Consider the following 140,603-nt stretch of genomic DNA (forward strand, 5'->3'; position numbering starts at 1 on the left):
AATTTTTGCTGCCATTTTGTGTTGTCTGTCAGGGCCACGTCTGGCTTAGGGCCACTGCTACATTTGAACTGCTGCCCAGGATGAAAACAAACCTAATCATAGCTTACCTTTTTTTTTTTTTTACCCCCCTTTTATGATCTGTTTCCCATTTAGGATGCAGCCATCAACAACCAAAACCAAAATGTGAAGGACAGGGATTTGACTGGCAGGAATGCAGCCTCCTGGATGTAGAAATGAATGCAGCAAGTCGTAACCCACTTGTGTATTCTTAAAAAAAAAAAAAAAAAAAAAGAAGGCATGCTTTTGGAGATGTTTATTTAGCTGAAAATTAAGGGAGTTTAAGGTGTTTTTGTATTTATTGGAAAAGGCTCTCAAAAGCACAGAGGAATTTCATTTAATCTGTTTTTTTTTTTTTCTTTTTGAAGATGCCTCACCACCAACAGCTCATCTGATGATGTTGGAATGATGGAATGCTGCAATGACACAAAGGAGAGCAAATTAAGTAAAAGTGACACTTTGAATGCTGCCTGTACTCTTAACTTCAGTCACACAGACACGACAGAGTGGAAAAACCTTTGCTATGCATCTCCCACAGTCGAGAGAAAGAATTTAGCTTTCTTTTTATCTAATCACTCCTCTGAATATCCCTTATCAGACCTGCCTCGCCCCCCCTGAGCTAGCCGAGGACTGACGGGATGTGAAATATTCAAACTGGTTGATTCCTGGAGAGATTTATCGAGACAAATTTCACAGCCGATCTTATTTAGATATTCACTATGGGTTTTTTTTTTTTTTTCCAGGAGGTTAAATGTGGCCCCGGTGTGAGATGTCACAGAGAGACAGTTGCTACAGATAACAGTGGTCTGTGGTTAAAATGAAGCCATGGGACACAGAGAGCAAAGTCTTCTCAGTAAACAGAAAGAGAGGCAAGTTCTCATGGAGCTGCCACCATAGAGCACATATTGATCTGCCAATGCATCTTATCTTTGTGACTCCAGATTAAAATGCTCAACATTGACTCTTCCCCCTCTCTCTCTCTCTTCCTCTCACTCTGCCAAGCTGAAGGCCTTTCTGTGTCCCTGAGTGGAGGAGCTGTAATCTCCCCATGAAGCAGTGGAAGTATTAGAAAGAGTTTAGATGCTGGCAGTTGTTTTCTCTGTTCAGAGTGTGCAGTTGACATTTTTTTTTCTTTTTTTTTAACCCCTCCCTTTTCTATCACGCTTTGCATTGAGGCTGCCGTAACTGTATGTATTCCTCTTCTGGGAATGACTGGGAATTGGAACCTCCTGGGTCTTCCTTAATGTCGTGGCCAAAAAAGGCATAAAAGAGTTGAAGCTTTTTCCAAAATAGGGGGGAAGCCTGGGCAGACAGACGGATGAGTCCCAGACTCCAGGGCTTTGACTTTGGCCAAACAAACTATTGTATTCAAATAGTTTTTTTTTTTTTTTTATATATATATATATATAGCACCATGGATTAAGGAGGATGCAGACCAAAGCCCCCTACCCATCCGGGGTCTCATCAAATGGTGCACTGATAAAAGGGGCCGCACCTGTTTGCAGAGCCTGGAGGACCGCGACCAGGATGATATTGAGCAGGGCTTTGTGGGTATCAGAGTCAAAACAAAGCTGACAGCCAGGCCTTATTCATTTTTGATGTTCATTGATGAGGAAACTGGTGGGCCTCAACAGGGCATTGTTTCCCCTAAGTGGTGCCCATTGATAAGCCAGAAAGCCACACTTGTTTTTAGTCTCTGATGGGTGGAGTTCAATTTAAAAGGCTTAATGGTGCATTTAACCAGTCCTAAACACTGCGCTTTTTATGTCCTTGACTTGATGCTGCCTTCCCATGTCCTACGTGACGCGTAAACAGTGCTAATCATTGCTAATCATTGCTCAAATCTCCAAAATCTTCTGGTCTGTATGTACTGTCAGTTCATTTTAGTTTAGTTTATTTCAGTTTAATTTATTTACCTTATACCACTTCACAGAAAATGGCAAATATAGATCACTTTGCAATCAAACCGGTCAAACTCCTTTACAGTTAAATAGAAACACACCAATTCTTAACGACACAGCCCAGTTATGTTGACAGATTAGATTCAATGACGCACAATGACTAGGATGAGTCATTTTTGACTTGGTCAAAAATGATCTATCTTAGGAAGCTTGGCCAACTTTGCAGCAATTCCTTCTTCAAAGCAAGCAAGCGTTGACTGCTATTGAGCAAGCTGTTCCTTTAAACTCCGACAACAGCCAGGCAGGATTTACAAAAGTACTTTTTGCTCTTTTACATGCAAATGATCATATGCCTATAAATATCTGTCTGAATTGACACTGATTAAATAAGTTCAGTATAAATATTTTTTCAAAGTCATCCATTATGTATGTCTTTTCAAAAAGTTCCAGAAGTGTCTTTAAAATGTTGCATTATCTATTCTAGTCATATTATGTAACAACTTAACTAACTAAGGTTAAATGTTTCCTGCTAACATTTAACAAGCACAAAGAATAAGTTTGGAGAATCTGCTAGGAGCCTGTTCTTATGAGGTGTTAATGTTTGTCCTCTGAAGTCTGATACTCCCAGCACTCAAAAACAAAGACCATAGTCCTAAAGAGACAGTCCAATATGGGTGCCCCGCATGTTTATCAGAGTAAAGGTTTCAGATGTTAACCATTAATTAGTTTGATACAATAAATACAACAAGAGGCACTTGTATTGATGTGCAATCTATATTTGTGAACATGCTCACAGACAGGAAAGTGGATTACGAGAGAGGGGAGAAAGCAAGCGGCAAAGGTCAATGGGCTGGAATTCAAACCCACGACAGTCGAGGACTAAGGCCTCTTTACATGGGTCATGCGCTCTACCAACTGTGCCACTGTCATGCTCCTCATAAGTTGGCCTTGAAGCAGTCTAAAGCAGTACTCTATCAAATATCCATTCAGTAAAATCAATAAATAACAAATAAAAGATAACATTTGGCAGGGCCCCATGCTACTGCCCTGTAAGCTCTTGCTAACGTCCAACCCATGACTACAGCAAAGCAAGATCCAGAAACGAGTCTGCTTTCTAGAACCATTCTCCGTCTCTCCACTCATTGTTTTTTTTTTTTTTTTAAACCTGGATAGCCTTCACAAAGTGCATTGTTCAGCTAATCATATCCTCTCCAACAATTTCAGGATGTGACAAGATAAGATAGGGGAATATTAATGCCATATCGCCTTATCTCAAATTATGAAAATGCGCAGATGAGGGGAGGCCATCAAGGGAGGAAACAGGAATCAATTTGTAGCTTTTCCATTTTGTATATCATCTTGAAAAGAAAACAGTAATTTTTCACCTTATCTACTTCAGATCCTATTAGAATCAGGTTAATTTAGTGGCAGTGATTTCAAAACGTTATCATGTCAGCCTATCAGCTAAAGTCTTTGAGTGCTCTCTGTTTGTAAGGCGTGACTATTCAGATTTCATATCACTTCTGATACAGGATCTGACTGATGCATGATCCTGGATATCACCTGCAGAATGGTGAATGTGTGAAGACTGCATAAATCAAATTCATTTTCTGTAAGCTTACTGTGTGGTTCACCTGTAAATAAAGTGAAAGCAAGTGAGTCCTTGCTGCTTTTGTTAAGAAAAGTTGCTTACCATTTAGAACTTACCTTGTATTTACTCATCTAATTATTTCTTTCTTTCTCCCTTTCTTTGCAGGCTACAATGTTACAAAGGCATTTATGCCCCTTGAGGGTTTCTAAATGTTCTCACCTTGCAGCCACAGACTTCAGTGAATCTAGCTAGAATTCTATGTGATCAACCAAAACAAAGTTTTGTAGAACAAGATGAAATAGATCATGCCCATAAAACTCTGAAAAGTCTGACATACATTTGTATTAAATCACCTCTACTCTCATAACCCTAAACAAAATCTAAACAAACAAATGAAATATAAAGCAGCAAAAACAATCAACCAAGTTTATCATTGGAGAACAAACAGCACCATGCAGACCAACAATCACAAATCACACAGACAAGTCAGAGACTATGTTGTGAAATAGTTGTAAAACAGGATTAGATTATTCAGATTATAAAACAATATCACAAGCTTTGAACATATGTGCTACTGTTCAATCCTCTGTCTGAAAATTGACAAAAATTCTGCCCAACTACACACTTAAGACATGGCCATCCTAAAGTTGCAGGCTCAGCAAGAATAGCATTTATTGGACAAGCTGTTGTGAGGCTCATGGTAATTCTAGAAGTGTTGTATAGATCCACTCCTCTTGTTAGACGATCTTTTAACGAGACAGTTACTAATTGTGGAGACCACAAGACAGGTGGAAGGAGTGCTATTGTCAGATGAAGCCAAAACTAAATTGCACTACGTCTGGAGCTAAGCTAATTCACATCATCCTAAGCACGCCATCGCAACTTTGAAACATGGTAGAGGTTTTATTTTGATGTGGGAATTCTTATTGTCAGGAGGCACAAGGCATAGTTAGAGTTAATGGGAAAATGAAGAGAGCTAAGTAGAGAGCAATTCTGAAAAACAATGTGTCAAAGGATACACAACTTTTGAGACCTGGTGGACAGTTTCAGCAGGAAACCAAAAAAATAACTTGGAAATTAATGTTCACAGCTGCTCTCCATCAAAAATGAGCTTGAGCTACGTTGCAAAAAAAAAGAGGGGGAAATAATGTCAATGTACAGATGTGCAAAATGTATGAAGACATACCCTCAAAATATCAGAAAGTTCAAGGGACATAAAACATGCTGCAAACTACAGTACATAAATAGTAACCTTGTTGTAATTATAAAAAACCAAAGGTGAAACTAAACTTCTTTTTTTATTATTCCTTCGAAGGACATTGTTGCTTTAATAGTTTGAAAGTTTCAAACGTCCCTTCTCCTATGAAGTAGCGGCAAGCTCATAATTTACCATTACAGATTCTTAATTCATGAATATGAATGTGTCGTCCTCAGAAAGCTGGCTGGTATTGTGAAAAATTCAAGTACTCTTGCCTTGTTTCAGTGCAGAGGTGTATCAAGGAGGCACAGCCACATCGCACCTTAAATAAGGGCCTCCGCTAACACCTTCAAAGTGCTGCTAGAAAAAGCTCTCACCCAGTTCCTTTCCCTCTCTCCCCTCCTGATTGTTTGCAAGCTTGATTGGCCCGGATTCCTAAATGATAGGCTCATATAGAGTCCTGGGCTTTGTTTGCGTGGCCACGTATTGGTTGGCTGCCTCCTTAAGCGCGTGGAGATATGCAAGAGCAATCAAATATTTCTATGACTTGTATAAATGATGGCGGTTGGCGGGGGAGGAAAGTTAGAATTTTTCACTCCTCATTTGCGGTTCAATTGCCAAAGTGTGTATTGCCTGTTTTTTTCCCACAAAGAAAATAGATGGCTTTGTCACTCAGTATGCATAAACTGTTGGTCTGTTTGTTGCACGCTGTCAACAGAAATGATAGCAATTCTATTTGTCTTATGAGAAAGACATTGTTACAAAGTCTGAATAGCAGTTTTCATGAAAGGAGGATTGTTTGTCTATTCTGAAGTTATTTTCCTAACGCATTTCATGACACATCCATATGAACTCTTTCAATTGCCTTAACCTCACGTCACAATCTGATATGTTAAGAAAACGAGAAAAAAAAAAAAAAAAGGAAAGCAACATGACAGTCTCTGCACGCTGGCACGCTTCATATTGTCTGAGTTTGAGTGTGCAGGTTTCAGATGCATCGAGGAAAAAAGTTGATATGAGTGCCGGTAATTATCAGCAACTCATCCTTCACCAATAGTACACCTGAGAGATTACAAATTGTCTATTTATCTGAAATGACACACTGCCAGGACCAAATCTAACTTGCAGTCTTGTATCATTCAGCACTTGAGCCAAACATATATTTCTATCGAGGCGTTCAGGGAATAGCATCCTCTGTTTGGCACGGAGGAGGTGTGTCCCCTTCTATCTTGACGAGAAAGGAGTTGCTCGCGTTTGTGTATGGCGGTGGTTGGATAGGTGGGTTATCTCTTTTGTTCACTCCCCTCTCTAACTGGTAGTGTTTGACTTCCCCAAGCCAGGAGTGGGTAATTCTGGAGCCCTGTGTGAGGCTGTTAGATCACTGAGGCCCGAGACAGCACCATTCTTTGCAGACCCTTGACAGCAAATATGTGGTAATGATATTGTCTCCTGCTGCGTAATAACACACAATTCAGACTGCCACATACTGCAGTCGCTGGGGAAAAAATGGAGGGGAGAGGAGAAAAAAAGGAATTACGCTGAAGTACTGGAGGAAAATGACAGGAGAAATGTCTTCATCCTGAAGTGCAGCATTGGAAAAAAAAATTCCCTTCTGCAGGACACTGTGGCGGCAGTCACTGCTTTATGAGCAGTGCTGCACAAACAGCTACTAACTTACAGTGGTTTGCAAAGTATCCACATCGTTGTCCTGTCAACAGATTTTAGATTTTTGATAGCTGCACATCCACATGGGCCTCCAGGGTGCTTCTCTCATTTATGCTGTTCTTTCAGTTTGGGTGGACGGTCAAGTCTGGAAAAAAGAAAACTTACTGAAAAAATAGCCAAGTCAGCAAATTTATAAAAACTGGTAAATCTCATTGTGTTAAAAAAAAAGAAAAGCAATTGCTTGTTAAACTTCATAAATATGCACTACTTTGTTTTTGGTCTGTCTCATAACGTGCTAAGGAAATACATTAAAGTTTGTTTTGTAAAGCACAAACTGTGAAGCATTATAAATGTCCTAAACATGACAAGTTTCCTGCTACACATTTGCAAGCAGTTTTTTTCTTTTGTCAATTATGCCTTGATATGTGGCAAATGACTCTGGCAGGGAAACAAAGCTCTGGCTTTAAATGAACAAAGTGCTTAACACGCTGCATAGTTTGTGGAGCATGCTTCAACCATGGAGACCTTTCATTGTCACCCAGACCACACTGGCAGCTTCAACCTTGACCTATGCATTGCTCCACTTGGTACTCGGCTTGTAACTGTCAACACTATCCATCACTGGCCAAATGGGGGCAAAGGATGGCGGGGGCCCGATCCCCCTGCTGTACTGTGAAATTGTGGCATGTGATCTTTAATGTGCGTGAAGTTTACAAGGCCTCGGCACAATGCATCAAGCTTCAGGGGGGCTGCCGGGAGCTAGTCTATTAGCCACCTGCTGTGTCCCTGGCTGCCTGGACTTACTCCTAGGGATAAGTCTAAATAACAGCAAAATGTCTTCATGCCTCTGAGACATCAGCCTCAGCTCTACTTTTTAACCAGATTGTCATTCAGAAACAAGAGGTGAAATCTATTTAACATATCTGCCAGTGCTAACTGCACATGATTATAAAAAAGTAACAAAAGCATTTCTTGGCCTTTTTTTACCCCTCAAAAATAAAAAAATATAACATCTGTCTCTGCTCACCTTGTCAAAACGATCTTACGTACAGAGATCTTACAGTATACATTGTCCTTGACTTCATCACAGACCTCGCTTCACTGCAGAGGTAGAAAGAGAGTGACAGAGAGCGAATCCTCCTCCTTATTCATGCCTTTGACTACCCGACAGGCACCGTGCAATTGGCTAAAATATAAAAAGCTAGCCTTGATACTGCGCAACTGGGTGAAAACAGGGAAGCACATTGAAACGGAAGAATTCATCTTTTCTATCAGCCCCTTCGCTCGTGAGCTGAACGGAAAGGCTGATGGGTTCAGTCTCTGCCGCTCAGATTTGCATAACACAGACAGATGAACTTGAGTGATTGAATTGGGCAAGGTGGAGTGAAAAAAAAATGAAAAGAAAATGAATTTCAGAGTGAATTAGGAGATGACGGATGTGGCAATGGCTGCAGTATTTATTTTTCCACACTAAAATAATTACAGAATTAACCTTTCCTGTCTGTTTAACATTCCTCTAAATCCTCTTTATCACATGTCGAACTTCATTGACTTGACTTTTTAAAAAAAAAAAAAAAACCCTGAGTTTTTTGTTAGCAAATTGCCTAGACTGCACTCATGGGTTCAGTGGCAGTTCTTGAATTAATGCTGATCTGGGGCTTGCCCAGATCGGCATTAATTGGGTGAAAACCTCTTTCTGTCCATTTCCTTAAGGTGTGAAAAATGATCTGAGGTCCTGGGGTGGAATAAAATGCAGTGGGTATGGATATGCATAAAGCAATAGAAAACTTGCTCATGGCACACTTGCCAGATAAATTATATATACATTTGTTTTTTATCTGATGCACAGTGTCTACCCTTTCAAAAGCCATCCAGGGCAATTGGACATGTGGCTCATATTAAAAGTCACAGTACACACTTTCATATTTGTCTTTAGGAAGAAGTGTGAATCTAATGTGAAGTGCCGTATGGTCCTGTGGACTTGATAAACATACAGGTTATATACTTTAAATTATTGTATCATTTTGTGTCATGTTTAGATCTCTGTGTTTTGGTTTCTGTGTTCATTGGTAAGTTTTCCTAATCTCCTCAGTCTATGTCCACTCAAAGCTCATTCCCTCAGTTCACCGTCCTCCTGCAGCATCTCTAGTACAACCTGTACATTATCCTTGCTTGCATTCCTCAGTTCGTCCCATTTCTCTGGATAATTTTTAAGGTCTTGCTTTAATGCATTTTACTGTGAATGGATATGAATGTCCCACTAAGGCTTATGCACAATTCAAGGGTTGCACCAGTTGGTCGAGAAATCATAAGGCCTCGAAAATAGCAGATCAATAATTGTAGTAGTATGTAAGGTACATTAAATATATATATTTAATGTACCATATATATATATATATATGTTAAAATATCAGTTTCATTAATTACAGTATGTTTCTTTAACTACTTAAATAGCTCTCTATCTGAAGGACAAATTCTCTTTGTCAAGGAGCCTGAATTTTAGACTTGCAAGAAAAGAAGATACTATGAAAATATATTTATTACAGAATCACAATATTAAAATGAAATTAAAATGCTATATTGGGTTCAGTCACGTGTAGAATCACTACTTAATCATTTCTGATCAGACTAATACGTTGCAGTGATTAATTAAGGAGAACATAAAATACAAAGACAGTTATAAAACTGAACTATATCTTAAGTTTAGCTGATTATATATTTAACTTTATTAAATTGTCTTTCATGCATAATTTGGATTCTAAATAATTATCTTTACTTCAGGGAACGTTTGACGAAAGAATGAGGAATTCAACGGAAGAAAATCTTGAGGTTCAGCATGTTCTAATACCAGAAATCATCCTTCATGACTGGAAGAAACATGGACCAACTTATGCCTGGTTCACATAGCAAGATTTCAAAGAGAGACCCCACACATAACGACTAAAAAAATCTTAACTATAACAGGTTTGGTTGTACACTCTGTGGTCTTGAGCCACAAAGCAGTAGCAACACACCACACACGAGCCAGTTTTATTCCCCAACATTCAGATTTCAGATGGAAAATCTCCTAGATGTCTCCAATTGTCACTGAACTTTCTGCACTACACACTATGGCAATTGTTCTCTCTTCTATGGATTTGGTTCCCCCCCGTGTTTCCATCAATCGGCTTGTAGTTGTTACATGTGACATTGATCAGCCTGTATTCTTGTTCGTCCTCAGGGAAAATTCCACACACTGTGAATTAAGGCCAAGACAATCCAACAAGTGGATTTTGGATTGGAGTGGTCCCGACATCCTTCTGAGAGGACCAGATCACTCTCAATACACAATACTCGGCGGGAATTGGGACAAAAATTGCCAGGTTCTGTTAGTTCTCTCCCCTATTTGACTCTGACTATTGAACATACCAACTTCATATACTTGTACATAAACAATGCATTTCAATGATCTCTGGAGCACTGTCTGTGGAACAGAATGTCATGACTGAATCTGAAACTGTTCATTAAGGGCCAAACTGAAATCAATTCCTTTTTTTGAGATCTTGTGCCACCCTTTGAAAGAATGACACCCTGAGTGGTGAGCCACATTGGCCATATCAAAAACCACCACTGTGTATGTTTCGTTGTGATGTAATATTAATGTTGGTGAAGCTTCGATGTGACTGGCAGTGACCATTTTAGAGTAACAACCCTGCAGGAGGGAAAAAAAGCAATTTCATGGTTCACTTTGTGGTTAATGTGCTGCTGTAAACTTTAGAGGGGCTGGTCTTTTTGTTTAAGTTTCACTCAATAAAACGATGGACTATTATGAGCTCAAGTCAATTAATCGTTGGCCGAAAAGGTGGCTGAAGGGCATTCACTAAGAGTATGAAGATGAAAGTAGGAGTGTGTGTCTAAGGAGCTATGTGTGCGTGTGTCTGTGTGTATAAGGGAAAGTTTCAGAAGGGGTGGTAGCGGAGCCACTTTAAGGTGTGTACATTTTGTGTGTATATGTTTGCCCACTGTGTTCACACAGCCAGGTAAGCCTCTCTAATTGCTGCTAGGTGCATTAGCACTCAGCCGCCTCTCTCTTTCTCCCCACGTCTTTGTTTTTCCTCTCAGCGCCAGTCTGCAGGCCAGAAGACAATCAGACCAGAAGGGTCATTTTCTGCAAGAGCTCACCTCCCTCCTCCGAGCCCTGCCGCTGACAGGCTCACGCTCGGCAGGAGCCCTAAATTAACACTTGACGTCTGCGAGGCTCAGCCCTGATGAGGCCGCAGAGAGAGACAAAATGTCAGAAAACAAACACTCCATCATTTTTGCTTCATTTCCTCCACCGCCAGAGAAACACACTCACCTGGAGTGCTGGAGAGGGCTGCAGTGACATCCACCCACCTACCCCTCCACCTCCCATCTGTTGCAGTGGATCAGCCCTGTTGCTTACAGGCCAAGGCACAAGGCTGAAGCCAGACGTTAGTGGGGGGATGCTGAATAATACCTGGTAATTGAGTAAGTGTTAGCTGGATTCAACTTGTAAAACGGAATCATGTTGTGACAAAAGATCTTTGTCTTAATACAACAACATGGATGATCTAATGCAAAAATAAACAGTTCTCATATATTACCACATACCTGTGGTAACATAAAGCCTCACAGTAAATTCAGCTTTTACTGCAATATTCTCATATCAGAAACATTTTTGTCATTTTATTTAGTCATTTATTAGGTTTTTATGCTAAAGCTACACTATATTTTTCACTCTTTCTAAATGTCTGTAAGAAGTTGCTAAATATTTTTTTTCCTGCAGAACCATAACTCCTCACTGAGAAATCTATCTATCAAATCAAAGTATCACTGCAATTTACTACATCTTTAGTTGACTACAGTTTTACAGAATTTTCAACTGATCATCTATCTTTCTTTTTTCCTGGGGAATTTATATGACATGACATATGTACCTTACTTTTAGCTGTTCATCATTTTGGGAAAGACCGGAAACATGCTATTCAGGTGAGAAAGTCGAGTGTTGATCCTCACAAATCAGGAAATCCCTGCAGGTGCTTTTGTCACTGTAATAATTAAAATTATTCAAACAGCTGGAACTGAAAGGAAGAGGGCTGACCACCACACACAGCGAGGAGGATGATAAACAAGGAATTAGAGATGCGCTGCATTTTTTCAATGCTACTGCACTAAAAAGAGTTCTTAACACATCGTTATCAGATATGCCAACAATTGTGGGAGGAGCTATAGCTTCTTTATAATTGTGTGTTTGTAGTTGTCTATTTATCAATTCTGCCATTTGAAAATGAACTATTTGTTTTCCTGTGCACATCACCAACAGCACTCATAATTATTTCTTCCTTGCAGGGGATGTGAACAACTCTAGGATTCCACACAGTAGAGTAGTATGATACTATTTGAAGCCCACTTCAAACACAGTGCCCCTAGTGAGTTCCGATAGCGCCCGTGCCCATTTTATTATTTGCTTTATCTCTTTGTTGCGGAAGGGTTTATTTGTTTGCCTGAGAGGTATTGTAGGTTTGGTGATCTGAGCAAATTGCAGCAGAAAGTACTTCAGATAGGAATGACTGTAATTAGCGTGCTCTTAAATGTGGAACGCTCTCCTAATGTTTTTGTTTACGTGGGGCAGCTGATCTGTGGCTTGCTGCGGGGGCGTCCCACACGAGGGTTAAAATCACTTGTCATGCCAGAGATCATCATTATGAGCTTACAATTGGTCAGTGTTGAGGAACAATCAATGCAGTGCCAGGTAGACACTCAACTACTAGCCTGATGCTGTGAGGTTCTCTGAGTAATTTTGTATTTGTAGTTGTGTTTTCCAGAGTGGGTAATTTGAAAATACAAGTGCATTCATGTGTGTATATTGGAAATGTTTTGATTTGTAAATACTACATATTTATCAGGTATGAGGGATCTTTATGTATCTACCTCACTGTTTAAAAGATTAAAATACTCCTTCATTTATGAATATATATATATATATATATATATATATATATATATAGATATATATATATATATATATATATATATATATATAAAAAAAAAAAATTCCCTTCTCACCCACCGCGGGTGGTGATTCTTCTTCCTCTTAGCTCGGGTCCTCTACCAGAGGCCTGGGAGCTTGAGGGTTCTGCGCAGTATCTTGGCTGTGCCTAGGACTGCACATTTCTGGACTGAGATGTCTGATGTTGTTCCTGGGATCTGTTGTAGCCACTGTTCCAGTTTTGGGTGACTGCCCGAGGGTCCCGATGACCACAGGCACCACTGTGGTCTTCACCTTCCAGGCCCTCTCCAGTTCCTCCCTTAGGCCCTGGTATTTCTCTAGTTTTTCATGCTCCTTTTTCCTGATGTTGCAGTCACTTGGTATTGCCACATCCACCACGACGGCTTTCCTCTGTTGTTTATCCATCACGACTATGTCTGGTTGGTTCGCCCTCACCATTTTGTCTGTCTGGATCTGGAAGTCCCACAGGATCTTAGCTCGATCATTCTCCACTACCTTCGGGGGTGTTTCCCACTTTGATCTTGGGGGTTCCAGTCCATATTCTGCACAGATGTTTCTGTACACTATGCCTGCCACTTGGTTGTGTCGTTCCATGAACTCTTTCCCTGCCAGTACCTTGCACCCTGCTGTTATGTGTTGGACTGTCTCAGGGGCCTCCTTGCACAACCTACACCTTGGGTCTTGTCTGGTGTGGTAGATCTGGGCCTCAATTGCTCTGGTGTTTAGGGCCTGTTCCTGGGCGGCCAGGATGAGGGCCTCTGTGCTGTCCTTCAGTCCAGCTTTTTCCAGCCATTGGTAGGACTTTCTGATGTCAGCCACTTCGGTTATTTGCCGGTGGTACATCCCATGTAGGGGCTTGTCCTCCCATGATGGTTCCTCCGGCACCTCAGCTTCTGTTCCCCATTGTTTGAGACATTCACTGAGCACATCGTCTGTTGAGGCCTTGTCCCTGATGTATCTATGGATCTTGGATGTTTCGTCTTGGACAGTGGTTCTCACACTCACTAGTCCTCTGCCTCCTTCTTTGCGGTTCGTGTAGAGTCTCAGGGTGCTGGATTTGGGGTGGAACCCTCCATGCATTGTTAGTAATTTCCGGGTCTTAACATCTGTGGCCTGTATCTCCTCCTTTGGCCAGCTAATTATTCCTGCAGGGTATCTGATTACTGGCAGGGCATAGCTGTTTATTGCACGGATCTTGTTCTTATATATATATATATAGATATATATATATATATATATATATATATATATATATATATATATATATATATATTGCCCTGCGACAAGCTGGCGACCTGTCCAGGGTGAACCCCGCCTCTCACGCGGAGCGTTGCTGGAGATAGGCACCAGCAACCCTCCCAACCCCATTAGGGACAAGGGTGAACAGAAAATGGATGGATGGATGGATGGATATATATATATGTAGTGTTAGAATGTTTGCACAGAAAAAGTTCAAATATAAGTCCATTCGAAATCCATTCATAAAATTCTCTCTTCAATGATACTGAGTGTGAGCTGGTTTTTCAAAGAACCGATGGGGGGAAAATTCAGCTCTCTAGATGTGCTCAGGTAGTTGAGGATGACTGTGAAAGACTTGGAGCTGCAACAACAGTGCAAAGTGCTTTGACAAAGTCTTTACTCAGCAGGGATGATTACACATGCACACCACATTTTTCAGGTTTAGTTTTTTGAAATGCATTCATCTACTTCCTTTCAATTTACAAAAAATTGATTCTTTATGTCAGTCTGTCACATTGTTTACATTTTTTGGTTTCCCCAGTCTAGGCATAGGGACTGGATTGGGAATAATCCAAACCAAAAATAACAGCAGCAAAAAAAACAAAAACCAAAGTCTAAATAATCTTTCAGAATACCTAGAAAACTGTTCATCAAGCTTGTGTTTTCCTTTGAAAGACTGGAAGACAGGTCTGACTCCTTCAAAGCAAAGATAAAAATACTGATTTAACTTTATCTGAGTAATGTACACTTAAGCAAATGCAACATAAAATCATTACGAGCCAATTAAGAATTTCCTGGGGTGCCCAGCCATTCAGTCAGTGATTACATTTCGCTGAAGGATGATATCCAGGTAAATTAATATTTCAATTTAATTTCGCCCTGGTTGTCGCTGCATCTCCATTTTATATCATGGGACAATTGAGATCTTATCAAGGATTAAAGTGGAGGATATTACTTCTAATTTAAATTATGCACATGTACAACTGCATGAACCAAGTAAGCGTAATGACATGGTAGGAAAAAAAAGAAGGAAGAAGACTGAAACAATTAAGAACGCACAAAACCGAACAGGCTGTGAGATGCAATTCATCAACTTGGCAGGAGAATTCAGGGCGGAAATGCTGCTTTAAAGAGTTCTTGAGTAAGTTAAAGAGAGGCTGGAGAAAAAAGGGGGACACACGAAAGGAGCAAAAAGGAGACAGGAAGTTTGGAAACATTAAAAAAGGGGTCAGTGAATGTAGTCCAGCTACTGTGTGACAAATGCTTAAAAATGGAAATCTTTTCAGACTTCCTCCTTCGACCCCCCTCCCACCTTTCAAACCACTGCAAACACTAAGCTCTAGGATCTGAAGTGGCAACACTTGAGATAGTGAAAGTGACAACATCTTAACATAAGCTGAGGGGCTGAAGTGAAAGTCAGAGCAAACTCCCAAGCAACCTCTCTTTCCACCCACATAACCCACTCCCTCCCTGTCATACCACCTAACCCATTCCTTCTTTGGCTACTCAGTACCATGCTGTTATGACTGAAGGTCTAATAAGTTGTGCACGGGGGGGAAAGTTGGAGATGGGTATCAAGAATGGGAGAGAAAAATTATGAAAAAAAAGAGAAAGTGAAACATTGACAGAAAAGGAGGGAAACTTGTTATTTCACTTTCGCTTTGGTCCCTCCTTCCACTTTCAGTCACAGGTGCTTCCAAACAGAACTGGAAGCATGTAATCCGCCCAAATCCAGCGTCTTCCGAGGAGTGTAAAACCGGAATGTTCTGTGGGGGTCACTGGATTAGACAGAAGGCATGGTGGTAGCTTGGCTTGAGAGGCAGAATTAGAGGAGTGGAGGAAAAAGAGAGCGGAGACCGAACTGGTTTTGTATTAAAATGAGCTTACCAGGTGGTCTCCCTCCCAAAAGTGGACACAGTGTGTCAAGTAATCTGAAAAGCCCCCGGGTGTTTGCTGCTCATTGGCCAGAGGCCTGGTGAAAAGAGAGAGCGGTGGGGAATAAGAGAAAGCGAGAGAAAGAAGGGAGGAGGTGGGGTACTGGTTTGGGGAGGTGGCACTGATGTAGCCATTGAGGCCTCAGTGAAATGTCTGTCAGGCTTGGTTTACCACAATCACAGCAGTGATTAGGGATCTTTTGATGACAGGTTTAGTTTTCTATCCATTGGAAAGAAAGTGAGAAAGGACAAGAAAGGGGGTGGGGATGTAGGGTAGGGTTGGGTTGCATTGGGAGACTTTGGGGATGGGCGTTTACGCACTGTTGCAGGAAAATGGGAGGAGTGGAGATAGATATGGAGGTGTTGGGTGGGGTTGTGGGGGGGGGAGGTTGTATTAATGTCTTGCACCAGGGAGCTTCTACGTAATTTCCCAGCAGGTCGTGGGGTCAGGTTTGTATTTAGTTAGTGGTAATGATCTCGTTAGGGATCTGAATGGACCACCGTCTAAGCCCATTGAGGATAGCGAGTGTGCCTCCCCATCCCCCACCTCTGCCTGCCTTGTGTGGGCTTACACAGCCTGTGAACTGTGATTAATGGACTTCCAGGGCTTAATAACTTGCAAAACAGTATTAAACAAGGGAGGCCCCAGGACAATCGGAGAGGCTACCCAGGCGGACTAGGAGGTGGCTGTAAACAGTGCCTGGCAACAATTGCAATGCATGGAATTAACTGAGATGGGCCACTCACAATGCTACAGCTGGCTAGTGGCAGGGAGCCAGGCCCTGGGAGAAAGCTTCACTGGTGCTTCCAGGTGGCCCGGACCAGGCCGAGTCTTTTCAGTTTTGTAAGTGTTAAAAAATAGAAGGGGAGAAAGGCTACGTTTGTGACGGGGAGACAGTGAGAGGAAGCCATTGAGCAGGGACAAGAAAGAGATTAAAGAGCGCAGAGAGTGATAAGCAGATAATGGAGGGGGGGGGGGGGCATTCAATAGAACAAGTAATCCTTGACATACAAGCACAAATATGAAGCCCTTTTTTGTTTCTTGTGTCTAATTCGAAGCGGTGTGTGCGCAAAGTTGCAAAGCAAGAATTGTGATCCACGTAAACAGAACAGAGAAACAGATAAAACACACTCATCAGACCAAAACACACACAAACATTTCAATACACACACCTCACCGCAGTCCTAGACTCTTTTTTTCCCACCCTTGTGCCCTCTTGTCTGGAGACAAATGATCCCAGCATGGAGTCATGAGTACCGATGTGTTCAGACCACCCTCCACTCCGCCACAGACATTGTCCTGACCTCCCGAGCTTTAGTGTGCATTTAATGCCGGCATAATGTATCTCCGATTTGTACGTATAAGAAAAGGGCAGCACTTGTGCTGAGGGAAAAGCACCTTTTGATGGACACAAGAGGAATTACATTGTAATTAAAATGGCTGATAAAAATCAAAGCTTAATTAAAGTACTTCTTGAAATCACCATCCAATGAAGTAAAAGTATTTATATGCAATTAAAAAGTTTTAAATTGTAGTTTTTTAAATTGTTTTCAGCAATGAAAGGAAAATTTTCTTTATCAGTGGGGTTTAATTACAGAAAATAGATCCTGGCAACAGGCAGGTAATTTGGACAGTGTGAGCTCAATTATAGGTAATTATGAAACAATTTGGAAAGCATTTGATTAAAATATAAACAGGTATTTTCTTTTTCATTTAAAATGTACACAGAAATGTTTTTTTTTTAAATCAGTTTTACAACTGAAAATCTTATATTTCAGAAAAATATAAGATGTCATAAGAAATAAGGTCTAACAAAATAACATGATGTCATGATAGGTAAGTAATAAAACCATGTTTTTACTAGGCTATTTTTCTAATGATTTTGTCCAAATTTGACCTCTTGGTGATAAAATTCTGGGTCTGTTGGTTCTATCTGGTTCTATTGCATATTAGGTTTGATAATAACATCATTAATTTTTTCAATGTGAGACTTCATCAATGAAATGCCATTTTATTTGTTGGCTTTGTCCAGTTATCCTTTGGTTAACCCAAAATCTGAAACATCAAGTTGTTTCCAAATATATTTTGAACACTCTCCTTAAAAATGCTTTATGCTGCATGAATACCCAATTTGTTTTTGAAGTAAGATAATCAGATCAGCCCAATTTATCAATTAGGACACAAAAAAGGTAAAAAAAACAAACAAAAAAAAAACAAAACGGAAAAAAAACATCAGGTGATGTTAAATTTATCTCATACACAGAATAATGTCCCACTTAAAATAAATCTGTTGGGTACATCTTTTTGTAAATTCAACTAAAAATTTTGTTTTAAGTGCATCAAATGGACTATTCTGTGCTCAGAGGTTTTTATTTGTTTTAGTCTTAAAGGGGTCAAATTATTTTTTTTTTATGTGTTTTGGAAGTATTATATTTATATGTTGATATATTGATTATTTATGCTGCTGGTGTTTCCTCCCCATGACTGCATATCCACAGCTCCACATTTCATATAATTTTCTATTCTACTGGTTAATGCATTATTTGGAGTGATTGTATTTAGCATGGAGTGATGCACATTACATTTGACTGTGTTAAAAGAAATTTGTAAATAAAATCTGCTGATTAATTGATGTATTAAATTTCATTTTATACCCAAGATCTATGTGTTGATCCTAATATTTGGCACTCTCCTCTATTTGTTTGGCTTTCCTCAGCAGAGACTCATCTCCAAACGAATGACATCAGGGTCAGGCTTTTCCAGCAGATCAGAGATGAGCTGGACAATAGCTCACTTTGCCATTCACTCTAATATAGAAGGCCAATATGTCTCCAAAGTATTTGCACAAATGCTTTACTTAATGAGCGGCTGAGAGGTTGTTCAGCACCAGAGTCTGATGCTCCTTCCAGGTGTGTGTGTGTGCATAAGATTACCATGAAAATAGAGAAACAAAAACACTTGGGAGAAATTTTGCAGCAAATGTGCAAAGTGTAGACTGACAAATTAATTATTAACTGAAGTCGTCTTAATTCAGGTTTATTTAGGTGTACATGCAAAGATATATTTAATATGCGTGCGTGGGTATACATGCTGTTGCATTATCTTTCTATCTCATCCTCTCTGTTCTACAGCTGCTGCCCCTATCACCCCCTCTGCACCCACCCTCTCTTGCATAAGGGTGTAGGTGCAGCGGGTGCACTGGGGGGGCCTCTGTCCTGATGAGGCAGAGAAGGGAGCCACTGCTATACTAAGCTCCCCTCACATCATGAATAATGCAACAGAGAAATACATTTATCTTTTAATAGCCCCGGCCCCCTGGCTGAGACAGTTCAGTCTGGCCCGAGCCGACGCGGCTCTCTCACCTCTTCACCACAATACACCACCCCACCCGTGATTGTCTCTGCTTCTTTTGAAGTTGGGCGCGTCTTAGTGTCCTAGAGATGGGTAATCAGGCTTGATTCTGGAAGAGTCAGGCCATCTTTTGAAGTGGCCGGTCATCACCAAGTTCAGCAAAGGAGGGTGGAAGAAAAACTGTAATTTTATCATACGTCCTCTCTATTAGAAGTCAACTTCACTGACAGGAGAAAAGTAAATGAAGAGCAAAACATTGCTAAAAGTTTGGTGTAAAAAAACATTGCACTATAAAAGTTGAAGTGAAAAACATTTTTGTGTTTATTCATTTTAAAAGTTGTTATTGATTTCATTTTGAAGCCTTGACTGACAAAAATATTATTAATTGCATTATTGACACAATGTTGTTGTGACATTTTTGTCCAACAAAGCATTAAATATTTCTGTTGGAATACCACCACAACATCTGATCATGAATAGGCTTCTGTGCAAAAAAAACAAAAAAAAAACATTAGCAAAATATTTTCAAGAATTCATAAGTCAAAAACGGATCAATTGATATAATGCATTTATCAAACATGCTTTGCATAGACTTTTATTTAGCACTCAGACAGTAAAGCGAAGATGCCATCCACCTTCATTGACACTCTTTTCAGTAAGACACCATATGATTTCAAATCAGCCTGGCCCTAATGCTATATGTACCGCTGCACCGTAATGTGGGAATAACACGGTCTCCCAGTGTTTAACAAGGATCAGGGGGATTTCTGCTCTGGCTTCTCGTCTTCATTGCTACCACATCTGAATGCAGGCTCTTGGGGGTGGGGGGGGTTGTGGAAGCAAGTGTAGCCGGATACCTTAACCCTTTCTCGGTCCGTGCAGATTTAAGGCTCAAACAGCCTTCGCAGTGAAACCTGCGGTAAAGGAAACAGTGTGTGGGGGTGGATGTTCGCTGCAGTGGCTTCAAAAATGTTTAACGGAAAGAATGAGTCATTGATTGGATTATTTTTTTTATTTACAAAATTAGTTTGTTCAAGGGTAAAGGAAAAGAAAGGTCGATTGAAAAAATGTTAAAAAAAATTAAGAAACTACTTTTTTTTCTAAGAATAATCCATAACATTTTAAAATTATTTTTCAATATAAAAAAGCAAATATGAAATGCTTTTTAAAATAAATATTTAGGTGTGTTTGTCTTTTCTATTTATTGACATACTTCGTTTCAAAGAAAAATAAAGTTGGTGTTTTTCCCCTAATAGTTTAACTGTATTCAAACTTTAATTCAGTGTAATTATTTCTTCCACGATAATCCGAGGTGTGTCCCAGGAGTCAAAAAGATTTTTTTTTCTTTTTAGCATTTTTAAGACGCAGGTTTTGTGCCTCTGAGTTGACATCAGATTATCACAGAAGTGAAAACGGGCAGAAACAAAACACACTCGAGAAACACTGAAGCTGACATCACTTTTTCAGCCAACAATGACAAGTTCAAGCACACACTTCTTCCTAACATGCACCCCCTCCTCATCCTCTCCCAGCAGACACACATGCAAATACACATATACACATTCCCACTGAAAAAACAAAACAAAACAAAAAAAAAAAAAACAAATCTGCACAACCCACACAGCACCCAGTCCCTCTTACCCACCACTCCCCAGCACCCAAAGCCTTAAAGCAGCCCTGAGCTCATGTTGTCATGCATCGGTTGCTGAGCGTTGGGGATGAGGCCTTGCTATAGTCGGAGCTGGAGCTGGGTCCCAGCCAGCAACTCCTCAGCTCCCTGCTCTGCTCTATGGAAGGCAGAGAAGCTGAAAGCACCATTTATCATCACTTGTGTGGGCAGCATCACCACAGCAACGCTCGGGCTGGCAAATGCCACTGCTGTGAATACTAATGAGGCTCTTGGCAGGCCTGTGTTGGCGTAAATGGGGCCAGGGTTGTACTCTGTCTGCGCGCACGCGTGCAAGTCTCCAGGAGGGCTACAGTAGAGGTAAACAGTCCAAAGGAAATCAATTAAGTGTTTCCACAGCGTTTGGCGAGAGCTCTAATCTTCGGCAACACATTTTAAAATAAGGGCGAAATCTGCCTTTAATACCTCCTCTGCTTTCTGCATGACAATAAACAAGCAGGCAACAATAAACAGTCGAGCACAGCCGAGCTTGACTAAGTCTTTACTTTGAGAAAACACATGTGAAGTCATTATTCTGCAGTTCTTTTAGCTTGCCTCCCCATGCAGCATGTTAGTTCTCACAACCAAACACTGTATTGAAAAAAAAAAAAAAAAAAAAAAATCGCCACAATTATTTCATCGTTGTTTGTAAGTTTAAGACAATATTTATTATTGTATTATATAAAGTTGAATAATCCCTCCCTGAACTTAAGAAAAGCAATTTTACAAAGTATGAGCAATACAGTGATATAACCTGGGAGCACACCTGCCCTACTTTCTGCTTCTGACAATAGCTTTCGGTTTTAGTTGAGCACTTGTTCAGTGAATGGAGAGAAAAACACATCTCATCTAGAAAGGTGTGAATAAATTGGAGGAGTTTCTGCTTGCTACCTATCGATTCCTATGCTTTGATTAGGCAGGGATGTGTTGGGAGATTTTCTTTTGTTCCTCAGATTCAATCATGATTATGTATCATATCATGAAGAGGAAAATAGGTGTGGCTTCTCCAAATGTGGAAACTTTCCTATTCGGTATGAAGTGTTACCACATGTTCACCTGTCCTGGCTTGTTGTTTTAAGATTGATTGTGGACATGTCTGATAAGACGACACAAGTTGGAGCAAAGTGTTTTTTTAATTTTTTTTATGTAAATGATGCACAGTTCAGCTAAATCTATCAGAAACAATAAGTAGCAGTCTTAGGTCCTTTTATGATTGGTAATGTATTGATACAAAATATCCCAGGTTTTCTATTCCTGATTGACCTACTCACATACATAATTAATGAGCACTCAGGAGATTCTAATCTGTAGTAGCTGCTACATGAACACAGAAATAAAATATATTTCTACCTTTACTGTGTTGCATCTGGGTGTGTTGTGGAATCATCCTTGCCCCACAAAACAGGAGCAGCCAGCTCGTTTTTATTCTGCTGAAGATAACCCTACAATCCAAGTCCAGTGATATGTAGTGACAAGGCTTTGACTAGGCCTTAATTGTAAGGATCTTGGGTTTTTTGAGTTGGTTTTGTGTTTTGTGTTTTGTTTCTTCAGTGTTCATTAGTTGCTTTTCTTTGATTAAATCAGTAATTTTTCTGTATTACTTTGGTTCAGTCCTTTCTTTGTCTTTCTAGTTTATGTTTATTTCTTATTGCTAGTTATTATTCCTTGTTTCTCTAGTTTGATTATGTTTCTTAGGTCTATTTATTCTTTAGTGTAAAATTCATTTTTTAGAGCCTTTTGCACTCTCACAGTCAGTGTTAGTCAATCAGCCCAGGTCCATTAGCTCTCCCATTACTTGAACACCTCTTCTCCACACACTCTTTGCTAGTTCCTCCTGTCTAATTCTGTCACTTCCTTGCTCTATCCCTTGTTCCCCTCATGTTTCCTTGCTGATTTTTCCTTTAGATTTATGATTTTTCTTCAGCTCTGGCTCCCTAGGGATTTTTGGAAGTTTTTCATTAAAACCTCGCCACCTACAAGCTGCCTTTGCCTTATGCATTTGGGTCCTCCTACAAACACAACATGACATAATTAAATTTTGGCGTACCTCAAAATCTTTTAGACTGTCAACAGCTTCTCTGTCCATAGAAATAGTAGCATAACATGCTGACGTGTAATTGGAATCCACTTCTCCATATTGTCTTCCCATATTTTTAAATAATAAAGTTGACAGTGCTTATATTTGACCTGTTGAGGGTGAAGAGCTTCTTGTTTTACAATGCTTTTATCAGTATTCTTAATATATGAGGGACCAAGAATGCTAGTCAAATACTACTCGCACAAATAAGCACTGGTCACTGGTATAAACGGATAGGAATGTTACAGTTTCTTGCAAGAAGCTTAGAAAAGAGACTGTGCAGTAAAAAAACCTGCAGATAACAGGGATGCAAACATTTACTGAGTTTGTTGGGAGCAATGATGGTAAAGAGTCAGCTGGTGGGAGGAAAGACCTGTGCTAAAGCTTCTTTGTGCACTTATGATGCAGAAGTCTGTCATTGAAAGAGCTCTCCAGTTGTACATCAGCTTAATGCATGGAGTGGATGACAATGTCAAAGAGTGAAGTTAATTTTGCTGCAGTTCTACTGTCTTCCACCGCCTGCACTGGGTCAACGGGGCATCCTAGGACAAAGCTGGCCGTTTTGATGAGTTTCCTCTGACCCTTTCTTTAAAAAGCATCATCAGCCTTATTGTGTATGTGAAGAGCCAAGTAGTTATAATAATTCACTGTCTCAATGGCCATTTTCCCAGGATATCCACTGTGTTTAACCTTGACTGTGCAATGTGTCAACATAGGCTGTCAACCTTTTTTTTTGGAATTGGGTTGGGTTGATTAGACTCATGATTGCACAACCACCAGTTATGGATAAAACTATTTAGGAACAAATGCTGCCTATCAAGCAGGAGGTCACCCTGAGTGGTAAGTTCTTTTTTCAACCAGTTGTTTGAATTTGCAGAATGTTAATAAGAAAAAGTAACTCAAGACTCAAAATATATCTTATCTGATACATGAAAAACAAAGCCCAGCAGAGATTGACTTATAAATAGATGAGTTGCAAAGGAACAAAAGCATTTCTTGAGACTGCAGTCTAAACAGCATAATCAGTAAATCTACTTTTTCAAGGCAAAAAAAAGTTTCTGGTGCTGTCTCATGAATGCAACTCAGCCAGTCACATGAGTGATCATAGTCAGAAGTGGATTTTTCAACAACTTGCAACAAATCAATGAAGAAAAGAAAATTTGGGCTTTAAGTACAAACCCACATCCACTGAAAGCAGGGAACAGCCAGGTCAAGTTGTCCTGTGCCCTCGGACGAGGTGAACCCAAAACTGGGACGTTCAGTCAAGTGGATTGTTTTCAAAAGAGAACTGTTGGTGAAAATAAATTGGCCTGGCCCTCTGCTCTGCATCAGGCAGACTCTATCACATTGATATAAAGAAACAAAACAGTCCGTCACCAGTGGAACATGCCTTAAGCGGCAGGCACAGCCTACCTACAGACTACAACCTGACCTCTCTCATGATTACTCATTGTAGTGAAGCTACAATAGGTAATCATAAACATTATGCTGCACTGTTTATAAATTTGCTGTAGATCGACATTACTACGAGGCACATCATCCCTGTTACATCTGCAAACAAGATTGGAGGTAAGCAGTCATGAATTAAATTAAGGTAACAGTTAAGTTACCTTGAGGAAGGAAGGTTCAGCCAATGACATTTGGAGCTCAAACATAACACACAAACAGAAGCCAAAAATATGAACAATTTCGGATACAACGACCAATACCACAATTCAATACTTCATTAATGTTTTTATTTGAGGCTCATGTGACTTCTTAACTTAAAGGTCAGAATTATGAGGTGTGTGTATCTAAAAAATTCTTCAGGGGCAGAGATGATCCAGGCTAAAATAATTTTAAACCAATAACCATTGAGATATCTCAAATGGCTTCAATAATGACACTTCTTCGCTTGCAACATGAAGCATTTTGGATTTCCCTTCCTATTATAGGTGTTGTGCTCCTAGGGTCCCTCATGGATTGCTAAGTTAGAGGGGAAGAAAGGATACATCTGTTTGTGTTTTGTGCTCCTATCTGTTTACACATTTGACAAAGTGGAGGTGATTTGGCTCACTGTACTTGCTCATCCTTGCTGAGTGACTTATTAGTGCTAATTGGGAAGGACAGTTCAAAACAGGCACAAGCACAGAGGAGTGGTTGTCACACAAGCGTGATACAAGTGGAAAGAGGCAGGCAGTGCCGGCTGCTTTTCACAGCTTCAGCCCTTCCCTCTCCCCAAACCCAGTGCTCCCTTCCATCCCCACCTCCTCCTTCTTCTGGTTATCCCTGGCCCCTGCCTTGGCCAGGCAGAGTGGCCACAGAGTGGGCTCTTTGTCTGGACCCAGCCATTAGCAGTCAGCAGACTTCAGAAATGTGAGCAGGACAAGGCAGTGGACAGAGACGCAGACAGAAACACGGCTGTCTGAGACACTTAGGAAGTCAACAGCTGACGGAAGGGCCAACACAAAAGAGGGAGCTGAAGGATGGCGAACGTGATGAGCATGAAACATAGACTTCCCTCATTTTGCCCGTATAATTCATGTTGTCCATACACAAATATCAACATTGCAACTCAGGCACAAATACATACTTGAAATGTCTCCAAGGAATGAAGCACACAAGACTGCACCCATCAGTGGCTCCATTAGCCGGTGCAGAAGATGCCGCTGCTGTATGATAGGCAGGGCATTTCCTCTGCCCTGAACCCTCTAGTTAATGATGAATCAACTGGTGGTGCGGCAACATTAAGACCTCTTCTCGGTATCTGCTCCCTACAATTATTCAAGCACCATGTTTTTTTTGTCGCTCAAAGATGCTAATTCTAACAATTATTTAGTGCCATAATAGCTGCAATTATATTCTGCACAAACCGATATAAGGTATAAGCACCAATTAGTAACTGGTCATTATCTTAAGCATTCGGTTCAGAAAAAGTGAAGTAATAGGCAGCCATTCAGTATCCTTGCGCTAAAAAAATAAAAATATCTGCATAGTTCCTCAGTAATTAGTGGTGCTATTTTTTTGCCTTCACTCTTTAAAGCAGGTTGTACAGTCAGTAACCTGCTTCACTGCTTATTACTTGAAGTCACATTGTGCTATTAGAGAGGCAGGTTTGTTATTAATCGGCAGTGTGAGGGTAGTGCAATATTTAATTACGCTATCTTTTTCTATTGCAAGTAAGTCAATTGAGAAATAGACACATGAAGATGGCAAAGTCAGTGAAATTCCAAACACAAGTTTAGAGCTTCATTGAAACATGGGGATTTCACCACAGTAACAATGGAAAATTCTGGGATGTATAAGAAAGCTCTATGTTTAGTTTGTATATAATGGCAATGGCCTGTATTCTGCGTCCTGTGTGTGTGCTTTCTCAAAAACCATGGCAGCGAGGATCACAAGAGCGGTATCAAAGCCCTCGGCCACCATGCGAAATGTCTTCTCGCAGCAGGAGGTTGTGGGATTGTTGTCGGCGTCCCGCTCTCTTTGAATGTCAACCTCACTAACAGGGCAGTTTGGGGGCTACATGGCACCTCTGACAACACGACCACACTTTCAACTTGCTTTTTTACTCTCAGAACAGCGCCTCTTAGTGGCATAGAAGCTGGCATGAGCATGAGCTATTCAAATGCCTTTTCTTATTCTAGCTATAAGAAAAGTCAATTGCATCCATGCTTGCAGAGGCAGACCTCAGGTCAAAGTGTTTTACTTAGGTTGGGGATGTGTTGATTTTTTTTTTTTTTGAGACAAGATCGAAACACTCTAAATTCAACATGTTGCTTCTCTCATAAACAAAGCTCACACCAACACATTGGACCTGCTTAATGGATGTTTAACTAAACCCCCTCATTGGAAACAGTTTGACCCCAGTTTGCTAAAACACAATGCAAGAACTCCCCAAGGATTAGGCCCTGACCTTGCTGAGGATCGTAGGGAATAGCCCACACCGGTTATAAAGGAGGCTGCCATTGTGCTGTCCAGGCATGGGGGAGGACAGTGCAAGGGAGATACATGCCAGTGGGTGGAGACAGCCTTGTTGTAACGACATCTTGATGGAGCATCTTTCCCACCCACTGAAGCAGCACAGGCTCTGTATGTATTTTAATGAGGCTTTGTGTCTGCCCACATACAGCCAACCTACTGACAGGGAACGTGTTAGCAACATGCTCTCCCTTTGTCTCAGCACCCAATCATATAATCGACCGGTTGCTGGATTTATTCCCCTGACTCTGTGTGTGTCCATATGTGTGGGGATGTAAATGGTGCAAATGACCTTTTGCAGACAGGGTGGCACATGGTCTAACATTGGTTGTAAAAAAAATAAAATACTGACGAGGTTTTGGTGAGAACCTCAAACCCCCTTTTACATGGTTTAAAACTAAATTTGGTTCAACCTGATAATTTATTTGCTTTTCATGTTTCTAGGTTGTATTAATTTGTATTCATAAAGCATGTTAAATTGTTTTAACTGAGAACAAGGAAGATTTGGGGTACTTTAATTTCCTTATATGACCGGGCTGGAGAGCACAATTGTGTGCCAGGATGCAATTTAGATTTTATTTTCTTGGTTACTGACCTTGATCAGGGGAACTAGAGGGTCAGAGCCTCTCCAGTGTCTATTGTAAGCTCCAATAGAATGTTAATGAATTGGTACTGAATATTAAAATGCAGAGCCCCCCTATTCTGCACCCAGTCATACTGCTGAGGCATGTGGAGTGCTTTGGCGGCTAGACGTTCTGAGTCTGCCACTGACTGAAAAAAAATGGTGGGTGGTAGTACTGAAGCCCTTCCATCTATTTGTATCAGGGCGAGTGTTTTCTTTCCCGCAAAAGATGGAGGGATTGAACGGATGAAGAAACAGAGTTGGGAGCTTGGCAAAGGTGTGCAATTTGCAGATACAGTATACGCAAGGCCTGGAGGGGTGTCACTTGGCCCACAATCGCATGCTTTGTGAGAGCACAATGGTTGATTTAGGGCGCGCCCGGTGCGCTGGCCCTCCTCGCCGGCCCCGGAAGTGCTTCGTTTTGTTCGAAGGACAGCTGCACAGCTCCGTTTGTCTCTGCTTGCCTCCTGATTGGCTTGGCATGCTTGAGAAAAAGGCACGAGTACTGATTGTTTCACACAGAACCTGGCACGTTATCAGCCCCAAGGACTGTTTATTGGGAAAGAGGCAGAATAAAATCAACAAAGAGAACCCAGAGCCAACAGCGGCTCTGGAAATGTCAATCTTTAGAGCAGCTCCAAGCCTCCATGCATATTACAAACGGCAACAGAATACTCACCTCTCTAGTGCCACCTCAATCGATGGCTTTTTTTGTCAAGCATAATTTTCTAACTGAGCCAGAATGGACAGGGTAGTTCCTGCATTTCACTAATTAATAGTAATTAAGAATAAAGAAGTATACGAAAAAGGTACAAATGTTTAATTGTAATTTTTTCTTTTCACTCTCGTATCCTAAAAAGATTGAGACTGTATAACAAAGACAATTTAAAGATTCCATCTACATGTATTCCTCTGGCAATAATACATCCCCTGTGTAATGAATTGTGTACTTCTTTTTTGTAATTTGAAGAAAAATTGCTTATTGCACTTTATGTTAATTTGCGCTTATGAGATCACAAAAGAATCAGAAAAATCAGGGTTATATGGTGGGATTGGTAAGCACCATGGCAGACAAACAGTTTTGAAACCAGTTACATGCTTTCTTTATCTCATGCATGACAAACAATCTGAAGCAGCCATACAAAAAAACAGAAATAAACACATTTGAAGGGGAACTTGTTTATGTATTTATTCAATTTTTTATTAATCAGAAGAGCTTTGATTATCTGGCAAAAATTGTAAAGAAAATATAAAAACTGACCAAGGTATGTTGTTCTACAGGTTCCTAACCAATGCGAGTTTGATATATTTTACATTAAAGTCTGACTGATAGCCTTAAAATTAGAATTTGCCATATAAATAAACACATTTGAATAAATCTATCATGGTCCCACAGTTCCACCGGTATCTATTTACTTACTAAATGATGCGGCATATTTAATGTCACCTGACTAGCTGAGAAGAGCTTCACCTTGCATTTGGTGTCTAAATGGAAAAATAGGGTTATCCTTTTTGAGGTTGTATGAATAGAACAGATCGCACAATTCATTTAGCCATGCCTATTTCTTTCTTTTCCCTTTTTTTTCCACGGCCCTGCACTGAGTCGCTCTATACAAGGATGAGTGAGTTGTGGCCTCGTGCTAGCCTCCATCTCCCTGAAAGAGGACAGGGAGAAAAGGCAGCAAGTAAACAAAAAAAACGCATCTTGGAGTTGCTTTTCCTTGCCTCTCCATCCTACTCATTCTGAAGCAGCTGTGCAAAGAATGTCAAAAATTCAGAGTGCCCTCTTTTTATATACCTCTCTGTCAAGTATTTCTTTTCTTTTTTCTCTTCCTGTTCAGATGGAAACCAATGTCTGATGACACATCTGAGGTTTTCTAAAACAACCCAGACGGAACAGGAGAGCAAAAAGTAAAAGAGAGAGGGCGTGCACGTGAGCTCGTCTGTGTTTATTCCCCTCGGTGCACGAGCATTGTGTGCACCCATGTGTGTGTGCATTGACTGGTTTCAGACAACCAATGTGAGAATGGTGCAGATGTCCATGCAGCGGCTTGTTCAGCATCCCTCAAAAAGAAAGGATTTTCCCTCTTTGTTTCAAATTTCACAGGCTGCCCAAATGGGCGCAGACATGCTTTCAAAAATAAATAAATAAATGGATGTATCAGTGGCCAACATCTGCAGATTATGATTAGCATTTGGAGACTGCGTCCTTGAATGAGATTTGGATGTCGACTGTCAGTCTTTCTTTACGAGTGCGACTCCCATTCTGGGAAACTAAAAGGGTAACGCTTTGTCCTTAAATTGGCTACAATTTGGAAGGAGAAAGGAATCCTCTTCTCTCTCTTTCCCTCTTGCCCGTTATGATGTGCCGTCTGAACAAGAAAGAGACACTATTAATTGTGTTGAATATGAATAGCTGTATTTGGTTAAACAGTTTCAAAGGAAATTGGCCCAAAGGAACTTCTTTTCCTCTTATTCCCCCTACTGTCAGTCTTTTTCTTCTTCGCCCTTTATCAAGATTTTCCCTTCCCTGTCTAATTTTACACTGAGCGAGCCGACTGCTTTAGTGCGGCTGCATTATCTTATGTATTCAGCTTTCAGCTCCTCTCCCTCTCCCGATGAGGCGAGGCTTAATTGGGCTCCGGCTTTAAAGTCTGTAGAGCTCTCCACTTGCTCATAGAAACACATTCAGGGGCTGCTCATTCACTTCGAGTATGTGTTAGATGTACAAATATTATTTACTTTTATACTCCAAATCAAAAGGCACACTCTTCCTGCCTTTCTTCACACAGTCCGTTCAGAAGAATTCACAATTTAATTCAAGTCGGGGTAATATTTTTAGTCCCCCAACAGATCATTGTTGACCCCTTGGTACACTAAGAAGTATTTTATAATTATTTACATGTTAAAAAATTAACATTAGCACAATAAATAAATACAATACAATGTTCAGTAGTACCGATTAAATTTGTACCACATTAATTCCTTTTGGTGAGAAGTCACACATCAATATGATTAAAATGAAGAAAGACGTAGCCTTTGTTAACTAATAGCTATTCTCAGTCATCATACTGTGACAGGCACAGAACAATGAGGGAGCTACGTTATGCCATTTGTATTGTGAACGAAATAAATCACAATACCAAAAGTTAGGAATTGTCATAGTTGAGAGAGCTTTTTTGTTGTAGCAAGAATTTAGGTTTAAACCCAGCTTCAGGTAGTGCAGCAACACAGCAGTCACTGAGTCATTGTGTGAAGGAACAACATCTTAGCTCTGGTTTCTGAGAAAAAGTTTATGTGCCATCTTTTAAAAATAGACACAGCAACTTTATTTCAGCCATAAAGGTAGTGTCTAGTTTTCTTGACATGTGATTTAACTGGTTTAGATTTTTTTATTTTAATGACTAGAAAAAATAAAGAAAAAAAGGCAAAAATATTGCAGGTTCTTCAGAGATTTTTTTGTTTAGAAGTCACCAAAAAAGTAGGAAATTGCATGATTGTGCAGGAATAAAAGCATATTGTTTTGACCTTTAGAACATTTTTGACAACTCAAAATAAAGGCTTTAAAACACATTTATGGTGGTTGCAGAATTTGAAGAATAGAAATAGTAGGAGGAGGTTTTAGCTTTGATAGACTTAAGAAAAAATAAGAACAAATAATATTCAAAATTTTCTATATTTTTTCCCTGCAAATCACTGGTTCAAAACTCTCACTGATTGATTAATGCATGTCTACTGATTCCTTCTTTTATTTCAGGGTTTTGTGCCTTCGTGAACCGGTTACTATTTTTATGGGAGAATCTACTTACTAGTCAGATCTAGTAAGTAGACTTTACTAGTCTTTACTAGTTAGAATTTAACAAATATTGTTAATGATGTATATTTTATTATCTGGATGGAATTGAATTTCTTTTAATGTCTTAATTTAAACTTGAATTTTTTACACTTCATATTATATGTCATAGACATGAATTTATATGTACGAAATAAAATGCATGCAAATTATAAAGCCAGTTTTATTGGATAAATACAAACACACTGTTTTATCACAGAATAAGAATGTGCTGCTGGTGTGCCCTACCTATTTAAAATTAATGTTTAATTACAGTGTAACGTCATTGTACATGAGAACAATTTACGAGGTGCCAGGAGTGCCTTGGGGTGGTCAGTTTTACAAGGAATTATCTATTGCTGTTCACATTAAATTTATCTGAAAAACAATTCGAATAGATTATTTCTTAATGTCATTGGAATCTTAAAAAAATATTAAAAATTGTATCTAATACCTAGGCTATTTTCTTGCTGATGTTTTTAGTGTAAAGAAAAAAAAAATGGATGAAACAATCAAAATACAAACAGAAGGCAGAAGTGGAAAATTAAGGTTTCACCTCTTGGAGATGAGGCAGAAAGAACGGCTTTGTACAGACACTCCTGCATTCCTCACAACTAAACAACCTGAGCAATTAGCTGCACCATTAGAGCCTGGAGAAGAGGAAAGAAGCTGTTAAGAGAAACACACTGGAAAGAGGAGGAGAGGGAGTGAGAGTGTCAGAAGCAGAGAGAAAACTTGGTGGCTCTTGTTCCACAGTGAGACCACAGTGCTGTTATGTGGAGTGTCTCGAAGCTGCACGCCGGCGACGCCGGGGCCATTTCGGGTGGGAGCTGATGAACTGCAGATGAACAATTTTGCACTTCGCTTAAGACCGGAGCTTGCAGACAAACTCCTCCTCATTAGTTTTTGTCCCTCAGCTTGGGTGCCAGGCGTAGGAATAAATGAGACCACTATCAGCGGCCGCCTTGATAAGCCGCCTTATCTCATTAGGTTCCACATCAAAGTTAATCAGTGATGGGAATAGTAATTGGCCGACTAGACAATGCCACAGATCATGGGGCTTTTGTAGTGTATGTCATCTCCAAAACATCAGCAGGCTGGGGCTGGAAGATAGGGTGCATCTGCTGGGGAAAGAAGGAAAGAGGAGAGTGGGTAGGGAGTTGGAGGGGTGTGGGGGAGGGGGGGAGTGGGAGTGAGAGCTGGGAGTGAGTGTGCATGATGAGGAGCAGGGGGTGCGAGAGACAGCGAGAGGGAGAGAGAGAGAGCAAGAGAGAGAGGGGATGAGAGGGGAAAGGAGTAATGGCAGAGGCATAACAAGCAAGCTGCTCAGAATTAATGAGCTTACTCAATAAGAAAAGAATAACCAATCAGTGTGTGTTGGGCAAATATAATTTGGGAATAATTGCTTGATTGCTTTTCTATAGTAGGCTGATTTGACCACACACAAGAACTGAGAATTAAGATGTCAAGACAAGAATTAATTTGGCAAGCGAGGGCACACAAATGTTCCTCTCGCTCCCCACTCAGGCGGCTTGGAAGGCAGCCGTCGCCACGAGTTGGAGCGCACTAATGATGAAAACCCAGTAGTAGATTGCGTATTCATTTCCCCATCTCTGTTTTACATAAAGAGAGCCACGGCTAATGCCACAGATGTTGGGATATCATACAGAAAAAAAGTGTGTGTATGCTAACACATTTAATTGGCATTTTTGCATATTCCACTCCATTGTTGATAGCTAGTTGCAGCTGATTGTTCCGTTGGTCCCCTCATTGATTTCAGTGCGTTATTTTTTTCCCCCATGCATAACTGTCTGGGGATAGTAATTGGTTCGTTTTGACGCTTTCCATCCCCAAACAGTGCTTATTTCTGAAGTCTTCTCTTGTCTCTCAATTGCCAATTCGTGGAGGCTTAGAGTGTGTCTTTCATTACCCGCTACCTGCTTTAAGAAATCAGTCTCGACCTCACTCACACACACTTGGGCGCGGAGGCAATGAGGAAATGTTTTTGTCCTCTAACAAAGTGCCGGTGGTCAGAGTAAAACATTAGAGAATAACTGACAAGACTACGGTTAGGAGAAGAGCAAAACAACACCCACCCTAGGACCCTAATGGCCAGCTGCACCCTGCTAATGACCCACATACACTCACACAAACCTACAAGAGCCTTTTTCCTACCAGTGAAATGTATGAGGTCTACAAATTTACAGTTTATTAATAGATATCATGCAGCATAATGCAGGATTTGGATTAGATTCAGCCAACTCACAGTCAATTTCACTCAGAATAAGAAATGCATCCCAACCTGACCGCATGCATATGAATCACCACATATATTTGCTCCCACATGTGTCTGCTACTTAGTTCCAATTAGGCTGAAAACACAGCCACTGTAACGGAGGCTGCTCACACCATCTCAGTTATCACTTCTCTGCAGGTACCGCGGCTGAGACTACTCATTTTCCATACGCAGATGTGTGCGCGTGCATCTCAGCGTGTGTATGTCCATGTTCATTGACATTATTTGAGCAGTGAGGTAAGTAAAGGAAATAAATAAGCAGGCAGAGGTCCTGTCATGATGATGTTATTACCGCCCCGGGTTTGCCTGCAGCATTACGAGGACAGACACACTGCCATATCCCTCACTGTCACAACCGCACTCACTTGCATATACACCAAGGATGTAGGGCACATGCTCTAGGTAAATTTGCTTTGATCCGCATTGCACCTAATTGAGTCATAGGCAATGTCTCTATTCCCACATCAAGGAATTTGAAAATGTTAGATTATTTCGCTTGGGGATTAAACCTAATTTTCTTGTGTTACGCATTAACCTATTAGGCTGATTCATCTGCATTGCTAATGCTCCGGTGCAGACAGCTGTCACTGCCCTGCAAAAAAAAAAAAAAAAAAAAAAAAACATGATCGTGCAATCCTTGAATGAGTGATCCCTTTGCCGATTAGTGGCAGGGAACTTTGCTGAGCCCAAGTGATAAGGCTGCAAAATTCCCAACTTGCCAATAGCTCTGAAAATTATCAGACTGTAGGCAAAGGAGAAATTGTGCCTTCCGGCTCAGGGGCTTCAATCCAGGGTTTGCCCAGATTGACATTATTTAAAGCTATGGAAATGGGCTTTGGCTATCTGGAGGATTGCTAAAATAAGAAAATTTCCAGCAACATTTATGAATACGCTGACAGGAGAGGATGGTGGGCAAAATACATATAGATATATATGCTCTGCACATTCTCGAAAAAGCAATTTTAGAGTAATTTCACGATTTTATGATCTAATCTAGGGAAATGAATAAACAGATATGTATGGAGGGAAAACTCATACAGCTGTAGCATTCTTAGAGGACCTCAACCATCCTGACAGAGAAGCTACTTTAACAGCAGTCACTGTGAACACCATGTGTTGACCAATTGCATTGTTTTCAAACCCGACACAGTGGAAATGGAAGCAAAATACCTTCAAATCGCTACTGACGTTAAGCGTGGCCATATTGCTGTTTTGATGTTAATGCAACCTCCAGCAGAACCTAAAGCCATCTGACATACCCAATCATAGTCTGAGAAGTCAGATAAAAAAAAAAATCTGAATACAAATGTATTTGTTTCCAGACGACTTCCTATGTTACAGTATTCAAATGTTCAGAAATACATCTGTAAATAATGCCATCCATATACAACAATAAGGTTGTGAGGGTCTTGAGAAAATGATTTTTACTCATCATGACATAATTTTCCTGTGATAGATTGGTTATAAACACCTTTTTTATTAGACTGCTTTATATAGTGTCTATAAAAAACATCCACCACCTTGGATCTCCTACCCTATTTTTTGGCTTTCATCAAAATAGGCAAACACCTTAATTTCCTTTGGACCAAATAACTTTTTTCCATTGGACCATGGAGTCTCCCACATGCCTTCTAGTAAACTCTTGTTGTGAATGGACCCTCCAGACACGGGTACCTTAATACTACAATCACCTGAGACACAGTCACAGGTGATTGTGACTGTGATCTCCATTCCACTCATTGTGAGGCTGTTAGCACCAATTGGCTGGACCTCTGCTGAATTACATCTGTTATTTTAAATAGGGTGAATAGTTATGTAATTGACTCTTTTGCGTTGAATATCTTTATTTAATTGTCATTAGTTTGAAGATATCATATTTCAATTTATCACAAAATATTTTTGTACTTTTTTTTTGTAAAAACAGAAACATTTTGTTGATTTGTAGAAGCAAAGAAAAACATAAAAGATCCAAGCAGGTGAATATTTTTTACATGTCGACAGATTTCTTTTTTTCTCGGCTTTCTGTGCCATTTTTGCAGATTTTGTTTGTTGCACTGGTTCCATGTGCTGTTCAGTTTATTTCACATAATTATCTGTATGTGTAATAAGTATGGTTTATTGCACATAAATCAGAATAACATATGTAATTCTTTCATTACTTATAGCCCAATTTTTATGAGAAAAATGTAGACATGATAAATACATACTTTAACCGTTACATATTTGCTGATGAGTAAAATGAATCATGTACTTGGTAGATTCGTAAATGTTGTTTGCATCCCTTTTTAGCATGTACAAGCATTTGGGCATAGATGCCAGTCTGCTCTGCCTGAAATAAATGTGAACACTGATGACAAAAGCATTTGCATGCTGTATCATAAAGCATGCCTCTGTGCATATATGAGCACAGCGCAATTCTGTCTTTAAGTGTGAATGTGTCTGTGAGTGGATGAGTATGCTATCATCTCCCGTGAAAATGTGAATGTAGGGTGGAACACAGCCCCTGAGAGCCCATTTAAATGAGCACATCAATTGTTGGGCAGCCCCTTGTGTTCCCAACCTTGGAGGGTGACACTTATATGCACATGCCCCACCCAGGACTTGTCAGTGGTGTTTTAATGGTGAACACACAGACTAGGAAGACTGCCTTCCTGTGTATTCCATTTTTAAAATGTTTACTTTAATCGTCTATGTTCATGTTTTTGCTTAAGCATTGTGCAAATTGTAACATATGCATGTGTGTGTCTGTGAATCTCAGGTCTGTGTGAATATGGCACTGGACACTTCAGCCTGCATAATGGATCCAGCTTCATTGGATATAGTCATTATCGTTGGTATTCAAGAGTGATGTGGCTTCAAATTATCACAATAGATTCTGAACCATTCTCACCCAATGTCTAATTGTGCAGGAGTGTCGAGCACAATGCATCATGCCCCGAAAAATCTGCATTGTCAAGTTGAATTGATTTGATCTATTTGTGAATGCTTTACAAAATCTACCATTGCCCTGCATGCTACAGTTAAACTTAACAGGTCAAATTGTAGCTGAAACCTAAGACAACACCTCCAAATAGAGATTCAAGTTTGAAAAGGCCTGGTGTGGTGCTCAGTTTAGTTGTTGCCAATCAGCAACCCAGTGGCTGTATCCTTAATGCAACTAGTCCCAGAGCACAAAGGCTAATCAATGTCACAGTGGAAGCGTAGAATCCCCTGGCCCACCCTATTTGACTTAACTGCTCCGTTTGTGCTCCTACTGATCCTGTGGTCTTTGTGTACATTGTAATGAGTGCTGACATAATCCTACGGATTTTCCTGAAGGCCAAGCCTTCGCCACCCCCACCAGGCCAGGGGCTTCTACCCCGATCCAGGAGGGCTGCCAAAGGGGAGAAAGGCAAAATCACAATACCCCTCCACCCCCATGAGATACTTACATTTAGGGATGGTTTGAAGCTCTCTGTGATTGAGCTCGTAACCCATTTTAATCCTATTAACACCAGCCAACAAAAGCCAAATCTGCTCCAGGACAGGCAAGGCTGGGGGTTGAGGAAAGAAAATGTGTCTTCAAACTAAAGTGAGATAAAATTGTTGCAGCAAAAAGATGCCAACCTAAAATGCTACCTTTCAGCTTCTGTTTTTGGAGTGAAAAATCATGTGAACAATATAAACACTAAGCAATGTACACAAAAAACCCTATTTGTGCAAACTCTGTTTCAAAATGATAGACCACCAACAGCTACTCTCAATGGCCTCTTTCACGAAACAAAAAAGTCCAAAACACACAAAGATGATCTGCCTTTGACATACATAAATAACTAATCAAGGACATGATATCCAGCACACATGCAAGCTTTTTCAAAAATCAAGCCAATGTTTGAAATTGAAGGAGATGTGAAGATGAATTTTGCAATCACCAGTCACTTAATTAATTGTACCGTCTGAGTTGCGGTTGGATGTTCAACACTTAAAAACATATCAGAAACATTATTCAGAGATTTTGGTCCTTGTCAGGAAGATAGCATCAAACAGTTGCTGCGGATTTATAGGGTACACATCCATGGTGCAAATTCACTGTTACATCATTTCCAAAAGTTGCTCTGCTGGATTGGGATATGGTGACTCCAGGTGCTATTGGAGTCCAGTCAACTCAAGGTAATGATTGAGAAACCAATTTAATGATCTACTGCCTATCCTTGAGAAATGGTGCATTATCCTTCTGGAGGCAGCCATTAAAAGATGGGTACCCTGCAGTCATAAAATTATGCATGTGGTCAACAACATTGCTCAATAAGGTGTGGCATTTTAGTGATGCTCAGTTATGGTTAGTTGGACAAGCATAAACAAAGAAAACATTACTTACATCAATAACTCATCACCGCAGCCTAAAATATTAATACCAGGCAGGTAGGCTCCATACATTCTTACTTTAAGCCAAATATAGACTTTATCACTGGAATGTAACAACACAAAATCAAGAATCCTAACATCATGCAGAATTTTTCCAATTCATCATTCAGATATTGTTGTTTTTGTTAAACCTGTGTAAATTATTTTCTGCTCTTAGTTGACCGGAGTAATAATACGTGTGGTCCTGTAGTGACATAGCCCATCTGATCTGCCTGTACACACTGCTGTAAACACCATCCTGCTTCTCAAGAAGCATGCAAAACTAATAAAACGAAATAACACAGAGACCTTATGAACACGGACATATTTTTTTAAAAGCACCAACTCTGAACCTGAACAGTCAGCTGAACTAGAACTCCGACACCAGAGCTGCTCTACTGTTCAGCTATGGGGTTGTTGTGCTTCCTCCTGCTTTGGAAGCAAAAAGCCCGAACCGTAAAGCCCCCATTACTTCTCTGACACTAACGACAATAAAGTCACGTAATATACTTGAGCATAAGGTAAAAACATTGTCCGTTAGAATGGATGAAAAATGTTGAGATACATAAATAGCACATTTTTACAAGAAAAATGTCAGAGAATATTTCCTACTAGCATAAGCTAAAGCTAATGTTAGTTGCAAAGTTTATAGAAAGTAAAACTCACCTATGTATCTGTGAAGGTATAACGAGCCGTGCATCTTAAAACCTTTCTCCAGCTTACTTGTTGGGGCTTCGGATCGATGTGCATCATTAATTGTTACCTTGGACAAGCCCTGAAAACACCCAGCGTAAAGTGCCATTTTCAATATATCGGAAACGATTGAGCCGCTTTTCCCCAAATGCAGAAGCTGAGGTGCAAAGAGCCCATTGTTGGTGTATGAAGTCTTATGGGTTCTGCTCTACTTTCAGGCATAATTGTTGCTGAAAAAACTTCTTTTAGGTCGAGTTGCCTGTTTATATTTGATGCACTGCAGAGCGACCTGTCCAGTGTACATTAATGGCAAGGACTGATCTGTGTTACAATATGACAATGGATGTCCCAGAGCATTTTTGAAGAGAAACTGATGGCTTTATAGTAGCACAGACTGTTTGTAATTGCTTTGCCACACTTTAGAAATGGGAGGCGGACTAACCCCAACATAAATCAGCTGGTACAATACTGTGTCCACTTTTGGGGTTGAGTTCAGTCTCTCCCGGGTTCTCAGTTCTTATATATATATAAAAAAAGAGCAGGCAAAAAAGCTTCTAAATCAAAGAAAATTACACACAAAGGAAAACTAATTTAGCCAACATCCATCTCTGAGATTAGAGGCCCTCTGGAAGAAAATAGTAATAAATGTACAGCATGGTGCTGCACAGGAAATCCATCCAGTGTCTTGTGGGTGTTGCTACCTTGAGGTCAAGGAACAAAAACTGGGAAGCTCTCCATGCACTTTTGTTTTGGGTGCGTCGTGGAGCAAAGAGGCCAAGTATGTTGGTGGTCCTCGCCCTAGACGCCACAGAAAGAGAAGAGTTTTACACATCTAGTGTGGCAGCTTAAAACCCACCATTGTTTGAAAACAAGAAGGGGATGACAGCGCCCATACAGACAGGGTGTGTTGTATAGCCAAACAGGATAGGATATGACTCTTAGAGTAGCCATACAACGAGTGAATAATAGCTTAGATGAAAAATTAAACTCTGTGTAAGGAACATTGATGCTTCAGTTATCTCAGTAGTGTGCTGTCTGCTTGTACTCTTGTCCTCCTTGTCTCATCCACCTCCACTTTGCTCATCACAGCATCACTTTGTCATAATAGTGGTCTTATCCAGTAGGAAAAGCTATGTATGTGATTATAATTGTCACTGTGGGGTCTAAGTGATGAAGTGAGATATGCCATTACAGTGGGGTAGTGTTTGACATGGATCATTAGAGGCAGAAGCCTTGAACAAAGATGCGCCGGGCCATGAACCAAAACTCCAAGGGGAATAGTGTGTACCCCTGCTCATTGCGCAGACATCATTATTTTGACGGTGCAGAAAACCCTGCTTCTTTGCTCCTTTCCCAGTGGAGGTTCTCCAGCTCAGTGTGGGAAGTGTACATAATCAGTAAAGTGAGACAAGCGATTGGCTGACTGGTAGAGACAGACACTGTGCTCCTGTGAACCTCTTGTGAGGTCTGCCCTTAGCTCTTTTCAGGGTGAGGTCCTTTAAGTATCCTTCTCTGAGACAGGCCACGCTTGTGGCAGCCTAGAATTCGTTTGCGTATGGCTCTGACCTTTCCTATAATGAGTTTGCGTCATAACCATTGACCTAAAGCAAATTCAACAAAATGTTCTCCACTGCTGATATTCAGTTGAAAAAAAAAAAACTGAGAAAGTGTGACCAAGAATAGCAGGACAGGGGAGAATTATACAGTGGGGGACCACATGAATAAGTGGGACTGGTATCCTAAAGTCTCAGTTTACAAGCATTTTAGCTGATCGCTAATTAGGTAACAGCTTATCTCCTTTATGTGATGATGAAAGAGCTGTGTAATAGAGATCCTCAGATTTACTTGTAATGCTTGTGGCTGCAGACATGAAGCAGTGGGAACATCAATAGGCTGACAAAACTAAATAAAAATAGACAAGTAAATAACAAGCAAGGTGTTTAAAGTAGTGGGATAGAATAGTAAAGTATATTGCAATATTCACACCAGTTTCTCATTTTTTCTTATATATATGTATATAAATGGCCCTTCACTGGTCATGGCCAATCCCAGTCACAAGAATGGCTTACTAGAATGAAAATCAGTTTGATTGTGCACTCAAACAAGGAATTGGATTTCAGTTCTACTTTGCTCATTGTACCAATTAGTGCTCTGTAGTTGGTGTTCAGGTTGTGTAGGATTTTAAAAAGAAACTATTAAATAAGATATCTTATACACTACATAATTTTGACACTGTGGATATTTTGTGTAAAGGACCTCAGATATACCACCTTGACAACCCGCTGGTACACTTTATGAAAAGAGTTGTAGTTCTACCAGTTAAGGCTGCAGATTGAATCGAGGGGAGGTGCGCTTGTAGGGACAGCACAGATATCCTGGATATGGCCTCCTGGCTACAGGTGTATGATAAGCACTAATCTGTGTGCACTAAACATACATATGCATTCAGAGTTTTTTCTTGCCCTCATTTCTTCTCAATGCACTCCCTGCAACCTCCAGTGATGCAGACTCCCTGTTCATGCACAAGAAAACATACGCAGACACACAGAAAAGTTTACATCGGAGGAATAATGTCTGAGCACAATAGAAAGAGAGGCAGCAAAATAAGTAGCTGCTCACCCTGCTCCTTACCCAGGCTCATCTTTCTCATAATTAGGTCTCTTGTTGTTGTGCATCACGGACAGGCGCTACAAAACAAGTGCTTCACGGGAGGCTGTATTTATCAACATTTCCATTTACGGTGTACAAAAAGGACATAAGCGGCACATTCTCCTCAGTTAACGGACAAACTCTTTTAATATTGCCAGGAAGCGAGACGGTTTTTCAGCACGAACCGCCAGACAAGCGTATCACAAATAGTGCATAGCAGACAGATAGGGGCTCATAACAACAGATCATCAGTAATTTTCAAAAGTACTGAGTTCCACTGCGAACGGCGCTCAGCGGGTCAGAAAGTGTACTTGACAGGAAATATGCATACTGAGTGGATCCTACTCCCATGCTTTTCATTTGCATTGTGTATTGATTTTTTTGGTCTCATTTAATACAATATTATGTGTGGGTCCATGGTGGCTTTTAGGTGTCTCTAGAGTGGACCCGTTCCATTGGAGGCTTAATGATAATTGCAGCTGGTAGAGGCAAGCTGAGGCAGATTTCATTGTAGGGCCATCAGGGCCCTTTCGCCCACCTCAACTTCCATTCCCATACTTCCTCCTTATGTTACAAACACAGAAAAAAATGGACATGACAAAAATATCTGAGAATGAAGGAACGTAACAGAAGGAGGCACAGATTGTTTAGCACTACCAAGGATTTATAAAGTTATGATTTCAAAACAGCTAAAATATTTAATTGTGCCATTTCTGCAAATAATATTTTCTGAGATTCCATGGAATAGAGAAACACACTCGCCCCTCCTCCAACTGCTGCCACACACTCACTGCCTGTCAGCTGACTAAAAGAAGGGTCCTACACTGATATCAAGGACAGATTTAGCTGTTTTAAAATATTTCTGCTTATGCAAAAACTTATAAAGTCATCGTATGAAAAATAAAAGTAGCAGAGTTTGCAACAAAAAATCGTAAAGCAAGGCTGCAGGATAGCTACCCTGGCAGAATCCCATAGAATTTCAGCCATACTTGTGTTGCGCCACTAAATACAGAATAGCAAAAAAAAATCCGTGCAACAAAACACCGCATCAGCCAACACAAGCTAATTTTAGCTTCATCTGGTTTTAGGTCGTCTTGGCCAAAATTAAAAGGATGGTTAAGATTTTATAAAATTCTCAAAGACTAACACCTAATCAGACTGACCTTCTTTTAGCATTTTTAAACTATTTTAGTGATATATAATGCAATATCAGTAGATCTTAACAATTTACACTTTCACAAGGGACAGTTACTTGTTTTAAAGGGACAGTTGGAAAATGTAGATAAGTTTGGCACTGTTTTATATCATTGCTACTATCCACTATCCTACTATCCAAAGTTGTTTTGGTTGAGCCTGCTAGCTGTATCAACCCACGTTGTCAGTTGCAACTTGTAAGTACAGTTTAAGTCCAACAAAAATGGAGAAAACATTTGTATCTGGTTGTCATTTGTGAAAATCGGTGCATTTCTGTGGTCTTCAAGAGCTTGCAGCTGTTTGGAAATGATCCCTGTGTGCTTGCAGTTAGATGATTGGGTGAACACCTAGCGGCCTTAACCAAAGTGACTCGGTGTAGTAACATTTAGGTTCATCAGTAAAAAACTATTATTTCTTGTGAAATAATAGACATTTGATTTCTAGTATTGTGGCATTGGCCTGTATGAGATATTTTGCTAAAACTGACAATACCTGGGGGCTCCTGCATGACTAGCTTTGAGCTTATCATCTCTCTGAGGAGTTATCGACTTTTCTATATACTCAAACGTTTTCTGTTTTTGTAACAAATACTTATGGGAAATTCACAGAATATCACTTAAAAAAATCTAAATATCCTTTAAATCTATTCCAAGACCACTTGACACCAGTAAAAGTGATGTTATATTCAAAATACTGACCACTAAGCAGTTTCTGGGACTCTTCAAGTCTTTTAGATATAGTCTAATTTTCTACCAGTGCTCTTTTTCTAGGATGTATGGGAAGTCTTCTATGTACACAAGTTTAATATGGAGCTGTCAGCTGCTGCCATGCAAATTATCTTCACTGTCCTCCAGGGAGACCCTGATTATTGTCATCGTTGTAATGCAATTGGTCACAATGCGTCTCCCCTTTGAGAAAAATAAAGGCAAATATGTAACTCCCTAATAACATGATACTTATCACCAGGCTGGCTTATAAAACTGTTAAACCATGACACTAAAACACACAAATCATATTAAGGTCTCGGTCACGCTCCGCCAGCTCTCCCTTCTCTCACACCCACGCTGGGGTTACAGATTATTAAGCTGTCACAGACAGTAGGAGTGATAAGCGGCTATTTGGTCTACAAATTAGGCATAATTAAGGAGATGTTTTGCCAAACAGAGCCAGATATCTTCATCTGGCCCAAATATGACAGTTCCCTGTGCCTGCATTTACAGAGACAAATGGAGCTGAGGACAAACTGTGGTGTTGGTGAGCAGATAGTAATGCCCGAATGATTCGTGCTCCTTGTCTCTTTGGCTTAGAGAAAAGGTGACAGGAGTTGTATATCCATGAAGGATATTGTGGAGTTGATGACGGCTGTCTTCTCCTTTTTTGTAAGGGCTTAATGTTCATCCCTTGTTTATATCTACCGACACCAACAGACATGCACAAACATTAATGAGATTAAGAGGAAGCGCTGTGCAATATTTATTAGGCTCGACAAACACTTCTGGGCTTTAGTGTGCTGGGAACAGGGCTCTCTCCAGGGCATGGAGCTGGCACAGGCTGCCCAAGGAGAGGCAGATGTCTGAAATTGCTGAGAGAGGATGTGCCTGCCTGGCACCCTCAAGACTGCTGTGCTACTTCTCCACGCAGCTTTAAAATACACGTGTGTGTGAGCGCGCTCTTATCCCACCTCCTCATTTCCACACATTAACGCCTCTCTAATTTTTATTTTCTCTGTGACCGCTCTTATAACTTAAAAATGCAAATGTGTGGATTGTTGTGATCGTCGGTGAGGACCTTTTCTGTATTGTGCTTTAACCTCCATTAGGTAGGATTACAGGGCATACTGGCATTTGGTCAGTGTCACAGTGGCAACACTTGCGAGTGAAACGCGCCGCTGTCACAGTCAGCTTTATCACCGTGCCTTCTCTTCACCGAGAGCGGACTAATAAGCCTAGAAATTACAATTGCCTCCCTGCTGAATCCCTGATAGGCGGAAATAATGATATCAGTGCCCTACTAATCTCCGAGGCTTGCCGCTTGGCATCAGGCTATTGAGGCACCTGTCATACTTCCGTCTGATGAGTTGAATTTAATCTCTCTGCTCGTAATGACAATAGGGGTCATTTTAATATTACGGATGATATTTGTCAAGCTTCGGTCTCAGTTTTTTCCCTAATTTTCTAGCACGTACCCGATTTCAGACATCCTGTCAAGGTGTCAGGGCCCTTGGACATTAGCTAAGGCAGACACAGATGGCAAGTCTTTAATTTTCTTATTTCATACAGACAAGAAGCGAGCTCTGAGCGTGGAGGGGATTTTGAATTTAAATTGATACGGCATGAATTATGGCTTAGAGAAAGAGCTTGCTAAAAGTATCAAGAAGCTCAGATGCTGCAGCCATATAATGCTGTTTAAGAAAATGTGTTCATTTTTCTGCTTTTGAAATGGTCTAAATTTTCAAAAGCAGAAAATTTAGTTAAGTTGTTAAGTCTACAAAACAACATAACACTTTACAAAATGAAAAATATATCTTAACATTTTCTTTGGTTATTATTATCTAAGTGGAATAAAGTGCCTTTCAAAAGTTCGGATACCTCTTGAAATTTTCAAACTTTCTCATGAAAATACCACATTTTCTTGTTTTGGCTGGAAATGATACTGGAAATTTTTATAGTGCAGCACAAACTAATGCCCAATAATGGGATGGATCAAGTTGAAGGACAAAAATACATGGGAAGGAAGTCACCACTGAGATTATGAAGCTCTTTTTCAAGAAAAACCTCAATCCCATCCAGATGTCCACTAAAAATGACGGCCAATTTGCATTTACATTTGTCTCTGTAAATACAGGCACGGGGAACTGTCAAGAGATTATTAATAACAGAAGCATTCAAGATGCCCAAGGTAATCAAGGAGTAGTTACATAGCTCTATAGCTCAGGTGGGAGCATCAATTAACTGGACATCTATTGGCTGTGAACTTCACAAATGTGGTCCAAGATGAATTTGTTGACAGGAAGCAATAATATGTCCCATTTGAATATGAGCAAGAAGGTGCATTTTTTGGTTTTGAGCATTTTGAGAAATGTTATGTGGAGCTTAAGACTAACTCACCACTGACATCAGGAAATATGTCGGTGGCAGCATCATGCCACAACAATGATTGTCAAAGTTGATAGAAAAATATTTAGAGGTAAACACACAACAATCCTGTAACAAAACCTTTTAGAAGATGCAAAAAAGAATGGGATGTAGGTTCACCTTCCACCAGGAAAACAATGTTAAACAAATATCAATGTTAATGTTAAGCACATTTTTTATATTGTATTTTCACATTGAATATTTTGAAAATCCCATATATATTTTTCCCACTCAGAAATTATGCTCTATTGTTTTAATAGTTTGTAAAAAAAATTTGTAGGATTTATAACTTCTGCCTTTATCAAAGAATTTGAGGAATGTTTTTTTCTGAAACCCCCAAAATCTTAATCAGTCATAATCGGGCAAGAAACTGTCAAATCTGCAAATTTTATTTATTGTATTTTTATTTAGCTTTTTTTTTTTAACCACAAGAATCTCATTGGAAATCTTGTTTTTGATTGAGGCCTGACCATGACAGCTCCAGCAAATACAAGAAATGGCAGAAATCAGCTACAATCAGGAGAAGTCTGATGGTTGCGTCACTAAAATAGTTGAATATGAGAAACAATCTTAATTTTTTTTGTCTTGTAGTTCTACTAAATTTAAAAGCATAAATCAATTTCAACACATTATAACCACACAAGATACTGGCAACCTCTCAGATGCAATAAGAAACCTATTTGGCAAAGAGTTATTTAGAAGTTCACAGGTGTACAATGTGAACTGCTGAACTCTACCTCCTTAATTTCTTATTAAACCTCCATTAAATGTGAAACATTTTCCAGTGCTTTTTTTTTTTTTTTTTTTTTTGCAGCTTCTATGGTTCATTTCATGGTGTTTTTCAGGGCCACTGTAAACATCCACCAGCTTTAAAATGCGAGAAAAGATGGTAGGAATGATGGTATTTGACAGAGACACGCTGGGCTAAATGTTTGAACCTGGACTAAAGTAATTACTGTTTACTGGAGAGCATCCAACCATTCGTGTGCTGGAGGATAAATTGCATCACAACATAAGAGGTAAACATCACCAGTGGAAGGTATGCATTCTGTGGTGTCATGACGTAATTAAAAAGAATCTTAGGTATTGATGTTGGAAAAAAAAAGGAAGCATTTCGCAGAATCTGTGTCTGACAAAAGAAGCACCACTAGAACTATTTGGTATCTTAAGAATGTCTTACCTGTAAAAAACAAAAGCTGCACATTGCGACAAAGCCTCCCAGTCCCCTTATCCTTGAATGTTTCTATGTATTCAACTAAAAAACAGCCTGTGGCAAATGTTTAGCGGCCCCATTCAAACATGCACAAACCCTCACACACAACGAAGGCTGCGGAAGGATCGATTGTCGTCATAGAAACTCTGTCATTAGATAAATAACTGCTTCCCCAAGCTGTCAGATTAACTTTGACAGAACAATCAACACTATGTTATTTATGCCTGGCTGACAAAGAATCGTTCTGGCTTGGTGAGAAGCGAACAATCCTACTGTGTCCCTAGTTGTCCTATTCAGTAAAGTGTGCCATGACAAGGGTTGAGTTATGGAGCATTGGACTTCCTTTACTGTCTGTTTAGAGGCCAGCATTTGAATCGTTCATCTATGCAGTGGAAACGGGGCCTCAGTTATTTATTGGCAGCTGGTTGAAATAGGTTTGTGCAAGCTGTGAAACTTAAACATTACATTTTTAATTAGGTATAAAAATAGCAACAGTGGACTTCAAGTAAACTTTTCCTTTTTGTCATATGCTGCCAATTATTTTAGCAAGGAAACAGTTGCATAATAATAAACAGTATATGTTTGAATAATAATCATGATTAGACATGCAAGCTTCAACGCCACATGGGTGATGCAGATATAGGCAACATTTGTTTCGGCATGCAAGTGATTATATTTCCTATTATGTGTGAAAGAGTTTACATCATTACCCTCGGCCAAATGTTCTGTAACTTTAAACCTCTGCACGTGCAGATGAATCCTTGAGTTTGGGAACAAATTATCAATGCACGGCTGCTTTGTTTCCAGTCCCACTGTTTTTCCAAACTGTTTGATTCTCTGCTTCATGCTCTCATTTTAAATCTGTTTGGGGTTTTTTTCTTCTCTTTTGCATGGAGGGGTATTGTTCTTTGCCTGCACAGCGGCGTTAATGAGTATGCTTAAGAACATCATTATATTTTAAGTATCATTTGGGTTTTCACAGTGGGTGATCTCGACAATAATCTGTTTTCTTGTTTCATATCCAGAGTGACAGCAGTGGGTGCCTCTTTAATACCCCAAAAATCATTAGCGCTGAGAATCTTTGGTATGCCGGAGAGAGAGCGCAGGGAAAGAGAGAGAGAGAGAGAGGAGGGAGAGGAAATTGTAATGAAGACGTATTAACTACGGGTAATTTGGTTGTTCTTCAGCTCGAGTTTCCCTTCGCTCTGCTAGTTGGTTTTATTTGCATTGATGTCTCCTCAGAAGTAGTTTGCTTCTCGAACAAAGGGGCTGGCGTATGTTAAGTGCTTTTGAAATCATGAACGTTTCAGCCACAAGGGTCGGGCCTGACGAAAGAGTGTGAAACGCAACGTTTAATCGATTTCACTATCACCTCATGCGGCCTGGCTTTAAGTCCAAGATGCATGAACGGGACTTCTGCATGCATGTGTACCTTAAATGCACTTTGTGGAATTAAAAAGTGTGAGAACAAGCGAGGAAGAAAATCATGCAAATTCCCGAAAGCCTTATATAAAGTCTTTATAAGAGGACAGTGTGGCTTGAAAGGATGCTAATGCAGTTTCAAGGCCACCACAGCATAACACTAAGCCACTTGTAAGATACAAAGGTCAAATACTTGATTTTCATTTCCTGAACAACAGATACAATCGCATTACAGTCACACTAATGTGAATGCTGTCATTCAGCAAGAACGATGGGTGGGGAAAGGGGCAAGTGACAGGAAGCAAGGGGGTGCTTAGATAGTCTATACACATCATTATACTCATCGCAATCTGTCAGAGCTGGGCCACGCTGGCATCATTAATTTCCTTCCATTTCCAGAAAAAAAGCCTGCTTTTTGTTTTTCCAAATAGCTGCGTTGTTGCCACGGCTCAACTATCCGTCGATCCATCTCCAGCGTACGTGTCTGCCGAATGTAAATGACAGCTCGATGCTGTCACAAAGGGCCCCAGAAAGCGAGGGCAATGCAACGACGGTGTGAGAGCTTCTTTGTGGAGCGCTGGCAGTACCATCTGTGGGGATGAGTAAACAGGAAAAGGACACACAATGAAATTATAAGGCTTCCTCTCACTCTCCCCTCTTTTAGTGATGGATTGCCGTGATATCCGTCAAGCCATTTCACCGTATTTAGCACTGGTGCTGCAGTCTGCAGATGTATTTTTCAGAGCACACAGTAGAATCAAAACCAAGCGGGAACAAGGAAGCACACCCGATGACAATTTGACATCAACCGAAAGACGATACACAAACACCTCGCACAGCTCCACGCTTTTGCCCTGTGAGACAAAGCCTCTTATTGGTTGGGTGGGATCAGCGAAGACTTCAGGTCAGGCAATGAGCTCAGGGAGTCAATTAAAGCAGCTCCATCTTAATAGGGCTATGATGTGGAGCCATAACGCCGTTATCTTGGCACCCGCTTGAGGTGGCCAGATCTCTTTTGTGACACGAGCCAAGTAAATAAATAGCCAAATGAGGGCTCACAAAGACATCCACGATATCCCAGGGCACCTATTATGCAAGGGGCAGGAGAAAATTATGCCCACAACAAATTGCTAATGATGAGCCAGTGATGTCTTGTTAGGCGACATTGTTTTCCCTCAGATCCCTTTGTGTCTGTGCCGTGTTCTCCATTTAACGAGACACACGAAAAAGCATCCGAGCAGCTCAGTGATATTTTCCCTTTTTTCTCTCTCTCCCTTCTCTTTTTTTCCCCTCCCCTCCCTTTTTTCATCTTTTTTTCCCAAGTTCTTCTCCATCTCTCCTTTGCAGTTAACTTGTGCCTGTGCCTCTGTTTTTCCATCCCCTCACATCGGCGGCCACTCAGAGGGCCTGATTTGGCGCATGAGAACATGCTAGAGTGGGCCTTCTCAGCAGGGAAGAGCCTTTTGATGCAGACCCCCCTGGGATCCATCCACTGAACCAGCAGTACGCATCACAGATGTGACAGCTTTCATCTAACAGTTAACTTTTCCTAATTAAAGTCCCAAGTCTAATTACACACCAGCCTATCTGATTTTTCTGAGATGGTCATAGACGTTCTGGGGGCAGAGCCCATCAAAGATCCAAGCGTCGCTGATTGGGAGGGTGGGTGTTTTTTGGAGGGAAATGGAGCCTCGCTGGTGCCCTGTGTGGGCTGTTGCCTCACCTGGGTGTGGGGGGGCTGTGGATGCCAAATGGCAAGGCCTCATCTAATTTGCAAAGATGCTGCTCCTGAATGCGGATGTGCAATTATGAATCCAGGAGAAAAAAATGTTAAAGGAAAAAAAAACATTCCATAATTAGCAAGGCAACTCCAAGCACAAGCAATGGAAATTAGTCCTGGTGTAATAAATTAGCTTGTGCATATATTAGATGAGACTAACACCCATGGGGCCTTGTATTAGCAGGTTTGGTTGCACACTTCTGTGCGCTGAAAAAAAAAAGGAGTGACTTTTTTTCTAAGGGTCCAATAAGGAAAATTTCTCCTCTTTTATTTACAACTTATTCCTACCTTATCAACTGGGTGTGGTCTCTTTGTTTCTAACACGCCGCATGGGCTACTACAACATACAGCTTCAACTCTCTGCACAGTCTGGCAGCCTTCATAGATCTGTAATCATTAGATATTTTGTGCTGTATTTTGCATTGATTAGAGCTACCCATTGCTCCCCAGCTATTTTCTCTGGCTCCGATAAACAAATCTGAAATTAGAACCAGTTGAGATGAGCTGGGAGGAAATTTGCATCAAAATAACAGTGTGCAGCTAACAAACCAAAATCAGATAGCAGTAACAAAAGCTGGCAAATTGCAAATTAAAAGGCATGATGTAAATGGTGTGTTGTCATTAAGCTGTAGCAGCCATATTTGGGGGAGAGGGAGGATGGGGTGATGGGTTGCTGGTAGTGGTGGGGACTCATGCTGCTGGTTGCGATCCGTCTTATCCAGAGCGATTATTCATACTTGTCCTTCTGCTTGAATTAAAGCAAGAGTGCTGGAGCCAGTTAAAGCCAAATACTTGAATGGCTACTGAACTCTCACCTTCACGCGCATCCATTTAGCTCACAAATGAAAGCCAAGTACAGTCGGTGGAAAGGCATAATGGGTCTTTCTTCTTGCAGAGTGCGGCCATTACATACTAATTTCTTCTCGAGGCTCTCCATGAATTTAAACACTTGGCTGGAGCTGCTGAGTCTTGTGCTGAGACGAGCAGCTCCAACAATGCCAGCATGGAAGGTGCTTATGCTGGTCTCAGTCATATGCACTGGCCACAACTGAGAGCTAAAGTGGAGGACAGCAGGTTTTTTTTTTTTTTTTGATGATTTCCTTGCTTCTTCATTGTGCAATTTTCAGCTGTACTTTATTCTTCATTTAGATTGGGCATTTACCTTACCTTTTGCATTTTTTTTCCACACACATACTTAAAGATTTAGTCCAATAGATGGTTTTTACCACAAGTGATATGGGTTATTGCCCAGGGCGCGAATGTATCCCGAGGCGAAGGAGGCACACAGAAAAACAGCTAAATATAAATAAATAAATACATTTTATTTGTTTGCTAATTTTATTTGTTGTTTTACAGTGAGGGCAGTGTCAAAAAATTAGCTGCTTGCTCCATCCTATTCGGGACAAAAGACATGGAAGCAATAAAGATTCAAAGAAGAATAAAATTCATCCTCATCACCAATATACGATTAAGTCGAGCATTACTATTGTCAATTTTAAATGAAAGTTTTTTGGGTTTTTTTAGTATCTACTTTACTTATTCACTATTTATTTATTCCCATATCTTCCCTAGTCTTTCTCCCACCTCAAAAAATCTTGGTAAGCTAATTTACTATTATGTTTGTGCAAGAATATTCTTCCTCTCATTCCAGTTTATGGCATGAAAAAAAACCCACTACAGCCTATTGTGTGTTTGTTAAGCAAGTGTCCTTACTCAGATGCTGTGGTCCGAGCCATCCATTACCATTATCACCCAGCCCACATTGTTGATGAGTGGTATTTTTGTGCCAGATTACTCACTGCACATCAGTAGCACCCAGGAGGCAGTGATTTAATTATGCAATTAGTCTGGTGGATGATTAAATGGCTTAATTAATAGAGGCAGATTGGGAATTTGGCTAGAGTTGACAATATTTAGCTAGCTCACTAGTTTGTGTGGATCTTTCAATAATTAGGCTTTAGCTCTTTTGTTTAGTGTAATGCACTGGTATGATGAGTGCCATGATGGAGAGACATCCTATTGCAAGATTTCAAAGCCCAATATTCATTTGGCTATTAGGGAATTTAAGTGGCATTCTTTTCAATGTGGCTTTCCATAATATTGGCTAGTATTTTTGTTAACTAGATAATAACTCTACTCACTGATTCAATAAAGATGAGTATCAGTCACAGCAGCAAATGTAACTATAACTGTGTCTCACTTTTGGGCTCAGCTGTTGCTCGGTAGGAGTAAGATTTCACACTTCATGCCTGCTTTGGAGTCATTAGATTTCCCCGTTCCCTGGTTTTCTCCTGTGGTTTGAGGCTGGATTGTCAGACAGGATTTTGTTTTTCCTCCTTTCTGTGGTCAGTGCTTTTGTCGTATTTAGTAGATTAGTTCAGCTCTGAGCTCTCTAACGCAGCGTAGTATACACTTGTTCATCTGATTGACGGCCTGCAGGGACCAGAGACAGACAGTTATTTGCTGCCTGTTTGTTTACTTGTGCACAGAGATATACTTTGCCGAGTTACTAGATTGTGAGGTAATGTCACTGGTGAGCAATGCAAGCTTTTTGTCAATCACAAATAGTTGTGGCAAAGGAACGATCACTGGAGCATGTTGTCTCCAGAGTCGAGCGGTGCTTGCTGTGAGTGCATATTGTTTGCACCACTTGACACTAGAGCGTGAGGCTGAGAGAAGCCGCTCACCGGCCCTTAGAAGTGTGATGTTTTCTTGCTTGTGGAGAAAGACGACGCTGTCAGCTAGGATACTACTCAACATAATTACCACCTGCACGTGAGAGTTTGTGTTATTTCGTCTTTGACATTGTGGCAGAATAGCAATAGTAGTGATATTTTTTTTTTTTTTACATCTGTGAGGAGTGTTGCTTTATTGCTTTCAATTTGCACAATCTGAAAAGACACACTCTGGTGTTAAGTCAGTGGTTTGACCCCACTAGCAGTCTGAATGCTGTGTATAGTTTGAACTTCCCAGCTAAATCTGGTAAATCCTATTTTTACGCCTCATTTTTGTAGCTGGAACTTTTTAAATAATTTACTGCAGTCTGTCTCTATGCTTATACCGTTGTCAGACAATTCTCTCTAGCTGAGCATGAAGCCAATACAGCAGATATAATTACACTATTTTAATTGCACCTACTCAGCAGTCATAATCAAATGGACAAATTACTAAGTGAGCAATTTTCCATTTTTGCTGTACAGAATTGCACTACTAGAGGCTTCAAAGCTGAAAATAATAAATTGCTTTTTATTTCGCACGGTTACATTATCCCTCTTTATTTTGTGGCTTTTCCCTGTTGAACGGTTGGCAGTTTTGGGTTGAGTCCAGTGAATCGAAGTGACGTGTATCGTCTCAAGAAAGGACAATCTAAATGGATGGTGATTTACATGAGTAATAATTTTGAAGTGCAAGGAAAATGACCAATAATTTTCAGATATTTTTTACAAGAACAAATTGGAAAAATGTGGTGTGTGTTTTTGTTCACCCCCCTCCGATGCCCTAAAATAAAATACAGTGCAATAAAAACTTTAAGATTTCTCTTAATTAGAGCTGACAGCAAAACCATATTTCCTCATTCGCAATACATTTATGGCAGGTTTTTTGCAGATGTTTTCATTAGGTTTAGTTTTATTAATTAATTCACTATCGTTATGATTCATAATAATTCAATAATACTCAAAGAACAAAATTAGTAAGAGCTCTGTTCGTTTTTGTCTAATGAGAATTCTTCTTTCTTGCTTTGTATAACAAAAAGGGAAGCAAAACACTCGATTCAAATGTAACACCCTGTTTTCAAAACAAGAAAAAGAATACAGAAAAATAAACTCTACCTGAATGCAAATAATAGAGAAAATGTATAAGGCATCTAAAAATGTTTGCATTGCAATCTGCTCTTAATGCTTCTGCTTTCGTCTGCAAAGCTCATAGAAATTAGTTATTCAAACAAACGTTATCAAATTATTGTCTTGATTTCTAAAAATACTCACACTTCCAACTTACTTTTTGCTGGACTGCTTATTACAAATGAACACCACTGAAAAATCCACTGACTCTGTTAAGTAAATATTAACATTGCAGAGAAGAGTAGTTCCAATAAATCTGTATTCCTATTTTCCGAGTTTCTTGTGCAAGTTTCTGCCACTCTCTTGTAACTTTTAGCATCTAAGACGCCGTTATCTGTGTCAGCTGGGGACATTTACTGCATTGTGACACCATCCAAAAGGCTGAATATGTCGTTGGCATGCAAAATGTGCATCTATGATACTTGGAATGTGTCAGCCAAATGTTTTTACATAACAAGCTGCCTTCTACATTATTAATACTGTGATTATGATATATTTGTAAAATATTACGTCACACTCGTTATTTTTTGTCTTCAGCTGAAATAGGAGCTTCATTTGTTATCATAGTTACAGTCCAAAAATTTGGTTTGCAGCAGCAATAAATATAGACACTGTTGAAAGGAGTTGTGAGATGTCCTTGTGCTGGAATAAGGGACAGTGTGCATGTACTGTGTACCCCGTTGAACTTGAAGAGGGTGTCGCTGCTGCTGTCAGCAGCCTGTCTGTCAGTCTGCCATCGTGGGATTGAGACATCAACCTAATCCATGTTTACACGGTCCTGCATGTGTCATGCCTAGCCGTTAACCACACAGAATTAGGCCCACGTTTGACACCTCCTGCAACCTGCCACTTGAACCCATCATCTACTTTCGGGTATCAAAGTACAGCGCCGGCACTCTGTAAGCAGTTACAGCATTGTCAAGGGCCCAGAAGGTAAAAATAAAACAGGGGTCTCTATAAGGGGATTGAGGTGTGTGTGTGTGTGTGTGTGCAAGGAAAGACGATGGATGGCTATGGGTAAGTGCCACTCCTTGAATATCCTCTCCTGCTCCCTTCTCCACTCTACCTCTCTGTCCTTCATTCTCCTCATGGCCAACTCTCTCCCTCATTCTCTCTATCTTCCTGTTTCCCTGTCTCTGTTGCTTACTCAGAAAAGCTGCCAGTGTTTACTTCTCCTTATCCGGGTTTCTAATCCGCCACCAGTGAAAGAGTCCACTAAATGGATGGAGTCAAGGGAAAAAAAAAGAGAGAGAGAAGATGGGGGGTGAAGGGGAGAGAAACAGGCAGAACCATTAGAGGAGGGTTTATCAGTGTCGCTCAATCTGTTATCACTCCTGTCCCTCTGTCCCCCACCGGCCGACAGCCACCACCTCCCTCCCTTGTCACAGAGCTACTGATAATAACCTCAACCAGTCAGTAAACTCACACACAAACAACCTACTGCTGAGTGTATTTGCGCATGTCTGTTCTACACTATTGTTCATCTGCCTTGCCATAGGTGAGGATGTATGTTGTGGTGGAGCGCTGCCAGTCACTTTATGAGTCACATGAAAACAGCTGCAATGGAGAATAAATAATTACACACTTGCCTCTCTGTCCTTTCATTCTTTTCATCAAGGGTATACTCTCAGTTAACTTCCTGAGCCAGATCACAAAGGGTCCAAGAAATAACATCATCTCCAGAAAACCCAAGAGGAGACTCTGAGTGTCCCTGAGGGCACTTTGAGGTGTGAAGCGGGTGCTCCAACATATCCCAGCTCCGTTTGTTAGCACAGGCGCCACTGGGACGGAGCAAGGAGGGCTAGAGTTTACCTTAAGGATAAATGTCAGGGGGATCGACTAAATTAGATCCTCCCTGCATTAAGACATCAATGGCCGCTGGAGTGAGTGTGTGACTCTTATGTGTGGTCCAGGCCAAAATTGAGCTCGAAACTGGTGTGGCGGAATGAGCTGCTTGCTTCATCCTATTTGGGACAAATGACATGTAAGCAATAAAGATTCAAACAAGAATAAAATTCATCCTCATCACCAATATACGATTAAGTTGAGCATTACTATTGTCAATTTTAAATGAAAGTTTGCGGAGTACAAATGATTTTGGATGTAACTGCACCTGCTTTAATCTTTTCTGCTTGTTTTTTTCTTTCAAAGTCTTTATCTTTGGCTCTTTTTTATTTTTCCTGCGGACACCACAAATTTCATGCATTTTTTGGGGGGGGATTTCTTCACTTTTGAAGGACCAGCACAAAATACATATGATTTGGTTTACAAATGGCAATCTGTGAAATGTACCTGGTATGCATGTGGAACTTAGAATCTCAGATTCAAAACTTTGCGAAATTACATTTCACTGTAATTAGAAATGCATGTCTTTTTGGGTATGAGTTTTTAATATTTGCAGCTTGATTGCATTCTCCTGTGCTTTGCAAAGTTGAATGGGTTTGTGAATTGCATAGTAAAAAATACTGTCTAGTGGAATTTGGTCAAGATTTACACTGAGTCATTCCCATCAACATGTTTGCTGTCTCCTCTACATGGCTTTCTTCTCACAACTCTTTCATAACAACAAGATATTTGGAGTGCAGAACTAATAGCTGCCTTGATACCAAATTCTTTCAAATGCAAATTGCAAGTCTGCAGCTCCTCCAGAGCTGCTTCTCTGATTAATGCTCTCCTTGCACATTTGCAGTTGTATCAAACTATATGTAACACTGACAGATCTATCAGTCTATCAGTGTTAATACTTATCTATCAGTATAATACTGATAGATCTATCAGTGTTAGATAAGAAGTTCAAATTTCGGCATTTTTCTCTTATAACCTAACCCTGCTTTGAGCTTCTTTATAATTTTACTTCTCTTTATCTCCTCCTTTGTCTTCACAATGCTGTTTATTCAACTAATGTTCTCTAATAAACTTCTGAAATCTTCAGGTAACAGCTGTATTTACTTTGATGCTAATTAGGTGTAAAGTGGATGCTCCAACATATCCCTTTAGAAGGGAACATATTTTTATTTAAAAGAATAAAAGTAAAAAGGGCTTAGTACATATGCAAGGCACTCTCCCAATTTAACTAACAGAAATGTTAAAAACGTTCTCCTTCAGCTTTGCACCTGATATATTTTAGATTAAAATAATGTGTTTGGTTCTGATGCAAATAAACATGGAAATTTTAATAAATGGAAATACCTCTGAATCACACTGTGGAGACAGTTTTAGGTTAAATGGACTTAAAATAGTGAAAAACTCACAAAGCACATTCATCTGAGCAATGTCACAGCATGCATCCAATTCTTCATTAATCATTCAGATTTTATAGAAAGATAAAGTGCAATTAGTGCTTTGGCAATAATTCTAGAAATGGGGACAGAACTGTTACTAATAGCTCAAATTGCAGGTGTTGGAAACTGGCTGGAGTCTATGAGATCACTGCAGCTGCATTGTTGCAGGTTAGTCATCCCACCTACAGCTAACACATTTGTGAATACAGACAACATTTCCCGATAAACATGCTGGCTATGAAATTTATGTGAAACTGCAGACGGGAAATGACTACATTTGGATACGGCTTCTGTAGGTAATTTGCTGTGACAATATTACCGCAGGCTTTATTAGAGCTTCTGTTTTACAGATTTTGATCTCTCCAGCTAGGTTTACGGGAACAGGAGGAGGGGAAATGGCTGGTTCGGAGTGACATCTCTGCCACTTGGTCCACGCTCAGTCATTTAGAAGTAATGGCCGTGACCACTACCTCCATGTTTACATAGTAGTGGTCTCCCAGCACACAGCCGGTGACAAATTATAAAAGCAGGGCCTCTGCAGCCTGCCTGCATTTCATTAAACTTTAACTTCCCTTATCGGCAGCAACAGAGGATGGAATAATAAAGGGTGACAGGTATCTAAAGATGTATGTTTGGACTAGGGGACAGGAACAGCATGAGAGCCTCAGCCAGCTTTGTCACCAATGAAGGGGCATATGCTGCAGGCTATAAAAACTGAAGGCAGATGTTGCTGTTTTACTGAAGCTGGGAGAGGCTGATGGTGCCTTGCACATATGTCCACCATGAATAGCTGTCTGTTTCATGACTAATATCTCTGGCTGACAAAATAAATAAAATAAAGATGAGAAAAAGGGAAATTACTGTTGTAGTTTTAATATGCTTGTTTCCATCAAGCAATGATTTTATTTTTCTAACTATCTTCCCCAATTGTTTGGAAGTGAGAATGCCACCCTTTTCTTTTAATTATTTTAAAAGAAAAGTGTTTATTATTTTAATTATTTTAAAATATATTTTCTAAGATGTATATAATGTGTCCACAACATTATATGCATTGAATGATGCATTCAAGTTATTTGAATGCATCATGCCTTTCCTCTGCAGGAACAAAGGTGTCCCTGTCCACAGGGAAGCCAGCCATTACCATGGATTGAGTAATTTTTCACAATGAATGACATAAGACTTGCAGCTGTTCTTATAGAGAAACCAAATGCTTTCTGGAGAAAGCTTTACGATCAGACAAAACAAGTATTTTGTCACACTAGCAGGAAGAAAACTCGGAGGAGTCAGGGTGAGGGTTTAAAACTTCAAACACTGCAAAATATTAATACGGTGGTGGAAGTATCATGCTAACCATTGTCAAAATATCTTACAGGACTTGAATCTAAAGCTTTATAACTATAGAGGTTTAGTATATCATTTCTATCCTGAAATTCATTGACAGTGTATCTATTACTTTTATTTTTAAGTGGGTGTGTTATGTAAAATCAACTTTTCTGAGCTTTATATCATTTTGTAATGTTATTGCCTCATCAGAAATGTAACTAGAAAGCAGTTTTTTTCCTTGATGCATGTTTTAGAAATCCTTTAATCTCCCATTCAGGTGTTCAAAATGATTGGTTTTTACTGAGCACTGCTTTACCACTCAGCTTCTCGTTGGAGCTGCAGTGTCCAAGCTGAGGTTCCGTCTCAGAGTTCTCACCCCTGCAGCTTTCCCATTCAGTTCCTACAGACTAGTGGCAGCAGCAGTTAGCAAACACCCTGCTTGGTCAGCTGAGGTTGTTGTAAATGTGGAACTGCAAGTCAGACAAACTACTTCTCAGTCCAATGCTCCTACGAAGTGCTCCAAGTGGCATAATGAAAAAGCATTGTAGTGCTGATGTGCTAAAGGTGGAGTGTCAGAAAGAGCAAGAGCTTCTTAAAGAGGAGTAGGCCAAATTCAAGGCAACGCATTGAAAAGTCAAATTTCTTCCAAGTTCAGTTTGAAATCTTTTTATGTTATTAATGCTTAAGATTTCAAAGCAAAAATTAAGTAACACAAATTGCACCATGTGCCTGTAAAATTCATGCTAAATTAAGATTTTAAGATAAAAATGGCTTTACTCTTAATTTTCTTCTTCCTGGAAAGAGTCCTTCTGAAGGTGGGAACGAATTTCTGTAAAGAGAAATGCTCCTACATTTACACCCCCAAGAAGTTTTACAAATGTCTACTGTAGACGACATGCTATAGTATATCGCGGGTAGATATACGTTCTGCTTCTGCACAAAAAACTTTAATAGGTTGGACTGTGCATACAACTGTAATATTACATTTCTGAGATATTTTAAATACATAAAAGGTGGAAAAAATACATGGACTTTATATAATAGCAATATACTCATAAATCACTTATATTACCGTTGTGTAAAGCTGAATATAAACTAAATATGACTGATTTAGAGATGTGTCTTTGACTGTGCTGAATGAGTGAGCCACAAAAAAAATACTTGAGGTATGCTGTCATTCATTATTAGTGAGAACAATGGGCCTCAGCCTTGCCAGTCTCTCTCTCTGCTTGTGTTTTTTTCCCCACGCTGAGGCCTCTCTGAAATCCACTCTACACAAAAAGACCCCTCAGAAAAGAAAGTTGGATCTCAGGCATAAGTTGGATGAGGTTTATATCTCAAAAGGACAATGTGGCAAGGCCAACATTAAATCATGTTAAGATCTTCTGAGAGAAGCAGTTGATTGATTCCATAGAACCTTGTTTATCAAGGCCACCAGGTTCGAACCAAAGATATTTGGAATGTGAGGAAGAAAGAGGCAGTTACTGCAACAAAAAGCCTCTGAAGCAGCCTTTGTAAGCATCTGAAAGGACCTATCTACAGCAGGCTAGGCTCTCCCGTTGAGCTGACGAAAGACTACCATGTAAATAAAAGCCAAGGGTGAGCTCACAATTTTGCCTGCTTGAATGAAAATGGCCACAATAACATTAGAGATGCATGCAAAAATAAAGCCAACCATCCCTTTCCCTGCGATGCTCAGCAGGAGATTACTCTTTATGCAGTCTTGCAAATGTATATAAATTTCTTGCCCGGCTCGAGTCTAAATAAATCCTGTTCTCTTTAAAAATTTGATAATTATATTCATTTTGCCATATGACTGACTGTCAGGTAAAATGTGCTCAGTCTGATATATTTGTTTTGAAGTCCAGGTACCTGGTGTCAATTTGTAATTGCCGCCCATTTTGTGAGCGATGCTGTTTCCTGGCTGACAGGCAGCTAAGCACATGCTAAGATAAGGTCAAATCTGCCGTTTTCTCGTAGGTGTTGCTGGATGGAGGGTATTGGGCAGCCTGGGGAGGAGTCTATGTGGCTGAGATAGCCTTCTCCTGCAGGCGAGCAGGACTGGAATGCTGCAGCTGCTCTCCCTCTCTTTCTCTCTCTCTCTACCCCCCTAGCAGCTATGTCCTGCTGGAGTGAGCCCCTTCACCGGAGCTTTGTCTGAGAAGAGAGTAGCCGAAAGGGCCCTCTGACATGCTGGACAAGACCTTTCAATGCACAAGCACCATCTCCAGCAGCCTCATAAACAACCACGGCTGCATTCTGCATACATCCCCGTACTGCACCGCACGAGTGCTGGTGTTTATCTATCGCTTTTATGGAGTTTGAACAGAGTGCTAAACTCAAACCCAAACACGGGAGGTGGAGGCAAGACCAGAGAGCCATCTGCCCCCTTCACGGCCTGCCAGCTTTCACCATCCATTTCTTGCGAGAGCTTGTCCGCATTCACAGCAAAACAGGCGGGGGGAGTAAAAGGAAACTAGATAGAGTTGAACGCTGTCTGAATAAGTTTAAAATAGTTCTTTATCAGCAGTGTTTTCTGACTGCCTCTCTGAAAGGAAAAATAGAGATGTAATCAATAATGAACAACCTTGAAAATAGCTGTAAACAGATGGCTTATCGAAACGACTCGTTCTTTCACCTTATCCCCCGCACCCCCCTTATGTTTGTGTTTCCTAATTTCCAATCAAAAAACACGGCGTCTCCTGAAAAAGATTGCAAATCTTCTCGTAAATACCGGCAGACGCACAATTGTCTTTTATGTTTTTACAAATAATAACCTGCTAACGCTTGTCTCTTAGCAAACGTTTCCTCCCGCTGATAACTCACACCACGTGTCACAAGACGCGACAAAGCCCACGATGTGACATATCTCGACCGGCGGAGGGGACACAGCCGGCGAGGGGAAGGGGGAAGAATGCAGAGAAGAGCGGAGGTGGTGGTGGGGGTGTTTTAAAGAGGAATGTAGTGTAATGTATGGTGGTTTTGTCCAGGTAACTGTTGGCTCAAATGCAGCTGTGACATATTTGAAATTGGCCCCAGCCTGCCCACAAAGACGGAGAGAGGCGCTGCGAGCGCTGGCCAATCCATACTCTCCAGACACCTGCTTGGCTTGGAGAATCCTCAGATATTGACCTTCAATTCAGCTGGCATTCAGAGCTGATGAAAAGAGATAAGCACTCTAATCTGTCCGTCGTCTCCGCTCTCCCATTTATTGACTAACTGACACGGACTTATTTTAGCTCCCGCTGCATGCTGTCACCGCACACCGGTGGTGCTACATAAACCTGCTACATAAACCTAATGGATGTTTATTTTGAAAGAATTTAAGATGGAAATTACTGATAAAAACACAAAAATCAATTTAAAACAAACAAAAACAATGTAATATTTCTTGAGATTTATTAAACGTAGATTTAATTACGAGGCTACCATTTTTTCATTAATACCAAAAGTATAATTTTTGATTCAAGTAGTCCTTAGACCGTAGCTTTAACATAGTCAGTTCTTTATGGAAAACAATAAATTATCCATAGAAATGTGGAATGTTGGTTAACACTAAAAGGTCTAACATAGGAATTAACTGTCAAAAGAATTCTGGTTTTTAAAAATGTAACCGTTTCTTTTTATCTTATATATATATATATATATATATATATATATATATATATATATATATATATATATATATATATATATATATATATTCTAACATTAGCTTGCTTTTCCTTTTTATTATTTGATACATTACACTTTTGCAGTTATGCAGTTATCATAACTAAAATAATGCTTTACAAATCTGAAAAAATAAATAGATAAAATAACCGTCAAAATTCATTGGACACAGATTCTTAAAAATTATCTTGTCTTTGGATGCTCACCAAACATCACCTTGCTTTCTCTCTTTTGTATCACATTTGATATATTTGGATTTATTAGACAGAAAATGGTCCCTCATAAGAACACCTGGCACACCTGCCAAAATAAAGCATTTTGATGCAAGTATCCATGCAAATTACTCTCTTTAGAAGAGAAAGAGATGATGCTCAAACATTTTAATCTTCAAATAAATAAATAAATAAATAAATAAAGTAACAAGAAAAAATGGCTTATTATTATTTAAGCTTGATACAAGAAATAATTGACCAAAAATTTCATTTTTTCTTAATTGAGCTCATTTTGGATGCTTTCAACAAAATAAAAACAATTTTTGAAGCGTCACCTGTTTTCTTTCTTCTTTTTTTGTAGCATGATTGATACATTAGGCATTTGTTGTCACAAGTTTAATCAATTCAAAAATACACATTTTGTATTAAATCATAAAAACACTTAATCTCTTATTGGCAAATGTTGCTTTTTTTTCTTAGAAAATAATACAAATATTAGTAAATATAACTTACATTTTCTATACAAAAATGCAAACTGCTGTTTATGTGTGTTGTCTTTTAGTATGTGCAAGAAAAAACTTGAGAAGAGCAAAGGATGTTTGAAAGCATATATATTTGTTGTTAAAACTATCCAGTGAACAGCAAAAAAGTAAAATTATACAACAATTATTTCTTGTAGTAGAATCTAAAGGGTTAAAATCCAAATGGGAGGACTGAGCAGAATGTGTTAGTGATATGCATGTTTTTTATATATAAATATACACACACACATATATATATATACATATATATATGTTTCAAGATTCTAAATTACATTATGTCATGTTGGGGTCCTTTTCTTACCCCTCCCTGCAAGGTTCAATGTTTTTGTGCAACATTTGTAGGCTGAATGTTAGAGGCACTTGACAACGAGTAGAGGAGTAGGAGGAAGTGCTTTACAGGGAGCTTCTGTGGAGAACGGTGATGCCTGCATGCTGTGTTACAAACCTGGCACGAAGGGCGACCATGTGGACACATGCAGCTTATTGCAACTTTCCGCGGTCTCACACCTCATATTAGAGAGACATCCGGTCATTTTCATATTCATATTTACATGTATATGAGAGCCAGGATGTTCTAGGAATACAGATCCATTTAAATTCACAGAGAATCCATAAATACCACCTCCAGAGAGCCGGGAACAGAGGAGGCGGGGGGGACGGAGAAAGAGGCCAGTATATTTATTTGAGTGACATTGTCTAAATTGAAGTTTGACACTCTTCACCACTCTAACCTTTATGCAAATGTGAAAACATCTATATGTGATGGACAGAATTCAATTAACTGAGATGACAGAAAATAATCTAGTGAACTGAATACATCATGCAGTTGAAAGGTAACATAATCATCCTGTTAGGAAAGGGTGGGGAGGAATGGTGGAAGAGAGACAGAGGAAGAAACAGAAGGAAAGGAGAGGGAGGGGTTGGGGGTGGGGGTGCTGGAGGAATAGGTGGGGAGGGCTCAGAGGAAGTAGAAGATAGAGCCCATTTCTTCGCCGTCTTATCGAATGGCACAAGCTCTATTTCTCCAAAGCGGAGTCTTCAGTCCACTAAACTCTTGATCTCAAATGAGAGACCCTGGAAGACTGTTGCTAAGCAATTAGGGGGCTGGGGTTGTGGGGAGGGGGCCTTATTGAGTCGCTGATTCTCGCTGCTCAGTGTCCGTCATTACAATTTCTTCTCACCTCATAGACTTCCATACTGATGAACAGTGATGACCACACAGAAGAAAATCGGCTCCTCGGGGCAATGCTTACAAATTACACGGCAGCGGTTGTTTCACCGAACACACGGAGACTGTCCCTCCATCCCCCAAATCAACAGTTGCTGAAGAGACCGGATGCTAAACGTCAAAAAAGTACACCAAAAGAAAAATACTTACAACTATTTTATGTTTTATGTTTAATTCTACTTTAAAATGCCATACATGCACAATAAAATCAGGAAAGGACATCTACATGCACAACCTATTCTATCTATTAAGTCTACTAATAGAAATCAGTGCAAGAATAAGTGATGGAGTAGGAGAAACCAAAGGAGTAAGGTAACTGATTTACAAAATAGACAAACACTCTAGTGAGCTGATGGCCAGATGGGGGCACCCTTACCCAACATTTGAAAAAAGCACATCACAATGACAGACCGGCTCTCCTTAGTCGGAAATATACATACATAAAGAAAAGTTGTTGTGGTTGTTTTCTCTCTTTGACCTGAATTTATTAAAAATATAAATAAAAATGCCATAAGTGAAAGTCACTTTCACCAGAGTAGCCAGAATATTTGAGATTACATTAATTTTCAAAAAAATTGTTAAGTTTTAAAAAAATAATTACTGGAATTTGTCAGAATGTCCACCTGTCACTGTATTTGTTGGTCATCCAGTGAAATAAGTATAGTCAGGATACTAAGGGGGTTTGCCATGTGGTCACTAGATGGCTCTGTTTGTTCTATAGCTCAGTCTCATGCTGATAACTTCAAGTTTTTCCTCAAAGATTCAGCTTAAAATACCATACAACATTAACATTTTGTTTTATTTTATTGTTGTTTATGCAAGTACCACAAGTGGCACTTGGTAGCCTTATTTGTTATCAAAGAGAAACAGGGATATCAAAAATAAGAGAAATATGCAATTTAACAAACTTCCAGCTACAGCTCAAAAAAACCAATGGTATCCTATGAACTAACTGTTGAGTACAGTAACAAGTGTGTATGTTTTTTGTATTTTTATGTTTTCCAGAACTACAACATGTCCACCAAGACATGTTGTTCAAAAAGATTTAATGAGGCACAAACTGTAGGAAGTTCAAATAAGCAGTTTAATGTTACAGCTACTGGTTATTTTTAAATATGAAGAAATCATATTGAATTTATAAATTTGGGATTGACAAGAAATCTTCAACTTCCCCACTTGGAAAATTTGAATAAACAACAAAAAAGAGTATTTGTCTTTTCTTATTTATTTATTTATTGGTCTTTTTGAAAACAGCACAATATCCAGAAAAAAATACAAGTCACATGGTTTGTTTCTGTTTTAAAACTACTCTCAGAATGGTCCTATTTGGAAACCTGAGTACGTAATTTCCGGACTATAAGCCGTGACTTTTGTCTCACGCTTTCGACCCTGCGGCTTATACAACGATGCGGCTTATTTATGAATTTTTTCTAACGGCCAGTAGGGGCGCTGGAGCAGAAAAGGTAAGCGTGAGACACCTGGAATATATCTGTAGAGGAAGACGAATGTAACATCGTGCTTTGTGCATGAATAAAATTTGCTCCCTCATCATGGAGAATGCAAGAAGAAATGCATATGATGCAGCTTTCAAGTTAAAAGCAATCGAGCTGGCCGATAAAGAATATCTGACGCTATTTCAATCCGACACTGAGGAAGAAGACTTCCATGGTTTCAGTGCACAGGAGGAAGAGGATGACGGCTCTCCGTGACTTTTAAATGTATGTTATTTAAACCAGCCCTGTTAGTGCTGTTTTGCTATATTGCTGCTGTTCAGAAAGAAAAGCTACGGCACATTATTAAAACTTTAAAAACACTTTGTGTGTACCGTCTTTCTTTGTAAATCTCTCGTGTTTCAATGTAGGCACACGCGGCTTATACACTTATGTATGTACAAAAATGTGTTTCCTTTAAAAATGTAGGGGGTGTGGCTTATAATCAGGTGCGCTCTATAGTCCGGAAATTACGGCACTTGTTAGGTATACAGTAGTTTATATAAAACTCTTTAGGACACTGCATTGGGAAAGTAATTTAAAGTAAGCTTGAAGCTGGAGCAGTCATGGATTATCAAGTGATTCCTCTTCAGATCTAAGCTTTATTGGCCACAAAAACGGACACTGTTTAATCAAGAATAACTTTTCCAAGAAAGGCTCCAGTAACATGTCTGCAAATAAGTGAGATAGGTTAATCTGTATGTTCAGAAACAAGCGAACTACTGTTAGCAATCCAAGTAACAGAGGATTTCTTTGCATTTTGATGTACTGAAACTTTGAAGGAACTAACAAGCACCACAGTTTGTGATGTCCTATGTGTTAAACAGATTTAATGAGACAAAAACGATCAGAAAGCATTTATCACTGCATTCATCACAGCAGTTTAAAAGCTCTGCAGTTTTACTGTGTTTTAGATTTAGGCTTTGTATGAATTCTAATTTTGTCACTGGTTTCCTACTTGGAAATTTGAGTTCAGGAAAGATATTTTACCACCGGATCATGAACATTTTTACTTCCGACTACAAACTATATGCAAATAAAACATTATTCCAGAAACAGTTAGCCATGCAGCATTTAATCAATAGAGAAAAAAATAATTTAGATTGTTGTAGCTTAGTAGAAATCATTATGCTTTTTAACTGCTTCTCCTGCTCACAAAATTAAATGACATGTTTACAACAAAGTAGGCTTGTCATGCAATAATAATTTACTGAGAACCATAACCTTTTTAATGCCTGGACATTAATCAACCTGTTTGACAAAGATATTACATAATCTCTAATTTTATTTGAGTGGAGAAGGGATATATTAATAAATGTGAATGAAGATGTGTATTGATGTGACTGGTTAATGGGTGTGCTCAAAAGAATTGTCATTTGTCAAGCGCAACATGACAAGCACTTTGTCACATAGCAAGAATTTTACAGGCAAAGTTCTTTGCAGGTCCTAAATGAGTGAAAATCTGAGTTTTAGTTTTCTTTTCATTCTGAACCTGGACATGAAGGTAGATCTGATTTCTGTAGCTTTGCCCAGCAAACCTCATCTCTCTCTCTACCTCTCATGTAGTAGCATGCATATACTAGGTGGAAAGCCCACCCATATTTATGTTAATGCAAATTAAAAAGCAAAGAGTGTTGCATTCAGTAAGACCAGAGCAGATTGCATCACATATTTATTCATAAAGAAGTAAAAGCTACAACTAATTGAAAGCTGGTGGCAAAAATTTTAGTTTTTCAAATCTGACGCAGCACAAAAAACAAATAGCTTGTGCTAAATATTTGGAAAATATGGAGGATATTTAACGTCTTTGGAAATTTCCCACTAAGTAGGATTGAGTGCTCATGAAAAAAAACAAAAAAAAAAACTGCCCTATATGTATCTTCTGCATTATGCAAATTACTATTGCTTATTGTTGTTTAAAATTTTTTTGTTGTTTTTCACTCTCATTATTCTGTTAGCCACACCTCATATTGCATGGTGCAGGAGGATGGGCCTGTTCCACACGTCTCAGTGCACCATGTTGGGACTTCTCAGGTATAATGAGAGAGTTGTGGCTTTGCTGCTGAGAGGGAGAGTGGCAGTACTCCAGCTCTGACCCCCTCCGAATTCTGGAAAAGCCATCCTAGGTTGACTCCTTCCCCCACTTCACTGTTTCAGTCAGCCTAAGTTTACTCATAAGTTTTACACCTATCAAGTTCTCTACTATGCTCTGTTTCTCTTGGTTAGTGTCTAAATAATTCATCCCACTGCTATGAAATGGAACAACTTTTGCCATACATTTTATTTTAGAGCAAAGACTGCAACACAAACCAACACTATAATAACAATTACACTTTTCTAAATTTGTCATACAGTTTTAATTTAACCTGTCAAGAGAATTAATTTGAATATCTTTTCCACAGCTAAATCAGAAAATGTGAAAGAAAAACATTGTAGCAGGAAGGTAATAGCCACATGTCTTCCTTTGACCCTTACAAACAAAAGCTACTTTGTATTAAGGATTTTTTTGTGTAGAAGTAGTTTCTTTGATCATTAGTTTGGTTACATCACACTGTGAGGATCAAAGACATGCAACCTCTAGCAGAGAGAGGACGAATGAATAGAAAACTTGCTAGGAGATCAGAAATATCTTTTTTTAACATCACATCACTCCTATCCTTGAGGTTCGTGGCTCTGCCATGTCCACATTAGGAGCAGATCACACAGCAGGCGGGGAGGCCTCTGCGGCACTAGCTGTCGTCAGGTGACTCTCTCTGCAGCTTCGACAGCGGCACATCCCAGCAGGGGACATCGTTGATTGGTGACCACACACACAACAATATCATCTATGAACCCACTGCTATTCGGCTGCTCTGGCTTTGATGCAACATCTAATTGGCCGAGATGAACTGTTGCTGTGGCAGCTTGAGGCCGTGCATCGCTGTATGCCAGTGCACACAGCCACTGTCTGTATTTAATTAGGTCCCCTTTTCCTGATGTGTTGGTTGTGTGTACAGTATGTGTTTGTTCAGACTATATCAATATATACATCGTCTTGCGCTTTCATCTTCTCCTGCATGGCTTTAGTTACTTGATACGGTTCGTCTAAAGACTTTAAGGTTGACAGGTTATTGTTTGTTGTAATAAAGAGAAAGGTGCAATTAGAGTTTACATCAAACTGAAGTAGGGGAAAAACAGGGCAGAACATCATTTATCAGCCTGATTTAAGATGAAGAGGTTTGCTGTCTGAATTGCCTTGACGGTTTGCTTCCTCAGTTATTACTAGCTGGTGCGAGTGATCAGTTTGGACATTGACAGGATGCGTTCGAGCAGAAGAAAGAGTGAAGGGTGTCATAGAGGTTTGTTTTCGCAGACCCTTCACTTCTCAGCGTTTGACGATGGGTCTGGAGCCGGTTGTCACTGCGGAGAGGCTGTGTGTGAGTGGCGCTTTGTTTAACTTCCTCTCAGTGAAGGAGAAACCAGCAGGGCTTGGTAATGAGTCTGCAAACAGGACTCAGAAGGAGGAGAACCAAGCATTGTTGCTAATTGCAGTGGGAGTGTATTAGCTGTAACTTTAGCAAGTTGTTTTTTTATTAAGATCTCAGTATGTAGTGACAAATAACAAATCCACAACTCATATAAAAACAGCACAAAAGCTTAGGCTATAAATAAAATTGCTAAATACTCCTTTAAATTTATTCAGGCAGTAACAGTCTAAGAGACATTTATATTCCAGAAACAAAGGGCAGATTCAGGAATAATGGTGCTTTGTTTATTTGCATAAAATTGAAGAAACAGTGCAAAGTATCATGTGTTTCATCTTGTACTAAACTCACCAGCACACAATGACTGATTATGGTAAATTACCATCCCTGTTTGAGCTCCTGAAAATCTGCTCTCCGTGCTGTATGCAGCCCTGAAGCAGAGGAAGAAAAATTGTTCCGCCCAAGTACCATAAAAACAGATTGGAAGCTCGGCACTGTGAATTAGCTGCACAGGAAGCCCCCTAAACCCCTTGTTTTATTCATGAGCGTGTAGGCTATCGGAGTCTAAGAAACCCCTGTGGCGTCGCCCGCTACATCAAGGTTGCGCGCTGCGACCATGCAAGGCCTTCTTTTTTTTTCTTTTTTTTGATATGCCACATTAAAAAGCATCACGGATTATCATCTTCTGTGATCAGAAGGTAGATAAACAAAATCTAATCTAATTCAGAAAGAGAGATCAATGAAACAGCCATACTAAAATATTTGAAACAGAGAGATTACATTCAAATCATGAAATCCTGCTTAGAAATGTTTACTGGTTATATTTTGGTAATGCAAGGCTTTTATTTGGGGGAAAAAGAGGAGATGTGGTGGAATGTGAGCTTAGGAACTTCAAATAACTTTTGAGAACAAGCATTGTTAACAATAATTCTTTATAAATTGAAACAGGGAGAGGTAGCGACTCCTATGTGAGACCCATGAAGAGCATATGCACCAGTAACTAAGTAAGTATTAAAAACCTAAAGTACAATCAAGTAATGGTAGATGATTGGATTTACCCAAAATAAAATTTTAAACAAATAAGTTGACAACTGTTTCCAGAATGTCTCAATTGGATCCAAAAAGAGTAGATGAAAGCGGTCTGGAAAGATGGCTTCAATTGCAAAGACTCGCTTACCTTGATTTTTAAGAGCTGGAGACAGATAAGAAGCCCTAATCCACATATGTCAGAGTCAAGGCCCGCGGGCCACACCCGCGAGAAGATTTTCTACGGCCCCTGGGATGATCTTGATTTATTATTAGAACCGGCCCGCAGCAAGCCGGCACCCCGTCTGAAAAAATGCGAGATGCACCCCCCCCCCGTTCGATCCTCACAACGCACGCACCGCCCCCAGTCCGCAGGAAATTCTGAAGGCTTGGGCCGGTCCGCTGCACTAGACCAAATGCGTCATTTAAAAAAATTTCAATGAACATTCGATCAGTCCGGCCCTCGGCTTGTAGCTAAATTTTTTATTTGGCCCTCTGTCCATTTGACTTTGACACCCCTGCCCTAATCAGTCAACTTCAGAGGCCTAGTTGGTGGTGTCGTAAGTCTGGAGAACATTAAAAATGTGTTGCCATGTAGCGCTTTAGAAGTTCAAACCAAAACTTTGAACTGTATAGAACAAAGAAACAGGGTAGATCAAGTAACAAAGGTGTGACATGGGAAAGCACGGAGGATCCATTCTTAGCAACCACATTTTGGAATAGTTGTAGGCAAGTTTTACTTTGGGTCGAATAACAGAGAATATGATCAGACAACTAGAATTTTTACACATTTCCTACATCCTGGAGGACTGAAACTTTATAGATATACAGAGGCTTAAAAATAATACAATTACTTAATATCACCTCCATGGTGATTACAAGAGAGCTCACCAAAAGACAATATAGGGAATCAAATTAAGCACATTAAGCACAAATAAAATAGCGTCAAGCACTGAATCTTGTGAAACTCAATATGTAGAAGTAATTAAAGCTCATTTGAAGTTAAATTTTCCATTAAAAAAGTCCTTATTGATAATTAAGAATCAACCAATGATCCGGTTATACCATATATGCTTACCCAACATTTTAGTATCTGGAGTTACACTGCGTGATAATGAGTATTAAAGACAAAACTTAGTACCACACTAGAACACTGCAGATCCTCAGATGCCGATGAGCTACCGGGCGTTCAATTGATTTATATTATGAGAGGAAAAACTAAACACATTTGGCAAAAATGCAGTCTAAATTAGTAGAAAGCTATTCAAAATACCAAATCCATAGATGACCTGGTCGTTCTCATGGTAACCTGGTCATGTTGCTGTTCCTGAAATTTCTTTACAGTTTCATCAATTCTAGACTGGAGCCAAATTAACCAATACCATTTGATGTGGAGGAGCAGTGACTCCACTCCAAGCTTCCCTCAGATGATGCCTTATCTTTAGGGGTTAGACCAGTCACCCTTTGGAGGATATTTATAGCAACATATTCTCTTTGATGAAGACATGCTGCAGTAAAAAATAATGTTTTCTATAAAAATAAATAAAACATATAAAGGAACAGCAACATAATATTTTCAAAATTGCAAAAACTAGGGTTCTGAGTACATTGTGTATCACCCATAGCTCAGAATCACACAAGAACAACTTACTAAAGAGGGGTGATTTAAGTACTTTGTTAGTGCAAAATTAAGCCATAACAAAATATGTCCCTATACTAATTACACAACGAGAATAAAAAATAAGGCTGCATGTATTTTAATTCCCTTAAAAGTTAGTAAATGTATGTGTCACAGTGTTGAGCTTGACAATGTGTTAAATTCAGTGCCATATGTGGCCTTGTTTATTTGGTTTGTCTCTGTGCCATCATCTTCTTAATTGTCCTCTCTGAACTGAGCAACTTGGTCGTTTGTCATTATGGTGGCACTGAAGTCCTAATTAGTGCAATTGTTATCTATAAGATGGCCTCTTTTTTTCCCCTGCTACAAAATCACATTAGATCCAGACAGCTCATTTCTATTCCCCCTGTCATCTCTCTAGAAATGACGTGCAGCGCTTGAAACTGTTTATTTCCAAATTCAGACCTCCTCCGCGGCAGCCATCGGCTTCAATTACCAGTTTTTCCTGAGCGGAGCCATCAGGCAGCCTGACACTGAGGTCCAACCTAATTCCCACCTTCTCCAAAGTCAAGAGCATAATGTGCAGATAAAAAAGGTGGAAAATAGCTTGCCGCTCATTAGCATGCGGCGCCTGCCTGTTCATTTGCTTGCTGCGAATGAAAGTTCTGACACTCAGCGCCTTGTGCAATACGAGAACAGTCCTCTTCAGACTGCCTCGTGTCCTTACTACCACGGAAAGGTCATCGGCAGAGGTGCATGCTAACCAACCGGGATGGCTGCTCTTCACTGGCCCAACTGGGAGCGAGGTTAGCTGGGGGTATTGATTCGGGGAGAACCTCATTACCTCCTGAATCAACATATTATTGCTATGTTTCACCCAGTCGAATTGTTTACAAGTGTCTTTAGTGCGGGCAAAAGCCTTTTCTGGCAGGCCATGACCGCATTCATTAGTCCCTGACCCTGGTGATTATGTGTTATCTGATAGGCTGCTATCTGGCTTGGCCGCATGAACAGGGCCACTGGCCTGCCTTGGCCTGGACCCATTACAACCAGACACTTTCGCTCGCTGTAATTCTCTCCCTCTGCCCGCTCAATCCCTCTTTCCCACTCTGTGTGCTCCCTATGAATGTATCCATTAGCCTGGTGATGTGTAAATTGTTTTCACCTGCACTGTGGGCAGATGGGGAGCAGTGTCTCTGTCGTGATTTCCTATGCATGAGCTTTCTAATCAGCAAGAGAGTAAGACGATTCCCTAGCTTCTTGCCAGAAAAAGGTGAGCTTGCGTGAGCATGCACAAATACATTACAGGCACACATGTTCTCTCACTCACGATTTGCAATCAATATGCATGCTCTGTTGTGGGTATATTGGTGCAGTGGCAGCAGTGACAGGGTTCATTACAGGAGCTCACCTTACAACATGATGATGGCTTAATGCGGAAGAGAGGGATGGGGCCTGAGTTGTACCCCCACACCACCCCCGCTATCCTCTATTTTACTTCAAATTGAAAGATGATTTGACACGAAAGACTAAACCCACATAAGCACAATGACTTCCAACGGTTGTGTCAACTGAGTGTGACCCATGGAGCAGACAGGAAACGATACCCCTCACACAAACAACTAAAGCATTTCCTAATGTGTTAATGTGAATGTGAATCATGCTTTCTGGGGCTCTTTTTGAGCACTGGGTCAAATGGGCCATCCACATCTAGATTGGCACTTTGGTTGTAGGAAGAGGTGCTCAATTATTGAGTCAGCTTTTCTTAGCTCAACCAATCTGGAAGATTCAGGTCTTAATAGCAACTAAGGAGTCAAATTTAAACTTTTGCCCACACATTCATTGATGTTCATGGTTTTTATAATGGGAATGTTTTGGATTTTTGCTAGAAGCAGTTTATGTATCATTCAGTAGATTACTTTGATAGTGTCTTCATTTGATGTAAATCTATATTCGTTGGTCCTAGAGGGCATTGGCAAGTCCAAAAGAGAATTCCACCATCATAAAATATCAACAGTTTATTTCCAAAAACAGCATATGCTAATACAAATGATGTTATAAACTTTTACATTATTGTTATGTTTCCAGTTATATTCATAAGCGTCATTGATTATTGGTGGCAACAATGATCTTAACATGTGAAACATGTTGTGAAGAGAACAAGTTAAACTTTTTATATCAGAGTAACTGGAAAACTCACTAAGATGAGTCAACAATGGAGCACATACAGCAGCAGCTAATGTGGCAACCAAAACAAACAAGCAATAGTTACTACCTCCAAAATAAGTCAGTTTTTTCAAAAATACAATGTGACAAGTTTGTATTTTATTTTCTTCACTTGAATTAACTTTTAGCTGTTTTCTCCAGCTTTTTAACAGTCTCACTAATGAGCAATTTGCCCTTTTACAGTGACTGAAATGCAAGTAGGAAATTAAAGTGGTATTTTAACATCTGTTTCTATTTGTGCAATGCTCTTAGAGCTTAAAATATTGAGCTGTATTTTAAAGGAAAGCTATAATTTATTTATTTGATTTCCTGTAAAACCTTTTGGTGTGGATATGGTTCAATATTCATAAACTTGCCTTGCATGTTGCTTGAGCCTCCAGAACATATTAATTGCTTATAAGTTTTAATGAAACCTCACTTTAATAATCCTGAATTATTCCGTTGACTTCCTTAAAACTTCTGAAGGACTTAGAGTGGCTCAATCTTATCAGTGTCATAGATCAGTGCTACCAACAGTTAAACACCAAGGCCTTAATGTCAAATATCTTGACCAAAACATCAAATAGCTGTTGGGAATCCAATCTGTCAAAATGCACACCATCCCTCAAATGAGCTGTCAGTCAAACTCAGAAGTGAACAAGATCAACCCCAGGAATTACAAGCAGGTCAAAAACGTTGACAAGTCACACAAGAGGCCAGTGTTCAAAGTAAAGAATATAAAAAAAATGAACAAAACAGAGTACAAATCCACTCTGCATCACAAGAAGTATGTAACAACTAGCCATTGTCATTAGACTTCAGAGTCTTTGTTTGAAACCACACTGACATATTGTGCTCTCAGACAGCACTAGAGACTGTCCTGATGTTTGTTCAAATAACCAACAAGTGCAACATTGCCTTGAATTGGATCTTCTTTCTTCCAACTCATAAAGGACAAAAAAAAAAAAAAGTAAAACAATTTATCTCTGGCTGTCTTAACACAGCCTAGCTCACTTTCTGTATTCACTGAATACTAGTTCCACTTCAGGTCTTTCTATTTGCTCAACTTTCTGTTCTACGAAATTATAAAGGGAACTTCTTCCAGCTTTTTATCCACTTGATGGCACTTAGTTAATTGCTGTCCTTTCATCGTCAAATTCTGTCACCAAACCATATGCATTCACTGGCTTAGTATAGATCTAAGTGATATTACATCCATCCATTTTCTAATTCCCTTGTCCTGTAGTGGGGTTGGGAGGGCTGCTGGTGCCTATCTCCAGCTAACTTTCCGGGGGAGAGGCCGGGTACACCCTGGATAGGTCGCCTGTTGCAGGACAACACAGAGACAGACAGGACAAGCAACCATGCACACACACACACTCACACCCACACTTACACATTTAGAGAGACCAATTAACCTAACAGTCATGTTTTTGGACTGTGGGAGGAAACCAGAGTACCCAGAGAGAACCCAGGCATGCATTCCCTGGGCCGGGAATCAAACCCAGGACCTTCTTGCTGCAAGGCAACAGTGCTACCAACTGCACCACTGTGGAGCCCTATTTTTGTAGATATTTTGCAAGGGATAGAGATATTTCTTTTTATGTATTATAAAATTAAATGTGACCTGGTTTTAAACTGATGTATCTAATACCATTGTCGGCACACATTGAATCTCTTTAATACAAATTTGTGAAAATAAAACTATAGTGCTGCCGGCAGCTGTATAAGTGCCTACTTTCCGAAACAATCATAAAAGCCTGGTGAAATCTCTTTCACTGGAGTTATCAGCCAATTACAGATACAAGTGATCATTGAATTAACACATCAAACTTGAAAGCTTTTGCACTTTGATGCAGAATGTTCTCTGGGAAAAAAAGAGAAAAAAATTATGTCAGACCTTAAATTGCAATAACACATTGAGTCACCTGAGTTCTGGGGCAGTCAATGGGTATTGTGGATGTTAAAATGAGAAAATGTCACAGTTGTTCTTTTTTTCCCTTTCTTACATTTTTGTAAATGCTAACTAGACAGAGATATGAATGCACAAGAAAAAAATCTCCACATTTCTTTGCTTAATAAAGGAAATGGTATTTAGCATTAACCCCAAATGCTGTTCCCCTTTGAAACCACGGAAACCAGAGCAGTGGAAGAGCAACAAAAGACGTAAACCCAATGGCACAGAGAGGTGAGCCAACTGTTCCAAGTCCTGCACAAGGGAGGATGGAGTAAAAAGGGGAGGAGAATGGGGAAATAATTTAGCATTTGTGTAAGCTGTTTATCAAATTATTAACTGCACAGATGTTTCCGACTAGGCTACGAGCTGAACATGAGCTCAACCAAGCAGAGGAACAAAGGTCTGAAGGATTCAATGGAGATGTGCACTGCATGTCAATTTAATTTACTAGCTGTTAATTCTTATGCAAATTGTGACCTCTGTTGGGGCGTATCAATGGCTATACACATTGCATGTTGCTGCAGGAGCAGCAGGAAAAAAAACAGTGAAAGATTCCTGCTAAAAATACACTAAGATAATCACTGCAAAATAGTGTTGTATTTGCAGTATTTCAGTTTGTTTTGTAATTAGAAGAAAATGTATAAACAAGCAACAAATATGCAAACATGTTCAAACGGTTCATTACAACATATATATGTAATGTTTATTTAAAAAATATCTATCTATCTATCTATCTATCTATCTATCTATCTATCTATCTATCTATCTATCTATCTATCTATCTATCTATCTATCTATCTATCTATCTATCTATCTATCTATCTATCTATCTATCTATCTATCTATCTATATATATAGATTAAGTATAATATAATATAATATAATAGAATATCATATAATATTATATAGCAAAATACATATTATGTATAATAAAACTAATCCTGCGTATACTGCGTATCCATCCCCCCAATTGTCCCACAAACCTCTTTCTATGCCACTGTGGAAAATAGGGGAAGGACATTAAGTTTAAACAGTCAGCGTTAATATTGTCTGTACTTTGTATCATACTACAGTAAATAAAATCATCACCAATACATGTTATGACTTTAAACAAAGGTTAATCGCACAGCCAACAACCTTGGACGGGCTCAGCTGGAACAGCAATGAGGCAAGTCTCATTTTCTTCATCGCCTCTAAAGCACTGCCTTTCAGCTCTCTGTGGCACAAACAAAAAACCCTAGCAACAATATCAATTATACATGCGGGAGGCAAACAGGGGGATTTATTTCACAACAAATAGCCTCACAGAGAGATGCTGAATAGGACAGATTAGCATTAAAAAAGGACAACAAAACTCCCTTGTTCAACTGCTAAAGAGCAATTTGATGGGTCTGGAATTGGGGGAAATTGGTTGATTGCAATGTGCATTTGATGGGTTGGAATCCAAATCTCTGACATATAGTGTTCAAATGAACACACTTCAAAGGTTTTGGGAAATACTTATGATGATAGTCATGGTCATTATCTATGTTGCAAAAGAGGGTTATTCAAAGTGCAAATGACAGAGAACATACAAATCCACTATTTCTAAAATTAAAAGTATGTATATTAAAACTGATTGATCATACTCCGTTTTTATACACCACAACTAATGCGTTGGTCAATAATCCACTGATGTACAGACAACATTTTAAAACTAATTTGTAATGGAAAGGTGGAAATTAAGCTTACAAATTACTGGTGTATGTACGGCACTGTAAGGTTTTAGCTTTTGTCTTTGTGGAAAGAAGCAGTTGAACAGGCAGTGTGATAAACTAAAGCAATGCATGACACAAAGCAGTAAAAAAATATGTTTTTGTGAAGCAAAGGGGAGAAGAGTGGCATTGACTGGGCATTCTTGTCCACTATTTAAACATTACGTCTGTAAATTTAGTTCTATGCATAAGTATTTACACCAGAAGTCCAGTTTACCACAAGTCACACAAAGAAACCCATGGAAAAATTAGCTCTGGCTACATGTGACCAAAATTAAACCCCTGCAACCAAAATTAGACCTAAACAGGGCCTCCTCTCAATCTACATGGTTTGAAAAAAACAACACTGCAGTGCACATCAATCTGAACCAATCATTTAATACTTTTCTTCAGCAGGAACATGAAAGCTGTCCAGGCCAGGATAATGGGAAGATAGATTAAGTTAAATTCAGGACAATCCTGGCAGAAAACCAATAAGAAGCTACAAAATACCTGAGAGCGGGTAGAGATACACCTTCAACCAGGACAACAAACCAAAACACACAACCAAAGCTGCAATGGGATTGTATGCTTTAGCACATTCATGTGTTAGAACAATTCAGTCAAAGCTGACCAATATCAAATTGGGAATCCCTTGCAAAATTTAAAGACAAATGCTCTTTGTTAATTTGACTGAGCTCAAGCAATTTCACTAAAATAAATTGTGAGACATTTCAGTCTCAACATGTCTAAAATCAGTAGAGAGATACCCCAAGGATGTCCAGAGGTAATTGTGGGGAATGTTGGCTCGACAAAGCATCTATGTATGGGGTCAAAATACAAATTAATGCCAGACTTTTCAGATTGTTATCTGTGAACATTTTTAGAACAATACTGTGCTTTGATTTGGCTCTTACTTCACAGTAAATCAACACAATTCTATTAGTTTATCACATAAATGCAATAAAATATGCTTAGGTTTATGGTAACCTGTCAAAGTGTTAAATGCTTTTGCAAGGTGTGTGTGTGTAGGTGTGTACTTGTTTGTCTTGGCACATCATTGAGGCTATGTGTCTGTAAATTCTAAAAGGCACTTATGAGGAAAAAGGAAAAGTCATAATTTAATAATACATAACAGAGAGAAAGTGGGTTTAATGATAATAGTAATAAGTTTTTAACGTGCTGTGCTGTCTTATTTGAACAAGTTTACTTCCTCTAGATCAACATGGTAAAACATGACATTTTGAGAAATGTCATTGATAAACTATGATGCAAGATGCTGAGGATAATAGGAAACTGCCATTATCTGTGAAAACGAGACATCAGTCTTTTTCTGACAAAGAAGGGAACGCTTATCAAACAAAAGACAAAGGCTTTTGATGGATGATATTTAAGAAAGTCAGGTTATAATCCTTGATAATCAGAAATGGCATTTAGGCACTTGCATGTGCATTTCTCAAAAGAAGACACTTCGTTTTTAACATTTGCGTTAATTCGAGAAAAAAAAATAGACCATGTGCATTTTGTGTTTACCGGCAAAGGTTTCTGGGAAGTCGTTCTCATGGTAACCACCGTAAACACAGCCGTTTTTCTCTCTGCCTCCTCCTTGTGCTTACTCTTGCTGGTCTCTGCTCTGCCGCGGCTCCAAAGCAGGCGAAAATGGCAGGGTCGACTTACAGCGAGGACCGCTACTATGCAAAAATAGCGTCTATTCAGCAAAACATGCGTAAGAGGTAAGGTTTCTCTCTGTTTTTTCTTACCAGGAGCGTCAGGCCGAAGTAGACTGGGGGCTCAAGTTGTAATCTCTGCCGCCTGGTGGTGTCCTTATGGCGCGCGACTCCGGCTAGCTATTCGGCGAATTTCAACGGCTAATTATCTCTGAGGCTAACGTAAGCTAAGGGAGGTAAATCTGGGAGCTGCTCTTGTGTTCATAGTTGAATATTTATCAAAGTTAATCTCCGTTTAGTGATTGCGCTGTTGTTTTTTATTAGCTTGCGTGCATGTAAATAATAGCGCTAATATTGCGAATAACTAGCCTAGAAATACCTTTCATGGGCTAAGCTATTTAGGTCTTCTTTGAGGGCGCTCGAATCCCCTCCTTGTGGCTTTGGTCGTTTTGTACGTAACAAAATGGAACTATTTACCGCCGGACGTTTCGTACTTACTAAACCGTATTCGTGCAAAGCAAATGCTCAGGTGTAAAAAGTTTACTAAGTACAATACACATGACATTTAAGTGTTTTATGTAAGTGTACCTCCTACAAAAGATAAACAAAATTAAATGCAATGGTTAAGTAGTCATATGGACAGGAAGAGGTTTGTTTACAGGCGCAATATGAATATAAGAAGGGACAACATGGAATTGGGTGGGTATGAAAGGGGGTCATTATTTTACTAAGGGGCAATTGACCAGAGCCTTCATGGGGATGACAGCTTTTGTTTATTTGTTTCATGTCTGTATGCAGTGAGAAGCGCAGACTGGAGCTGGAGAGGGAGCTGTTTGCTTACTCCAGGTCAGACGCAAGAATGTAAGTTTCACCAGCTGACAAAAACAAGAATGTGTGAACATCTGAACTTCTCATTTTGCTTTTTTAATATATTTTTTTTTCACATTTTCTTGCACATGTATGCTATATGGTATTATTATTCACTCTCCATAAGAAATCTCAACATTGCAATGAAAACAATTGTTCAGTAAAGTATCAAACAATAGTAAAAATTTATTTCTAAAGATTTTCTTCTTACTGTTCTAAAAATGATTTTAAAATGCTTAAGTCTTTGCCTTTGGTCAGAAACAGTTTTACCTTTGTGTTATGAATCTTAGAGTTCCATTATTTTTTAATAATGGCATTTAAGCACAGAAAAAGGTCATAATAAGTGTGAGGCAAAAGGTACCTAATATAAGGTTGTTCTGTATGAATATTTGCATCTGGGCAACAAGTTACTTAGCAAGAATATTGTAAATTGTGTCTGAGCCTTAACAGTAAGTTTTCAATCTCATTCATATTCACATTTCAGGTCAAAACAGCAAAGCTCATGTTGATATGAGGCTTCTGAGCAAGCTTCAAATTTAAATCATATTGTGCTTAACCTTTTCTTATGAGAGGTCTAGCTCTTAGTTTTTGACAATGCTCTCAGATAATATTTCCCTTGAATAACACTTCTCCATTGCCTTCAGCTTGCAGATAAAGTGTTCCAAACTGCGCAGCTATCTCAAAGAAATCTGTGGCAGGGAAGCACAAGCGAAAATGAGAAACCTTCAGCTTAAGAGAGATGTGGAGTGCATGGAAATTAGCATGAAGGAGTACAGTTCTGACCATGGAACCCTGCAACAACAAAAGGTACTACATTCACTCACACTGCTATGTCTTTATTAACACAGTTTCCCATTGCTTACATAGATTTTCCCCTGATATAAGCACTATCAACAGACTGCCAAATCCCTAACCCAAGCAAGCAATATTTTATTTATAATCTGATTAAAAAACACCTGTAGCGGTAAACAAATGACTTAAAGAAAAAGATAACTTCAAACACATTTTGTACACATTAGCTTAATGGCCACATTGTACATTTACTACTTAGAAAATGCATTGTAGACAAGTAAACAGCCCATTGAAATTGCTCGCAGTGGCTTGATGTGAGAGAAGTAAACACTCAAACAGTGCAATTTATCACCACACGCAAATGAACAAGGGACAAAACAATGAGCCAGTCAGATTATCACTTAAAACTCAATGACAGTGCTTGACAGCTTAATATCAAATTAACAAAATTGGCTAATTATGACTCACTGAGTTAATTGCCCAATATAGAAACTCTGAAGTGCTCCAGAGGTTTAGTCATTCTCTCCCCTCAAGCAGTTGGTTTATTTCCTCTGAATGCTTTTCAGCCCTATATGTCTGTTTTTGTTTTGGTGATTTTTAGCATCGCTCTTGCATTAATGGTTTTATTACCACAATTATGACACCTGAAAAAAAAAAATTCTTACACTAATTGGGGAACGCTTATTTCTTTGTAACATAAAGAAACATATTAAAAAAGGTGTATATTTGAGCTAAACCAAGACTTATTGTTTGATTGAAATACAATTACTGTGTGAGTTTAGATTAAGGCAGTCAGTCAGATAAACGGTAAGGAGAGTATCTTTTTCTACACCAGGCACGCTCACTTGAGTAAACTCGCTTTGACTGATAGCCTGCTGCTCCAAGGTTGCCACTTTAGATTCTTTGTAGTCATATAATATTGAGCACTGGTATTGGATGTATTCCTTTTCTAATGCAATGTGAATATGATTATTTTTCTATATTGTATTCGGTTATTTAATACATTTTTTATACAGGCTGACTTCTTGGAAAGGATTTCCAGATTCACTGAAGCGAGCAGCAAGACAGAGGAGCTGGAAGAAGCAAAGGTAAAAACTGCTAATATTTTGGTGCTGTAAATTTTTTGGATAAGAGCATCAAGCTTCTTGTGTATGCTACATTTTGCTGCTTTTGTGTTGCTCCTTTATATTTTGTGCTTATTTTGTTGGTTCTTTTTAACTCGTGCTCGATGCTCGTATTTAAAAATGTTCACAAGGTTTATGCAAATTACAGACAGCTCTATCGGGGCTCTGTTTTCAGATTAGGAGAACAGAAGAAAGCAGACATTACGCCTGGTAAATCTGTAGAGGAGTCTACGTTTAAACTGTGTATCTGTAATAGCACAGGTGTCTAATCCTTGCTGGGGAATCTGCACAAGCAGTGTAGTTCAAGCCCATAGCTGCTTTCTCCCTTCACTTAAAGCAGTTAAAGCTCTTTTAGATGAAATGTCTAAGACATCTCACAATAACTTGGAGCATGCTGTCTAGAGCAGTCACTTGTAACTGTGTGCAGCCCCCCCACCCCCTTCCTCAGCCTGTCGATATTGTAATGAGCAAAATGGTACCGTCACTCCATTATGCATACAAGCCATTGGCTGGCAGTGTGCATGTCCCTCAGGCTGCAGCATTCATTAAGGAAAGCTTACCGGGCTGAAAGCTGGAGACAGATGATAACGGGATATGATTTTCATATTTAATACATTCCTTGGAAGAGCACACGCGTGCCGCAGATTGATAGAAGAATCAATTGCTACTTTAGTGAAACACTTTCTACTTTGCCCTGCAGCTACCGATGGAATCACTCAGCCAAGAAATTAACTTTTCCTCTTTTTTTACCTACTTTGTGGATCTGCTGGGCAGGCTGCATGGGTTACAGTGAATGTTATTAAGCAGCTAACTGTTTGGTATTTAAGACGCTTATCAGAAAAGAAACAGAAGCTATGCTTTTTGTTGTTATGTTTGGAGGGAGGCTTTTTTTTCTATTTTCTCTCTCTCTCTCTTCCCTCTTGGTGACATTGCAGACATGAATCAAAACTTGTCTAAAGGATTTTTCACAAGATTAAAAGTTAAAGCATTGATCCTGACACATTAGTATTAAAAATAGTGAAAAGAAAACTCTAACCTTTGCCCAAATAAACTACACTTCTTACGAATCAATAGATAAGGGTATTATTAAAAAATTTGTTTATATCAGTTGCAAATCTACCCAAGTCATATGTAGATTAATTACACTGAGTATTGAATTTGAAGCGTTTTCATTTTTCATTGTGGCTGACAAGTCATGGAAAATTCTGTGTTTTGGAAATCTCCAATGTTACATAACACCAATAATAAAAATAATTTTGATAATTTTTGTTTTAGTTGCAATACACAATCACTCGGAAGACTTCTGGCTTGATAGTTATCCAGCAGACAGTCATTGGCATCCTTCATGGGTGAGCTGTGAAACGTCATTGCTAAGAAACTGGCTGTTCAGACTGCTGTGTGCAAGGATTATTCTTGGAAAGTTTAGTGGAAGGGGAAAAACAAGCCGACTAGAGAAAGTTTTGAAGCAAAGCCCAAGAGTTTGGATGGAAAGTGGAGGGTTGAGTAGCTAATTTAGTTGAGCTGGGATTAATGCTGCCAAACTCTCCAATGCTGTGCCAAAAATACCAGCATAAATGCCACTTTCTGATCACCTCCAATGCCAAACAGGTATTAATACAAAGGGAACCCAAACCAATGTATTGATTCTATATATTTTACAGTACCTGGACTTACTGCTCAAATTTCCGGCAACCTTTTTGTTTAGTTGGTATTATGATATAAAAACATGCTTTGTAAAATTCACGCTAAATTTTGAGATGAAGGTTGTAATTTCTTGCTTATTCTTCATTACGATGTTCCACCAACTCAGCGACTAAAATATACATTCACTTTGGGAATTGAGGACAATTTATGTTCATCCAACAGACTAAATATATTGTTGACCTTTAGATTTTTACTCTATGGCAGTTAAAACATATTGTCTTACCAGATATGAATCTGTATACTGTACGGGATTTGTTATTTGAATTGCTTAAATAATTTCACTTTTGATTGTAATTTACCAAACACTTCTACATTATGTTAAATAACACTTCATTTTCAGAAAGAAAACTCCAGATGAATATTTTTCTGTTTTTCCTGAATGCAGATTAAAGCTGTGCAAAGACGACAGTGGGACAACAGGAAGAACTTTAAGCAAGTGGAAATTTTTATGGACTACCAGACCTCCAGGGGCTATGATGCTGAAGCTGGCACCACAAGTGTACACTCACACCAAGCATTGCAGCGTTCGCCCAATCGCAGCGTTCAGCCGTGCGAACGTCTACCGAGTGGCCTTTTGAAGGACTTCAGAGTTGGCGGAGAGGATGCCGCCAGTAAGCGAGCGCATTTATCAGATGACATTTCAAGCTCAAACGATTCCCCTGACGGCTGTAATTTGAGTGACAAACATGAAAGAGTGTCGGAGCAGCTCCCATCTGCTCGTGCCTCAACAGCGGCAGCTGGTTGTGTGGCTTCTGCAAGTGATGATGAACGAGAAGCTTCACCTCCGGTGACCTTGATGAGGTCTGAGAAGAATCCATTTTCCAGCAACGGTAACCCTGCGATGGCTAAGAATCCCGCTACAGAACCCACTGACTCCCAAGAGGTGGCTCGCAAGCCTCTCATAATGGGAGATGAAGAGAGGGGTCTTAGCCATTTGAAGCCTGAAACCACTTTCAGAAAAGGAGCTCAAGAGACATCAGGTTTGCAGTGATATTTCTTCCTTACTACCTTGTAGTAGCTTTTATCTGCCTTCACAGAAACAGTTTTTAGCACTTTATTTTGCCCTTTGAAGTTTTTTATATTTTTCTTAAAAAACAAGCAATACTGTTTGGGTTGTTTACATTCAGGAAAATGTGAGAGTGTTGGAGAATCATGCTCAGACGTGCAACTGTCAGAGAGCAGTTCCAGTGACCTGACAATTTCTTTGACACAATCGGAGCTCGAGGAGGATTTACCAGTGGAGGCAGCATCAGAGAGAAATGCCTCTTGCAGAGGAAGTGGTGATCACAAACAGCATCATCCTGATTCATCCCCCCACTCTGATGGGTCTAAGAACACAGAATGGTTAAACAGTGAATCCTCAACACCGGGGGTGACTTTGAAAAGGTAAAGTATGTTTGAAGTGTTTTGGTTTCTGAAATTCTAAAGAGACTATTCAGTGTTGTTTTGTTTTCACCTATAAAGCTACACTGACAGCAAAAGTAATTCTGGGTAATGTTGCATGGATTTCCACTACACAGGGTTTTACAAAATATAAGATTTGCACTGAAGAAAGAAATCTGCATTTCTTCCTTATTTGTGTTTGGGTTGATGACATCACAAGAGGCATGTGCATTTAGCTAATCATCTAGTCATGAACACTAGGTGACGAGAAACTTTTAATATAGCATTCAAGTTTATTTACAAGGGGTTGAACCTTATGTCTTTGATGACCCCCAAGACATGATGGATACTGCCATGAATGGCGAACAGTGACAGTGATTATCTTCTAGGCTTTAACTCATAAGACTTTGTTCTATTTTCAGTATTTTCCATTTGAGTGGTATCCCTACATATTCCTTACCCAAACATCATCTCTCTTATCTCTCTCATCATTCGGCCCCACTCTTCTGTACCAAGTGCTTCCAATTTATCTTACAGTTTTTAAAATAAAATTTGGATACATGACTCTGTTAAACAACATCTATAAGTAGAAGGTCAAAGGTTTTGTTTGATCATTGGTGGTTCAGTGTTACGTTAGAAAATCATTGTTGTGATAAATTCACATTTCCTTAATTCTCTCCTTTATGCTTCCAATTTCATCCGTGACCTTTAACCCCTTGATTACTGTAATCAGTGTCAAGTGTGGGCATTCTGTAGACTCCATTCTGAATTATCCTATTGAGATGCAAAGGGTGAACTTATTGTACCTCGACACAGTATTATTAATTATTATATTCTAAAATGTCATATTAATTTACTAATGTAGATGCAGTAATACTATATTCATGATATCTTGTGCACCCTTATCCGGAGTATTAATCTGTCATATTTTATAGAAGTCAAGAAGCCTAAACGGGGATTTTTGGAGGCAGTATATCTATATTTCATAAAAATATTGAAAAATAGAGAATTTGAAAACTGGTTCAAAATTGTTTGTTTACAGGTACAAAATGGGAGCAGGAATAAATTAATTAGGAATGAGTACGTAAACAAGAAAACTCCTGGAACAATCTGATAAAAACACAAAGAAAAATGGGAAAGAACAAAAAAATCTACCGTAATCAGTTGCTTTAAGCCTTTTTTGTGTCATGAGAGACATTTTTGCATAGACAATGGTTTATGGGAGGATTCACTTTCTTTTCATATTTAAAGAATTATTTGCATCAAACCAGCAAAATACATTGAAACTAACAGACAACGGCACATTTTTCTGTGTTTTCTTCTGTTTTAGGACATTGTCCTTTTAGAATTGGCACAATTTAGTGAACCTTTTTCCAAAAACCTAAGCTAAGCTTGCATAAAAGAATGTTCTGCGTGCTCATCCTGAACCACATTGCAGTTAGTGATAGTGGGTGAAGTTCTTTGCAAGTATCAAATCTGGGGCTGACAGAGAGGAGCTGAGGGAGTCACAGTCCATGCCACAGTGTTGTCTGCAGCTTCGCATTAGCAGCGGCTGTTGTGGCAGTGATGCATCTTATAGAGGGGAGAGCTCAGGACCTGTCCACAACAATATTGCCATAATCCAAGATAATGCTCTAACAGAGCAATTTTCTGCTTGAGAGACCTCAGGAAGTCCCCACTGGAGGAGGAAATTGTGGCACCATAGAGTGTTCTGGAGGGTGGGCATGTGGACAGCACTTACAGCCACAAATCCTTAGCGTGATGATGGCTTCTGAGTTGAAGGATCACTTTGGATGGAGTCAGAGTCACAGAAAACCCCATGTGAATGTTTTTACACACAGTGTTTCTGCTTTTTTCCCCTCTTCATATAAGCAGGCTCTTGTGTGCATTTTACAAACCACTTTATTTTTGTGCATTTGTAAACATATTTGTTTATTTTTTTTCTTCTCTCTACCCTTATGCTACATTATACATTATACTCTGCATACTGTACCTGTTATAAATATCATAAACCTTTCTGAGCACTGTCTAATTGGAAGCAAATTATTTAAAAGTTGGTACAGCCTTTGTGTATTTCTAAAGCAGTTTGAAAGATTATATCTTCCCTCTAAGGATGCAGCAGGCACATTTATGTGTGGTCTAGCATACTTTTATGCTGTGACCTTAAGAGCAGTTGCAGTTAGCCTGCAATGGAGAGACGACGGTGGGGGCTGCTGCCACCATTGTTAACACAGAGAGCTTCTGTGTCTGACGAGAGAACCAAAGGCTTTGATGTAAAGCTCGGAGAACATCCTGCGTCTATCGTCTCCCTCTCTTTCCCTCTCCCTTAAGGTTAGAGTTTATATCGCTCCTTCCATTCAAACCCCATTCCCAGGCAATTCATTAGATTATCCCATTATATTTTCTTCCTCCAGCATGGACAGACTGAGAGAGACTGAAATATTGTCTGAGTTTTTTTCTTATAATGGCCCCAGTGTGTCCGCCTCAGAAATACAGTTTCACCTCACTGCACAATGGCTCGAGGCTTTTTGGTACTGCCAAGCGCTTTTAGTCCAAATTAAAGAGCAGTACATCATGTTAGCAATATAGAATTAGTTCTAATTAATTGTTATGTAATCCCAATGTCGTTGTGGGAACACTGCAAGGTAAAGGAAGGAATATACTGCATGTATTATACTGTGTATATGCAGACATGTATATATACTGTATAATGTATAATATGCACTACATTGCATTAAATCTTTTTGTCCCTCTGCAAACTGCTGTCTGCTTATTAGATACTGATGGTGATTTTCCATGAATGTCAGCCTGGTTGAGTCCTTCTTTCAAATCTTCCAGGCAGATTCAGATTTTTTTTGTTGTTTGTTGAGTGCTTGTGCCGCCCCCAACACTATGCTGCCCAGGGTAGTGAGCTATATTGCCTATATCATAAAAACATTTCGGTTTGACACCACAATGGTAATTTTGGGACAAAAAATTATATAGAAGACTTTCTCATGCAACCAGAGAAAATTCAGGACACTTCATTGTTTTCAATGTAATCTAATGGAACTTTTAGGTACTTTGAAACCAGAATTTTTAAAAACCTTTCAATATCTCAGTACTGCTAACTGATCCATGCTTGATATTGTTTTTCTTTTCTCATTTGTTTGCTATTTTTGTTGTGACTGGCATTGTTGTTTCTCTGATTCTCTGGCCATTTTGTATTTTCTCTCCCTCTAGTCGTGTTTGTCCCTGTAACAGACATGATTTCCCATTCGGTCTCATTTGTTGATAAACTCTGCCCAAAACAGTAAAGCAACCAGAACCTCTCATACTGTTTGCATAAGCCGTCAGAACAGGACACAATAAGAAGATGAATAACAGAGTCTGTCTCTTGAATTATTGCCTTATTATGGAACATTGACAATATTTAAAGCCACAGCTGTGCTGGGACTATTTGTGGCTGTATTTGTCAGTTTGGTTGAGTTATTTTTGCCATCTGTGCGAGCAGTGTGCTTCCTCCTGACACCAATCACTCAGTTTTGGGACCAATTCTGTGTGGTAAAAATCACCCGAGTCAGAACAGTGTGTTGTACAGTATTACTGCTGACCTTTTCCACCTAGTTAAAACATCCTGAGAACAGCAGCAACATACAAAGTAAAGATATACACCTGGACTATTTGCAGAAAATGTACTAATTTACTCTCTCCATCTCTTATGACGTTTTTTATAATAAAATGGAACAACTTGTGTCTCACTAAGACACATTTTTTGCCTATTCTTTCAGAATGTCAACAGGAAACAATCTGCAGAAAAAAGTGGGAGCAATTGTCTGCTGACCCTTAACCTAAGAGCCTATTACAGACTGTCATAAACTCTCTCTGGCCTCTCTTTAAAGGATGGCGGCTCAGAATGTCTCTGTTGGGGTTTCTGGGAGAATTCAATGAGGGCCACCCAGAGTTTAATGCACAAGAAAGAGATGAATTCTGCATATCCACATGCATTAGGGATCCATTTCTCATTTCATAGCCTCACTAGGCCAGATTAAAGTTTAAATCTTCAACCAAAAGAAATCATACAGAGGCCCCTCTATTTTTCTTTTAGGATTTTTTTTTTCTGTGAGATTTTAAGGTGTTTATAAATTCACTCTGTTTATTTTCTGCATAAGTAGTTTAACTGGACAGGACTGAGCCTGCGTTTTACTACAGCAGCAGACAGAAGTTCTGCTTTTTGAGTGCCAGGTGTCAGAGCTTTTCTGTGCAACCTGTTATTACATGTGGCACCATCAACAGTGAAGTGTTGAAATCCTGCATTGTTGCCGTCACGTTTTGATGGCCGGATTCTCCGGTGGTCCTTGAGTATCTCAAGTAAATTGCCTGGAAAAAAAAAAAAAAACGTGCCAGATTTTTGGATCAAATGGCATCCTTTTATTTTTTTTTATTTCCTTTTACAATTTCAAACCAAATCGATTATATGACCTCCGCTTTTTATTTTCTTTCATCACAATATTTGCAATGATTTTGATTTAGATTTATTTTTTTTAGCCTCTCCCTGGAAGGACTCTTTAATCTGCTAGACAGCATCGAAGGGCGACTCCACGGCGGGCAGAGCCACGTGTACAGAGATTCCTCAATAGATGGGAGACAACTCAATAGGATTATCAGGTACATCCTTCCTGTCTTTCTTCAAACTTTACAATCTTATCTCTCCCTGTCTAAATGGAAAGCCATGTAAATTTATTTAATAGCTATGGAGCAGTTTGAGCAGATGAGAAAAACATATTATCCTTCTGCTGAGGGCTCTCACATTAGATGAAGTGTCATCACCATCAGGCGTGCGTCTTTATTTCTGAGGGGTTTTTCAAACGCATGGGATTGTTATAGTAACCACCCCGGCTCGATTGTTATTGGGAGTCATAGAGATAGAGGACAGGGAATGTGTTTCATTAGACAGGGCTTCTTTTTCATAAGGTTTTTATACTTCATAGCATGAATCATTTACCATAATTGCGGCTCCTATCGTAAAGCATAAAAGAATAAATGTTGCACCAGAACAGGGCTGTCTAACTGCATAGTGTGTACTTACCTCCGTCTGTTGTGCGACCATTTGGTGTCACGACCCCCATAATGTTTAGCCGCGCTGATTTTTATGATTATGCTCGTTTAGGATGTTTGTTTGCCTTCGATGCGTTCTCTGCAATGCTGGCCTGGGGCTCACCTCAAGGCTCCATGGCAATAGCTGACCGCTTTGTATATATTGGGCAGCCTTTGTGACGATGGAGCGGGCTTGATTGATGAGGACCTTGAAGCATGTGGAACTGTCGTCCTTCATGAGCTTCGGAGGTTGTCATGGAGCACGGAGAAGGGCTGCGTGCTACCACAGGAGCTGGTGAGAGCGCATCAGTCTAACACTGAGCCTAATGAAATAAGGTAAGGGTCAGTGGGTGTTTTTTATTATCATGGTACCTCAAAAGTGATAAGTGGTATTTCTGTTTGAATTTTGTTAATTGTTATAGTTGTGCTTAATTATTTGTCTCAGTAATGGGTTTTTGTTATTGTTTTAGTCATGCATTTACAATGACAATTGTGCAAAACTGTTTTCCATATCTTAACTTACTAGCAAAAATTTTGACTAATTAATAAAATTAATATATTTATATATATATATATCTTTTAATAAAATAGTCAAAGGTTTTTCAGGTTATAATAGCTTTAAAACAAACACCCAAATCATTATTGCTATAACAGCTGGAGATCAATAGTTTTCTTTACTAAAAGCATTCACTCACAGCAGAGGTGAAATCTGCTTTACAGACTGAAAGTTTGCTGTATGTTCTTTTTTACTTTTATTTTATTTTTCCCTAAGACAGTTTCTGAGATATCACATGTTACAGTTTGATCGGTCTCCCTTGTTCACAAACCTGAAAGGTCATCTTTGGTGTCACCTCGCACGGCATGGGTGAATGTCATGAGTAAATTAAAATGCCCTATCTGCGACTTCCAGTCCTTTTGGATAATGCGCAGTTATACTCTGAGCCAAATCTATGTTCTGCTTCACTACCCTATTGATTTCACTGAGACCTTTTCTATTATATACTCCAATTCTAAGAGACACATCCAGCAGTGTCGTTCTCTGGAGATGCCAGTTGTTTGACCTTGACCTACTATCCTGTTTTTCAGCCTGAGGTCATGTTGGTATCTGTGTCTATTCAGTGTTAACTGAAAATGTATCAATAATCTATAGTTCTGACATTGTTTATAGACATTATGTTACAGAAAAAAATTCTTTCCACAAAACATCTTCAAAAACATTGACCTATCAAGTGTAATATATTTTGTTCCAGTCAAACTTGCTCATACTCATAACTATTTATGCTCATTTTGATCTTCGTATACATTTTTTTTTCTAAAGAAGGCTCCTTTTTTGTTCATTTTTCTTGCTGCCCTACCCCCACCTTAACTACAGCACCAACCTCCCTCCCAATGCGGCTCGGCTGTGGGATCGCTGGTTCAAGCACGCCCTTGTGCTCAAGGAGAGCCGTGTCCTCAGCACTGAACGGCTGGTCCAACTGTTTACACCGCTTCTGCTGGAGCGTGATGCCAACTACAGCCAGCAGGTAGCGTCAAAGACACACACACACTCTCTCTCATAGGGCACACAGAGAGTCATTGAGTAATAACACATCCACCCATTTTTAACAAGCGGACATGGCTTGTTGTTATACTTCTGTTTCTTTTTTGTTTTGCTTGCCCTTGGAAGTAAGTTTTGGTTTTCCTGCTCATGAGATTCTTTAATGGAGGGCCTTTTCACACAGCAGTAATTATAAATCACTCTCAAATGGTTCACTATTAAGACAATACTTGCTTTTAATTAAGGTTTTACTCATCAGCTGAATCAGCTGAATGTCTGCTCTTTAAAAACTTTCTCTTCTTTTTTATTGTTTGACATTTTCCTCACACTCATGTTGCAGAAGTATTCATACAATGCTTTCAGATTTTGTCACATTAAAACCACTGTTTTCAATGTATTTTAGAATGGATTTTTGTAATAGACTAATGTAAAGTACCGTAGTTCAAGATTGTAACCTGGAAAGAAAAACTACACTTAAAAAAAAATAAGAAAATAAAACATGTCATCTGTGACAGCATGTTGCTACCTCCATTCTTGCTTTTCCACCAAAATATTAATGTTTGGTCTCATCTGTGGACCACCTTCTTTCTTTAGTTTGCTGTGCAAATACAGAAAGGTTTCAAGGGGGGTGAAAACTTTCAGAATCAACAAGAAATTGATTACTGTCCAGCTATGGACCCTTGTGTTTTGCTCATTTGTTTTGACTCATATTACTGGGATTATTGTGGCTTCAATTTGTTGCTGCAGTACACCCGGCTCAATGAAAGAGGCAAAGAGGAAGGCTGTAGAGCCTCTTGAAAATATGAACTCACAAAAGAAAGAGGTGTACAGCCATCTACATCATTGTATCCAAGTGCATCAGAAACAGGCTGAGTGAAATCTTTCTCTTCCTTTATTGCTTTGAGTCTCGCTTCATGTATTCCTCCCTCCTGTCCTCCACTCCCCCCATTTCTCTCTTTATGTCCCTCTGTCCTCCCGTACAACCGCTCACTCTCTGCACATGGGCTCAGACAGACATTTCCATTCACGTCCTGCCACGCAGCCTGGCTACTCCAACAAATGGGAGCATGCAGCTCGCATGCACACACTCAAAGTGGCCCTTTGAATATTCAAGTGCTAACAGTTGCATTCATTGATATTTAAAATGCAGTGGATGAGCGAAAGCCCTCAACTCACGGTACATTTGACTAGATCTAAAAAAAATAAAATAAAAGGAATTTTAGGGACAAGAATTGACAGTTTCTTTTGCGGGAAAGTAAGATTGGCATGTGTTTGTATCTTTTTCTCCTCTGAAAAAAAAATTAAAGCGTTCACATTGTTGATCTTTTCTGTGACCTACTGATAACATATTACAATGCACTTAAATTTTGTCACTGTCAAAATCCTCCCGATCAACCCTTTCATATTAGCATTCATTTAAAGTTCCAAATGGCTGTCCAAGGCTGAGAGGAAGCCTTTGATCACAAAAGAGAGATCATGATGGCAGGATTTGATTTGGGTGTGGAGAAAGGAAATCTGTGTGTGGCATCTCCCTGAACAGCTTCTCTTAATTGTGTGTCCTCATCACCACAAAGATAAAAATGAGCTGAAGAGGCGGGAAGAGAGTAGTTTGTCTCGATCCTCTCAGCCTAGAGGAAAGATATCTGAAACGTGTTGCACATTAACGGCAGGGTGATTGCATTCTTTAGAAAATTCTCTAATCTCATGGATGAGAAGAGAGGGAGTGAGAAAAGCTAAAGTGATTGAAGGGGAGAGCAGGCGCAATGGCGTGAGAAATAATCTTCTTCTTTTTTTTGTTAAACGAGTCAGGGACTTTAAGGTTATTGGATGTTGGTGTACGAACATACATTACGGCTGCACCTCGGCGTGAGCAGCCATGGCCAAAGTTCAATTTGACGCTTCCTTCACAAAATGAGAACAATTAAGAAGGTGGTTTTAATTTGTGCTGTGCGCAGGCCAAAGTGTTGCTGAGGGCACTTCTCTCCCGGTCCAGTGAGGAGGGCCCCTCAGCAGAGGATGAGAGTGACTCTTCTTCTTTGTGCAATAATTCCTCTGCGTTGGCTGACGTAGACGTGGAGCCCCCCCGATCGGTACGCCCGCAAAACATTCAAGGTAACTGCAGATATTTATATCGTACATCATGCTTACATTGAGAGCTCTAATAAAATTGTCTGCAAAAAAAATATACACTTAGTACAAAAAAGAAAATCTGAGCTTTTAATTCATTTTAATACATCCTAGCATGTAATCAGATCTGTAGGTTGCACCAATTGAATTGAGAATTGAGCTCTGCTTCTTATGACACCATGAACTGTTTGTGTATTCTTTTCCACAAATTTTTCTCTGCAAAATAATTAACAGAAGTAAAGAAAAAATACTTTTTTCAACCTTCCCACAGTAAGCAGTCATCAGTTATTAATAAGAAAAGCAGAGGTGATGTCCCACTGGGTGTGTTAGAGCGTATTTCCTTTCAAGTTTATTTATAGATAGACAATATAGAATAAAGATTTTTTGTCTATATTTTGTAATTTCTATGAGATTCATGAAAAAAGAGATGATATAATTATTTTAAAATGATCCAAATTTTTCTGGCAATACATATCACAATCAGTAAAATATAGTCATTCATTATCTAATGCCCTTCTTTAGTGCAGTTATTCTGTAAACAGCAGACAAAAATGCATTTAATCATATTTTCAAAAATATTATTTATTGGAATTGAGTGGAAAAATTGACCTGACAGCACAAGTACACATCTTAACCTGCAAAAACCATTACTTCACAATAAATCTTAATTTTATTTTTTTATTATTTTATTTTACCAGGTAGTTACCATTTAGTAAGGTAAGATTATTGCAGTGTTTTAACCTGACTTCAACTTATGCTAATACTTAACAGCCTGTGTTACTTTTGCTGCCTGATTGTGAAAGGCTTTTTCAATATCATTTTCAAACCCATCATGTTCCATGACAATTGAAACTAAAGTTTAAAAGGATCAAATAGAGCAATGTTGCTGTCCTTGGTTCAACCTTCCTATTAACTGTTGAAATACTTTTTTTCTCTTTTTCCTTGTCTATCATGTTTGGAATCCAAGATTTTCCATTACAGATGAGGATAAAAGCTTAAAATAAAATGGAGCAGTGTTCTACTTTCTTCAGCATTTCTGTTGTCTGCTGAAAGTCTTGCTTTGCCTTGCCATGTCACAGCCTCCACAAACCTCAGACATAATTTGACATGTCATAGAAAATAGTTTCCTTTTAAATACATCTGATTTTGATGACTTCAGTGAGGCTGTGAACAGCGATTGTTAAGTGTGGATGCTGTTACTCAGGTTTTCTGAGTAACAGCATCCACACTGAAGAGTGTTATGGTTAGCATGATGTGGAAGCACTTGTGTCTAATGCATTCACCGGAAAAAGGATTGAATTTGTGAGTTTACGAGCAGCTGACCACTGGTCAAGGCCAATCAAGCTGGAAATCGATCAATTCTGGTTCTACAGACAGTTTCTTTGTTCATCTTCATAGATGTAAACGCTTTTTATTGCTATTTTACTTTTGTTTTTTGAGTCTTTTATGCAGACCAACATGTATGTTCTTTTGTGGAAAACATGTTTGCACAGAACATGTTATTTACTTTGCCAGTTTTTATGCACTCTTTCATACACATATAAAGAAGGACCCCCTTGCCAATTTCTGTCCAAGACTCACTTTCTCCCTCGCGTTGCCTCTCAGTGTGTGTTTTCCTTTCTTACAGAACTACAAAGCACTGAAGAGGACAGCCAGGACAAAAGCCTGGTGGAAAGTGGTCCTATTAGAGGTAAAAAGGCATTGCTGGTGCCTCAGCATTCACACTGTCCTTATGTTGTGGTTTGTTTTTATTCCCACTGCAGTGAATAATGGGCTCCTTTACACAATGGCTAAGGCAGGATGATCAAGGTGAATCCAAGGTCAAAGTCCCACCTGAAGAGCCATGCTAGTTCTCTCTAATTATCTCCCAAGAAAACACCAGTAGTGTTTCCAGCCTGGTCCGACAAATTCTGGCAAGACTTATAATTTGCTGGCCCGGCATAATGCGGTTTGCTTTAATTGTCAGGGCGCCAGTGTAGGCAGTGCAGAAGATCTGTCACCGGTTCTCATTATCTTCTGAACAATGCTCCGGCAGGGCTGGACTTGAAAAAGTACTAGATGTGACGGCATCCTGGAAGCAGTTGGTGTGCCCATCCCTCAGCTCACCTCTGAAATGTAAAGCCATTCCCACATTACCCGTGGCAGTCCGATTTCCAACTGGGCTTTACATGTCTCCACATCCCTAAGGTGGACAGCCTGCAAAATGAGTCCAGTTTGATATTGTACACCTAATCAAAAGAGCTATAACCAGCTTAAAAAAAAAAAAGAAAACATTACTAAAGATTTTGCTTTCCTGAGCAACATCAGTGTTGCAATCAAATATCATGACCTTGGAACTGAGAGTAATTTCTCAGAGAGCGCCTGTAGCGTTAGTGGGTAGATGTAAAAACAGAGGCTATGTAAAGAGTTCTGGGAGATTGCTATCCTATTTCAACACTTTCAGCAAAAAAAAAAGAAAATTACCAACTGATTAATTACTTTTAAAACTAGTTACCGGTAGGTAGAAGTAGATTTGGTCACAAGAGATCACAATATTATTATTTTTTTTTTATTTCAAATGTGTAAATAATTTTTACCTACAAGACCTTCTTCTGTTTTATGTAAGAATATCATCACGGTAAACAACTATATACTGTCTTAAAACGTATTCATACCCCCTAAAAAAATGTTGGTGTAGAAAGCTTCACTTTCTATCATATTATACGCTCAAACTGAAATATATTTTGCTGGAGTTTTACGTGGTACACCAACACAATGTTCTACATAATTGTGTAGTAAAGAAGTTATAAAATATGGATTTAATAATTTGATACAAACTAAAATTTTAAAAATTGGCATGCATTTAGATATAGCCTCCCAGAGGCTACATCTAGAATTATCTTTTCAAACATTTCTCTATCAGCTTTGCTCATCTTCAGATTTTTGCCCCTCATTCTTTTATGCAAAATGACTCAGGCTACATCAGATTAGATAGAGAGTGTCTGTGAACATTTCCAAGCCAATATTCTCAATTGTATTTAAGTCTGTACTTTGAGTAGGTCATTCTAACACACAAATATGCTTTGATCTAAATCATTCCATGGCAGCTCTGGCTCTTTGGTGAGGGTCGGTGTCCTGTCTTAATTCGACTTGTCAAGTCTGACCAACTTCCCTGTCCCTGCCGAAGAGAAGCCTCCACATAGCATCATGCTGCCACTACCGAGACATTTTGGCCTGATTTGACCAGAGCACTTTTTCTATTTGTTTGCCGTGCCTGATTGGCTTGTGTTTTTCTCTTAGCCAATGTCAGAAACACCAAATCATTTGAGTGAATGATTAATAATCTTTAAACCGCAAATGGTATGAACTTCTCTAGATCTATTCTAGTCATTCTGAAGACAAAAAGTGCGTTTACACTTATCAGTTTCCATCATCCAATCTAGCTCATAGCGTTTCAACGGTCATAAACCAGTATGCAGATGGTAGACAACTTTGGATTTAATCCACATGTGACAGGGGAGACTGGAATCACAATTCTGCTCTATGTTTTGATGGTCCATCATCTAAAAACCTAATTAAAATACATTGAAGTTTATGACAAATTTGTCTTTTTTTTTTCTCCCCCAATAAACACCATGTCTTCCCCTTAGATATTGTTTCCCAAGATATTGTTTCACAGTCACTGGTATGTCACTCCCAGTTCAGCAGCTTACCAAAAACTAAAATTCATCATGTTGCCTCATCAAACACTAGAACCTGTGGAAGTCAGAAACCTGGTCTTTTACGCTAATATTTGACCGTGACTTTGTATGTGTTTGTGTCTGTGTGTGTGCCCCCCTGAGCAGAGACAAAAGCATATCAGTTACTTAAACAGTCAGCCATGCAGAAAAGACTGCCGAGTTCTGAAGAGGAGGAGGAGGAAAGCAGCTTTTCGGGTGAGCGACTGGAACTTGATCATTTAAAATCTTGACGTCATTTGTTTCCTCATTTGTGCATATAAAGGGAACCCAAGACTAGTTTTGAGCTTCCTTATAAGTATAAATGCAAGTATGGATGCTGAATTAGCCTGTGATGAGATCAATCAGGAATCAAATGGTTTTATCTGGGCTTGTTTGCTCTTTTAAGGAATAAATCATGGCCATGAAGAGGACCTGGGGAGGGCCAAACGCTCCTCACATCAAGACCCTTACCCTCGGTAAGAACATTGTTGTTATTCAACGGGCCACAGGAAATGGGCCACCAGACACCAAAGTGGTTGATGTACATTTGCATGGCGGCTCTCATAATTCCCTGTTCATTTCCATAAGATCAAGGGGGCACCACCCATTAACTCGCTTACAAAGACAAAAGGCCCCTAAAGCCCCTCTTACTCACTGTTAGCCGGGTTCAACCAGAGTTCCAGGATTCAAAAGCAAATCAGCTGCCTCGAAAAATAAATTGGAGCCATAATACTACTGTTTTCAGCCTTGTTGTGAGAATGCAAACAGATCATGTCAAGAACAGAATCACCGAAAACTGTTTCAGAAGAAGGGGACTCGAGAGTCGATAAGGACAAATGTCCTCTCATTTGTCACCCTCCAAACATTATTTACCGTCTAATGATAAATGGCTCAGCAGAAGCTCACACCGTCTCAGTTACATTTGAATATCAACACAACTTCATCAAATCTGCAATCGCTTTTTAGGTCCTCAGAGCGCCTCTTCACCACAGACCCATTTGGGCTTTAGTAATGGCTGGGTAAACGTTATGAGGAATAATCTTCTCTGATTTCATGTGATTACTGGGCAACACGCTGACACAAGGGGTGAAGTCTGTATCTCCCTGTCAAACAAGTGCTCCAGTCTGCCTATTAGTCCATGGAAGGGTCTAATGGCCTGGCTCTATTGTGGTCCTCCTCACTCTTGCCCCTGCCAGCTCCACTGACCAACGTATTTAATAAACATGAGCCAATTTTGGGCAAAAAAAAAAAAGCTCTTTTCAGGCGGTGTCTGCCTCCCAGTCAGGGATGTGCATGTGGAATCCGCAAAGTGTGTGATTAAACAAAATTTGCTGGGCAAAATGCGGACATCCCAAATGCAACGATGAGAGATAAGGTATGTGTGTAAGTAAAATAGGACAAATGGGTAGTTAGGCATGTCTGACACTGTAATCTCCTCTCAGTTGGGAGAGAGACATCCTAATCTTCCCCTTGTTGTAGCACAGATATCTCTAATTTTTCCGCTGTGCTCTGATTTAAGCATTCCCCTTACCGCAGCTACTTTTGCAGTTTATTGCTCCCACAAGTGGTCTGGAAGCCTCGCACTTCAACAGAAGCACAACACTGCAGCTTTTCTCCTTCTCTCCGTCTTTCTTTCCCCTTCCTCTTTGCCTTTTCCTCCCTGTCATCCTGTGTTTTCCTCTCCCTCCTCTCCATCCCTCTTGTTAATTATTTGCTTTATTTTGTCAGCGAGCTGATGAGTGACTTCAAAAGGAGGATGGAGCTGGACTCGAAATATACAAAAATGGCTCCGTCTCTGTTGTCTTAGACAATAATTATGATTTGCCTGTTAAGCCTGGGACTACAGCAGAGGGATTGTAGTTTAAAGCAGAGGCTTTGGTACAAAAATGCATTTATAGCCCTTTGTGAAGCTCCTCATTATGTGTGGGCTCGATTCATTAAGTAATTGGTTTGCAGTTGTTTACATGAGTATTAAGGCCTTCTATTCAGGGCCTTTGAGAGATACATTGTGCAAATGTTGCATGTTATGAATGCAGAATGAGAGGCGGGGGGCCAGTGCTATTGGCCAAACACTGCTCCCGGCTGAAAAGCGAGAGAAAAGCTCTGGGTGCTGCTTTGCATAGTAATGACTCGGCCTTAATAAGCTTTACAGATTAAAAACATGCAGTCTATACAAGATGCAAGGAGATACTCTTAACACATTTATATGCGCTCATTTCTCTATTATGGAGTTGGAGAGATTTGGAGTCTTTCATATTCTTTTTTTTTTCCCTCTCTGCTTTGCTTTCTCCCACACAGCGTTTTTCAGTCTGATACTTTTATGGACTGTTCTGTTTATTGTGTTATAACTTGCAGGGAGGCGGCTGATCTGCAACATTTATTACAGATTTTTTTTTCCCCCATTGTAAATCTTTTGCAGTCAAATCACTTTGTGGTTGAGTGGGGATGAAAAGAATAATGCACGAAGGAGTGAGTCTTAATAAGCAGCTGCACTCCATGTAAAGACCACTTGTTCCCCTTTGTATGCGAGTGCATGCCGCTGCTTCCTCTTGTGGAGGGAATAATCTTGCTTTTCTCTTCTGCAGGCATTTTTACATGCCACTCCCTTTTTATTTTTCAGTTCAGGTTTTTAACTTACCATTTTAACCCACCCACCCTTTTCCATCCGGAAAAAAAAATCCCCAAAAAAACATCCTCAACGCACGTGCAGACGGACAAAACAAAAGGGCGCAGCCGTCCAACGGGATAATAAGTGCCGTGCCTAGAGCCTGCTTGACAAAAACCTTGACTCAACCATTAGTGGTTTACAGCTTTGGTGTGGACAACAGGATGTGCTCAAGCATTCGACCTCAAATCACTATGTGTCAAAATCAGAAGCTCTATCTGTCTCCCTTTAGACCCCTCCCCTCTGCCTCGTGTGAGGTGTGGGCTGCGTTTGCAGCATTGACGATTCTCCTAAAAGACAGATGGAAGGCTGGAGGGGGACGTGAGCTGAGAGAGGGGAGGGAAAAGGAGGAAAAATAAAAACGAGAACAGGAGTGGGGATGGAGAGGTCTTTCTGCTACAAAATCCAACAGTGAGCTAAGTTAAACAAAAAAAGAGAAAAGCAATGTAGCACATCAGAAGGATTATTTTTCTTTTCTTGTCTGAATGTTTCATTGTGGAAGAATACTTCATAGAAAAATAAAGAAATTACTAATTGTTTTCTGCTTTTTACACCAAAAATGTTGGATTTGCCACTTTCAGCTAAGAGAAGTCTAGAGATGCACCAATCACCTGAACTGAGATCAGTATGGAAATTTTCTCATTTTCTTCGATTAGCAGATCAGACTCTCAAAAATCTTTTTTTAAATTTAATTTTCATTGATTATATACAAAAAAGAACTTCTAACACAATGACAAGGAACTTTGAAGCACTTTCTAAGCACGTAATATTTAAAAAAAAATTTTCACAATAATGGAAATATATATAAAAAAAACAGGTTGACTGTACATATATCCAAAACATTGCACCACAATTTATTTCAGGATTGATGTTACATTTGGAACTGACAGGTCAGACCTCAAAGAAATTTGATATCACTCACACCTGATAGCCATTAACCCTTACTCCCTAAAATAACCAAGAAGAAAGGCAGCATTTAGAAAGTCTGACCAGTGGAGGTCACTGTACTACACTTGCTTTTTTAGGATTTAACATCTTGTGCCATTATAAAACATGCAATTCTATTTTTGACACTTTGTGTTTTTTGAATATTTCTGAATATTTATGTCGGTGAGTTCAGACCTTGGAAGAAAAAAGCCCCCAAAAGCACAAAATATACTATAATAAAAGGGCAAGAGTAATAGGCTCTAATAAAAAAATACTCTTTTCTAAAGTGTAGCTACAGAAACAGCCAATCAATTTCTGCCACCCCTTGTCTGGGCTATAAAGCAACAGAAGCGCCATGATTGCGCTGCCCTTCATCCAGCCTTCACACCGACAGTCTCCACTAGACCGCCACCAGTCACTGGGAGAGCGTGTTTTGTTGAAATCAGTGGCCCAGATACCTCTCACATTGAGCTGCAGTACTTGCTCGCTGCCAGCAGAGAGCACTCACACGTTGGAGAGCACCCACTCATGCTGCACTCACAGGCACCTGTCACTGTTTGCCCCCACTGAGGGGCTACTTCCTGCTACCATTCAGGCCCGTTAGAGCACATCTAAGCGGAGCCTAAACAATGTTTTTGCAGGGTCATAGCTGGGATGGGAGTAGGAGTTGATGGGAATGATGAGGTGATGGGTCTCCCTTTACCTTTAGACAAGCACAGCCGAGCAAAAAGTGCTATTGTGCTATTAGCATTTGTGCGTGGGCGACAGTGGCTTAAAAAAAAAAGTAGAAAAAAAACTAGGATAAATAAAAGCAGGTTGTAGCTGTCGGCAAGGCAGTAATAAATGCTTGGTAAGCATTGTTTTCCTTGACAGTCCTGCTTTTTCCTGGTGAGACTCCTGGTCAAAATGGAAAATGCATCTTTGTGACTCTTGGACACTAGTCTTATGAATTTGCTTGATTTGCAGTTAAATATTTTATCGTTGTCTATTTGAGTATAGATATTAACTCACTTCATCCACAAATTGCTCGTTTAAACATGATACTGTTATGTGCATTAGTCTGAACACTTTTATTGTAATTTCTCATTATTAACATAATTGAGTACTTTCTTAAGTGGCTTCTGATGCTGCTTGCAAATGTTAGATCAAATGAGAAATGGATCCGAAATTGAGAAATAGGTCAGAGTTTGTTTAGAGAGTTGTAAGTTGCTGCAATATTCTTAAAGCAGGATTGTTTCTTTCACTAACAATTATTGTGCATGAAATATGTGACAAGGACTGTTTATGAATGTAAATATTTGTACATTTTAACTATATGTCAGTACATTTCTGACCTGAAATACATACACACTACTTAATAGTGATCACCAAAAGCATTTAATATTTTCATGATATTAAGGTTTGCTAATTTTTATGTTATAACTTTTCAATGACTGTATTACAAAGTGGCAAATAGAATGTGGTAGCGTTTGAGAAAACTTTTAGTAAATGTAAGCTGCTTTAAGGGCATCTTGGTACTTTCCAAAATTAAACATAACATAATTATTCAGGCTATCTGCTCCAGTGCAATTGGCTGTCTAAGCAATTTACTTCACTTAAAACAAGTAAATATAGTTTTAACATCACCTTAATAAAAGGGATGGCTTGCCCTACTTTAATTTCACATTTATTTTCATGCTGTACTTTTTCTTTCCAAAACAATTGAATTTATCTTCTTGTTTTTGAGGGACGTGTAGAATTTTGTCATTTTTTTTTTAATCTCTTATCTTCAGCTGACCGGCAGCTTGCAGCAACATATGCAGCTTTACTCTGAGATGGACCCATGCCTAATAGCAAAGCATCAATTACCTGGAATCAAAGTGAGAACTAAAAATATGTTTCCTTAAGATTAGGAAAAACAATATCTGTGGGGTCAGTTTGGTTTTAAAGATTATTGGGAACAACTGTTATATTCAGAGATAAACAAGAACATGAAACAATTTCAAATCCCACAGAAAGTGAACAGATACAACAATAGGGGGAAAATACATTGCACCTGTAATTTGCATCATTTCACATATAATGTTCAACTCTGTGTTTTTGGCCTGTGAAACACATGCCAGCCAGTTCTTACATATTCAGATCATTGCCTCATTTAAGGGAAATTTGGGAAAAGATGAACTGTGATAAATGTTTGTGAAGACTAAATTTTCAGGTCTGTGGGGTCAGATCCAGGCTCGGTTCATTGTGGTAATGATTCTGTCTTAAAATCAATACTGCACCTCATTGAAGTGGAATTGTTGATAGGCCATTCCTGTTCTGTGGGGGGAAGTTCGAGAAAAGAAATGCGCAATTTGCTCTGTGAAACGGCTATTACTGCAGCAGAGGAGAGGAAGTAATTTCACCGATTATTGCTGTGTTTTTGCTGCATCGTTGTCCGCTTTGGACCCTCTATACCGCAGCTTTAAATGACTATACTTCCATTGGTGTTTTTGTTAAGCGTTGCTGTTTGAACTTATCTGTTGTTCAGCATAAAAACATGAACACTACTATTGTGTGAGTTTCTTTTACTTTACAGGAACTCACTATCTTTATGCCGTAGCAAAAATACAAAACTTGTTGCGTAACTATTTATAGGGTTTATTTACTCAAATGAAAGACTATTCATGTGTGTGTTCAAGCACCAACTTTTTAAAAATTTGCAGCTACAAAAATGTGAAAATCTTTATAGTGTTAGTTTGATAATGACAGCAAGTTATGAGCGACATGTCTACAACCTAGTTGACTGCTAATTGGCTAATTGAGCAGATTCTCCAACTAAACCATCTAATATCAGCTTGTTACACTCTATTAAGAGCAGAACAGTACTACTACTACTACATTTAGGAAGTGTTAAATATTTGTGCTGAACATTTTTCATTTTCAAAATTTCTATCATAACATATTGTGGACATTTTACCCATTGCTTTTGCAATTTTGCTAATTATTTTTAAACTTTAAAATTTTTTGTATGCTTCAGTATATTGTCTGAAGACATTTATGAACTATTCATTTATTAGGAAGCACTATTATCATATGAATTCACAGGTTATATTGCACTGGTTGTTTTTGCTCCATGATACATAGTTTCTAACACAAAAGCAATCTTCCAGTTTGGACAGGGAGGTTCATCGTATTCTCTCATTTCCTCTTGAGTCTTGCAAAGCACCAATGTATAGTTTTAAGCATGAACAACTGGAACACAGCCAAGGTAATTTACTCCTCATCCTTGTTCAGTTATATGTGCCAAGATTTAACTGAGGAGATGAGGGTGATTGAGAGGACGACAATCAAAGAGGTCATGGGTCTGTAGTGATGCAGATGGAAGAAATTGTAACACAGCTCTTATTTTGTAGTGCAGCAAAACAAACTGCATTATTTCTTACTTTCTTCAGCATGTGTGTGAAATAGATGATGGAAAAGTCATGTGGATTTGCACGCTAACCTGGGAGACGATGGGGATATGTTGTAGGGTTTTGAATAGGCTCTGTCATGATGTAAATTAAAGAGGACGCCTTTAAAAGTGGAGGGGGTGACCTTATTGCATATGCATCGAGGTAGATCAAAGCCTTTTTGGAGGTCACACATTTACATAGCGATATCACCGGAGCTATGGGAACCTGGCAACCCGGTCTTTGGGCTATTTTTGAATAAAGAGGGCCTTGTGAAAGTCTTTTGCCGTCAACAAACTTCCTGCTGCTTTAGTGTCTAAGTATAGCTAAACCTTGTTCCCTTCTGTGTATTGATTTGTATCTCTTTATTCTCCAAGATTCTGAGTGATTTTACATTACATATTTTATATTTGAAGTATAAACTTGCAGTTTACTTTTTAATTTACTATTTGCACTATTACTGATTTTGGTGTAAGTTTTATATTTGCATTTTTTTGTCTGAAAAAAAAAACCCAAAAACATTTTACTTGTTTACTAACTAACTCTGTATTTCCAGGAAAGGAAGTTCAAAGGTTTATTCTGCTTTGCAAACAAAAGGTGAGTGTAGACGCTGGTGTCTAACGTAATATATGTTAATTACACCAAACAGAACACCATGAAAAAATTGCTTGTTAGCATAGTGGAAATTATTGTAAAATTGGAGATTCACGAAAAACTCTCATTCGTTTGATTAAAATTTTCTGTGATTGCAGCTGAGTCTTTTGAAAAAAAAAAAAAAGATCTTGAAGCCAAATCTAGTTTGCTGAAACGTTTCTTTTGAAGCCACTAAAACGACCTGTTTGGGGAAATATTCTGCCTCTAATTTTTATACATGTATATTATGAAACATTTTTATCATCTTTCATTTTGTTACTGCTAATAATGGAGAACGTTTTTGGCTCTTTTGTTTAACAGATGGGTAAAAATAAAGGTGTTTCTGCCAAAATACCACCAAAAGCTTTCTCTGCTCTTTATTATCTTTATGTTAAAAGTAAAACTGTTTTTTATTTTTTTCTACAATGCTACTTAGGGCCCTCTTCATAATGTCTTTGTTGTGTTTGCAAGAGGTTTTGCTTTAATCATGTGATTTTGTGTTTTGTAAAGACTTTTGGCAGGAATCTGATGACAGCGACTTCGAGATTGAAGCAGCCCTACGTCCTCCGACTATCAGCGCAAACAGTGATGGCACCGATGACTTTTATCATTGATATTTCTGCAGTGCTCCGTATTATATCAGTGTGAGACATGTGGCAGATCGGCTCTTAGTTATTCACCCCCTGACCATACTTTTATTGGACTGCATTCTAAATCATATGCACAGCATATTGTAAAAACAAATAATAAAGTTGACAGCTCTCACGCTGGATAAAGTATGTGAAGAGTTGTCCAACACTCTGATGTTAACCCCGCTTCAGTCTCTTTATCTGAACAACTCTCCCGGCTCATAATAACAGCTCGAAATAGATTAAACTGATCTTTTAAAGCGATTTGTTTGCACTGGGATGAAAATCCTGCATTTCGAATGCTGCAAGCATCTCAGAGTGCTCTACTTGCAGCAAGCTGGAGTGTAGTGATGTGAGTCACCTGTGAAATGACAAAGCACAATGGCCACTCTGCTCGCTCCGGTGTGACCCGTGAACCCGCTGAAGAGGCTCATCTCTCAGGGCACAAAGTGTAGCAGCCCTAGCAAACTCAGAACATTTAGAGACCCCAACAAATGCTCTAAACATTTTCTTAGGGCCAGAACAAATTTGTGAACTGAAAGTACAAAGATATGGTTAAAATCTCTCCCTTTTAGTGTGCTAATGACTCATGAGTAGCTGAAATTATGCTTATATTGCAAAATAGTCTTCTGTAATTTAGGATTTTCCAGCACATTGAACATCCTGTGTCTATTATTAACTGTGTGGGAGGCTACATTCCAAGGTTTACATTTATAATTCATTATTTCTGCCGTGTAAAATTTCCAAGCTGAGATGTGGTAAAAGCCCCCTGGCACATAGTGTCAGCAGGATTCCATTAGTCAGCTTTTGGTGACTTTATATGCCTGAACCTTTCAAAGTAGGACTCCACATTCATTACCAATAATGGCTTCAGTCGGCCCTGACCCAGCACAGGAAAGGGAATGGGGCAGAGCAATTTACAGTTTGCTAAAAGGTTCCCTAACATAATATCCAGTTAAGGAGCATGTCAACAGATACTTGTGTGCGACTGATGGCTCATGGTGAAAGTGGAGTTATATTGTACTAATGTGTACTAACAGGAATATTTTTTATGAAGATCTTCTTTGAGTCTGTGCCACTGAGACAATTGGGATGCTATTCATATCATTTCTTTCACTCTGTTATTGGTGTAAGTACTTGTTGCAGTTACAAATGGGATTTCAGACTCGGGTTGTCAATGGATGGAGCTCGTCTCTTATACTTGTTTGGTTTTATCAAAGCAACTCATGTTTTTCATTGACATTTTTGCCTACATCGCCACTCTGAGGTTTACATAAATTCATTGTTGCCATTAATGCCTTTAACGTGGGACCCTAAATGATTCGAACTGTCCTTTTATGCAATAATATAACTTAATATTCTTTCATTTAATTTTAAAACTATCAATTTGATGTATAGGCTTGAGTTTATTTAGAATTTTATCTAAACTTGGGTCAAAATCATAAGCACAAGCTCAACCATGCAAACACCCCACTCACGTTTTGTTAAATGCTTTTGGGCAGGTTACATAGAGACACACACTTTTGATAGTGTGTCTCTATGTACTCCAGTCTTTGAGCTGGGATAATTCTGACTGAATGTTTGCCTATTTTCATAATTATAAATAGTATAGGCCATTAAAACTGGTTCCTGTCCAGGCACATACCTGGCTTTAAAGCAAAGTTCATGCATTTAAGTCTTGTTCAGGTTGAGGCATGTAAAAATGTGTGATTCATATCCTTGGAGACTTTGCTAAAATATGTAAACAGAAACAAGGGCAATTCGCTACTATGATTGATCCCTCACTCAAATGTTAGTTTTTTAGAATTTGAATAATTTCCTCAGAGAGAAATACAAATACATTCACATAATGGCCCAAAAACCTTTTTTTTTTTAAAAGGCTAAGAGACCTGTTCATTTATTTCCTCACTTTGGGTCAATGTCTTTCACATAGCCCTCCAAATTACCATTGATAAAGGAAACATGTATCGCTAGGGAAAATAAAATAAGGCAACATTGTGCAAATTTGAAGCTGTTTGATGGTGTAGCTACACCTACTGTTATATGTGGGAACCAGGAAATGTTTTCTAAATACAAATATTTTAGAATCCTTTTAAAAACTGAAATGCTGACATGTAATATTATGACACAGATTGGTAACTTTTAATTTTGTATTATCCTTAAAAAGAATCGTTGACTGTAGGTGGGGAAGGTGAAAGCCAAAGAATGTATGTGGCTGTTGTTGCTTCTTGTAGTTTTTGCTAAATGTAGTAATTCTTGTTAAGTTTGAAAAGTATTTTTACAAGAAAAAAAACAGTATTTTTGAGAGTGATTTATTGTAATTAACACAACGTTTTTGTAATTGTAAAGTGGAAGGATATTTTTTAATTTTTACAAATAAAAACTTGAAAAGTCCAGTGTACATATTTACTCTGGTTAATGAATAATACCTTACAGAGCCACCTTTTGCTACAACTACTGTTACAAGTCTTCCTGGATTCGTCTCTACCAGCTTTGCACATCTAGACATAAAATTGTTGTCCATTCTTGCTAAATAGATGAAGCTCTGACCCAATTGAGAACATCAGTAAAAGGCAGTCTTTTGTCACAGTTTGAGTTTGTTTTGGACTTTAACTAGGCCATTGTAACACATGATGTGCTTTAATCTCTAGCAGTAGGTTTAGGAATCATTCACCTGGTGGAATGTGAACCTCCACCTCAGTCTCACATTTCCGGCAGCTTTAGGTTTTCTTCTTATTAACTCTCGCTAGCTTCTCTGTCCCTGCTAAATAAAAGCTTGTCCACTGCATGATAAAGCTGCCGCCATGTTTCAGAATTAGTTGCAGTGCTAGTTTTTGACTATTTTTTTTTTATTCTGGTGAAAAAAATCAGTTTCTTCTCCATTGTTCTATCCCTACATGGCCTGTTGTACACTTCTGTCTTCCTTCTTTCCACTTGTGATATATAAAATCAGCTTTGTATCATGTTATAATGTCATTCTCTTATCAAAGTTCCTCCTTTGAACTGCAGACTCCAGTCTTTGTGTCTGCTGAGCTTATATGAGTTACTTCTATGTCCAGAAGTAATTCACTCCTAAGTACTCCTAAGAACAATCATAAAAGGCACCACAAGCATTGTTGCAGTGATGTGTTGAAGGGGGAGTGTCAGAAATGATAGTAACACAGAGGCCAATTTCAAGGCGTCCGATACGTCTATGATCATGAAGATAACATAGTTACTTGATTTTGCCTTAGAATGGCACAGTGTGTCTGGAAAATACGTAAAGACATTTATGTCCCCCACTTTAAGACCATAAATATTGAGTAATAACTAATGGCAGTCCTGTCAACAGGTTCTTCCACCTGAAATGTTTATCTCTGCAGTTCCACCAGTGTTGCAATTGGCCCTTTGGCTCTTTGTTTTAATTATTTCTCTCCTTCTCAAGCTCCTGAGTTTAGGTAACCGGTCATGTCTTTATTGGCTTGCAGTTATGTCACACTTTTTCTCATGTTGCATATTCAAGAAGGCACTGAGACATTTTCTGTACACATAACTGTGACGATACATTACAGGTCCCAATTAAATACATTTTGTGGTTGGAGTTTGACAAAATGTCAAAAAGTTAATGAGAGTTAAATACTTTCACAAGCAGCTCTGAATGAATCAAATCAAGATACAGCTCTCGTATTTAACAGTTAGATGCATTTTCTTCACTGTGTAACCAGCTAACAATATGAAAACACAAGGCACGATTGTTATTTTGAACAAGAAATGCTAAATAAAAATGCTTCTTGAGCCTTCTTCACTGTAAGTCAACCATTTTTTCTCTTTAGCTCTTATAGAATATTTATTCCTTCATAGGATGCTGTAAATGAGAAGAAACTCACCGCTGAAGCTCACTTTTTCAAATTCCAATGCCACTTTATAGTTGCAGTCAATCAAAGTAGTTGAGCATTACAATATCATCTATCAGTTGTATGTTGAGTAAATACAAGGCTTTCAGTAAATGGAGTGACGCACTTGTGATACACAGAGAAACTCCTGATTGACATAGGTCAGCGTCTGATATAATGTGGTTTCATTAGATGTACATGTCTACAGAAGCAGCCTCATTCCTGCTTGACAATCAAGTAATGTTTCAGAGCTGATTTAAAAGAAGAACCAAACATCGAAAGCCTGCTACCAAACAGCGGATAGAAAATGGGAAAGAATGGCTTTCCCATTCCAGTTTATGCAGCCTCATTTTACCCACTAGTATACGGCATGAAAGGAAGAAAGAAATACTGTGATATGTTGAGATGCTCAGACTTCTGATTGCACTCAAGTCCATTATTCAAAATACAACATATCTTGTGGCTGCGTTATGGTGCACCACAGTTGGAGAAATTGTGTCCTGTACTCCAGATCTCCATGTTTGATTGTTGAGCAGCGTTGCAAAATGGCTCTTCAGTGTGGAGCTTTCATTCTCCACGCAACCCTACTCTTACTTTGCTCTGAATAATCATTTAAAGCAAGGTCATTTTGATCTTCTGCCTCAATAGACCTCAATTAAATATTCATTCATTCTGATGCGGCCTCTTCTGCATATTCTTCGGTATGTTTGTTAAAGAGACAAAAGCTTTTGCGTTTGATTATACAACCCTGTGTGTGTGTGATTTTTTTTTTCTTTTAAGAGATCAGACACTGTTGAACCTAGTTAAACAATCCTTTACCCCGATCAACTGTGTTTAGTAAAAATGTTTGCCTAAGCTATTCTGATTTATGTCCTTGAATGTTTGAAGAGAAACAGTTTATTCAGTTTAGAAAGCTCATTTAAGCTATGTATCCGAGTATTTTGTTTATTATGTTTCATGCTCTGCTACATATTTGTCAATAGGTTCTTTTAAAGTTTGTAAAAGGGTTAAACATGTAAATGTAATGTTAAAGGTTAAAACATATTACCATTTATAGAATCCAATATATACAATAATTCTCCTAAAACACTTGCATGATAATTCTATAGATCTGACTTTGTAATTCAAGTAAATATCCAATTTTTAGAGTTGCATTGTGAATGTCTTAAGTTGATATCCTCATCCCAGGTTTATTATAGCAACAAAACTACATGTTAATGTTGACTCAGTTATAGTTGAAACCACATGTTTACATACACTATTAAAAATGTACCACCTTTATCTCAAAACACCTGCAAATAATGTCTCATCATGGGTCGATAGGCTGCACAATCATGGCAAAGACTTCTGACTTTATAGATGTCAAGAAGGCCGTCATCAACACCCTTCACAAATAGGCTGTGTGTTTGTGGTTTTGTATTTGATACATTTTTCCAACAAATAATATCAATAATGCTGTATGGGAGCCAAAACCTAAGCCTTATAAGAAGAGGTGCTGTTTTTGGGTTAGTGAATTGAGTTTTGGTCAGTTAGGGTTAGGCATGAACTGTTCCCTCAAGGCTGTATGTTATCCCTGTAGCTGATGCAACTTTCATTGAGTTTTTTTTTTCTCCTCTCAACTTACTATGAATATGCTTGGATACAACATTGTGAAAAATCAGATTGTCTAGCATTGATCTTTGTGGCTTACCCTTCTTGCGGATGGGGTGGGTGACTGTTTTCTGGACATTTGTCTTCCCCTTGAGTGTGTTGCCTGACCAGTGGGGAAATTCAAGTATACCAGCAGCAAAGTGAAGGCAAATGGAAGCATGCAGATTCACATAACAGTTAAAATATTTTTAAAAATGAAAATGAGACAATGTGTGCTAAAGGCAACTTGACAACACCAGAAAAATAATACTGTACAGTTATAAGAAACAACATACTAAATAACTAAAACATGTATGTATATTATGCCTGTGTAATTTTATCAGTTGTACGATATTTATCAATATTTCTTTCCTCAGAAAGTATCAATTTTTCATCTGTGAGTATTGATACATTAAATTTAATAAAGTTTTATGTCAAATCCACATGAATTAAATGACAACTATCACACATGACATTTTTACCCAGTTGCACTTGTACACTAAAAATGACATGCAATTAAACACAGTTACAATTAATTAAATAATGAAATGAAATAGATCAATTACATTATACAATATAAGTGAATAAGACAAAAAAGTCTCCTTTTCTGCATAACTAAATACACAAAGCCCCATAATTAACATTTAAACAAAGCAAATGTATGACTAAAAGAAAAAAAAAATCATTTAATACACCAGTATTACACCGTCAGTTACCGCAATTAAATCCAAGTCTATGGAACAGTCAGAAAATGTCACCAAAATCACTCTGTCCCTCTAAAATCTTTCAGAAAATCTTAAGAATATATTGAATTGCATCAGACCATATCGTTTGCCGAATATTGTGATATATATTGTATTGTGAGCAGAATATCAGATTTTGCATTAAGATTAATGTACCGCTACAGTCCTTATGTGTATATGCTTAAAAAATGTTTTTATAAGAAAGTAGAGTGGGGATTTGAACAACTAATTGAGAGTGAGTTTGTTGGATACAGGGATGGTTATACATTTTCACAGTTGCTGGGAATGTATGGTTGTAGATGTCAAGTTTATCTCGTGAGTATACTAAAGTGAATAAATATATAAAGAAGCCACTTTATCACACAAGGTTGTCAAGAAGGACGCAAAAAAAAAGAAAAGGTTGTATTTGAACGTTTCAGCACCGAGGACAGTTCTCTGCCTTCCTCAATAGGTGGATTCATTGACAGCCAGTTCAGCACCGTAACACATAGATTGTTTCAGGCAAAATACATGCAATGACTTAGTTTATCTATTAATTTATTTTGGTATTAAACATTAATATATAAAATTGACTAATTTCTGCATCATACCAAAAATAAGATTAGAAGTAAAACCTACAGTCTCCAACAACCACAGATCAATGGATTAAAATATGTATTTGCTCAAACTTTGGTTACACTAAAGAAATCTGTTATTGCAATTCCACAAAAAATTACTAAATTTCACCATGTTACATCTTAAAGCCTGAATGGAAACCTGCTCTTTGCTAAGTAGCAATGCACAGAAAGGGTCAGCCATTATTTAGTGGTGAATTGTTGATATTTTGTGAACTTTGAAAATAGAAGCCTCTCAGTTTTAGAAAATTATAGTCTAAACTGAGACCATTTATTATTGGCTGAAATAACTATTATTCTAACTGTCTGATCAGATTTTCATTGTCTAAACTTGTGCAAGTTAAAAATCTTCCATCTGCCTCGATAAGCAGTCAGCCCCACTTAAAATTTATTTAAGAACATTTTCTTTCAAATCCAACCTGCATTCGGTTCAAGGTGAAGGAAGAATCAACAGGACATCTAAACCTGCTCCAGAACTGAGAGCCTGCTAGTTTCAAAATGAATTTTGGGCCCAGATTTTTCATCTGGTTCTGTTGTATTCTCTTGGTTTTGAAGCTGAAAGCTGATGGATGTCATTGGTTTTGAAACTTCTTTTACTGAGAGTTCTGTTGCAGTTTTCTTTTTTCTGAATAATTGAAATGGAAATTAAGAGACAAAACCCATCTTGTTAGACCTTTGAAAGACTGATAAATCCTCAGGATTTAATATTTGTTATATTTTATTTTTTGGACAAAGATGTTCCACTCTTAGCTGTAGTTTGTCATGTAAAACTATTGGTGTCTTGGATAAATGTTTGTCAGTTGATCTCAGTTAGTTAGTCAGTATTAAAAATAAATAATTATAAATTATTATTTTGTTACTTTTTATTATTATGCTTATAATAGTTGAAGTGTAAATATCTTTAGCTTATACTGGAAAATCCGAAGTTTCTGCTCTCATTTTTTTTTCCAAAGAAAAATACCTCAATAGAAATTTAAAGATTGCATCTTTCTGATTGATTTCTCAGAAACTGTCAGATTAATTGGGATATTAACATAACTGTAGTTGACTAAATCACACTGCACTACCTGATTTTGTGGATTTGTATTCCCTTTTAATCGTATTTCATAATGAAGCTGTTAAAAAAACTTCTCCATGTTGGCTTTTGTTCCAGCAAAAAGCATGTAATTTAACTTTCACACAAATACACTTTAAATCTGATACTGTCATAGTTGTGACAGCACAGAATGTTTTTTTCAGCCCTACCTACTGCTAAATTTAACACTACTTTAGCACATATTTGAGTGTGCAGTAGGTGAACAATGGGTCCAAGGATGATTTGCACATGAATGAGATCTGTGAATAAGAGCATGTGTCACAGAGGAAGGCTGTCTCCATCGTGCAGAAAGGTTTGCTCCCTTCTGCCCCGACTACAAGGACCAGGTGAGGATCTTTAACACAAAGGGCCAAGTGAAAATCTGTTCAGCACAGACCTCTAAAGACCTTATTATGATGATGCTTCTGGGAGGAGAAATAACAAAAACAGTGTTGTTCCCCTCTATGTCTGCCTCCAATGTCTTTCCAGATCAACGTCACGTGTTTATTGGGCTTCTTGTTGTATTATAATTAATAAATCTGTAACTTTAGTGTGTGATAAAAAAAATTACTGATTTGTTTTCTCTTTTCTAATTTATTTTCTAATCTGAGTCTAATCTGAAACAGAATGTCTGTTGCATTTGTCTTTCACCAGTACAGATGCTTTTTCCATAATTCTGGAAGTATGCTTGATTTTGCTTGGTGGAGCACAAAGTTGGTGTGGTGATTATGAACATCTGCCATGTATTTAATTTAATCCAAACTGTAAAACAGTAGCATTCAGCTTCTATGCACCACAAATCTGGAACAAACTTCCAGAAAACTGCAAAACACATTTCCTTTAATTCAAGGTTTTAAACCCACCTGTTTAGAGATGCCTTTGACGAGTAATACCATAATAAATGGAAAATTGATCAATGTATTTGATGCGTATTTGCTTGATAATTTTGGCAATAGTATTTTACAAATTGAATGTTTATTTCTTGTTTCATAATTGATGGCTGTAGGATGTTTTCATGATAGCACTTTGAACTGCCTTGACGTTGACATGTAAACTTGACTTTACTTGACATTTAGTTAAATATGTGTATTAATCTCTTAGGGTAACCACTTAGAAAGGCATTACATGTATTCCTATTTCCAAAGGCTTTACAAAACAAAACACATAAGTATATTGTCAATCACATAAATTAATCTGTGTGAATGTTTCTGATTTTTGTTTACCACACATAGTATTTAGTCAAAATGTTGTCCCTGTCTTATTACTGTTATTGCAGCTTTAAATGACTTATTTTAATAATATTGTTTGGAATCTCAATGTGACATTATTCAACTATTATCATCAATTTTTATGAGTTTTTATGTGACAGATGCACAGAGTAATGCAAAATACAAAAAAACAAAAAGGTACCAAGAGAAGGATTTATACTTTTCAGTGGTTTGCGAAAATCCAAAAGGTCTGGTATGTTTGCAGTCCCATTTACTCACATATCTCTAATTAAGTACAACCAAGTGCTTTCAGAAATTACCCAACTATGAAATAGAGCCAAGACATTTGTGATTTAAAGGGAATTTTTGGATTGGTGTTATTACTGGTAATAGTTTCCTTGATTACAGCAGAAATATGTCACATTGCTGTGAGCTTTTTAGAAGTAAAATCATTCTGACTGAAGGAAGCTAAAAGCTGCTCAGATGTACACTTTAAAAAAAAAAACCTTTTTTTTTTTATTTATTGGTGCTAAAAACCTAGCTGTGTTAGCAAACATTAGCAATCTATGGATTCATAAAAGATCCTTGTTATATGTTTGGTGCTGTTTTGTTCCACATTAATTATGGCGTTATCTTGGTTGAACAGCTGCATCAACACTGCCAAGAATGGAGTCAACTTTTAAATTTTGTACTAGACTGTTAGGTATGCAACAGCAAAAATAAATGTTCCTTCATTTGTTGTATACTGGTGGTCTTAAGTCTTGCTGATTCTTTAAAGTGCCCAATGAGGCAAATTAATACAAAATACAACTGATCAGCTTGTTATCCTTTCAGCGGTGATGACATCTTGCTTCTACATTTACTGCTAAATTCAGATAAAAATGTGTTATGCACAGTTGACCAAAAAGAAAAAAGAAAACACTTCACAAATGTCCTGCTTGTTCCATTTCTGTGATCTCTCAGCTACATATCTGGTGCAGTCTGCTCATGTTGAGCTTAATGAAGAGGCCCAAGCTGATGCTCTGATCACAGGGCTCCCTGCCTGAGATGCTTCTGATCACATTACAATTAACTACATTTAAAATGGAGGACAGAGTGTCACATTTATTATTATTATTTCCCATGGTTCTGTTTCTTTTTCCCCCCTCTTCCTTTTTACACTCTCTTCCTTCATCCCCGTCTTCTCCCGTCCCTATTTTCAGCAGTGGGTAATTAATATGGAAAAACGAAAAGACATCATATTCTGCAAATTCCTGTGAGATTGGCTTGAAAAAGCTGTTAAACCCAAGTAGACAAATTAGTATTCATGCAGGTTTTCCAGTTGCAAGTCATTTTTTCCTGTGGGACCAAGTAGTAGATTGGGTAGACAGGCAGCGCTCGTTCTTGATTATGTGAGCAGAATGCTGCTGCAGAGCCAAAGCCCAGCAGAAAAAAAATTTCTTCGGCAGTAAATCAATTTCTGTGACCTGCTAAATGTAATTGACTACACTGTAATTCTTTAACCCTGCGTATGAGGCAGAAAACACATGCTGAGGTTGAATGATTATACCTGCCATTATTTAAATCCCCGGTTTCAGTATTGGTTAATATCCATTTACTGCAAAATTATACATATGCCACCATATCAGTGGCAATAAACAATTGCTTTAATGCAGTAGCCATGTCTTTGTTTAGTCAATCAACAGGATCTCAGAAAACCTCCTATTATTCAAATGAGAAAATGGTTTGGTAAAGAGTTTTCTGCTTTTAGATGCATGACAATTTGTATGTAAATTGAGGCGTTAATATTTTAGCCTGTGTGGAATACATGATATGGCCTGTAATATAGTTCATTTGACTGGACACATTTTATCCAGTGGTGGTATGTAACATTCTTTTCCGGTCATGGATCTGGATATTTTGAGGTTTTGCTTTAAATAGATATTCAACTATCTTAGATTCACTAGGATGTATTTGCAATCAGCTTAACTCTAATAAAACCAAGCAAGACATTGTTCTGACGGGCTGTGCTTTGAATAGAGTCATAGCTAAATTGAGTCATAGCTAAAATGCCTATGTTAGCTCTGGACAGACTGCAGACATCCACAGCTCAGATTGATTAATCTGTTAAAAGTTGGAATACATTTATAATCTACAAATTAATGTTGTAACAAGGACACCATCGTTCGCCTCAGTGGAACATTAACTTAGCAAAAGAAGAGGCTCTGGTAAGAAGAGAAAAAAGCTGAACATTTTAGAATGGCTTAGATAAAAATATAGTCCTGTGTTAGAATGGCCATGTCAGACACCTGACCCAAATGCAGCTGAGAATTTATTGTAAGAATTGAAATTTGTTTCTCTTATTGTACTTGCAGTACACATGCTAAAACATGGTAGTGGGACTATCGTGCTGCATAGATGTTGTTCTTCACCAGGGACTGGTCACAGCTTTTGAGAAAGTGGATGGAACAGCTGTGCTCAGATTCTTCTTATGGACCCATGTAATTTAGAAACTCTCCTCTTAATTTGTATCTGCTTTTAGAGTGACAAAAATACAAATATGCCCCAAATATAAAACGTAATCTCTTTTTTTACCTTTGGAGCACGTGCATATTTGAAAATATGCACATCCTCCTGCCTCAACTTGTTCAGTTATCAACAGAGCCCAGGACATGGGCTCTGACTTTAGCCAGATTAATTAGCAGGCTGTCCTCTTCAGTCTCTTTTGCCCGGTCCTATTAGACCTAGCTCAGCAATCTGGTGGAAGGTAATTTTGCACAAGCACACAGGGTTGCAGCACTGACACCTTATGTTTCATGATTGAAGGCAATCTCCTGGGGACAGCGATAAATTTATTCATGGTACTCTCTCCCATAGCCACTAGAGATATGTCTGTGCCCGCCCCAGAGCATAGCAGAGCAGCCACAGATTTTCTGTGCTGTATCGTTCCCTGAATGCAATAATAATACTAAATGATCTGAGGGAGTTGCGTCTTATATTCTTATGCATGCATGCATGCAGGGGGCCTGGTGATCTTCTGCTGTGTGAGAATATGACTCTGAAAAGAAGCTAATGCATAATGTGAGTCCAGTGAATGTTTTTGCATTGACAAATCTTCACCTTTGTAACCTCCAACTGACTCTCCTTCTCCAAAAGGGAATAAACGTGTTAAGAAACATACTTGCGTGCACATGCTTCGTGCGATTGGGTCACAGCAAGTGTCGTTCGTGTAATTCCTTGTTGATGACTAAAATCTGTGGATAATAGAGATGTTAGTAAAGGTGATCAGCGTAGATTAGCCCAGGAAACAGCGGGGGTATTGGTTGGGCTCCCCATCATTAACACTGGCTGTTATCTAGGAGGCGGCACGCTCGCTGCTCTTCGCTGGGGAAATACGGGGTCAACAATTAACACAGAGAAGAAATGCTAATGCCCAACTTGAATCAACAGGGCTCTGACTGCCTGCCAGTGTTTATTTACGGCTGGGATTTCAAAGGTGTTATTAGCTTGTGACCAAACAGATGCACTGCAGCTCTGATGTTGCACAAGGGCACAAAAGGTCACTTATGTCTAATTGAGAAATTGCCTTCTCTTCATGAGACCCATGCTCTATAAAATAATCTAAAGCATGAGGATTTTTTTTTTTTACTCTGTAAGTGTATCATGGTGGTAAAATGTACCATTAGGTCATAGTGGCACTGCTAAGAGCTTCAAAGATGCCCTCAGCTCTCGTGGTGATAAAAGTAAGTACGAACCTCAGAACACACAAATGAGAGCTGTCACTCCTGAGGCTGTAAACTTGTTTGGAGTTATTGTATCATCAGAGCAGAAGAGGCAAACAAGTACCCTCAAGTCTTCCAGTGCTTGAAAGGAAAGAGGTATTTTGACAATTAGCCCCATGAATTTGGTTCCCTCTGCATCAAAACACAAGTGCCATCAATATTTGTCACATGGTCCATTCATATCCTCTTACCACGCTGCCTGCTTTTTTTTTTTTTTTTTAATATGTGACGGTTTTTGACACAAGATTTCACTGCAGCTACAGTCATGGGAAAAAGACAGTAAATTATGTTTTAGTTCTACCTTAAAATGATGTAAACAAATGTAATCCCTCTCAGTTTGTCTGAAGGAGGAATTATATCCATATCCCACCATCTCTATCACAAAGGTGACTAAATTATAATTATAAATTAATTATTTTAGGGAAGGTAAAAAACAAAATGTATATCATTAAGAATTGAATTATTAATCCCTCTCAAATTTTTTATGGTTTCATGATGTAAAACAAGCAAACATTTAAACTCTACTGTTTCAGGAAAACAAGGAAAATTAAACATTTTATATATTATCTAAGCTGTTTAAATGGATGGTATTATCTGTTTTCCAGGCACATGGAGCCATTGTATAGCATAGTCAAGTAACTGTAGCTGTTCAAGTAGCTGTTCTAAAAATGCTGTAACTTTCCAACATGCCTGCAACAACATTTTACTTTATAATTTGATGCCTTGAAATTGGACCTCTGTCTCTTTAAGAATATCCTGCTCTTTCCCACACTTGGCCTTCACCTCATCATCATAGCAATTCTTCTTCTTATGCTGTTTGCTTTGTTCTTAGGAGTAAGGGAGATAATAACTATGTAAGCTAACTAGCTTATCCTTAAACTGTACTAATAAAACATATCTCCTTAAATTTACTCCAACATGTTATTTGTCTTCTGTGAAATCAGCTATTACTAAATATTGTATATAGTTTCCATAAATTATCTGAGCTGATTTTAAACTTGGGCTGCACAGTGGCGCAGTTGGTAGAGCTGTTGCCTTGCAGCAAGAAGGTCCTGGGTTCGATTCCCAGCCCGGGGTCTTTCTGCATGGAGTTTGCATGTTCTCCCTGTGCATGCGTGGGTTCTCTCCGGGTTCTCCGGCTTCCTCCCACAGTCCAAAAACATGACTGTCAGGTTAATTGGGTTCTCTAAAATTCTCCCTAGGTGTGAGTGTGTGTGAATAGTTGTGTGTCCTGTCTGTTTTCTGTGTTGCCCTGCGACAGACTGGTGACCTGTCCAGGGTGTACCCCGCCTCTCGCCCGGGACGCAGCTGGAGATAAACCAGCAACCCTCCCAAGCCCATTAGGGATGAAGGGTGTTCAGAAAATGGATGGATGGATGATTTTCAACTTATTAACAAAATATTGTTAGATTGTCAAATGTCCGTGTCATGTCTAAACTGTCAAATTGTATGGGTTTAGTCCTTGTTGCCCAGCTATACTGTAATTACTAATAATGTGACTAAACCATAAAAATGTTGGCCTTCTGAGTGTCTAAAGTCATAAATATATAGTTAGACTTTTTTGTGCTTTATGTTTGCTCAGATTTGCAAAGTGAAGACATTACTCTGAGTAGTAAAGAAACAGATTTACTGTTTAAAAACATTGTATTTAAATTTATATGCTTTGGGAGAAGAAAGAGAACAAGTGAACTTAGAGGAATGAAAAATCACCGGTTAAATTACAGGAGAAATAAATTCTTTGTAAAGTTTAAGTGGAAGATCTTTGGATGACCTTCTTGTTACCTGTTGATTGCCTGTAAAATTTGAGATTTAAATCAACCCCACCAGCACCACCCCACCATGAATACTTCCAACAGCTATTTTTGCATATTCTGCGTGGTTATGCTCAATTTTGTAATCATATTATGCATCGAAATAAGGAATGGTCAGTAAAATTGACATTTATGAGTTATAAGTACCTGCGATCTGCTAAATCTGATAATTGCACAAAATAAATTACTTGTGTTGTAAACACAGACGAATCAGTAGTGGCTATGTTAGTTTTAGCAATAGCAGAACCTTTAACTTTACTTTTAACAGCATAGCTTATCGACCCAGTATTTACATTTTTCAGGCGATTATTACAAGGATATGATAGGAAAACCACAATGAAAAGGAGTAAAACCATGTTGCAGCAGTAAAATAACTCACTAGATGACTTACTAGTCATCAAAATAAATGTTTATCTTACAAAATGAAACGTTTTGCCTCAAGCTCACTGGCTTGTTTGCATTTAAGCAGATTAGCACCACACATAATGAAAAAAACAGCTCTGTTTTACTTGAATAAGATTTCTGGTGGAAAAATCTTCAGCAGAAGTCCATAATTCTTTAAGGAATTCAGATTAGCCAGGTTCAGGCTTTATTTTTGGTTGGGATACAGTCACTGGAAAAGGGTCTAGCATGATCGACAATGGAACAATGGTAGAGGTGGTGATAGGAGTTTGTCCTGCAGTCGGTGGGTTGCTGGTTTCATTCTGTCTGCCTCTGTCGCTCTGCAACTTCACCTGGGTCTGATGGTACTGGTTCATGGCAGCCTCACCTCTAGTTCTGCTACTATCCAGCAGCTTCCCAACATCAGCGTGTGAATGTGTGTGTGAATGGCTGAATGAAGTGTGAAGCACTTTGGGATCTCTGGACTTGAGAAAGCAACATACAAGTACAGGTCATTGGAAAATTAAATGACATGACAATAAGAAATAATTTTGGCAGTTTGGTTTGACCATGTAGAATCCTTTAAGCATATGGGAGACTGACCAATTTTAAATGCAGGGTTTCTTTGCAGATGCAGTCTTCTGCAAGTAAGGGAAATAAGTTATTTTGCAACAACACTCCTTCCTGTGTACTACTAATAATGGCTAATGCAGGTCATTCTGGGACCTGCATAGAAAATACATGTTCTATGCATGTATTTTGCTCCTTTCTTTCCTATCATGGATGGACCCAACAGTAGGCAACGGAAGTATTAATCAGAAAAGCAACCAGGAAACTTGCTGTAAGAAAAATGGGCTAATCTTTAGCTGTAGATTTTCAGAGCTGGTAAGGACAAACTCCAAAAATCTGTTCTAAAAACTACTGAGAAAGAGTACATGAATATAAATTCATGCCACACTTTTCTGATTTTTTATTCTGAACAGTTTGAAAGTTATGTGCCTTTTTGCTACACATTACCCTGTGTTTGTCTAACATCTAATATCCTGTGAAAATACATTCAATCTTCTATTTGCAACACAATGTGAAATTGCTAGAGGCGTCTCAATACTTTTGCAAAGGTCTGTATTTTGTTAGAAGCTCTTCTCTGCAAAGTAGCAGCACATTCCCACCCTTTGGCTTATAATGTGCTCCATTACGATATAAAGATCTTTCCCAAAAAACCTTACAGTGTCTGACCTTCAATAATCTAATTTATGAATAGAATATTCATCCTTCAATCCGTCTGTGAATTCACTCATCTGTCCACGGCAGACACATACCTTTATGTTCAGAAGGGCAATAAGGATTTTATCTCTTTGGAAGATTCTGGAGGCATGTTCTTCATCAGTGAGGGTTTAATGTGGAGAATAGTCACCATAAAGCAATTTGGTTTAGTAAATCTGTCAGATTTTACAAATTCTGATATAAAGCTCTGATATAAAAACCACATTTGAAGCTTCAGCATTGGCTGCATTTGCTTTTAGTCCTTATTTTTATTTCTATTTAATTATTTAATTTTCCTGCTTTAAGAATAACAATAGCAACACTATATTAAATCTATCAGCAACACACACACACACACACACACACACATATATATATATATATATATATATATATATATATATATATATATATATATATATATATGAAGTGATATGGTAATACTACCTGTACTTACTAACTCTGTTGTGCATAAATCTGCATAAGTTCATGAGTCTGTCCTTTTTATGTTCTGGTATTTCAGGGTCATTAAAGTTACAGTTAAAGAATCCTCTTCAGTATATCCAAATGATCATACACACTTTATGCACTCATGCATAAAGTGAGAGGTTATAATTTATATGCAGTGTGAGAATGAGATGCAACATTGCCAGTCAGTAAACTTAATTTACTCAGTCACGAATAAAACAACATAGTCAACATGAACATGTATGGGAAAACCTGAATTCCAAATAAATATCTACAGCTTTACCTTTAGGAACATTTATGAGTTATGATTTAACTGTCAGGGTTGCAGTTTGCATTGCGTATCACAGATTGTGATACTACTACAGTCAAATCATGACAGCAAAGAACCTTGTTGTCAAGGGTTACACAAACAAATGCCATATTTAGTATTTGTTTGTACAAGCAAATGCTAAACTTATTTTTCCATGTATTTTTCTTAAATGGAAAAATTGTATCAATGCCTCTTTTCCTTAAGTAAATGAAATTATCAAGTAAAAATTGCATTTTGTTTTCTTTTACAATATATTAGTCTAATATTATGTTTTCTTTCATTACATAAAGTTGTTCATAGTAAAATAAATAGATAAATAAAAATTGGTTGCCATACTGTCCTGTCACCAATGTTTTCTTACTTTTTGAATTAGAGAACCAAAGGCAGGTTAAGCTTTGAATAAACGCTGGAAATTAAACAACTACTTTGTCTTTCAGTCGTTCCACAAAATATTTTAAGAAGTTTTGTTGAAAATGTTGGTTTTGGATTTTTACAAAAATCAACATTTTTATAGACTGCATATATTTTCTTAGTTTGGTGAAATAAAATTTCACATTTTGACTTTTTACAAATCATTTCCACTTGCTTAGAAATAAAGATTTACAGCTAATCTTAATTTACTACTACTACTATTATTATTATTATTATTATTGTGATTATTATATTATTATTATTATTATTATTATTATTATTATTATTATTATTATTATTTTCTCCAATCATCATGTCGCTTTAGATGTGCAGTAGCCCAAAGCATTCGGAAACAAGCAGAACTCAACTGTATAGAGCGGATACACAGAACGAAGGGCATCGCGGTCAATCAAAGGCCACATTTCCTCTCTCGGCTCTTGCTTTGGGGTCTTTCTGGCGGTAATTTGCTGATTTGACTTTGATGTGCCAATTTGTGCTTGATGAATAATTGTCTGGTTTGCTGATAACTTGTGGGAGTCAAGTGTATTCTGGTGGCACTCAATGCAAATGGGACATATTTGGGTCCTTCAAATCACGACAGTGGCCCATCTACATTTGCCTCTCCGTGCCGTGAGTAAACTGACCAATTAGCTGTGTTTGAAGAAGCCATTTTTGATTAGAGCAATCAGTAAACAGCAAATTCTCAGTTTGATTGTCGCTCTTCCCCCTCCTCCCCCTCTGATTAGATGAGTTGTCACTTGAGAAGTTGTTGTAGATTTTAATTTGTGGCCTTATATCACTGGAAAGTATGGTAATTACCCAATCCATTCTCCATGGTTCAGCACTTGGATTAAAATTCATCCATACTGCTAATGTTGATGACCTCATTTTCCCACCCAAAGTTTCTTAAGTAGTCTTTGAATCTACTGAATCAGGCAAATAGGGCAGCCGCTATTAAGATTCAGAGGACTCAAATGACTTCAGTACAGATGACATTAAGTTAAATATAAAAGGCTGTAAAACAAAGCCAATACAAATTTAACAAAAGTATTATATTATTTAAATTCAAATAATAAAAGCTAAATTATATTAGATTCTACATATATTTAATTCCAACTAAGTTATTTATACTTAGAATACAAATGTAGCCCTACAGTGTGCTTTCTTGCTGCTTTTGTCTTTATTTTACATGATTTTCAGTGTAGTTGTTGCTTATTAATCTCTTATGACAACACATTAATTAGTATTTAAGAAATTGTCAGATACAAAGTGGATAAGAAAAACATTCTTCATTCAAAAAAAATATCTCATTATTCACTTCAGTCTTTGAGAGTCTATGTGTTAGTCTTTAATTAACTCTGTAGATTGGTTAATGACCAAAAGCTTATGATAAGTGATAAATTACAGCATGGTGCAACCAAATTACCATTTTCATGCAGAAAGGGCATGTCAAGCTTTTGAAATTAATTATGTTTTTTCTAATAAGGCTACAATAAAATAAATATGTTTATTTAAATAAACCTGCAAAGGGTGCAATGAATGATTTCAAACAAGGCAATGAATAATCTATTTGGAAGGAGAAACCATTTGACAAAGCGTCTAATTTAGTGAAGAAAAAACGACACATTCATTTGTGTGTAGCGCTATTCATTTCTCAAGGTAATTTGAAGAGACATACAGAAAAAAATATGGTGGAAAAAAACAGCCAGGTAACAAAATAGGACACCTCTTTAAATATCCAATTATTTACTAAGAATTGTTCACATATCAATGTCTAATTTTAATTTGGTGTAAATCTGAAGTAGAAATTTGTTAAATTACAGATATAGAGCAAAAGAAATATGTACACCACTCATCTGTACAGAAACTCTTGATGCTGTGTTTGAGGGGGTTTCGTCCATGTGTTTGGACAGCCTTTTTAAAATCAACCCACAGCATCTTAACAGGATAAAGATCTGGCTTTGACTCAGCTGCTCTAAGACCATTTCTTAGTTTTCGCTTAGTCCTTGTTGAATGTTTTCAATCACTGTTGTGTTTGCATCTTTTGATTCCTCTCTAGCTAAGCTGCTTTTACACATCTTCTCATATTTTCTTCAATCACTTTCTGATACAGAGAAGAGCTATGGTTGATTATATGATAGTGAGCTGGGCTGGTCCTCTGAAGTTCCATCATCCATCCATCCATTTTCTAAACACCCTTTGTCCCTAATGGGGTCGGGAGGGTTGCTGGTGCCTAGAGAGGTGGGGTACACCCTGGACAGGTCGCCAGTCTGTCGCAGGGCAACACAGAAAACAAACAGGACACAACTATTCACACACACTCACACCTAGGGAGAATTTTAGAGAGCCCAATTAACCTGACAGTCATGTTTTTGGACTGTGGGAGGAAGCCGGAGAACCCGGAGAGAACCCACGCATGCACAGGGAGAACATGCAAACTCCATGCAGAAAGACCCCGGGCTGGGAATCGAACCCAGGACCTTCTTGCTGCAAGGCAACAGCTCTACCAACTGCGCCACTGTGCAGCCCCTCTGAAGTTCCTTTCCTGAAATTCTATATTTGTATTAATCCAAATATGTTCGGCTGTTAAAGAAAAACAAAACAAACAACATTTTAGAAACATTTGTTGAAAAGCAGTTGCTCTGAAAGAGCACCTCTTGAGGACTGGAGTTTCTGACCCTTGGTCTGTGGCTTCCAAGATGAGCGATTGGTCTATAATCACTGAGGGCCCATTGAGGACCTTCTCCTTGGTCAGGCTAAGGTTGAACAGATGCAGAAGAATCCCACTTTGCTGCTCTGGGCAGACCATCAGGTCTCTGGGGCTGCACCTACACTCTCGTTCTTTATTTAGTCTAGCACAAGAATCCCCTTGAATTGGTTTGCAGACAAACATTTACAAGCAGAAGTGGTCATGACCGAGGTGGAAGATAAACTTCTAAAATGTGACATGAAAGCATTGGTTCAAATGAGAATGGGATGTCTGTTTACCTGAGGGGAAGAGAGTTAGATGCTGAACCTGATCCTAAACCAAATCAATGTCCACACAAACTCCTGATATTGTTCTGCTGAAATTTGTTCTCCAGGATTATCATGTAAAACTGCCTCTAATCTTGACTTTAAGCTGCCTCTGTATACTCCTCAATATTTCCTTGTCTCCCTCCCTAAATGCTCTCTTTTTATTGTCCAACATTTTCTTCAGGTCAGGAGAGATCCACTTGTTTCCTTTGGGGAAGTATCTCACTATGCTGGTTGAGTTTATGATATCCCTCAAAGCCATCTAAATCTTTCTTGCAGCAATAACTTTATTTTTAATCCATGAGGGTAAGATTTGTGGAGGGTACAGCTGTTGACATTTGTCCTGTGGTTCTCTGCAGCTTCTCTAGAGTTATTGAGATTAAACAGTACAAAGGTGGACATTTACTAATTTGAGTTTTGATTTTTTTTTTTTTGGTTGCACTGGACTTTGTTTTAGGAGTATCAGAGTAGCGATGGCTGAAAAGAAGCACCACACGTTTCCTCTCCACTTCACAAGTATGACCTGCTTTGCCTTCACCTACGATTTACTATTGCAATGAATACTGTTTTTGTGTCAGCATGTATTTTTTATTTTTTTTCAAAAACACTGTAGGAGAAAACATAGTATGTCTACTACTTGGATTATCATTCTGAATAATGATTGGTAAAAATGTAATTTATGTAGTTTGCAACGTCTTCTTTGCTGTTTACATTTGAGTTTTGTTGGGACAGCCATTGCTGAGCTATTTCAAGATTAAATTACTCAAACCGAAACATTGTTTAATCTAGCTGCTCAATGCATTGTTCGACAGCCACACTGATAGTAGTCTAGCGACCACCCTATAGAATCTCCTAATCAATACAGCAGACAGAATAGGTAAGACACAAGATCGGTATGTGTGACACAAAACTAGGATTAAGCCTGATTAGGGCACTTTTAACATGTCCTGCTGATTAGGGGCCTCTGAATCTGACTGCTAATTACATGTGAAGTGTGGCTGACCGCACAGACAGGACAGCAGACGCTCTAGGGACAGGCGCCCCAAACTCATCCCCCTCCCTCTCAATGCCCACCCTTGTCCACTTTCTACCCCCACAAAGGGAGTCCTGGAGGCCCTTTGATTGGGTCTGCTGAATTGTGGAGAGGGGACTTGAAAAAGAGTCCCTTTTCCCTTTTGCTATGCTACCACCCCCTGCAGGGAGGAGTCAATATACAAATTCTATGCTTTCGTATAACCAGCTGGCTGCAGAGGTGCAAATAAACACTCAAAGTCCACTGGCCCGTATGTATCTGAAACAGAACCTTTGTCTTTTGTGGACTGTCTTTTAATTGGTGTTTCAGAACCAAATTTTGAGATCACTATTTGCGCTGATGAGGTTTTAATGAACTGAAAATACACCTTGAGATTCAAATAAAGATAAATAGAAGGAGCCCATGCTTGGGTTTGTGAGATGCACAAAGTTAAAATTTTCAGTTACACATTCAGAGGTTGAATAAAAATCAACTTTTCTCCCGTTCTCTGACATTCAAATAAAGTTGATTTTTCTTGTTTTAAGTCAGTTAGGATTAAAGAAAAATATCCCAGCTGACCAAGGGAATTGATTGATTCAAGAAATGTTTTACATGCATTAAGATTACAATGCCTTCAAAGTGTTTTGAGAAAGCCTATGGTGTCACAGCTTTAGTTAGCTTCTGATTGTTTTGTGTTTTTTAGCAACATTTGAGTCAAACTAAGGCACACCTCTGTTTGAATTCTAAGAAAAGACCTCAAAGGAAGCACTTCCTTTCGTGACTTAAAAAACTAATTCAAGTACAATATCAGAAAAAAGTACAGTGGATCTCAAGTCTGGTTCATATCTTGGTATATACATTGATATGCTGATATAAATAAACATGGTATGGTAGCATAGGAATAGGCAACCATCACGATAGATGGGATAATCTTCTTCATCCTGGGAATTAAAGTGTTTTGGTATAAAATGTGCACATCAATCTCAGAACAAAAGCAAGACCTTGTGAAGATGCCGGCTGAAGCTGGTAAGAGAGTGTCATTATCATTATCTACAGTGAAAAGGTCCTGTGCATACCTGAGTTGAAAGGCCATTCAAGGAAAAAGAAGTCATACCAAAAATAGCACAAAAAGGCACAAATACAACAACTAATACCATAACGTCTGGAGACGTATAAGGCATATTTGTAATTTACAGGACATTTTAGGACCCTTTGATGGGCTAATGGAGTGGTCAGCCAAACAAAGTTATAAAGAGACTTTAAGGGGTGGTATGGATTGTCCAGGGACATAGTACCATATAATAGCACAATCAAATAATTATATTACCTTCAGTTATTATAAAAATAACTGAATAAAACATGATTCAAACTGCATTTTTCTTCACAATTTAATGTTTTGAGATTGGCTCCTGTCTTCTTTGAAAAGTTTCTACTCTTTCCAACATGCCGTCTCATCACAACACCTTTCCTTTACGCTGTTTACAACTGTTCTTAGGAGAATTAGGCAGAGAAGCAGCTTGTATGATAAGTTCATTTGACTTGTAGTTCCAGGAGGTGTTTATTAATTTCTGCTGTGACTAGTTTGGTGGAACTGAGTGGGGATTGAGTGGGGAAGTAGTAAGAGAGCTACTCTACCTACCCATCACATCCAGAAATATGATTTAGATAAACATATAGTCATGCTAGAATGGCCTAGTCAAAGTCAGTAACTGAATCCCCTTGAGAACCAGTGTGACAACTTGAACGCTGATGTTTACATCTTCTATCCATCCAGTCTGACTGAGCATGAGGTATTTTTCAATTACTAAAAGGGGCAAAAATGTTGACGACATGGTCAATGGATACATTCCCTAAATAACTTGCAGCTGCAATTGCAGTGAGGTTCAACAAAGTATTGACTCAGGAGAGTCAAATCCTTATGAGTTACATTTAAGTTTATAGTTATGTGGCAAAATGTGACAAAGGTCGAAAGATGTTAAAATATTTCCAAGGCACATATAGCCCTTTAAAATAAATAATTCTTGAATCCATTTGTATTCCTACCTATAAACAAATGTCCTGTAGAGGAAGATGTTTTTATGAATTATTTTATTTTTATGAGAGATTCTTTCAAAATTTCTGCTGCTCTGCAAGCTTCAGTTTAAGAGTGAAACGTGAATGATAACCAAAGGTGATCAGCGTCATACACAACACATTATTCTATATTCACTCTTTTTATTAATATATATTAGTTAAATATGATTTTTGTTGAATGTGATTAGCCTTTTTGCAGAGTTTGCAGGGGAATCCAGGAATGTGCCCTCTCCCAGTCCTAGCCACCACCCATTGCATCCTGACAACCGCTGCTCAGGAGGACGAGGGGAGTGGGTAAAGAAACATGGGATTTAGGGCGTAATCCTGTTTGTCCTCAGGGTCACATGCTGCACAGAGTTGAGATTGTCAGCTACTGTCTGGAAGTTTATTCGAGGGACAAACGGCCATCTAATTGTAATTCCCTCTAGAGAGTAGTCAGTGTCTCCTGCTGAATGCTGGAGAGGAGACAGGTTGTTGCAAGATGATAATTGAAAAGAAAGTGGGTGGTCCTGTTTGGCCCCCATGGCCCTCTGGGACAGTCATATTGAGACGCCTGCGAGTTTTGGAGGGGGCAGATTAGTGCATGTTATATTTGAAGAAATCATTATGTCCTTCTGGGCTTAATTTGACACACATAGCTGTTGAGTGATGGCTGCTTCTGTTATCTTTTTCCATTCATGTTAGATTGCGTGTGTGAGAGTTTGGCTGTTTGCTGTTGGATCATTGGCCCCTATTAACTTTTTCTCTAGGCACTTTTATGAGCTTTTATGAAATTCTGTCCTTGAGTTTTTAGATCTTTTAATGTTACTTTAGAATTACTTTTTTTGATTTATCATCACCTATTATTTCCAATTATGTTAATTAAATTCGAACAGAATGAATGAAGATTATTTCATGTGTGACTACAAACACAAAAAATATAAAAAAAGAGATAAAAGTAAGACAATCTTATTGGCAATCACACTTTGCAAAACAACTTTGCAATATTAAAGACACACAAATCTTATCCATTGCTTACCTTCACTGACTGCTCTCCAGTCCCAGCCCTATTAACCAGTAATCCTCACACTGGCAGCTGGCCATTACCGTGGCAACGATGAGATGGGAAAAAACTGCTTTGCTGGTTCAAACGTAAAAAGGAGCGCTGTGAAGGACAGAGGTGAACTCTTTTGTCCTGTAAATTCGCCTTTTTTTCATATTTCTGAATGCAGGAACTCCACGGCTAACAAATTTTCACTTCATCTCGTCATCTAGGCTGTTTAAATATGATAATTAAATGTCTTTGGTAGTTTTAATTCTATTTGTGGATATTTTTTTCCACACATAAAGACATATTCCAAGGGTGAATGTGTATCACATAAAAGAACCCCTACAGAACAGCCGAATGTATGAATGCATCTTTTCATTAACTTATGATTAATTTGATCCATGCGCAGAATAAAAATCACAAAGTTGGTTCCTGGATCATTACGTGAATTCTGTATCTGCATTTTAAAATTGTTGACAGCTTTTGCCTGAAAAAAGCATAAATATTCTTTGGAATTACACTGATGATGCTTTAATGAACTCTGCTGCTTCCTTTGCGTCAAACATATCCAGTTGGTTCTTACAATTTTATCCAAAACAACCTTCTGAAAATTCCTTACTGAAGAGTAAACAGTTGAAGAACCAGGTTTATGTCTGTGTTACATCTGTGTCTAACTAGGTATGACAGGGGGTGGAAATGGGGGGGTGCATCCCTTATTAGAAACTCATGTCACATTCTCCTCTGTGGCGACCAGGACTCGCTGCACTGCCAGTAATCCCCCCTCCAAGTCTCCGTCTGCATCTTATTCAGTTTTCTCATAAGTAGTTAGAGAAACTGTTTTCAGTTGCCACTAATAACTACTGACCTCCAGTGACACAGGCCAACAATGGATTTTTCAGACCTGAAACACACAGCTAAAAGAAGCTGATTAGGAACTCAAGAGGCTTGAAGCAAGAATCAATGGTTGCTCTGTCCTGCCACGGTGCTTCCAGCATGGTGCTGATGATTGTGGGACCTCTATTAGTTATGCCTCATTAAGTCTCACAAACTCCTCTTTCAAGAAAATTAGTTGGGCTGGTGCTGAAATCTATTACGGTCGGGAATACCCCACGGAGGTGCATCTGCATCCTGGCTTTGATACGGAAAAGGCCCAGGAATGACTTGTTTAGGAGTTTAATAACTTTTTCAAATGTTGAACTTTAATTTCTTCAATGAAGCAATATTTTGTATCCCTAAAAAAAAAACCACTCTCACTAAGGTAGAGCTTAGAAAATATTCATCTGATTCTGCCTTTTGAGTGCTAACATAGCAGCAGCCTGAAAAATTCAAAAAAATTCCACTATCTTTTGCAGGTGCTTTAAACATCAGCTGAGAACATATTAACAAGGTGTTACATACTTCTTATCACTCTTGTTCTTTCCAAAAACATTTACCATTATATTTGTAAACTTTAATCATTAAAAAACAAATCATTTTAAGGCTGATATATTAACTAATTATCAAAAACATTTATAGAATGCTTTTAACAAAACAAAAATATTGTTTTTGAAAAATCATCGGACTTTCTCAAAGTTTTTTATTTGCATCAGTATACGCTTTTGCAGTCATGTAATCATCATACCAAAAAGTTACATCCTGCATGCAAAATAAAAAATACAAAACACCACGAAATTAAGTTGTTATTGAATATGTGTAATTTATATTTAGCAACATGTTTACTGGACACATTCAAATTTACTATCACCGTTGACCTCACAACATCAACTGTGTCTTCAAGTATCCATGAGACCTTTACCTCTTTGAGAGTAAGAAAGGCTTTTAGAAAACTAGAATTTCTTTGAAATCGTTAAATTTTTGACCATCTATGTATTTTTCTATTGAAAAATGGCTACAAAAAAGATCTTTTCCCTTTACGAGGCAAAAAGCTTGCAGTGACTAATTTTCCTGAAAACTAAATAAATCCAACACTTGCGATGCTCACACAAAGACGGTCTCTCCTTGGCCGATAACAAGGGCAATAGCACTAATTAAAATCTTTTAGACTTAATCAATTCAGTGCATTCATGTTCTTAGGAAGAAATACATTTTGAAAAGTGGATCTTGAGACTTACATTTCTTTTGAAAGATTTGGTCAATATTAAGAGAAGGAGGCGCAATTGAGGTGACAGAACCATGTTGAAGTGAACAAACAATATTAAGCCTCAATCAGTTGCTTTATGATATTATATACTACCATTAAAAACAACAAATGAAGTGGACCTAAATCAACCTATCATTCTCCTTGTTCACTCTACCACTCAAAAATTAGGCCAGGTTCTGCTTTTAGCTTTTCAGTTTAATTGCATCACCACAAAGACTTGCAATATGGAACAATTTCTCATTCTGTTTGAGAAGTACAACAAAGCATATCTGATTTGTGTACTATTATGGCTACATGTTGGGCCAATGTTTCTGTGTAAACTATGCAGCAAATAGTGTGGAGCCCTTGCCAATTAGCGCTCTCTAGGTTGCTAGGTCGCCATGGTCAATTGAGGAACACATCAATAGGACTTGAAAAGGTTTCTCTGCGATCAGACCTTCTGACATATTAAGTAGAATAATGGGGAGGAAGAGAGTTGGGTGGGGGGGCTTGGGGGTACTGCAGGAGACTGAAGCAAGGCTTCCTTCTGTGTTCACATTATGCAGTGCAACCTGCAATTACCTGAGAAGAATAGGCAAAGAAATCCTTTACATCAGCAAAACACAATATCCCCTGCTCTGTGCTTTATTATAACTGTATATGGCATTGAAGTAATGATAGAGACCCCTTCCAGCCCTGGTAGAAATATCTGCTTTGTATAATAGAGGTAATTTTATGTAATGTATGAGTTATTCAATTGCTTTTTCTGTGTTTATAAATGTGCCTGAGCAAGAGTGCATATGCATGATAGTGGTTGTTGATCAGATCTTTTAGACAGCTTTTGCAGATAGATTCACATGCTGCAGCACCCAAACTTCCCAGCCAGCGATGGTGATGCCACAGCCAATTACAGAACCAAACTTGCCTCATATTGCCATACAAAAAGACATAAGCTTCTCCACTATCTCCCAATAAACTGAAAGCAACAACAGGCACAATAACCAGTGATTACCAAGCATAGCCTATTAGTGCGCCATAACTCTGGCTATTGAAAAGGGAAAAGAATGGCTTTACCTCCACTTTCATTTCATGTGGTTCACCATCAAAAAGCTTTGTTGACAACTCCGCCATGCAATAACTTAGACAAAAGGTCTATGAGAAACGTCTTGCAGAAAAATAGTGTGTATTATGGAGGGCATTTCTAATTTAACAGCCCCCTCTGACACTCTTCCGAAAGTGTTGTCGTACTCTACTTTCAAACGTCAGGTGCATATTGGCTGCTGGAGCTTCCTTCGAGTGCAGAGATGACAAAACATACACATGCAGCTGTCAGGTATGTGAAGGTGTTTCTTTTTGGAAATGAAAAGCCTCCAAGGTCTCTATTGAGAAACACTGATACCTATCATCATCATCAGAGGGAGTAATTGAAAAATAATTTCCGAACATGTTTAAAATCACCACAAGAAATGAAAAATAAGATTATCGGCCCCTACAGATTTAACTGGAGGTTTTTTGGAGGACAGAGCCAAGGTGCTTACACAGGGATGACCTTAATACTTTGGAGTGATTATTATTATTATTATTATTATTATTATTATTATTATTATTATTATTATTATTATTATTATTATTATTATTATTATTATTATTATTAAAATAAAATTAAACTAAATAATATCAACACGGAATTAATGTATCAATTTCAGGTTCATTTTTACAATTACATTTATCACATACGTCAATATCAAGTCTATTACAAAATGCTAATTTTGCTAAAGTTTCACACTTGAAAAAAAAAGCTATGAAACAAAGGACAGTAATAAAACTGATGAAAAACGCTGTGTGAAAGTAAGAGTGAAAAATAGAAGTTAAATACTCCAGTTGCATTAATGTTAAAACGCCACTAAAGTTACAGAATCCTATCTTAAATTTGTAATGTTGATAAAAATGACTTAGATCATGTAAGGTCCATGTTACATCTGTTACACATCTGATACATTTTTTCATACTTTACAAAACTCAAACTTTATGGTCAAAAAATAGTTAATATTCAAATTTTTTTTCCCCAATGAGCTTAACTTTAAAATAAATAAATAAATAAATAAATAATTTAAAGAAAATTAGGCTGCATTGACACGGAAATAAATTTGGATATTTAGCTGATGTTGGAGCTATAGTTGAGCATAAATTAAACCGTATAGAAAATGTGAGAGGTTTTAAGTTTTAGGTCACTCTTAGTAATATTGAATGACATATTTTCTAAGAATAAAAAAGTAAATATGTAACTAATAAAATACATAATGTAAATCTGAAATGCTTAATTCAATAATAATAATAATAATAATAATAATAATAATAATAATAATAATAATAATAATAATAATAATAATAATAATAATAATAATAATAATAGCAAACGTCAATGTGGTATAACAATAATAAGCGGCACATATTCCATATTCCACGCTTTTCGTTATTACAATAATTGGCTGTAATTGTGTATTTCATGAAAGCACGCATAATCACACACACAAAAAATTAAAACCGAGCAATTAAACGGCATCATAACGGTGGTCTGGGCCTATCAAAGAAAGATATACTAAATATATACTAATACTTTTTAAGGATTTTCTAAAAATGTATCAATAAATATATTGGGCAAACTGCTTGTTTCAAACGTGCTGAAAAGTGCTAAAGATGTTAAAAGAGGTGATGTCTCCCATGAAAGCCAGCCCTCCAAAATGTCACCTGAACAATGCTGGCTCCCCTCATCGACCTTGCTTTCCAGCTCAATTTGGTCTCAATAACAACATAATGAAAATGCACTCCAAATCAGATCCCCCTTTAAAAAAATTACTTATTCAGGAATACCTCGCACACTTCAAGTTATTTATTGTTAACGTTCACTTGGTTTTGAAACATATACAGCAGCCATCACGCAGGTGTTCCTTCTTTTTTTTTTTACTTACAAAAAATATTAAAGAAAACATAACTGTGGACGCTATAACGAATATCATACAATTAAAACGCCTTGTGTGTGTGTGTGTGTGTTAGCCAAATATACAAGTACCTACTTTATTCAATAAGTCTAATCAAATGAATACATTAGTTTACAATATTAATATGATAAAATACCAAAGGAGGAGTGGTGGTTTTAGTGGAGTTCGGACCTGATCCCACCTGTCCTCCTCATCAGTACAAAGAAGTGAAGCAGCATTCCTTTTCGTTTCAACAACATAGACTAAGTTTAAAACATTATGAGGAAGGTCCAAAACATGAATTACAAAAAGGTCCAGGAACGACACGGTTTCTGTAGAGGGTAGCCATTCGTGTAATGTTCAAAAATAGACTCCGTCCTTCAGAGGTGTCAAGAAAATGTGTCCTGGTCAGTTCATGCGCCTATTTGCGCCTCTGTGCGCTTTGTCCCTTTTGACCCTTTGCCACCAGATTCTTATATATATATATATATATATATATATATATATATATATATATATATATATATATATATATATATATATATATATATATATATATATATATATATATATATATATATATATATATATATATATATATGGGGCTCATCCGCAGGTTCACATAAAACTGGACAGTAACAGCACTTTTGAAGTCCTACCACGTTCTGCCGTACAGGAGGTTTGAGCTGACCATGTTACTGGTGTAATCTACAGCAGATGTGTCTATCTGGGCCATGTTCAACTGACTGTGCAATGAAGGCGGACTGGGCGACATCTCCTCCAGCTCCAAAGCGTTCACCTGCTGCTGGCTTTGATGCTGCCCGAGGCTTCCGGCTGCAGACGCAAGCACCACTCCACCTCCGTTCTGCTGTTGACTCTGTTGTTGGTTCTGTTGAACCTGTTGCTGATTCGGTGTCGGTGTGTTGGAGCCGTTCTGACACGGCTTACCATCCTTTACCAGAACAGGCACTGCGACGCGCCGCGGGGACTGCGCCTGCTGTTGGCACAGGTTACCGTCCTGTTGCTGCTGTTGCTGCATCTGCTGCGCCGCCTTGTCCTTGGCCTGGCGCTTCATCTTGTACCGGTGGTTCTGGAACCATATTTTCACCTGGGTCGGCGTCAGGTGGATCATGCTGGCCAGGTGTTCTCTTTCGGGTGCCGACAGGTATTTCTGCTGCTTGAACCGCCTCTCCAGCTCGTAGACCTGAGCCTGCGAGAACAGCACGCGCCTTTTCCTCCTGGGCGCAGCGTGCAGAGCTGGCATGGCTTTGCTGGCGTCTCCCATCCCCGTCAGGCTCCCCATGCCACTCATGTTCATACCTGTGGAAGGTCCCATGAATCTAGAAACTTTAAAAAATACATACATATACGTGCGTTCAATAAACAGAAGAGGAGAACACTATTTCGCCTGAACTATTTATCTTTTATTTATGTAAATAAATTCTGGAACTTTGAAAAAAGTTTAAAAATCTTCAGATGTAACATAATAGTAATAATCAAGGTAATAATAATAATAATAATAATAATAATAATAATAATAATAATAATAATAATAATAATAATAATAATAATAATAATAATAATAATAATAATAATAATAATAATAATAATAATAATAATAATGGTTGAGCCAGACTTGAAATGAATGATCTCCTTTTCAGTTTAGTCATTAAATGTTTCTCTCTCTTTTTTTTTTTTTTTTTTTGGTAAAATGAATAAAAATTTAACTTTTGTCCTTAGAGACTTAATATTTTGTAGAATATAGGGTCATCTGGGGTTTACGCGCTCATACAGTAGGTAAAAAGATGAAAGTGTAGATAAATTGAGAATCGAACTTACTTGTGGAGTATCTTGGATCAGGGTTGGCGCTGTACCATCCTGTAGCTGCTGCAGTATTCCGCATGCTTTCCTGGTACGACGGGAGGTCTCCCATATTGCCAATGCTCCCGTTGCAGTATCCCCCCATTGCGCCGTGGGAGAACTGGGAGACGGTGTGCGGCATGTGGTAAGTGGTAGCCACGGTGGCGTTGTGGCCCATCGAGTGCTGTTGCATGCCGGTCTGAGACACCTGAGGTTGTCGGTAGGCTCCCAGTGAAGAGGTTAGATTCCCCGCGCCGTCCATGCCACTGAACTTCTTGTAGGTCTCCTCGATTGGACTCAAAATATCTGTCACTGAAAAAGGCGTTGTATGCTTTGGGCTCAACGACATGATTCAGAAAGCAGGTAGATTTTTTGTGTTTGAGCAGATCAACCGTGTTGTTGTATCGGCTCTCTCCTTGGTGGATGTCTACGTAAGAGAGTGCTTGGAGTGCGCCTGAGATCCTATTGATCGCCTTGGAGAAGGAGGCGAGCCCAGGGCGCTCTTAGCCCGGGTTTATTGGAGCCAGGAGCCAGGTTTACGACAAACACCGGGGGGGCGGAGCAAAACTCCCAAACCAGCAAACAACGATCATTGACATTTTTTAGGGACATAATTCATGAAAACACCCTCTGCCTTGTGATAACTTCGACAAACGACCAAAAACTGATATTGGAGTTCATGAACATGTTCTTTCTGGCGATTTTATCCAGGTGAGAAGAGCTGGTGGTGTTATGTCCACCAGCTGATCTTGCCACATATGACTATTTTGCGTCAGTAGGGAATTCCACTCTTTCCAGAAACTTTGAGAGCACTTTGAACAGACATAAGGACCACCGAGTATCATCAAAGAGCCACAATGAAGTTGCATGACCAGCTCATTTGGTCTTCTTGAGCATCATTTTACCCCACCAGAGAGGGGCAAGCCCAAATAAGATCAAAATGACAAAAATGCACGAAGGGAAATACACCAGGGAACCAAATTCTAACGGTGTTTTTCTTTGTGTGTGTGTGTGTGTGTGTCCTATTCATACATCTTCGAACATATTGCAGTTTTCTTTTGCTATTCTCTGAAATCTGAATAATTTAGGGAAGATTTATTCAACATAATTAATTCACCTGGTGAACTTTGGAGAAAGCATGCTTCAAAGATTGTTTGAAAGTTTAGATTTTAAAAGATTGAACTGTTTATTTGACTATTTTATTTAAATGACCCCATTTGCGGAAGAAAGGGAGATTTTGCAAGTTTATGTTAAGTTGATGTCCAATCTGAAACAGTAGGCTTTTGCAGTCATGTTATGATAATCAAAAAGTTATTAAAACACATGTCACATTTTAAAATATATATGTTTAACACCTTATTTGCACTGTAGGTTTTTAAGAAAAGTACAAACTTTGACAAAATATGAGATAATGTTTTATAACAACTATTTTACTGGTAATCAAAATGAAGATGTTTTTTTGAACACTTTAGCCAAAATAAAAATTATATACATATGATTTTATATAGCGTTATGTATCATTCATAATACATAAGGCTTTTGCAGTCATATTATTTTTATGGGTGCCTTTTGAATACAGGTGTCACCTTATGGAGATAACTTTTGAAGAAAGCACAAACTTTTCTAGACAGGTAGTATTTTCAGAACTACCTATATATAAATGTATGCATTTCGGCAACTCCTAAATAAGAAATAATTATCAAGACCAAAGAATCTTTGGAACATCGCCTGATTTGCTTTGCTTGCATTTTTGTGTCATAATTGATAGATTAGGCTTTTGGGACCATGGAAGTTCTATAAAGGCCTCATAAAATATATGGTACATTTATAAAACATAAAACATATAAAACATATTTAGCATCCCTGTTACTTTTGATATAGCATGACTTTTGGAAAGTACCAAGTATGGGTGAAGAGATGACAGCCGGCATCTGAAATTATACATTTAGCATTGCAGGATGAAATCTAACAATATGCAAGTCAAAATGTTCTACCAGTTCCATATAAGTTAAGGAACAGATACACTGTGTTTAAGCTTGATGTTTTTGGACACAATATTTTAGGCTGATGTCTTAAAGCATCAGAAAATGTAGCTTTTTGGGTGATTTTAACAATACAAAAAAATGTTATGAAACATCACTGGATTTTTCTGAAGTTCTTTATACCATAATTGATAAGTGAGAGTAATAAATTACATGAAAATTTGCAAAATAAGTTTATTGACATCTTTACTCAAGAAGGCAGTCTTTTGAGGAAAACACCAACTTTTTGTTGAAACAGCACTCTTTCATAACATATTGTTTCTTTTCATATCAGGGTTGGCACAAAGGGCTTTTCACTCTGATTGATTATATCTAGAGACACACTTACTATTCTCAGGCAAGTAAAATACTTTTTAGAGGTAGAATAACTCAGGAATGTTACTTCACTCCAGAAAGTTTGTATCAAAATGGTACGTTTGGGGGCTAAGGGGTTAAACAGACTGAAGTTGGAATTTGTTTGAGAAATAGGTTCTGTTTTAAGCAACTCCAAATAAATCAAGGAAAGCTATGTTCAGAACTGATTCACTTTGGATGCAATTTTGGAGGCTTTAAATCCTCAAATCTGGCCCGCAGTCTTCACCCGACATTATAATCTCTGAGCAAACTGACTGGCGCCAGGAGAAGAAAGGAAGGAAGAGCGAAACAAGAGCGAGGTCAAGAAGGGAAAACAAATTGTGATGATGAACAACAGCACGAAAATTTCAGATTTAGATTCTCACATGGGTTAAAACTTTGTAAAAGTAATAATTTCTTTAAAAACGACCTTTAATTTGCAATGGGATGATCACGATTTTAGGTTTATTTTCAATTTAGAGAATAAATAAACTTTGTTTTGATTTTTTAAATACAGATTTTTACTTAAGTCATTTTATTGTGTGGAGGAAGCTCTCTTCTCTGCTGCATCAAGCCACTAATGAAATTTACCATGGCATGATGGCAGCGAGCAGCTACCTACCCTAATTGAGCAAATGAAGATGTGACATGGTCAGCCATCAATTATAGCGGCACAGCGAGAACGCCAATCTCCACCGTTTAAGTTGATAACCTGAACGTAATAAATCGTTGTTGCCGCCGGATTTCTTTCTTTCTTTTTTCCACTCATCTTCTCCTTCTCCGGATGCCAGAACGGATTTAACTTGAAGTGGCTCATCTTTGCTAAGTTAGTAGGGCTTGTCAGAAAGGCACTGGTAAGAAAAAAAAAAAAAAGAAAAAAAAAACTTAATCTCTGACA

General features: G+C 38.6%; 2 protein-coding genes and 1 long non-coding RNA gene across 5 annotated transcripts; 1 reads left to right on the forward strand and 2 right to left on the reverse strand.

The window, feature by feature from the left end:
• Positions 1 to 298: 298 nt before the first annotated feature.
• LOC122846403 lies at positions 299 to 79,053 on the reverse strand. Its single transcript, XR_006373231.1, has 2 exons — positions 78,995 to 79,053; positions 299 to 473 (listed from the first exon to the last, which is right to left on the reverse strand). It is a non-coding gene; the product is annotated as an uncharacterized LOC122846403 (long non-coding RNA).
• Positions 79,014 to 108,094, forward strand: kiz (kizuna centrosomal protein). 2 transcript variants are annotated; one of them, XM_044143356.1, is made up of 15 exons: positions 79,014 to 79,194; positions 79,927 to 79,989; positions 80,640 to 80,802; positions 81,804 to 81,875; positions 84,001 to 84,595; positions 84,743 to 85,001; positions 89,526 to 89,645; positions 90,246 to 90,410; positions 91,447 to 91,597; positions 93,567 to 93,723; positions 95,366 to 95,428; positions 97,563 to 97,652; positions 97,843 to 97,912; positions 104,995 to 105,035; positions 105,582 to 108,094. In XM_044143356.1, the coding sequence occupies exons 1-15, from the start codon at positions 79,121 to 79,123 to the stop codon at positions 105,683 to 105,685; spliced, it is 2,187 nt and encodes a 728-aa protein (XP_043999291.1). In that variant the 5' UTR covers positions 79,014 to 79,120; the 3' UTR covers positions 105,686 to 108,094. The 2 variants fall into 2 exon arrangements, with proteins under 2 accessions (XP_043999291.1, XP_043999293.1); XM_044143358.1 differs by lacking the exons at positions 97,843 to 97,912; positions 104,995 to 105,035; positions 105,582 to 108,094 and adding an exon at positions 95,502 to 95,547 and having other exon boundaries at positions 79,020 to 79,194; positions 97,563 to 97,653.
• Positions 108,095 to 136,081: 27,987 nt separating this feature from the next.
• On the reverse strand, positions 136,082 to 137,825 carry nkx2.4a (NK2 homeobox 4a). 2 transcript variants are annotated; one of them, XM_044143360.1, is made up of 2 exons: positions 137,310 to 137,825; positions 136,082 to 136,790 (listed from the first exon to the last, which is right to left on the reverse strand). In XM_044143360.1, exons 1-2 carry the CDS (start codon positions 137,677 to 137,679, stop codon positions 136,126 to 136,128), a joined length of 1,035 nt encoding a protein of 344 aa, XP_043999295.1. In that variant the 5' UTR covers positions 137,680 to 137,825; the 3' UTR covers positions 136,082 to 136,125. The 2 variants fall into 2 exon arrangements, with proteins under 2 accessions (XP_043999295.1, XP_043999294.1); XM_044143359.1 differs by having other exon boundaries at positions 136,082 to 136,817.
• Positions 137,826 to 140,603: the final 2,778 nt, after the last annotated feature.

This window comes from Gambusia affinis, linkage group LG16 (assembly GCF_019740435.1).
Source record: "Gambusia affinis linkage group LG16, SWU_Gaff_1.0, whole genome shotgun sequence".
NCBI lineage: Eukaryota > Metazoa > Chordata > Actinopteri > Cyprinodontiformes > Poeciliidae > Gambusia > Gambusia affinis.

What these genes read in the sequence shown, in the direction of transcription:
- kiz (XM_044143356.1), top strand. Translation starts at nt 79,121, where the DNA reads ATGGCAGGGTCGACTTACAGCGAGGACCGCTACTATGCAAAAATAGCG. An exon ending in AGGAGCTCAAGAGACATCAG is followed by an intron (nt 84,596 to 84,742) that starts GTTTGCAGTGAT and finishes GTTTACATTCAG; the next exon opens with GAAAATGTGAGAGTGTTGGA. An exon ending in GGAGGAAAGCAGCTTTTCGG is followed by an intron (nt 97,653 to 97,842) that starts GTGAGCGACTGG and finishes TGCTCTTTTAAG; the next exon opens with GAATAAATCATGGCCATGAA.
- nkx2.4a (XM_044143359.1), bottom strand. Translation starts at nt 137,679, where the DNA reads ATGTCGTTGAGCCCAAAGCATACAACGCCTTTTTCAGTGACAGATATT. An exon ending in TGATCCAAGATACTCCACAA is followed by an intron (nt 136,818 to 137,309) that starts GTAAGTTCGATT and finishes TATTTTTTAAAG; the next exon opens with TTTCTAGATTCATGGGACCT.